The sequence below is a fragment of the Clupea harengus genome, chromosome 2 (genome assembly GCF_900700415.2).
Source record: "Clupea harengus chromosome 2, Ch_v2.0.2, whole genome shotgun sequence".
Lineage (NCBI taxonomy): Eukaryota > Metazoa > Chordata > Actinopteri > Clupeiformes > Clupeidae > Clupea > Clupea harengus.
In genome coordinates this window covers 24,896,907-25,020,759 of record NC_045153.1, presented here as the reverse complement: position 1 = coordinate 25,020,759, position 123,853 = coordinate 24,896,907, and the positions used below count along the sequence as shown (strand labels likewise).

General features: G+C 43.7%; 9 protein-coding genes across 15 annotated transcripts in view; 5 read left to right on the top strand and 4 right to left on the bottom strand.

Moving 5' to 3' along the window:
* The window catches only part of LOC105907949 (coiled-coil domain-containing protein 148), a 30,093-nt gene extending 28,388 nt beyond the window's left edge, over window positions 1-1,705 (top strand). The window contains exons 14-15 of the mRNA XM_012836354.2: window positions 270-407; window positions 1,490-1,705. Coding sequence (XP_012691808.2) covers window positions 270-407; window positions 1,490-1,636 — 285 coding nt within the window. The 3' untranslated portion in view covers window positions 1,637-1,705. The remainder of the gene's footprint in view (window positions 1-269; window positions 408-1,489) is intronic.
* A 2,676-nt stretch (window positions 1,706-4,381) lies between these two features.
* LOC105907951 (uridine phosphorylase 2-like) lies at window positions 4,382-7,311 on the bottom strand. The gene is made up of 8 exons (XM_031558109.2): window positions 7,261-7,311; window positions 7,085-7,152; window positions 6,784-6,898; window positions 6,517-6,675; window positions 6,170-6,284; window positions 5,729-5,938; window positions 5,500-5,646; window positions 4,382-5,326 (listed from the first exon to the last, which is right to left on the bottom strand). The coding sequence occupies exons 2-8, from the start codon at window positions 7,135-7,137 to the stop codon at window positions 5,184-5,186; spliced, it is 942 nt and encodes a 313-aa protein (XP_031413969.1). The 5' UTR covers window positions 7,138-7,152; window positions 7,261-7,311; the 3' UTR covers window positions 4,382-5,183.
* Window positions 7,312-21,024: 13,713 nt separating this feature from the next.
* On the bottom strand, window positions 21,025-23,271 carry LOC105902643 (uridine phosphorylase 2-like). Its single transcript, XM_031558083.2, has 8 exons — window positions 23,181-23,271; window positions 23,025-23,092; window positions 22,719-22,833; window positions 22,452-22,610; window positions 22,122-22,236; window positions 21,665-21,874; window positions 21,436-21,582; window positions 21,025-21,262 (listed from the first exon to the last, which is right to left on the bottom strand). The coding sequence occupies exons 2-8, from the start codon at window positions 23,075-23,077 to the stop codon at window positions 21,120-21,122; spliced, it is 942 nt and encodes a 313-aa protein (XP_031413943.1). The 5' UTR covers window positions 23,078-23,092; window positions 23,181-23,271; the 3' UTR covers window positions 21,025-21,119.
* Window positions 23,272-23,779: 508 nt separating this feature from the next.
* On the bottom strand, window positions 23,780-39,189 carry LOC105902644 (uncharacterized protein C7orf57 homolog). 2 transcript variants are annotated; one of them, XM_031558093.2, is made up of 9 exons: window positions 39,043-39,189; window positions 38,480-38,665; window positions 38,215-38,308; window positions 37,707-37,854; window positions 37,167-37,253; window positions 36,631-36,717; window positions 36,090-36,175; window positions 24,827-24,924; window positions 23,780-24,509 (listed from the first exon to the last, which is right to left on the bottom strand). In XM_031558093.2, exons 2-9 carry the CDS (start codon window positions 38,655-38,657, stop codon window positions 24,454-24,456), a joined length of 834 nt encoding a protein of 277 aa, XP_031413953.1. In that variant the 5' UTR covers window positions 38,658-38,665; window positions 39,043-39,189; the 3' UTR covers window positions 23,780-24,453. The 2 variants fall into 2 exon arrangements, with proteins under 2 accessions (XP_031413953.1, XP_031413958.1); XM_031558098.2 differs by having other exon boundaries at window positions 37,167-37,250.
* A 2,610-nt stretch (window positions 39,190-41,799) lies between these two features.
* Window positions 41,800-69,857, top strand: LOC105902645 (activin receptor type-1). 3 transcript variants are annotated; one of them, XM_031558065.2, is made up of 11 exons: window positions 41,800-42,274; window positions 57,768-57,841; window positions 58,741-59,004; window positions 59,595-59,891; window positions 62,742-62,947; window positions 64,971-65,070; window positions 65,571-65,717; window positions 65,941-66,216; window positions 67,103-67,300; window positions 68,430-68,560; window positions 68,852-69,857. In XM_031558065.2, exons 2-11 carry the CDS (start codon window positions 57,775-57,777, stop codon window positions 68,984-68,986), a joined length of 1,821 nt encoding a protein of 606 aa, XP_031413925.1. In that variant the 5' UTR covers window positions 41,800-42,274; window positions 57,768-57,774; the 3' UTR covers window positions 68,987-69,857. The 3 variants fall into 3 exon arrangements, with proteins under 3 accessions (XP_031413925.1, XP_031413929.1, XP_031413935.1); XM_031558069.2 differs by lacking the exon at window positions 41,800-42,274 and adding an exon at window positions 45,731-45,945; XM_031558075.2 differs by lacking the exon at window positions 41,800-42,274 and adding an exon at window positions 46,286-46,307.
* A 1,345-nt stretch (window positions 69,858-71,202) lies between these two features.
* On the top strand, window positions 71,203-91,921 carry LOC105902685 (activin receptor type-1C). 3 transcript variants are annotated; one of them, XM_031558048.2, is made up of 10 exons: window positions 72,225-72,309; window positions 73,934-74,024; window positions 78,053-78,283; window positions 82,459-82,701; window positions 83,093-83,323; window positions 84,084-84,251; window positions 85,508-85,664; window positions 87,854-87,978; window positions 88,236-88,366; window positions 89,247-91,921. In XM_031558048.2, exons 2-10 carry the CDS (start codon window positions 74,006-74,008, stop codon window positions 89,370-89,372), a joined length of 1,431 nt encoding a protein of 476 aa, XP_031413908.1. In that variant the 5' UTR covers window positions 72,225-72,309; window positions 73,934-74,005; the 3' UTR covers window positions 89,373-91,921. The 3 variants fall into 3 exon arrangements, with proteins under 3 accessions (XP_012685785.1, XP_031413908.1, XP_012685788.1); XM_012830331.3 differs by lacking the exon at window positions 73,934-74,024 and having other exon boundaries at window positions 71,203-72,309; XM_012830334.3 differs by lacking the exon at window positions 73,934-74,024 and having other exon boundaries at window positions 72,230-72,309; window positions 78,030-78,283.
* A 127-nt stretch (window positions 91,922-92,048) lies between these two features.
* Window positions 92,049-99,989, top strand: LOC105902646 (cytohesin 1 interacting protein). Its single transcript, XM_012830291.3, has 8 exons — window positions 92,049-95,106; window positions 95,671-95,720; window positions 95,844-95,898; window positions 96,199-96,301; window positions 96,496-96,589; window positions 96,902-96,968; window positions 97,241-97,307; window positions 97,791-99,989. The coding sequence occupies exons 1-8, from the start codon at window positions 94,939-94,941 to the stop codon at window positions 98,264-98,266; spliced, it is 1,080 nt and encodes a 359-aa protein (XP_012685745.1). The 5' UTR covers window positions 92,049-94,938; the 3' UTR covers window positions 98,267-99,989.
* Window positions 99,990-102,526: 2,537 nt separating this feature from the next.
* Window positions 102,527-104,582, top strand: LOC105902647 (E3 ubiquitin-protein ligase rnf213-beta). 2 transcript variants are annotated; one of them, XM_031558031.2, is made up of 2 exons: window positions 102,527-103,381; window positions 103,807-104,582. In XM_031558031.2, the coding sequence occupies exons 1-2, from the start codon at window positions 102,616-102,618 to the stop codon at window positions 104,211-104,213; spliced, it is 1,173 nt and encodes a 390-aa protein (XP_031413891.1). In that variant the 5' UTR covers window positions 102,527-102,615; the 3' UTR covers window positions 104,214-104,582. The 2 variants fall into 2 exon arrangements, with proteins under 2 accessions (XP_031413891.1, XP_031413897.1); XM_031558037.2 differs by having other exon boundaries at window positions 102,532-103,381; window positions 103,846-104,582.
* A 611-nt stretch (window positions 104,583-105,193) lies between these two features.
* On the bottom strand, window positions 105,194-110,681 carry LOC105902687 (polypeptide N-acetylgalactosaminyltransferase 5). The gene is made up of 10 exons (XM_012830337.3): window positions 108,691-110,681; window positions 108,438-108,604; window positions 108,217-108,336; window positions 107,947-108,082; window positions 107,660-107,779; window positions 107,394-107,511; window positions 106,953-107,282; window positions 106,519-106,599; window positions 106,224-106,373; window positions 105,194-105,894 (listed from the first exon to the last, which is right to left on the bottom strand). The coding sequence occupies exons 1-10, from the start codon at window positions 109,869-109,871 to the stop codon at window positions 105,754-105,756; spliced, it is 2,544 nt and encodes an 847-aa protein (XP_012685791.2). The 5' UTR covers window positions 109,872-110,681; the 3' UTR covers window positions 105,194-105,753.
* Between the last annotated feature and the right edge of the window lie 13,172 nt (window positions 110,682-123,853).

Sequence of the window (123,853 nt, the reverse complement as noted above, 5' to 3'; positions counted from 1 at the left end):
TGTCTGCACCGTCTATTCCTCCATTAGGAGTCACTCTCACCTTATTTGTCTCTTGTCATCAGACTGTCTCTGTCATTTAAAGCAGTGTGCCTAGAATGGCCAAATTCCACCAATGTATTCACAGGTGCTGCATTCATTTTATAGCACCACTGCCCCCTGCTGGCCGTATATGGGAGAGTAGCTGGCGTGTTGTCATACTCATTTCCCCTAAACAAACTCTTTAATTAAAGTAATGCTTAAGCCTCTTTGGAAAATGCATCTCTCTGTAGGTGGCTGTTGTGGCTGACGCCGACCCAGAAAGGATGATGGGTGATACGAAGGCTTGGAAGGGGCGACAGCAGCCGGCAGAGGAAGAGTTTGTGCTCCAAAGACCCCTCTACCATCTGAACACTTACACAGATACACAGGTGATGCACACACTCACAAACACACATGTACACACACACACACACACACACACACACACACACACACACAGACACACATTTACATGCTTGCACACACGTCCATAGACACATGTTCCATAGTCACATAACCACATTCTCACACAGCCAATCACTGACGTGCTTGCACACACACACGCTCATACACGCATATATTCATGCGCCTTTGATATCTGGTTGTTAATCATCCATAATGCACCAAACGCTCCTCTGTCTGGACATTCCTCAGTAAACTGGTCAGTGTTCAAGTTGGCCACGCTCAAAGGTTTTGCAAGACCTCCTATAAAATTGGACGAAAGCCCCGCAACAATGTTTGTCTTAGGGAGGGGATAGGCTCAAACAGGAAACCTTTACACTCCCACTCTCAAGGCCAAACAATGAGTCAGCACACGTTAACCATGCATAACCAGTGATAGGAATGGCATGTTTCTCAATGGGGGACATTTCAGGTTCATGTCCACTCCATGCTCCATGTGTATCACAATTATGCCTTTAGCCCATCAATCAGGCTAGCCTATGCTAGCTAACTTCTACATGGTCAGTCATGTCACCTGGCTGTTCCAATTATAAACTTCTTAGAATGGAGGAATGAGCAGTTCCTGTTTGTTTGTTGGGAGATTAGCAATGTTTTGGCGTCACTCTTGTCATATAATCTCTGTCTTTCATCTTAAATCTGTCTCATTTTTATTTATAGGTGGTTACAGACCAAGTAAATGTACCCTCTTACTGAAATGAATTCTGCGTATGGTGTGGAAAGAAACTCTCAATGCAATTTGACATCTTCACTGATACTGATGTCATGACAACCATGTACTAGACTGTAAAATCTAGTCTAGAAGTAATAGCCTGTGTGAGCTATGCTCAGTGCCTGACATGAGGTACCGTATGAACTGTGTGCTGCTTACTCAGACAAACATATCGATCGATGTAAGTGGGGGAGAGGAGAGGAGAGGATAGGGGAGAGGAGAGGGGAGGGGAGAGAAGAGGAGAGGAGAGGAGAGGAGAGGAGGGCGAGGAGAATGACTGTGTCTGCTTCACCCATGCAGATTGTGTCTGATCCCAGAGTGAGGATCGAACAGGCCCTCCGCCAGGCTGGCCTGCACAACACGCTCTACGCCAAGGAGGTCTTATCCACAGTCCAGCCCCCGAGACCACCCAGACGAGACATGCAGTCCACAGCCTTCAAATCCTGACATTAGCACATGTACGCACACATACGCAGACAAACACACATACGCAGACAAACACACATACGCACACAAACACACATACACACACAGACACACATACGCACACAAACACACATATGCACACAAACACACATACACACACAGACACACACAAACACACATACGCACACAAACACACATACACACACAGACACACATACGCACACAAACACACATACACACACAGACACACACAAACACACATACACACACAAACACACATACACACACAAACACACATACAAACACTTGTCTGCAGCAACCCCAGTGATTACCTCAGTTCGGAAACATGTAGACAGCTGACTTGTTAATGATTCACATAGATTCACAATGATTCACATACGCAAGAACAAAACTAAAAACAGGATGACAAGCATTTTTCAACCCAATGTGCTTGGGTGCAACCGTCTGAAATAACATTGCGTAAGATGGTTTCAGAATTGCTTTGAAAACAACAGAGCTATAAAATAACAAGATTACAGTCAATTTTCACTATACTAAACATACTCCCATGGGTGGAACCCTCCAAAAATCATGCCGAAGTAGTTTGTTTCAGAATTGTAATGAAAATATATAATAATATATAAATAATATCAAAATAAATGAAATATTGATTCTATAAGAGAGTTTGAAGTGATCTTTTTAAATGAGTTTGCATTTCCTATCTCTTGGCGACTTCAAGTGCCGTTCATGTCAGTCCCAGTACCCAACAGGACTCCCCACTGTTTGACTAGGCGAAGGGCACTGATGCCCAATCTTTCTCATGTACCCCGACTAGACATCTGACTCCTGAGTACTTCAGAGTAAACAGAAGTGCACTCAGCTCATATTAGGCCTGATCTTCAGTGCACTGCTAAGACGTCGAGATGACAGAGAGGAGGACCAGCCTACACAGGTAGGCGTTCTGTAGGGTTTCTTTCTTTCTTTATTTTACACTGAAGTGCTTGTTTCTCCAGTAAAAACCCATTAACCTCCTAGCATTGCCTGCTGGTTTCTCTCTCTTGGCAGGAGAGAGCACTTGACAGCAGTGACTCAAGGCCGTGAGCGCCTCCTCAGATTATTAATCGGGCAGCTGTTCGACATCATGCGTCTCTTTGCTCTGATTTCCCAACCATGTGAAATCAAAGTGTTCTCACTGTGCCTACAACGGGACACAAGGTCACTCAGTCACGTGATTTTTCGTCTTCTCTGCGCGTGCTTTCCGGATCAATTTTTTTTTTTCTCAAGTAGGCTATGTAGATAATTTGGGGGGGGGGGGGACATATTAAACATGGAATGTACCATAAAAAGAGAGAGAAATAGGCAATACTAACTGAGTGATATCACTGAATGTGGCATCTGTTAAATGGCACAGTGGTGAACATAATGAGTCCCCTGCAAGCCAATGATGCTTTTAGGCTGCTGGGAAATGATGGTGGGTCATGAAACAAGCAATATCCAGCAGGAATAGCCAGTCCAAATGGGCCTATACACATGACTACTGTGCAGACACTACCAAGTGGTGGGCGCTATTTTTAGTCATCTCTTCCAGATTTGAGTTCCGTGTTCTTAAAATAAAGTGTAGGACCTAATGAGGATGGTTTCATTCTGCATTGCCATGGCACTGCTCTTGAATAGTTCATAGAGTCTGTTACATTAAGAATTTGAAGTACATGTATGATTAATATAGAAAGTTGATTGGTATTTTGTAAATTGTGATTTAAATCCGTTGCTAAGCATGGTATCCATATTAATTTACGTTGTGCATAAATACATCTTTTTCATGATTTGTTCAAATTATTTTAAAATGTTAATCATTTCCATGGCTACAAACACTGTATTCATGGTAATGGCCACTCAAATGGATTTTCACAAATTCAAAGATTCAAGGACCCCCCCCCCCCCCATTTGCAAATAATTGTATTTAACTCAAAATCACAGCAATTTCAACTGCAAATCCAATTACTTTTGTCTGCAATAGTCACAACCCTTGCAAGATCCTGGAGGGGCTGAAAAGAGCAGAAAGCTGTGCTTGGGCAGCCGGCAAATGCCACTGGTTCCTGCACGATCTGGCAAACACCATGCACACTCCTAATGTATCTCCCACTGTGCCACGCACAATGCCCTGGACTAACACGAGTTGGCAGCATTCCCGGTCAGCTCCCGCACACGTCTGCCACTGGGCCCATTACCTCCTGAATATCACTGGAGAAGCTAGTCCGATTTAATATAGTGATTTCAAAAAGAGTTGTCCTTGACGCGTGTTGTGGATAATCCATGCCTTAGATGAGGTGCAATAGTAGATTCTCTTGATCATGGTTATACGTCATCACATCTATCACATCTATAACATCTGCTCTCTTATGTTCCATACAGGGTTTCCACATTAACATTAAAACCCTAAATGTAGCACCATTTTAAGTACCGTCTGTTCAAACAAGCTTTTGCCTGTCTCATTAAGGTCACACTCTTTTATACTTAAGTTAAAAACCAATCAAGACCTCCTGGTTTGGATATTAAGACATGAACCTAGTCTACATTCTTATCAGTGGAATTATCAGTGATTTCAGGCAATAGTTAACAGAGCCTTCATGTGCTTTCCAGGCCCTTTGTTAAATGTCATCTACTCAGTCTGCATGTTTCCAACCTTTTGAAGGAGCACTGCGTGGTAGACCTTGCTTCAAACATACATACATATGACTAGAAATGTATCAATTTTGAACCTTGCCGTATAAAGAAACATTTACTTTATTGATAATATATGTGTGTGTGTGTGTGTATACAATATAATTACATGCATAAGGGTTCAACCAAATTTGACATTCTGCATTACTAGCACATTCTTTGAACGCATGCCAAACCTGACTAGGCCTCATTTGCTCACGTCTCTTTAAGTTTCATATGGCTAATGGAACAAAATGGCCGACAATGGCCAAGAAAAATTCAGCAGCCAATAGCTACAAACTGTAGTTCCTTACATTTTCACTCAGAATAAGATATACTTAATATATATAAGAAACTTTTTATTTTGTTGTTATCAGAAATGTCATCATTCAAAATAACACATTTAGTAGAGTAAAAACATTAGGCAAATGTATACAATGAAATTATACATCAAAACATAAAAATAAAAAAATACATATATTTGCAACATATACAACTAGGTCACAAAGTGAATGGAATATACACATAACATACACATATTGATAACTGACAAACTAGTCAGTTTATGTGGCTCATTAATCTGTAATTAGTTTACACTGTAAAAAGATGGACTAAACGGCGTCCTAAACTAAATATGGATATTCTGGTCTAACAATAAAACTCTTGTTTATGTTAAAACCACCACATGACCTATAGCACACTGAAGTCGTAACCCCCCCCCCCCAAGAACAAAGAGGTCCTCCACATTCACTTCTACACAAAGCACCTATCACTATCCTTTAAGCAGTATCCCCTTTAAATAACAGAAATATTGACACGTATGTACATATACACAGATCAACAGATCAGGACGCTTGTTGCTCTACGTTTAGACAATCAGACCCAGGCGCTTCTTGATGAAGTGGGCGACTAGGTTCTGGGGCCTCTGCTGGTACTCCGTCAGCACCTCATGGGGCGTGGAGATCTGGTCTCCGTCGAAGCGGTTCAGCAGAGTCACACAGACCACAGCAGCTGCAACAAAACAACAAGGCATCATATAGATGAACAGATAAAGGTTGGTGCTTGTAACACTGTCATCATAGGTTAGGTATCTACTGATTGAGTTGGCAAGGCAGCTATATGGACTGCTGACTGTCTTATATAATGTCATGGCAGATGTGAAGGTAGGCTAATGAGTGTGCTACCTTTGAGGTTGCACATGTGACACATGGCAGCGAACACAGTGGACTCCATCTCAATGTTCCTGACACCAGCGTTATAGGCTTTCCTCAGGTACTCCACCTTCTCCTCAGTGGAGAAGGAGCACAGAGCTCCGTCCAGCCGGCCTTGACCTAAGACACACATCATCAGTCAGTAATCAACCCTATGGTAACTTTATTTCAAGTGTCAAAACATGCAGTAATTTAACAGTACCTTCATAGAAATCACTGGTGCACATAGTTTTCCCAATGACGGTGGGCAGTTCAGGCATCTCGCTGGCGTACTGGCTAAGCTCCTCGGCCAAGTCCGCATCCAGCTCCGTGCTCCTGATGATCACCTTCCCCAGGATCACCTGTTCAAACTGGGGTCTGAAGAAGCAGTCCACTGCTTTGTCTGTGATCACCACAGTACCTGGGGAAATACCTTGGAGGAAGAAAAGAATGTGTCGGTGGCCATTCACTATATAATCACATGTTTACCAACTATTTTGGGCCTTTCACAAAGGTTTTAACAACTGTATTTTCACAAACGTACTTCAGTATAGACAACATAGATTTTCCCAAAATTGTGTGTCTGCCTAAGGAGCTTGGCCTTGGCACTTTTTAGAGCCACTTGAAGATCAAGAAGTGTATGAGAACGTATGTCTGAACTTACCAACTCCTCCTGAGGTGCCGAGACGGAAAAGGTTGACATCATGGCAGCCTGCATGATGGAGCAGCTTGATCATCTCGTGGAGCATGATGGAGATGGAAGGCACACCCATGCCATGCTAAAGGGAGAGAGAGAGAAAACAAAAGGAATTCAGTGGTGTTCAATGCAAACTCTGGGATGTTTCAGACAAATAAGACAAAGAGTGCGTTTACAGCTCTTTCTTTCGCTTTATGGTAAAACACAGAGTCATAGTCTGTTGCATAATGTGTAAACAGTGAAAACACAGATGGCTCGCTGAACTTCTGTGAACTTTCGTCTTTATGGTGGAAAAGCTGTGTTGAGTAACGTACACTGATAGAAAGCACGGGCCCAACTTTGTACATGGAATAGCGGTCTGTTCCTTCACAGATATCAGTGATCTCGTCCGTGTTCCCAGGCAAGCCCAGCTCCTGGTGCATGAACTTGGCAAAAGCCCTCATGCGATTGCCGCTTCCGCCAACACACACAAACTACAGGAAAGCACAAGAGAGAATACAAAAATCAGATGAGTCTCCAGTCTTGGGTAAAGTCCAGATAGAAGGCATGATTCGTTTGGAATCTGAGCCGTTCTCACAAACCTTGACGTCCCCAAACATCTCCGGCAGGTTGTGGGTCTTGGTTCCCAGGCTGAAGTGGTAGAGGATGTCCTCTTCCATGGAGTCCAAGTGGGGATTCTTCACATGAAGTTGTGGTCTTTGGGAGCAGTAACAGGAACCATGAGTTTAGCTACTTAGATGAGGTTCACTAAAATATTTTAGTATGTCCTGTTTCCATTACATAGCAAGGAATGTAATTAAAGCTTTCTTCTTACAGATGTACAAAGTCCTTTCTAACTGGTAAATTAAAGGCTGGCTACCTCATTATACACAAATAACTCACTTGATATAGTCTTCATCCTCCTTTCCCGCGCAGTTCAGTAAAATGGGTGCCATGGTTAGTTTGCTGTGCTGTGAAACAAATGAGAAGTTCACATACTTTCCAAAATACATTATTAATACATAATTTCAAAATGTGAACTCTAAGATTTTAGAAAATCAACCTGTTATTTAACTGACCTTGGAAATGAGAAGATATATGTGCTTGATAGTTAAAGTGAGTTCTTGTCACGTCTGTAGCTGAATGAAATGAAAAGGTTTCTGGCTGTAGTTGATATACTGTTGAACCTGTGACCAACCCGCCCCCCTTGGTGACCAGTGGACTGATTGTTTGCCGTTCCCTCCCCTTAAACACATTCAGCTCTCATGGATGACAAACTGTCACAGCAAACAGTGCAAAACATGCAATATGCCGTTTAAGTAAAAAAAAAAGAAAGAAGATAAACAGGTCTGAATCCTCAAAGTGTGTTGCTCTTTCTTTTACTGAGTGTTACATAAGTTCGTGGTATGACTACTCCCCAATTATTTGGATTGTGTGTCAAAAACATACACCCTTATGCAATGTAACAGGATATACACTCAAACGATTGGTTATGCACAGGCTTTCCAGGACTTTAAAGAACACTAATAGGTGTATGCAGTTCTACATAGCTACAAACAATCTGCATCAATCTGCATGCAAGGAAAATATAACGGAAGTACCAATGGCTTCATAGGTTTTATTTACATAGGTTCAGACTGTCCTGTGTGACATACATAGACTATGCCCAGAAGGCCATAAAAACAGTAAAGAACAATTATGTAAGTTCATCGACAGAACACCAGAGAATAACATAAACATAAATCAGCAACACCCTGGACTATTTAGGAATGCATAATATATACACACACACACACATATATAATTTAAGTGGATTGTCTTACTCACAAGAGAGTTATTACAAAGAAATTGTGAAAATCTCTCCAATTTTAAAAGCAGAGTGTAATAAATCTGGGAGATGTATCTTTTGGTTAGGGGACATGTCTGGGATCCTACAATTGGAAAACGGGTCTACAACTTATTCAAAGTTAGGTTCTTATCATATCATGCAGCATTCCTGGTAACATTGAAAACAAAATGGCACAGCAAGTCAGCAGAACAGCACTATTGGACTTTTAATGCAATTTTAACAGCATAACTACAAAAAAATGCCACGCAATCAAGATAGAAAACATACACACATGCACACACCCACACATAAGCATCGCACATTCCTTGAGAGTGAACAACTTTTCCCACCGAAGTGCTGAGCCCATCCTCCGCAGTCAGAGAGGAAGAAGCCTGCCACAGCGAACAGTGAGCTCCTGTGCGTGTCCGCAGGCCTCCTACTGTGGAAGCTTCAGGCGCACTGCGCCGCCTGCCAGAGCAGATGTCGCACCTGCAGCAAAAGAACATGGCCTCTGTTCAGTAGCTGTCCATCAGCATGTTGGGTATTGTCCGGCAGTGGAGTGAGATGGTCTCTGTACGTAGGTCAGCCCTCTCTGTGTTTGTGTGGTACCAGTAAGAGTTTGCCTTCCCCTTCCATGGGAGTAGTGAACTTACAACATCTATCTTTAGAATACATGTAGCTGACATCACCTTAGCACTGAAATACCATTTAGTCAAATCTTCGCATTTTGGGCAAGTATGGTGGTTTGTATGTTTTTGAGTGGAGGGGTCACATAAACTGGACTGGTGTGGTGGGGGTGAAACACCTACCATGTGCAGGAGCTCTTCTGGGATTCTTGTCTTCCTCTAGGTAACCAAAGCTCAAGAGTTTGGACATGTTGACGGGGGATTCGTCCTTGTTTTTAATGTTGCAGAAACACAAAGTTTAACTGTCAACAGGAAGAGACGAGGGACAAAAAAGACAAAAGGGACCAGTTTCTGACAAGAATGTCATCCTTCCAAAAGCACCGTGTTCAGTGGCAATTTACAATGTCACCCTACACTCAGCTGAAACTGTGCAGTAAATGTGTAAACTGAAAGATAGATGGATGGGCTGTCTAGTCATATCCACCCCCACCCCACAAAAGAAAAAAAAAAGTTTGGGGAATTATTACTGTCTTGTTTGACAGAGCATATCATCCAGTAAGCGATTAGAACAGAGGGCTCAGCAAGTGCCAGAGTCGCCTCATGCCCAGAACAGCCCCCGTTTGCGCCTATATTTACATATTTCAGAGGTCACCGTGTTTTCGTAAGTCCAATCATGCTATTTGCTGAATAAATTCTACAGTAAAAAGAGCCAAATTAAACAACTGAGCAGCCCTGTCCTCTTCCCCCCACTTCCCCATCAGCGTCCTTAGGTTACTGATGTACTGTCCCATCGGGCACTTGCATATGCAGAGCTTGTTTATGCACAAACGGCTGCTCTTTGATCACTGTTTACTGGCAGGTAGGGCCATAATATGTCAAAACAGGCTTGGAATACATGTATATACACGGCAACAAAGGTATGAAGCAAAAGCTCATTTTCACAGATCATAAATAAATGTGTGGGTGAAAGGTTTATTGCTGCCTTGACAATTATTACCAATGATAGAAGGACACTGACAAAGGACCTGGACCTCTGAAACTAGATTACTTAGATATTGTAGGCTCTTGTGAATATGGCTAATGGCAGACAATCTGGCATTTATCCATCAACAGTATACTGCTTCACCTGCCCAATGTACAATGCATTGAACATTATGTTCTTATGGCTGTGTCAGGTCCTGTTGTCACTTGTGGCACTATGCCCACAAAACCTGAATGCTTTGCGTTTGCAGTTCAGACATTCTTTGAACCCAATGAAAAAACAAACAAACACATTTGAGCATCCACCCTTTGTGCTTACTTTGGCTTTCAGTTTCCTTAGTTATCAGGGAAAGGTTACATATTAGATATAAAATCTATATCCCCATCATTTGTGACATTTTCAAGGCAGCCATTTTACTGAGCAACTGTGAGATAAACACTGTAGTGACAAATTTCACACTTGGATCATTTTCTAAAAATCAAATTAGGCTACTTGTTCCAGTTACAATTAATACAAAACAGTTCAGGGGGACCATGGAAATGTCCCCACTCTAGTGGCATTTCGCTTGTTGGCAACTGAACTATGGTATCAAAGGTACTTTAATGCAAAATTACACATTTTTGAGGAACCTCCAATTATTTAGATGATGTTAGATGATTTAGACTCTAAGGGCCTCATTTACTAACAGGATTGCGCCCATTTCAGGCGTAAAATAGCGGGTAAAGACATAAAACCGTATTTCCAAAGGAGGCGCACCTGAGTAAAAGCGCAGATTACTGCTGCTGGGAAGTGGGTGTGGGAAAGTGGGTGTTCGTCGCAAAGAGATGGGAGGAGGTGTTTTAGCATGACATTTTAGCTGCTAAATGAAAACCATGTGCCTGCTAGAATTTTCGGAAATGTAATTTTTTTTTTTAAATGTTTGTATTTGATGTATCATTTAATAGGCATACAAACAAATAGAATTACAAACTGTCCCACCAGCTAGCTGTTCGGGAAAAGTTTGGCCACTTCTTACCCAGAATCACCGCTCATTGTATGGTTTAAAGTTAAACGGTATTTTCACTCATAGTTCAAGCACACCGAGTACAGTGCACACCTTCTGCGTAGGAGTAACGCGTATCTATTCAGGAAAAGTACTTGTACTCGAAGTACACTAACTAAACTACCGGTAAGTAAATTGTAGAGACATAGCAGCATATTAATTTCACCATACATGTTTATTTTGACGTTATAGCCTCTCAAGCGCAAGCTACCCCCAGTGCCATGGCAACCTACAACTACAGTTTTCAAATGTGTTCTTGAAAAGCATGGTTTTCAGTGTTGGAATACGCCGTTTAAAAGTAAGGGGTGTCGTGTATTCCTACCAGACTATTTAACGGGATGCTATGGAGCAGTTAACCTGGCTATTAACTATCCTAGCTATCTCTAGCTTAGGGAACCATCTTAAAAGTTTGCAGTTGCCTGTGTGTGATTACCTCATGTTAATATGTGTGAATATGAACTCGTGAACATAAACTCGTTAATATGAAGCTGCACAGGCATCCTGAGGGCTAACCATAGTAACCCAGAAACTCAATGTTCGCTGAAAAGTTTAATTTCCCAAAATCAGCTCACCAATAAAAGACGGTCTTGAATTCAAAGTGATAACAACTTTTAGTGTGGACGGAAGGGCTAAATGGAGAAATATTTATGAGTTTCTATATTTACCCGGGTTAGTTTGCTGTAACCTCGTATATCAAAAGCTCTAATTCTAATGTTAACTCATCATCCATGGTGGAAGGAACACGCAGGCTGTTTCGTCCCTATTTTAGCTGCGCGCTAAATAACACTAATGGGCGGTGTTTGGCGCAGATGACGCGACGACGTTCTTGTTTGATAAATACGATGCAAAATACTGTGCGCTATATGCGGTTCCTTATCGCAGTTCACTGCGATATAACAGTACGGTACATGACACTAGTCATGGGCCTAAATCAAAGCATTTATCCATTCACGCCTGAAAGGCCGCGAGATCTGTCAGCGCGCACTCCTGAGCCCGCCCCCTCAGGAGTCCATATCTTGAGTCGCGCCCCACAGATCAGTCTCTTTGAAAACTTCGCAAGAACAAAGTGCCAGCTCCAAGTATATCCTTTACGCTACCTGGTCAAAGTTTTGTATGCCTATTGCTCATTACGAGTTTGTGAACTAATCAGGTTTTTTACCCTCACTAGCTCAGAGCGCTACAAGATTCGACCTACTATTAAGAAAGTAGAGTCGCTATCCTAGCTGGTTAGCTGGCTCAGTTTCTGACTGGCCTGCTAGCTTTTTGCTACCCAACATTCAGTTGTGTGATCGCGAAATTAACTTTCTTCTCATTTCAGAATACGTCCAGGCAGGCTTGCCCCGGCTGCGGGCACGCCAGGACGACATCTACGCTAGCATGACGCTAGCGAGGGCCACCGAGTTTGGCCCCGGGCAGCGTGGTGTCAGGCAGCCGCTGGGTAGCCACTGCCGCACCCGCTAGCCTCTTCCCGTCTGACGAGAGCTACCAAGTCAGCTCGTTAGCTGGCTAGTCCACTGACGACCCTGCGAACTGAGTTGCTGCCTAGCTGCCGTCAACGTTGGGAAGGTAAGCGAACTATGTCTTATTACCTTCGCTGGCTTAGTGCCACGAATTAAGGCTTATAGACTTAAAATTCGGGCTAGCTTGTTAGCTAGCTAGTCCACGGACTACCCTGTGAACTAGCTTGTTGCCCGACGGTTATCACCATTAGCTAGCTTGTTAGCTTGATAGCGGGCTAGTCCACGGACTACCCTGTAAACTAGCTTGTTGCCCGACGGTTATCACCGTTGGGGAAGTAAACGAACTCGGTCTGTACTCCCGTTGCTAGCGTGAGTTCCGAGAGTTAAGACTTCCTAGACTTAAGAAGTTGAGTTAGATATCTAGCTTGTTAGCTGCTAGCCTACTGGGTTTTCGAACTCGCTGTACAACTTTTCTCTCGTTCCAGTGCCTCCCATGCTGGGACCACAGGGATGCGGGAGAGCCGACGCCTGCTCAGATTGGAGAGACTCTCCCAGCTGAGCAGTGCACACCGTCGGCAACAGGTAGCGGGGGTCCGGTAGCCGCTTCGGCTGCAGCCCGCCCCCGCTCCACCATCCCAGTACTTCACCCAGTGGAGCACCCTCACCGCTCAACCAGCCCATTCCAGGGGTGGATTCGGGCTGGAGATGGAGTGCCTGCTGGGCGACGGCGAGAGGGACGTGTGTGAGGTCGGCGGCACCCCGGTGCCAGCCCCCACACCGAGAGAGACTACACGCTGCTCCATGCAACCTGCATGTCGAGCGCGGGGTGTCAGTCCTCACAAGCACAGCACTCACATGTCACAAGCACTGCCCCTGTAGGCGCTGCAGTAAGTCATGCATGTGTAAATCCCCCCTCAATGCATCCACCACGGCACCCATATGCCCACATGTTTACAAGCAATGTGAAGTGGGCCTCCAGATCTTGACCCTCCCTCCCCGAGCGGAGCGGACACAGATCTGGACAGCAGCAGGTGTGTCATGAGCGGGTTTACTCCCAGCTCCACACCGGCTTGCTGTCCGCCGTGGGTGAGGGCTGATCAGGTCCCAGCGAACCTGATCGCCTGCTATTGAAGAGAGGGGGGAGTGGACTCCCCACCACCATAAAAGACTGCCCACCACTCACATGCAACCTCATGTCGAGCACAATGTATCAGTCTCCACAAGTACAACCCTCACATGTCACTAACACTGCCCCTATGGGCGCAGTCATAAGTCATGCTTGTGTAAATTTCCCCTCAACATATCCACCTCTGCATCCATACACCCTCATTTTTCAAACGAATGTGAGGGTGTGCCCTCAGATCTTGACCCCCTCCCTAGACAGAGCGGGCACAGACCTAGACATGGGCAAATTGGCAATGAGCGGGTTTCACTCCCGACCAATTATTCAGCTGAACAGATCAGCATGACATGTTACGGGGAGAGCGCGCGGCTCTGCGTCGCCACGGCTACCCAAAACAACCCCCCTCCGACATTTGGAGGGGTGGCTCCGTCAGGTGCAGCGGGGACAGTCTCGTTTCCTACAATGAAAGAGACTCTCTGCTCCAAAAATGAAGCAATGAGCTTCAGGCTTCTACAGCCGTCACTTCCCGGTCCCCAAAAAGGACGGGATATTAGACCCAATATTAGATATTACGTCCAATATTAGATCTACGTGTATTGAACAAAGCTCTCATGCCACTAAGGTTCAGAATGCTGACCCCACGCCGGCTAGTGCAGTTCATAAGACCAAACGATTGGTTCATCACGATTGGCTTAAAAGATGCTTACTTCCATGCCCCGAACAACCCCAGAGATCAGAGATTTCTGAGGTTTGCGTTCGGAGGAATAGCATACCAGTTCCACTTCCGCTTGGCACCGAGGGTTTTTATAAAGTGCGTGGATGCAGCCATCGCCCCATTACGACAACGCAGTTGCGTTTGTTCCATTATGGGCTCGTGTTCGTGGCTTTCATTCAAGAGCAACATCGGTGCAAGACTGCCATCTAGTGGTGGCACACCTGCATCGACTGCTTTGTGATAAACAAGGAAAAAAGCGTTCTGTGCCCAAGCCAAATTACACATTTCCTAGGCATGTTTCTAGACTCCACCTCCATGGAGGTCAGGCTGTCTCGAGAACGAATAAATGCCATCAAAACATCGTCGCTGTGCTGCCAACGCCTGTTGGGAATGATGGCGTCAGCCGCTATCGCGCTCCCGCTAGGGTTGTTGCGTATGTGGCCGTTCCAGATGTGGTACTTGTCTCTGAGGCTCAACGCAGTCACAGACAGGCACCGCAGAGTAACGGTGTCCTCCAGATGCAGGAAGGCCCTGGCAATCTGGAGAACCCCCTGGTTTCTCGCTGCGTCGGGCACTATGGGCATAGTGTCACGTCGCGTAGTAGTGACCACAGACGCCTCCACCAAGGGTGGGGTGCAGTCTGCGAGGGGAGAGGTCTGTGGTCTGGTCTGTGACAGAGGCCGCGTCTCATATAAATGTGTTAGAACTGCGGACAGTAGTCCTGGCTCTACGACACTTTCTGCCCAGACTGAGTGGTCAGCATGTGTTAGTGAGGACGGACAACACTGTGGCCTTGGCGTATATAAACAGTCAAGGCGGAGTGCACTCTCAGTCACTGCTAATAATAATAATAAATAAATAATTAATTTTATTTGTAATGCACTCTTCATTCAAAAGAATCTCAGAGTGCTCCATTGGGCGACCCGCCTGCTCCTGTGGGCAGCGAGTCACGTCCTTTCCCTCAGGGCAGTTCATATTCCAGGTCACCTCACCTACGGAGCGGACCTGTTATCAAGAGGCGACCCTCGAGCAGCAGATGGGTGTCTACACCCTCAGGTGATAGACCAGATCTGGGTGCGTTTGTTCAGGGCGCAGGTGGACCTGTTTGCGAACAGACAGAATACCTGCTGCCCGCTCTGGTTCTCGCTAGGGGGCGACAACCCCCCACTAGGCATAGACGCGCTGGACCACCAGTGGCCAGGTCTACGCCTATATGCTTTCCCCGATTCCGCTTCTCCAGCAGATGCTGTGCAGGGTAGCGGACGAGGGCAGAGAATGGATATTGATGGCCCCCCACTGGCTCAATCAGCCGTGGGCGGCAGATCTATTCAATATGTCAGTGCAACAGCCCTGGGAGCTGCCTCTGCGGAGAGACCTCCTAACGCAGGCGCACAGGACAGTGTGGCACCCCCATCCGGAGTGGTGGCGTCTCAGAGCCTGGCACCTGAGAGGTGCAGGCTCATAGCGTCAGGCTTGTCGGATGCGGTGGTGGCTACAATACAGAGTGCCCGAGCGGTGTCGACACGGGCTCTGTATACGCTGAAGTGGCGCAGTTTTGAACGATGGTGCGCTGCGCGGCAGCATGACCCCATTAACTGCGCGCTGGGCGTCATACTAGTATTCCTACAGCAGTTGTTTGATGAGGGGAAGGCGGCTTCCACTCTCAAAGTGTACCTGGCTGCCATTTCAGCCTGCCACGCAGGCATTAATGGCAGTTCTCCTGGCAGTCACCCGCTAGCGTCACGCTTTATGGCAGGGGTGAGACGGCTCAGGGTGCCAGAGAGACACCTCATACCCTCTTGGGATCTGCTGGTGGTGTTACGTGCTCTCACAGGGCCTCCGTTCGAGCCCCTGGAGACGGTGACATATAGTTTGTCTCTTTAAAGACCGCGCAGCTACTGGCGTTAACGTCAGCAAAGCGCGTTGGTGACATGCAAGCCCTGTCAGTCAGCCCATCGTGCCTTCAGTTCTCGATCGCTGGTGACAGAGTGGTTATGCGACCTAATGCTGCTTACACACCTAAAGTGGTGGTAACCCCATTCCGCAATCAGGTGATTGAATTAGCAGTTTTCTCGCCTCCTCCTTTTGCCTCTGGAGAGGAGGAACGTTTGAATAAGCTCTGTCCAGTGCGCGATCTCCGCTGTTACGTGGAGCGCACTAGAACTTTCAGACAGTCAGATCAGCTATTTGTGTGCTTTGGTGCACGTGCAAAAGGCAGACCTCTATCAAAACCGAGCCTCTCCCGTTGGATAGTAGAGGCTATCGTGTTGTCTTATAAGAGCTTGTCTTTAGATCCCCCGGAGAAGTTGCATGCGCACTCTACGCGGGAGGTCTCGTCTTCCTGGGCCTTACTAAAGGGCGTCTCAGTGGAAGATATTTGCAAAGCTGCAAGCTGGAGTTCTCGCCACACTTTCATTAGATTCTATATGTTAGATGTGGCTGAACCTAGTTTTCTTCATGGTGTTCTGCAGGCAAGCGATCTCTGAATCCCCTGGCTTGAGAACGATATATACAGTATGATAAGTGTGTTCATTAGTGTCTACATGTTATGTTGCACATGAAACATCCCAGGGTTTTTCCTACGGGCGCGGGATCACGGATCCCTGTCGCCTATGATAAAGGTTGCCCTGTATTCATGGTGTTCTGCAGGCAAGCGATCTCTGAATCCCCTGGCCTGAGAACGATGTATATGATAAGTGTGTTCATTGGTGTCTACATGTTATGTTGCACATGACACATTCCAGGGTGGTTTCCTACAGGCGCAGGATCGCGGATTCATGCCGCCTATGATAAAGGTTGCCCTGTTAATATGTTCACCGCCAGCGGCCGTATGAACCTCTATGAGGGCAAAGGCTTCAATAAAGCTGGTGTGTGTGATTGGCTGCCACTGTATTATCACGCAGGAATATATAGGGTCCCATACTGTTATATCGCAGCGAACTGCGATAAGGAACGTCTCGGTTACTTATGTAACCTCGGTTCCTTAAGCAGGAACCAGATATAACAAAGTTGGCGTGTACAGTGTTACCTTGGTTTGATATTCTTGCTCAGTTTTCATTCCAAGACTGATCTGTGGGGCGCGACTCAAGATATGGACTCCTGAGGGGGCGGGCTCAGGAGTGCGCGCTGACAGATCTCGCGGCCTTTCAGGCGTGAATGGATAAATGCTTCGATTTAGGCCCATGACTAGTGTCATGTACCATACTGTTATATCTGGTTCCTGCTTAAGGAACCGAGGTTACGTAAGTAACCGAGACGTTTTGCAAAGGCGCTGATTGCGCTGCGGTCGCAATGTTAGTAAATTAGGCCCTAAGACTCTAGACTCTAGAGGCCACAGTCATTTGTACAGTTCTTCCTATAGATTTCTTCCGTGGACTTGATGCATATACATTGCACCGCTCATGTGACTTAATAACTGACAAATTAATATTGTGCTTTTGAACCTGTAAGTCTACCCCAAAGGTAAGTTAAAGATTAGTCTTTAACTTTATGCAAGAGCAACTATTCCACTTTTGTTTCATTATTATTTTAGGTCAGCTCATTATCTTGGCTGTTTAATCTCTGGGTCTCTGAGTCACCATTCTACCTATTTTGAAATATAACTAGAAGGCCACTCGAAGAGCACATACCTGCACCAAGCCCATCTCGCAGTGTTAAAGAAAGTGAAAATAACTCCTGGTTCCATCCCTTGATTCAGATCCGCTCCAAATTTTCATCTAGAATTTGGCCTCCTACCAGGGCGAATTGTTCTGGAAACATCAATTGTAAAGCACCCCAACCCAATAAGTGAAGTATCAATATTCTTAATTCTTAATTTACTTGAAATACATTAAAATCAGCGGAACTAGTAGAAATTCACTATGAATGTGTTTTTGACCAAAATCTAGAAAAAATAAATATACAATAAAGTGCACTTGGTCTAAATAAACACAATGAAGATGTTTTTACTTTGGTACAAAAAAGAGCCAGAATCAGAGAATGCATTCCAATAGGCAAATGCAATCACCAACACACAGATTGCTGTATTACCACACCTATACCTAAAGAACACAAACAGAGCAAACACATTGTGGTTGTTGCTTAGGACACTTTCGCATTAAAACACACTTCCCTAATGTCAATACTGTGTGAGATATGACTGTATATACCCAAACTCTATTCAGATATGTAAACGAATAATACATGTGAAATTCAAGACTGCCATCTTGTGGGGATATAGTGTCTTGAATAAAGGAACTCACTATTTTCTGAACTGGTCAAACTCCTGGCAAACTCTTTGTGATATGGCTAATTTCTTCAGTTTGTTTGCTGAATTGTCAATACCAAGTGTCTGAGAAGAAAACAAACAATAATGTTTTACTTTTAAAAAGCAATGTGTATACATACAAATAAGTTTTTTTTTTTTTTTTAAAGAACCATTTTATCAGAGATTCCCACAGGACTAAATTGGACACACACAGGAGGTGCCATGTTGGAATCACATATATGGATTGGGCATATTCCTCGGTATGGAAATGTCTATACAATCTACCAAGTGGTGTGCGCTATTTTTAGTCATCTCTTCCAGATCTGAGTTCCGTGTTCTTAAAATAAAATTCCTTGCATCAAGTGTAGGACCTAATGAGGATGGTTTCATTCTGCATTGCCATGGCACTGCACTTGAATAGTTCATACAGTCTGTTACATTAAGAATGTGAAGTACATGATTAATATAGAAGTTAATTGGTATTGTTAAATTGTGATTTAAATCCGTTGCTAAGCATGGTAACCATATTAACTTACGTTGTGCATGAATACGTCTTTTTCATGATTTGTTCAAATTATTTTCAAATGTTACCGGTAATCATTTCCACGGCTACAAACACTGTATTCATGGTAATGGCCACTCAAATGGATTTTCACAAATTCAAATGCAATTCCCACAGCAAATCCAATCACTTTTGTCTGCAATAATCACAACCCTTGCAAGATCCTGGAGGGGCTGAAAAGAGCAGAAAGCTGTGCTTGGGCTGCCGGCAAATGCCACTGGTTCCTGCACGATCTGGCAAACACCATGCACACTCCTAATGTATCTCCCACTGTGCCACGCACAATGCCCTGGGCTGACACGAGTTGGCAGCATTCCCGGTCAGCTCCCGCACACGTCTGCCACTGGGCCCATTACCTCCTGAATATCACTGGAGAAATTAGTCCGATTAAATATAGTGATTTCAAAAAGAGTTGTCCTTGACGCGTGTTGTGGATAATCCATGCCTTAGATGAGGTGCAATAGTAGATTCTCTTGATCATGGTTATACGTCATCACATCTATAACATCTATAACATCTGCTCTCTTATGTTCCATACATTAAAACCCTAAATGTAGCACCATTTTAAGTACTGTCTGTTCAAATAAGCTTTTGGCCGTCTTATTAAGGTCACACTCTTTTATACTTAAGTTAAAAAACAATCAAGGCCTCCTGGTTTGGATATTAAGACATGAACCTAGTCTACATTCTTATCAGTGGAATTATCAGTGATTTCAGGCAATAGTTAACAGAGCCTTCATGTGCTTTCCAGGCCCTTTGTTAAATGTCATCTACTCAGTCTGCATGTTTCCAACCTTTTGAAGGAGCACTGCGTGGTAGACCTTGCTTCAAACATACATACATATGACTAGAAATGTATCAATTTTAAAAACATTTTCTTTATTGATAATATATGTACTGTATATATCTATGTGTGTGTATACAATATAATTACATGCATAAGGGTTCAATCTTAAACAAATTTGACATTCTGCATTACTAGCACATTCTTTGAACGCATGCCAAACCTGACTAGGCTTCATTTGCTCACGTCTCTTTAAGTTTCATATGGCTCATGGAACAAAATGGCCGACAATGGCCAAGAAAAATACAGCAGCCAATAGCTACAAACTGTAGTTCCTTATTTTTTCTCTCAGAATAAGATATACAAGAAACTTTTTATTTAGTTGTTGTCAGAAAGGTCATCATTCAAAATAACACTTTAAGTAGAGTAAAAACATTATGCAAATGTATACAATAAAATTATACATAAAAATATAAAAATATAAAAATACATATATTTGCAACATATACAACTAGGTAACAAAGTGAATGGAATATACACATAACATACACATAAACGGCGTCCTAAAAAAATATTCTGGTCTTCCAATAAATATTTTGTTTATGTTAAAACCACCACATGACCTATAGCACACTCAAGTCATAACCCCCCCCCCCCAAAAAAACAATGATTCACTTCTACACAAAGCACCTATCACTATCCTTTCAGCAGTATCCCCTTTAAATAACAGAAATATTGACACGTATGTACATACCGTTAATCCTCAAATAAAGACCGGGATTCAATTAGAGGCCGAGCTTCAGATAGTAGCCGGGGGCGTGGTCGATACGGACAAATAAAAGCCGGGCCCGTACACAAGCCGGGGGTAAAAACGAAAGTTCACAGAATTTTACTGTAGCCTACCGGCATCAGTCCATCAGCACAAAGCAGAAATCACAATTTAATTGAATGCATTTCATAAATACATGTTCTCCTCATGTTTAATGTTGTTGGCTAATTTCATGGCAGTTTGCAATAAAAAAAGAAATGTTTCAGCCTACAAGGCGAATTTGTTATTATACAGTTACTTGCCTAAACGATAGAAGACATTCCTCCAAAATACCTATTTTTAATGATTTTGTTGCCGTTTCGTGATTTCCGCTAAGAATTTTTTTTTCTTCAGGGTAATAGAACTTTAACGTCCCAGGTGTTGCGTAGCAACCCATTACTTGCTGACTTCAAGTTACAATGACTTTCCGCCACGTTAAATGACGGACTTCTTGCAGAATGATATGAAATATGTGAATTAGAAGCACAAAACCCGTTGCCAATGACAGCGGTCATTAACTTTTCGAGGTGGTGAATATCAAGAAATTACAGACCTCCTAACGTTGGGGTGCCCCATTCAAATCAACGGAACTTTTTTGAACATTCTGAAGAGCCGTAAGAAATAAAGGCCTGCCCCTAATACAAGCCTGCCCCAAATACAGGCCGGTGCGCTGTGCAGCCTAAGTAAATAAAAGCCCCGGCCACTATTTGAGGATTTACGGTATACACAGATCAACAGATCAGGACGCTTGTGGCTCTACGTTTAGACAATCAGACCCAGGCGCTTCTTGATGAACTGGGCGACTAGGTTCTGGGGCCTCTGCTGGTACTCCGTCAGCACCTCATGGGGCGTGGAGATCTGGTCTCCGTCGAAGCGGTTCAGCAGAGTCACACAGACCACAGCAGCTGCAACAAAACAACAAGGCATCATATAGATGAACAGATAAAGGTTGGTGCTTGTAACACTGTCATCATAGGTTAGGTATCTACTGATTGAGTTGGCAAGGCAGCTATATGGACTGCTGACTGTCTTATATAATGTCATGGCAGATGTGAAGGTAGGCTAATGAGTGCGCTACCTTTGAGGTTGCACATGTGACACATGGCAGCGAACACAGTGGACTCCATCTCAATGTTCCTGACACCAGCGTTATAGGCTTTCCTCAGGTACTCCACCTTCTCCTCAGTGGAGAAGGAGCACAGAGCTCCGTCCAGCCGGCCTTGACCTAAGACACACATCATCAGTCAGTAATCAACCCTATGGTAACTTTATTTCAAGTGTCAAAACATGCAGTAATTTAACAGTACCTTCATAGAAATCACTGGTGCACATAGTGTTCCCAATGAAGGTGGGCAGTTCAGGCATCTCACTGGCGTACTGGCTAAGCTCCTTGGCCAAGTCCGCATCCAGCTCTGTGCTCCTGATGACCACCTTCCCCAGGATCACCTGTTCAAACTGGGGTCTGAAGAAGCAGTCCACTGCTTTGTCTGTGATCACCACAGTACCTGGGGAAATACCTTGGAGGAAGAAAAGAATGTGTCGGTGGCCATTATACTTATAGACACTCCATACACTATATAATCACGTTTACCAAGTATTTTGGGCCTTACAAAGGTTTTAACAACTGTATTTTCACAAACGTACTTCAGTATAGACAACATAGATTTTTCCCAAAATTGTGTGTCTGCCTAAGGAGGTTGGCCTGGCACTTTTTAGGACCACTTGAAGATCAAGAAGTGTATGAGAACATATGTCTGAACTTACCAATTCCTCCTGAGGTGCCGAGACGGAAAAGGTTGACATCATGGCAGCCTGCATGATGGAGCAGCTTGATCATCTCGTGGAGCATGATGGAGATGGAAGGCACACCCATGCCATGCTAAAGGGAGAGAGAGAGAAAACAAAAGGAATTCAGTGGTGTTCAATGCAAACTCTGGGATGTTTCAGACAAAGGGTCCGTTTACAGCTCTTTCTTTCGCTTTATGGTAAAACACAGAGTCATATACTCTGTGTAAACAGTGAAAACACAGATGGCTCGCTGAACTTCTGTGAACTTTCGTCTTTATGGTGGAAAGGCTGTGTTGAGTAACGTACACTGATAGAAAGCACGGGCCCAACTTTGTACATGGAAAAGCGGTCTGTTCCTTCACAGATATCAGTGATCTCGTCCGTGTTCCCAGGCAAGCCCAGCTCCTGGTGCATAAACTTGGCAAAAGCCCTCATGCGATTGCCGCTTCCGCCAACACACACAAACTACAGGAAAGCACAAGAGAGAATACAAAAATCAGATGAGTCTCCAGTCTTGGGTAAAGTCCAGATAGAAGGCATGATTGGTTTGGAATCTGAGCCGTTCTCACAAACCTTGACATCCCCAAACATCTCCGGCAGGTTGTGGGTCTTGGTTCCCAGGCTGAAGTGGTAGAGGATGTCCTCTTCCATGGAGTCCAAGTGGGGATTCTTCACATGAAGTTGTGGTCTTTGGGAGCAGTAACAGGAACCATGAGTTTAGCTACTTAGATGAGGTTCACTAAAATATTTTAGTATGTCCTGTTTCCATTACATAGCAAGGAATGTAATTAAAGCTTTCTTCTTACAGATGTACAGTCCCATAAGCTTTCTAACTGGTAAATTAAAGGCTGGCTACCTCATTATACACAAATAACTCACTTGATATAGTCTTCATCCTCCTTTCCCGCGCAGTTCAGTAAAATGGGTGCCATGGTTAGTTTGCTGTGCTGTGAAACAAATGAGAAGTTCACATACTTTCCAAAATAATAATGTGAAATCTAAGGTTTTAGAAAATCAACCCGATATTCAACCGACCTTGAAAATGAGAAGATATATGTCCTCGATATATGTCCTTGAAGTGAGTCTCCAACTTTCTCAGAGTTCTTGTCACGTCTGTAGCTGAATGAAATAAAAAGGTCTGTCCCTGGTTGATATACTGTTGAAGCTGTGACCACCCCGCCCCCTCGGTGACCAGTGGACTGATTGTTTGCTTGGGGAAGTGTAGTGCGTAGTTGTGCTGTGACACTCACCCACCTTTCCCTTCCCTTAAACACATTCAGCTCTCATGGATGACAAACTGTCACAGCAAACAGTGCAAAACATGCAATATGCCGTTTAAGTAAAACAAAAAGAAGATAAACAGGTCTGAATCCTCAAAGTGTGTTGCTCTTTCTGTTACTGAGTGTTACATAAGTTCGTGGTATGACTACTCTACAATTATTTGGATTGTGTGTCATCAAAAACGTACACCCTTATTCAATGTAACAAGATATTACACTCAGTGCACACTGAACGATTGGTTATGCACAGGTTTTCCAGGACTTTAAAGAACACTAATAGGTGTATGCAGATCTACATAGCTACAAACAATCTGCATCAATCTGCATGCAAGGAAAATATAACGGAGGTACCAATGGCTTCATAGGTTTTATTTACATAGGTTCAGTCATGTGTGACATACATAGACTATGCCCAGAAGGCCATAAAAACAGTAAAGAACAATTACTGTTAAGTTCATCGAACGACACCAGAGAATAACATAAAAAATAGATCAGCAACACCCTGGACTATTTAGGAATACATAATATATTCACACACACACACACATATATAATTTAAGTGGATTGTCTTACTCACAAAAGAGCGTTTTATTAAAAAAAAATCTAGTACAATTGTGAAAATCTCTCCAATTTTAAAAGCAGAGTCTAATAAATCTGGGAGATGTATCTTTTGGTTAGGGGACATGTCTGTGATCCTACAATTGGAAAACGGGTCTACAACTTATTCGAAGTTATGTTCTTATCATATCATGCAGCATTCCTGGTAACATTGAAAACAAAATGGCACAGCAAGTCAGCAGAACAGCACTATTGGACTTTTAATGCAATTTTAACAGCATAACTACAAAAAAATGCCACGCAATCAAGATAGAAAACATACACACACGCACACACCCACACATAAGCATCGCACATTCCTTGAGAGTGAACAACTTTTCCCACCGAAGTGCTGAGCCCATCCTCCGCAGTCAGAGAGGAAGAAGCCTGCCACAGCGAACAGTGAGCTCCTGTGCGTGTCCGCAGGCCTCCTACTGTGGAAGCTTCAGGCGCACTGCGCCGCCTGCCAGAGCAGATGTCGCACCTGCTGCAAAAGAACATGGCCTCTGTTCAGTAGCTGTCCATCAGCATGTTGGGTATTGTCCGGCAGTGGAGTGAGATGGTCTCTGTACGTAGGTCAGCCCTCTCTGTGTTTGTGTGGTACCAGTAAGAGTTTGCCTTCCCCTTCCATGGGAGTAGTGAACTTACAACATCTATCTTTAGAATACATGTAGCTGACATCACCTTAGCACTGAAATACCATTTAGTCAAATCTTCGCATTTTGGGCAAGTATGGTGGTTTGTATGTTTTTGAGTGGAGGGGTCACATAAACTGGACTGGTGTGGTGGGGGTGAAACACCTACCATGTGCAGGAGTTCTTCTGGGATTCTTGTCTTCCTCTAGGTAACCAAAGCTCAAGAGTTTGGACATGTTGACGGGGGATTCGTCCTTGTTTTTAATGCTGCAGAAACACAAAGTTTAACTGTCAACAGGAAGAGACGAGGGACAAAAAAGACAAAATGGAAAAGAATGTCATCCTTCCAAAAGCACAGTGTTCAGTGGCAAATTTACAATGTCACCCTACACTCAGCTGAAACTGTGCAGTAAATGTGTAAACTGAAAGATAGATGGATGGGCTGTCTAGTCATATCCAGCCCCCCACCCCCAACAAAAAAAATAAAAGTTTGGGGAATTATTACTGTCTGGTTTGACAGAGCATATCATCCAGTAAGCGATTAGAACAGAGGGCTCAGCAAGTGCCAGAGTCGCCTCATGCCCGGAACGGCCCCCGTTTGCGCCTATATTTACATATTTCAAAAGTCCAATCATGCTATTTGCTGAATAAATTCTACAGTAAAAAGAGCCAAATTAAACAACTGAGCAGCTCTGTCCTCTTCCCCCCACTTCCCCATCAGTGTCCTTAGGTTACTGATGTACTGTCCCATCGGGCACTTGCATATGCAGAGCTTGTTTATGCACAAACGGCTGCTCTTTCATCACTGTTTACTGGCAGGTAGGGCCATAATATGTCAAAACACAGGCTTGGAATACGTGTATATACACGGCAACAAAGGTATGAAGCAAAAGCTATGTGTTGCAATAAAGATCTTTTTTATTGATCATTTTCACAGATCATAAATAAATGTGTGGGTGAAAGGTTTATTGCTGCCTTGACAATTATTACCAATGATAGGAGGACACTGACAAAGGACCTGGACCTCTGAAACTAGATTACTTAGAATATGATATTGTAGGCTCTTGTGAATATGGCTAATGGCAGTCAATCTGGCATTTATCCATCAACAGTATACTGCTTCACCTGCCCAATGTACAATGCATTGAACCTTATGTTCTTATGGCTGTGTCAGGTCCTGTTGTCACTTGTGGCACTATGCCCACAAAACCTGAATGCTTTGCGTTTGTAGTTCAGACATTCTTTGAACCCAATGAAAAAACAAACAAACACATTTGAGCATCCACCCTTTGTGCTTATTTTGGCTTTCAGTTTCCTTAGTTATCAGGGAAAGGTTACATATTAGATATAAAATCTATTTCAGCACATAGTACACATTAGACCTGACTGGTTTCAATAAACTGAAAAGAAGTGAATATTTTCCTACTTCGAGCTCCCCATCATTTGTGACATTTTTAAGGCAGCCATTTTACTGAGCAACTGTGAGATAAACACTGTAGTGACAAATTTCACACTTGGATCATTTTCTAAAAATCAAATTAGGCTACTTGTTCCAGTTACAATTAATACAAAACAGTTCAGGGGGACCATGGAAATGTCCCCACTTTAGTGGCATTTCGCTTGTTGGCAACTGAACTATGGTATCAAAGGTACTTTAATGCAAAATTACACATTTTGGAGGAACCTCTGTATATTTTCAGTCAGAATGTGCCACAGTTGCAGTAAATGGATCGTTCCATCTAAACACCTCTGAGAGACATATTACTGAAAGCTATTACAAGGAACAATGATGAACATTGAGTATAGCACTGTAGGCAATTTAACAACAGCTCTGTTTTTCTTAAATGGTAGCTTGCAAACCTAAAATCTTCTCAGGAACACAGTTACATTTCAAAGCTTAAACACACATTTGGGTTTGTTTATTGCAAATTCTTGAATGATAAATCGTTAGTGAACAAGAAAAGGAATCTATAGCAGAAGCACAACGAGTCATGCGTTTTAAGTGACAGTTTTATATAAGAGATAATGGCCGCCAAGATGTAGTTATAGAAAAATATTGGACGAGGCAGAGGCAAATATTTTTGTATAACGGGACACCTTGAAGGGACCCCGGCTGCCACACATGTATTTAGACATGCCAAAATACTGGTTAGGCATCTCATTGTGTTATATTTGTTGTTATACCTCATACAGTATTGACACCGAAGAAGTTTGATTTGATGCACATTTGTATTGAGTGATGACTAGGCAGTGTTTACCCCTTATTATTCTCAAACTTGTTTCTCTATTCATAGTCTGTGTTCTTTAAGTATGAGTTCAGTAATACAGCAAATAATTTTGTCTGTGATTGTAGTAACCTTCAGGCACACATTCTCTGGCTCTTTTTCACCAAAGCAAAAATACCTTCGCTGTCTTTATTTAATAATGTCCACTTTATTGACCTGTTAGTCCTAATTGGATCAACTGATCAATTGTCCTAACTTGGATTTTGACTAGTGCTGTCAGTTTAACGCGTTATTAACGGCGTTAGCGCAAACCCATTTTAACGCCGTACATTTTTTTATCGTGCGATTAACGCGATTTTTTTAATTAATGTTCTTTTTGGCCTCGCAAACTGTGTAGTAGGCTAACGTTATGGTTTGAGTGAATGGTGAGCGCGATACGGCGAAATGGATGATAAAAAGCTTCTGAATGGAAAGTTTACTTTTAAAAGTTGTGTTGTGCAAAAGAAGCGAGCTTCACTGTTGTCTGAAAATGTCAACAGGCAGCTGGCTGAAAGCAAAGAAGTAGTAGGCTTACCTTTTATTGGTAACCTAACTGTTACGGTTCATTGTTTCTGAAATAAGAGGACTGACTGCTATGTTCCCAGCAAACTTGAAAAAAAGAAAATATTAAGCCATGGTTTAACTGCACTATAGGCTGAGTCCTTGTTTACCTGAAATGTGCACTTTATAATTTTATTTTGTACCGCCCTGTTTGGCAATGTCGGTTTTCAATAAAATAAAACATTTGCATAAAGCAAGCCAATCCACTTTTCCATGTTGATAAGGGCATTAAAATAAAAATAAAATGATGGAAAAAATAAATAAACGAAGGGACATTTAGAACAGATAAAAAATTGCGATTAATCGCGATTAATTTTGAGTTAACTATGACATCAATGCGATTAATCGCGATTAAATATTTGAATCGTTTGACAGCACTAATTTTGACCAATCGTCCCATCCGATTTGGAAATGTATAAATGCATCTCTGTATTGGTTGTGTCTTTGCAGTACATGACCAGAAGTCCTTAAACATGTACCTCTACAGGTAGGCAATTATTTAGATGATCTTAGATAATTTAGAGCATGGGTCGGCAGCAGGTGGCCCCCGGGCCAATTCTGGCCCGCCAGCGTTTCTTTGAGGCCCGTCAGATTATTACAATCGTAACCGAGTTTTTTTTTTTTTTAGAGAGAGACAGGTAGCATCGGCCTCTGCAATTGTGTTTGCTGAGCTGGTCCTTTTACCAGGCAAGATGAAGAAACAGCCATAGTCTTCAAGTTAGCTGAACTTGCCTAGCTCTACCATTCACAAATGGAACAGCTAGGAGTGGAAATTGTTAACAGAGTTCACTCTACCCGGGAAGAGAAATCCTGATGGCCTTTGAAGATGATGTTGGCAGGACAACACCAAATATGTTATGCACATGGCACGTGCTGCACAAATTGTACGTCGTCACATATTTGGTGAGGCCAAATCTTTTAATGGATTCCCTGAGAGATGCCAAAAGGACTCTGTTCTACAGCTTATTACTGACCCTCGTAAATATGGTGTTAGAGGGACCCACCATAAAAAATCAGATGGCAGAGACATCACCCGCAGCACTGGCAATTGCTCACATTGTTAAATTCAACAGTGTCAAGCACAAACGGGAACCAGGCACAGGATTTGTCAGAAACAGTACTTCACACGAGACACCAGTTCCTTTATACGTAGGGCTGATGCTGCATGCCCACACATGAAAGAAGGAACTTGTAGATTGACTGGCACGCCTGGGCTTAAATGTATCATATGATCAACTGTCAACTCAGACGGGGAACAACGTCTGCAGGCATTATCATAGGGAAAAAGTGGTATGCCCTCCACAGTTGCACAGTCAGCTGTTCACCACTGCTGCTGTAGACAACATTGACCATAATCCGAGTTCGACCACAGCTAGGGACTCTTTCAAAGTCAAAGTCAGTTTATTGTGGCACAAACGACACACACAGCAACACACACGTAGGCCAAGGTTGCAGTACATTTTTCCTCTGCATTTTTCCCATCCCGGACTGTCCTTCCTCCAGGGCAAAAACTTAAAAACAGCTAGAGCAGCAGCTGAATCCTCGGCTCTCGTCCTGCTTGACTTATCAGCTGCGTTTGATACAGTCAACCACCGCATCCTTCTGTCCATACTGTCAAGTATGGGCATTTCTGGCAATGCGCACTCCTGGTTTGAATCCTACCTCACTGGGCGCTCATTCAACGTGTCATGGCAAGGTCAGCTGTCTGTACCTCACCGCCTCACCACTGGGGTGCCCCAAGGCTCGGTGATGGGACCACTTCTCTTTGCCATTTACACCACCTCGTTGGGCCCTATCATCCGCTCGCATGGTTTTTCCTACCACTGTTATGCCGATGATACTCAACTGTTTCTGTCTTTCCCTCCTGAGGACACCACGGTCTCGGCGCGGATTTCGGACTGCCTCGCTGATATATCCACATGGATGAAAAATCACCACCTTCAGCTGAACCTGGCCAAAACGGAACTGATGGTCTTCCCAGCCAAACAGGTCATCCACCACAGCATCAAGATCAATACTGACTCTTTATCTCTTGCTCCATCCAAAACAGCAAGAAACCTCTGGGTCATTATTGATGACCAACTGACCTTCACGGCCCACATCGCCTCTGTCTCCAGGTCGTGCCGCTTTGCGCTATACAACATCCGCAAAATCAGGCCGTACCTAACCCAGTATGCCACCCAGCTGCTGGTGCAAACCTTGGTGAGCTCCCGCCTCGACTACTGCAACGCCCTCCTAACGGGCCTGCCGGCTTGCGTGGTGAAACCACTACAGATGATCCAGAACGCGGCGGCGCGTCTGGTGTTCAACCAACCGAAAAGGGCACACGTCACCCCGCTACTCATCGAGCTCCACTGGCTGCCAGTAGCTGCTCGCATTAAGTTCAAGTCACTTATGCTTGCCTACAGAGTGCTTACTGGTTCTGCTCCCACCTACCTAAATGCTCTTGTAAGGGCAAATGTTACACCCAGGACGCTGCGCTCGTCTAGTGAGCGTCGTTTGGCACTGCCGTCCGTGCAAGCACGGCAATCCAGACTATTTTCATTTGTAGTTCCACGTTGGTGGAACGAACTGCCTAGTACTACCAGAGCAGGGGCGTCCCTCTCTACCTTCAAGAAGCTTTTGAAGACCCAACTCTTCAGAGAGCACCTCCCCTCCTAACTGGCACCTGACTAGCGCTTAACTTGCACTTCAGCAGTTACATTCCTGCACTTCTTTTTCCTTTTTTCTAGGTCGTTGTTTTTCTAATTCTCATGTAAAGTAGTATTTATTGTTACACCATGCTTTTTTATTGCTCTTAGCTTGACTGTTCTCTCCCTTGTACGTCGCTTTGGACAAAAGCGTCTGCTAAATGACTAAATGTAAATGTAAATGTAAAGGGCAGCCAGGAGCAGTGGGCAGCCTCCATGCTATGGACCATACTCATTCCGCCAGATGGATTTCAGTTCACCTGAGAGACATGGCTAAGCTCCGAAGGATACATCCAAGCATAGCACAAGAATTCCATGCAGGCAACTTTACTGTCCAAAAGAGTAAGGAGTGTTTTTCTTTTGGTACTAGAAAATGTTTTCGATACCTAACAGCCCATGAAATCTCAGGTGGACTTGGGCCTGAGAAGGCACGTCCTCTTCCTGTGTTTCATGCTTTGACTGGCTGTTACACAGTATCAAGCTTTGCTGGGCATGGGAAAAAGACTGCACGGGCTATGTGGGCTGTCTGTCCAGAGCTTACAAATGCCCCGTTAGAGCTACGTTCCGCCCCCCATGACATTCCACAGGAGGTAATGGCAACAATAGAAAGGTTTATCATCCTGCTCTATGACTGAACCAGCACATCCACAGAAATAGACCATGCTAGAAGTAAATTATTTGTGAAACGGCACAATGTGCAGTCAATCCCCCCAACAAAGGCTGCCCTAAAGGAGCCTGTTATGCGGGCAGTCTACCAGCGAGGCGGTAGGGGTCAGATGCTGGTATCTACACCAGAGCTACCTTCACCCTGTAAATGGGGCTGGTCAAAGACATCTGAGGGTCATTATGAACCATTCTGGACATATCTACCAGATGCAGGGTAGTCCAGCTATGAACTTGTCTCCTGCAAATGTAAGAAGGGCTGTGTTAAGTAGTGAAAGTGCAAAAACGCTGCCTTAGATTGCACAGCCCCCTGTTACTGTGAGGGCGATTGCTGACTTTTCCATGATAGATCATATATTTGGACAGTTAATATTTTCACATATAGACTAAATATCACCAATCTTGCCTTATAAAACAGAAGGAAACTTTCTAGTAGGCTTAATGTTAGAGTTACCATCTGAATTCAGCAACATGAAAAAAGTGCGATTTGATGTTATGATTCTCTATATCATATATCTATGCAACTTTGTTGCAATTACCACGGCTGCCGTTTTGAAAAATAACAACCATCTTAAAAATGACTTCCAATATATGGCAAAAATAACTAACTAGATCAACATTCTTACATATGAATTAAAAATATTCAACTTAAAGTTGTTGTCAATGGCGGCCATCTTGAAAAATGGCTCCCAGGGCTGCCATATTCAGGGGGGCAAACTCATCAGGGATGAAAAAGGTAACAATGATGCGAACCCCCTAGGAGGGTCCGGGGCATGCTCCCCGGGGAATATATTTTATATATAAGAACATTTTGCACATTTTAAAGTTCAATGCATCAATCTGGTGCACTTTGACAACAAAATTATGAGGCTAGATCTATGAAGAAATTTGTGCTGTTGTAAACAATTTTGTGCTCTGGTAACAGTTTAATCATAAACATTCCTGTGTTGAATGTTGCACGGGCACAGGCCAACCCAACCACCCATCCCAATACCCTCCCGACTACCCACTCCAGTCCACTTCACATTACGTCACAGATCTCCATCAGGTATTAAGCAAAAAAAAGGGCCAACTATTGGAACAGAAAATCAGGCATGGCCTAGCTTCTCCGTGTTCTTGAAAAACTGTGACAGTGGGAACACATATTCTTTTCCCTTTACATTACTCTTTGAGTCTAGCTTGTCAGGACAAGGCCCATTTGCACCTAACTCCTGCCTCTAGTTGAGCCACAGTAATGGCATCCTCCTCCTAAAATTCTCTCATTCTGAAAACAAACTGAAGTAGGAGAGTGGTAAGTTTGTTCAGTTGCAGTGAAGCGCCTGCAAGTAGAAAGCGGGTCAGTGCTTCAGATTACATACACATAAGGACGTGTGGTCAGGGGAGGCAGAGCCTCATGAAAAGTAAAAGTCATCATGAAAAGTAAAAAACAAATAATGATAAACTAAAATATTAATATGTATCTACTGATCTGTGCTTTAAATGAATGTTTTGTATGATTCCGATAATTTTTATAATCGAAATCGCTGAATTTGACCATGTCCTGTGCAAACAGAGAGGCGACTCGCGAGGTGAGGCAGCAACGAGCTGCGCCTCATCTCAGATTGTGCAATCCCTCACACACTGGGTTGAGCGCATGCCTTTTGCTTTCTCATTGTTTGTCATCACTGAAATATTTGTAGACAATTTTATTATATGTCGTTTGTATCCATAAAATAGGTAATGTAGTGTATTTCACGTATGTGAAGAAGCTATTTAGTCTTGCTGATCTGTCATAAAACCACAGTGAAAACGCACATAGGGGAGGCAAACCTAACCTCTGCCTCAATGAAGGAGCCTGGAAAATGGACTTCCAATCCAGTGAAGTGATAAATACATAATGGGAGACCAATGCCAGAGCTAAAAGGTTTGCTTTAAACGACAGGACAGAAGATAACTTTAGCAGCTAAACTCCGGACCAAACTCGACTGACGGCCATGTCTTGCGTTTTCACGCTTAGATTTTTCAAAAGTTACCGAGAAAAAGACACTGTACTATCCGATAACACCGTTATTGTAACCAGCAAAAATGGTTGATGTGATTTGCGAGGCGTCTGTCAGCCAATCGCTGACTTTAGCACGTTAGCCTATGTTAGATAGCATAACGTTATTGCAGCGTACCAACGTCACACGTTACCGTAAATGCCATCTTAAAAAGGCCGCTCGAAACCAACGCTTTCACCCGAAAGACATGTCTTAATACACCTGTCTATTACGGCATTGAGGCAGCTCCCATTTCAAATAGCGTGCCTGTTCGCCGAAAGGTGACGAGTTTGCACCCCTGCATATTGAAAATTCATGATGGCCCAATAAAAAAAAAATTGGACTGTCTGACTATATGTGTACCAAATTTCATGCTTTTATCACAAAGTGCACAATTCTTGTGAACTATCAAGCTAAGCAGCTCCACTATGATTTGAATTCTTAATTTCATCAGTCGTCTTTAACTGAACTTCAGGCCGACTTCAAGTGTTGCAACAAGATGAGAAGAGAAGAACAGTATGCAAGAACAGGAATTACATTCACCGCCAAATAACAGAGCAACATAGTTGGATTTAGAGAGACATATAAAAGAGGAAATTGATTGTTTCATTTTTAGAATTCTTTTGAAAAAATAAGCTTGAATGCTGATGTCAGATGGACTCATTACAAAAGAGTGTATTGCATTTTACATACTAACATTCGCCGTTCAGGTCTGTGTAATAAAAAAGGGAGTTTCTTTTGTGGTTGATGTAGCAATCTGTGTTTGTAAGAAAAGGGAAGTTTATTTTGTGGTTGATGCAGCTATCTGTCTTTATTCCAGTAAAGTGAGCAATCTTTATTCCAGTAAAGTGCATTAACGAAGCACGTGAAACATACCCCGGATTCAGCGGTGCAGATCTGAACAACAATCTCCAACTCTAGCCATACTGTTTAAGCAACCTCCTAGGCGTTTTAATGTAAATGAGCTAGGCTTCAAATGCAAACAGGTCTGGCAACCTTTTGCTGTTCTGTATGACAATCAGGTTTCACTGACTGAGATGGTTCTCAATGGCCTACTCCATTCCCATACTATGATTAATTACTCACACCTCAGTTTGCTTCCTGACCCCAGGTGTCTGAGCAAATCCAGTGTGGAGACTTTTCCTTTGTTACCATGATACGATTGCAATTTTGGAGATTATGCTGGCCAACTTTTGGTGGTCACAGCAGCTGCTTGATCATGAATCTCATGTTCACTCACAGGATATACTCTAATTTCTTACATCTGTCATAACAATTGTTATAGTACACTACTGGCAGAGAAACATCACTGTAGTACAGCCAGCGATTATTTTTGGCCCGTCAGATTATTCCGATCGTAGCCGAGTTATTTTTTTTCTGTCGACAGGCTCGCGAATTAGGCAAGCTGATGCTGAGCAGAAATGAGATAGAACACCAGGGCACCATGATTGCATTCTTAATTTTATCAGTCGTCTTTAACTGAACTTCAGGCAGACAGAAGTGTTGCAACAAGATATTTGCGTCAGAGCGAAATGAAAATACATAGGCTTATGTTTTGCAAACCGCGACAACTTCGTTGCATATGAGACACATGGGCTTTCCATTAGTGAAACCGGGTAAGATGAACGCAAAATTGTCTCTCCATTCCTCTTTATAGGCTCTGTTTTCGTTGTCAACTTTCCTCTTCAGACTTTTTGACAAAGACATCGTTCCCAACTAATTCATTGTAACATTGTAAGGAGGTGCGTCAAACAACTATTTCGAAATAAAAGTAGCCTAAGATAGACTCCAAGTAGTAGCCTAGGTCTAATTAGGAGGCTCAATGTTGAAAGAAGTCCATCATTGCTATTATTCACAATAGACGAGGCTATATTGAAAGAGGGGGATAAAATAGAGTTCATTAAAATAATGAAATTATTCAAACAGACCACCAATGGGCTCATTCACATGGTTTGTTATCATTCATTATTTTTAGTAGACCTATCCATTCTCCATGTAGGCTTAGATGTTGCGAGTGCACGTATCGCAGCGTCTAAATAGGCAGTAACCCAGACTCTGGCCCGCTACCTAGTGGCGAAGAAAAATACTGGCCCGCGGCCCAAGTTACTTGCCGACCCCTGATTTAGAGGATGTTCGTATGTCACAGTCATTTGTACAGTTCTTCCTATAGATTTCTTCCGTGGACTTGATGCATATACATTGCACCGCTTATGTGACTTAATAACTGACAAATTAATATTGTGCTTTTGAACCTGTAAGTCTACACCAAAGGTAAGTTAAAGATAAGTCTTTAATTTTATGCAAGAGCAACTATTCCACTTTCGTTTCATTATTATTTTAGGTCAGCTCATTATCTTGGCGGTTTAATCCCTGGGTCTCTGAGTCACCATTCTACCTATTTTAAAATATAACCAAGCCCATCTCGCAGTGTTAAAGAAAGTGAAAATAATTCCTGGTTCCATCCCTTGATTGAGATCCGCTCCAAAATTTCATCTAGAATTTGGCCTCCAACCTGGGTGAATTGTACTGGGATACAAAAATTGTAAAGCACCCCAACCCAATACGTGTAAGTATCAATATTAGTATCAGTATCAATTATGGGGCGACAGTGGTATAGGAGGTAGAGAAGTCGTTTAGTAATCAGAAGGTTGCTAGTTCGATTCCCTGTCGAAGCGTCCTTGAGCAAGACACTGAACCCCTAATTGCTCCTGATGTGCAGTGTGCCATCAGTGTAAATGTAAAATGTGTATACATTGTAAGTCGCACATATGTAAGTCGCTTTGGATAAAAGCGTCTGCTAAATGACTAAATGAATATTCTTAATTCTTAATTTACTTGAAACACATTAAAATCAGCGGAACTAGTAGAAATTCACTATTAATGTGTTTTTGACCAAATCTAGAAAAAAAATTATATACATAAACACAATAAAGATGTTTTTACTTTGGTACAAAAAAGAGCCAGAATCAGAGAATGCATTCCAATAGGCAAATGCAATCACCAACACACAGATTGCTGTATTACCACACCTATACCTAAAGAACACAAACAGAGCAAACACATTGTGGTTGTTGCTTAGGACACTTTCGCATTAAAACACACTTCCCTAATGTCAATACTGTGTGAGATATGACTGTATATACCCAAACTCTATTCAGATATGTAAACGAATAATACATGTGAAATTCAAGACTGCCATCTTGTGGGGATATAGTGTCTTGAATAAAGGAACTCACTATTTTCTGAACTGGTCCTCCTGGCAAACTCTTTGTGGCATGGTTAATTTCTTCAGTTGGTTTGCTGAATTGTCAATACCAAGTGTCTGAGAAGAAAACAAACAAAAAAAAAATCACTTTTAAGAAGCAATGTGTGTACATACAAATATGTTTTTTTTTTTTTTTAAAGAACCATTTTATCAGAGATTTCCACAGGACTACATTTGACAGACACAGGAGGTGCCATGTTGGAATCACATATATGGATTGGGCATATTCCTCGGTATGGAAATGTCAACAGCATGTTAAAAATAGAGTTTTACCCATCAGCAAACATATAGCATTGCAAACACAAGAGGTGTTCAACAACAAGATAAAAATGTATGCAGGCCTGGATAACTGGTCTGAACTAAACAAATTGAAAAGCATTAAGCCAATCACAGCCATAATGATGAGTAGTTTTTTTTGGGGTTGGTTTGTTCTTAATAGCCTACATCGTGTGGCCATGATCATAAAAAAGAATAATTTACAGAACAACTTAAGTCACACTTTCACAAATCACCTCTTTAGCAGCAATGATATCAGCCTCTCGCTCCCAAGTTGACTTATTATCACTCCCAAAGGGAGGACCTGTGGGTTGTATGATTTTCTGAGGAGAAAGCAAACAATAATGTTTCACTTTTAAGAAGCAATGTGTATACATACAAATACGTTTTTTTTATTTTAAGAACCATTTTATCAGAGATTTCCACAGGACTACATTTGACAGACACAGGAGGTGCCATGTTGGAATCATATATATGGATTAGGCATATTCCTCGGTATGGAAATGTCGACGGCATGTTAAAAATAGAGTTTTACCCATCAGCAAACGTATAGCATTGCAAACACAAGAGGTGTTCAACAACAAGATAAAAATGTATGCAGGCCTGGATAACTGGTCTGAACTAAACAAATCGAAAAGCATTAAGCCAATCACAGCCTTAAGGATGAGTAGTTTCTTGGGGTTGGTTTGTTCTTAATAGCCTACACCGTGTGGCCATGATCATAAAAAAGAATAATTTACAGAACAACTTAAGTCACACTTTCACAAATCACCTCTTTAGCAGCAATGATATCAGCCTCTCGCTCCCAAGTTGACTTATTATCACTCCCAAAGGGAGGACCTGTCGGTTGTATGAACTTCTGAGAAGAAAGCAAACAATAATGTTTCACTTTTAAGAAGCAATGTGTATACATACAAATACGTTTTTTTTTTTTTTTTTTAAAGAACCATTTTATCAGGGATTTCCACAGGACTAAATTGGACATACACAGGAGGTGCCATGTTGGAATCACATATATGGATTGGGCATATTTCTCGGTATGGAAATGTCGACGGCATGTTAAAAATAGAGTTTTACCCATCAGCAAACGTGTAGAATTGCAAACACAAGGTGTTCAACAACAAGATAAAAATGTATGCAGGCCTGGATAACTGGTCTGAACTAAACAAATTGAAAAGCATTAAGCCAATCACAGCCTTAAGGATGAGTGGTTTTTTGGGGTTGGTTTGTTCTTAATAGCCTACAATGTGCGGCCATGATCATAAAAAAGAATAATTTACAGAACAACTTAAGTCACACTTTCACAATTCACCTCTTTAGTAGCAATGCTATCAGCCTCTCGCTCCCAAGCTGACTTATTATCACTCCCAAAGGGGAGACCTGGCGGTTGTATGAACTTTCTTGCACTTTTCTGGAACTCCTCATGTACCAAGAACCCTGGATCGGTTCTTTTAGTCAGGCTGTAAGTAGAGAAACTATGACTATGAAACTATGAGTCCCTTTCACCCTCACTGGGCAAAGTTGCCTTTTCTTACCCCTTCGTATGCAGTCAAAACAAGAAATAGCAACCTCACAACACTGATAAGATATAAATATCCATGTGATCTGATGTGACAACCAATAGCTGAATACTCAAATCACATAAATCATGTTAAACAAACAATACAATATGCAACAATGTGACAGGTACAGATTATTCTTGCATTAATGCCTTTCTCGGGGCCATCACTCATTAGAGAAAAGACTGATGATGTATAGTGGTTGTTCCCTGGTGCTTGATAACAGTGATAACAATGTTTTGCTTGGATCTGCAGATTTACCTGGGGGCCTCTGAGTCAGCACAGAACCAATCAGGTGGTTTGTATGCTGAGTTTGTTTTGGTGGGCATATTTGTTTCTTCATGCCACAATAACCCTGCCAAACAATCAAAAACACACTGTTAGCCCTCTGCATTATAAAACCGTATAATCAAAATAATCAAATTTGAATAATGAATTGAGCAGCAGTGGTATGTCCATAGACACAAATAATTGAACCCACTCGGTAGATGCAAAGTGTATGCTTTACATATGTTATAAAGTATACCTTTGTGTCCACCTTGCTTTGCAAGTTTAACATAATTTGAATCTGTGTCGACAACGCCTAAACGGCGCCCAGTGGCATTCCCCTCAACGTTATCCTGAAAGTCGAGAGACAGTCCAGGAATTTGCGAGGAAACTTTGGATCCTTGTGAACTGGCATCATCTTTACGTCCGTCGCCCATTTTCGTCCCTGAAAACAAATAAGGAACACATTTAACAAATAGGGTGTAATTTAAGTTGGGCTACGTGAGGCACATCAAGAGACGTACTTTAAAAAGTACAACAAAAAATAACTCAATTTCAAAAATGTAAAAATCAAAAAAGACATTAATTGACATACTATAGCAGACTGGCTAGCTATTTTAGCGTAAAAAATAGGCTTTTGACCTAAGGTTATGTAGCCCGCTGACTTGGGTCAGTTAAATGCATTTCTTGCTAAGAGCTAGATATCGATGATTAGCTAACGTTACGTTCACAAGACAATATCCTAGTTGTGTTAAGGTAACACAAGTTGTTGTTTTTTCTTCTTAAAAAAACCCAACTGTGAGCCACCCAATTCAGCCTTACCTCCCAACGTTTCTTGTTATGCGATGATGAGTCTACGTGATGACAGAAAACAAATTGGTTTACTTTAGAGCTAACTTAGATACTTCTGCTGTTCTGTTAGACAAAGCCAAGCTGCCGTTGTGTTTCTACGTAACCATGGAAATGAAATTGCCGCTTGGAACAGAGTATCATGTTCAATGAAATATAAATTCAGGTTCGCGTGTTGTATTCCCCAAAACACCAACAAACTTGCGACTGGACAAATGAATAAACGCAGTCTTCGTCAGGAACTGAAATTGTCATTTTAATAAGTAGTTATGGGCTTGGTATATCCTAATAAAGTGTCTAATTTGATCACCTTCACACGAAATAAACGTTGTGCTCGCCTGACCATGAAAATACCATATATTTGAACTTGAAGAACGTTTGCCCCTCCAAATGCATTGAAACTTTGATTCATTCGAATGTAGGCTGTCACTGACACTGAAGTATTTGCGTTATTGCTAGTTTGCGCATAGTGACATATAGGCTACAGTGCTGGATTAAGGCTCGGCTGGCCCTAAGGTACATTTTGAAATTTTGGAGAATGGCCTAAACAATTTATATTAGAGATTTAAGCATAGAACGCTAAACATCGTTGATTCCCTTTAGCTGAGAAAATGAGCAATTGGTGGCCATCAGTGCTAAGTGTATTCGGAGAGCCACTGCAGTGTTTGGAAAGGCTGCATGAACTCCAGTGGTGTGCAGCAGCACCAACATATGCTGGGCACACCGTTGAGGGGGAGCTTGAGGAGTTGGTTTTCATACCAGAAAATGAACTGACGGAACTCTGACGCAAAATCAGTATTTCAGATCCTTGTGACACACCCTGACAAGCCCTTTAATAGCAGTGTTGCTAACTGCTGCAGCACTACAGAATACGCCTATATGCGTTTCTGCAATGCACTTCGCAGTTGGTCAGTAATGACATAAAATGTATTAACTTATTAACGTTTTGTTGACCCGTCATCCGTTCTGTGGCATCAGTAGCATTTCCATCATTGACACGCTTCTTACACTTGGGAATTCGCCGACTTTATAATACAAAACTGTTGATATATGCAGGATCTGCACAGGTCAAATAAAATAATTACTATCCCGCGGTCGATAAGCCGGACGGTCGAGGTTAGTAAGTTGTTTATTATATGGCATTTCCCTCTCCTTTCATTTTGTAAATGAAAAACAAATGGTAATTGTAAATAGAAAAAAAAATGTTTGTTTTTTTTAGCTCTCAAGTCTTCTCACGACACCATGTGCTTCAGGTGTTGCCTAGCAACCAATTACTTGCTGACTTCAAGTAACCATGACTTTCCGTTACGTTACATTTACATTAGAGGTTAGTAAGTTGTTTATTATATGGCATTTTGCTTTGCATTATAGGACTCGGGATTATAATAGGATGTTTGAAAAACTTTGCAAGCAAATGGTCAAGCAATAACATAAAATACGTTAGTTTTTTTTTTTTGACAGCACTGTTAGCTAGCTAGCTGCACGTGGGGAATGAAATGTTAATCTATAACGTGTTCATAGAATGAGTAGCCTAATTAGCATTCCGAAACCGATAAGATTCACATCTACAATTGTCTTATCAGCACATTAGGCTACACATCATCATTATATACAAAGATATTCATAACAAAAGTTAAAATGATCAGTACATTCAAATAGGTGTGAAAATAAACATATAATGCATGAAAAGTTTCTAGCGAACTTTACAGCTAATCAGTGTGTCTATTTACAGAACCTCATGGTTGGGTGAAAAAATATAAATAAACGTTCTTCCCATTGATAAAACTGTACCACAACCATCACAATACATACTAACATACAAAATACATCTCATACGTCGAAGTTCTCAACATTCATTACATTTTCTCATTTAAAAAGTTTATAAATTGTGAGGGGCATTTTGTACACTTGACTACCTACCGCACACAGGCATACAGCTTCTGTCTGGGTATGGCAACACCACATGAATCTAACCTGCAGACCTGCAGTACACCACATCTCCAAAGGTGGCTCCAAAACACCAACACTGACTAAACCCGCTCAATTATGGCGAAACTCATATTATTGTCAAACTAAATTTTCAACTCTGTTACAGTATCGCACCTTGAAATTGAGATACATATATTATCCTGGCGGGAACAGAATTTATAAATAATTTGTTTAAAATAATAAAAATTGACGAAAACGGCTTGTCCATTTTAGTGGCCCGACTTTTTGGCTGGCCCTTGTCTGCCTAACGGTCAATCCGGCACTGATAGGCTATAGCCCACACAAATAGGCTGATAACATGGGGCTGTTGCTCTCTCAGTCCTATAAACAAAGATATCCTAAATGTACAAACACACTCCTTTTAGACTTAGGAACAACATTTCAATTAGCCTGCAACACGACTACCGACTTGGGCGGATAAGGTAATTCGGGCCATATTCACCAGTGGTGAACAATTCAATTGAGTTAGGTTTACGAAAACAGCCCACAGGTCTATTCAATGGATTAGAAAACTCATAGGCCTATGGATAATAATCTGAACTATAAAAAAAAAAAAAAAATACCTTCTCTAAATCATGGTCAAATTGGTGAGTGAAATATTGGGGGCCAAGAAGCCTGCTTTTAAAACAATGTGATTTGTCAAACTATATAATAACAAAGAAATATTTAATTTATTTAAATGTTTTGGGTTGTAAAACATGTGCGAGAAAAAATCTTAGTAACACTTGGTTACGACCCTGCTGTTGTGTTTTGTGTGTGTCCCTCTTCGACCTTGGTGTAACAGGAGCGATTTCGTATACGTGTGCGAAATTTTCAAATACTTGAGGTGGCCGCTTTCTAAAGTGGCTGGTGTGGGAATATGCGCAGAGGAAATGATGTGGTAATGGTCGTCTAATTACAGGGAGACGCGGAGTGCACTTCCTCCTACAGGAACGAACGAACACGGATGTCCCAAACCCAGGAATCGTCGCTGAACTAAATGGACGGATTTTCTTTTCGTTATGTCGACAGAATGGTTTGATCAAAGTTGATCAAATTTATGGATGGCGAGGGAGGGCAATGTCGATTGAAGACATAGACATTTTACGAAAGCGAACTGAGACATTATCTTCGAATTTCAGCCAGATGGCAGAATAGCTTGGATTCAACCGAAAAGAGTTGGCAACATTGTTTGTCCGCCGTCTACCGAGCACTTCCTGCATTATTATCAACATAGGTAAGTTCATATTTACAACTGCGCATAAACATAGTCTACCTAAGCCTTGTATATCTCTAATTCATTTACGCATGGCTCTTGTTAAAAATGAGAACCAGTCGGTCTTTATGTGTGCCCGTGTCGTACTCAGCCCTGGCTAAAATTCTGCGACGCTTTGTGTATGCTATCTTGATAAACACGGGGGAATAGGTCTACCTGCAACATGATTCTTAAAATGCTATATTTTGGATTGTGTTTGCCTCGACAGCACAGTGTAACTTAGTGTGACATAATGTTAGCCTATTCATTTGTTTGGCGTACCTTACTTCCAAAGTCGCTTTGTAAATCTGAACCAGTGCGTAGTCTATGTCAATCGTACACCAGGAGTTTTGTTTAGGTTGTCTGAAGGATATTTCACAGGCTAAACACAAGCAGTATGTAGGCTACAAATGTCCTTTCTAAATATACAAATATTATCTGAACCTAATCTAAACCAAGTCCACATGCATGTCCAATGCTATTCAATTTGCAGTCCAGGATTGTTGTGGATTACGTTGCGGCTATTTTTGATGTTTGTGGTAACACTGTCCCGGGGGTGCAAAATTACGACCAATTGACACTTTGTTAGTGCGTCTTTGTTAACCTGACTGTTGGAGACAAGGTTCTCACTTGATCATGCGCGTCCATCAGTCCCATGCTGCGCACTAAGCACTACAATGCCAGGCGTCGGACTAAAGAGAGATACAAATCCCACCCTTCACCATTAGTTAACAGTTAGATTTCAAGACAGGCGACAAATGCATGGGTTTGAGGTCATTTGCATGACGGCTGTAATTGTCTTAAATTGTAAGGTGAACACGGAGTTGTATTGACACTACAGACTGAATGTCTCCAATCACTTCGTGAAAATGGGCTCGTTCACCCTTGAGGTGCTGGATAGAAAACCTAGAAAATCTTAAATGGAGTAAGGACCCTATTAGTGAATATCGTACTTCAGGCACACTAAAATGCAGTAGACCATACTTAAATGACTTTGTTGTCGCCTTTGCCCTATTGTTTCAATAGCATGCATACGAATAAACAATTACATGAACTCAAGTTTAAATTCATGCATTGGAAGGGGGGTTCCTTGAAGTATAAGCATCTGGCTACATTTAGGTCTAGCAGTTGCAAGTTCATGTCATGATAATTACAGGTTCAGTTATGAATTGCCCCTGGAAGGAGTCAAAATGTCAGGCCACTTGCATTCTTGTGGTATTGCAGGGACTTGCTGCGTAGTGGAGGCCTGTGGTGACATACAGAGCCGAGTGGGGACTGCAAGCTCCCACAGATCTGTTCAGACAGGTTGGAGCAGGTTGGGCTTTCAAGATGCAGATGATTAACTGTCCTGCTGATGGCATTGTGTGGTGTGAATGGGGTGTCTGGATTTCGTGTGTGGGGCAGACAGCTCCGAATACACAAAAGACAAAGACGCTCTCAGATGATAGTTTATTACTCACATACACTAAATACCAGCTCCTGTTTAACACACAAAACCATGGAAGACGGACAAGTAGAGGACTAGAAACAATTTCTGTTGTGTCTTTATGGGCTTGAACAAAGACCCGTGTTTGTCCTCGGTAGTCTGGAGAGCGTCTCTTCGAACGGACTGGATTTCTGTCTTGCTCCATCCCCCCGGCTGCCTGGTGTTCTCAGCCCTGAGGGCTGCTGATAGCGGTCAGATAGCGGGACGTCTCCCGGTCTGCGTCTGAGTCATGGGTCAGACTTGGAAGGCACCCAGAGGGGAGCAGGGTCATGCTGAAGCCGACCACCAGCCGCAGTCTCGTGGGTAATGTCTCCCAAAAAAGGGCCTCCCTGCCAAATCTAGACCACCACCTAAGCCATCCCACGCGTACCCGGGCTGAGATGTTTCAGTTGTATTAACACTGTGAGTCCCGAGGGCGGCTGGTGGCCTACTCGGGCTGCAATTTGGCTCCTCCAAATTACAGGGATGCGTGGCGTTTTGTACCGAACCTCATTTTGAGTCATCTTCCTTCCATAGCTAATCAGTGAGAGATTATATTTTTCCTCCCTCAACATCATTTTCCATTACATTGGGCTACTTCATGCTGGGAGTAGATGTCAGCTTTTACATCAGCGCTCTTTTTTTGTTATGGTGGGAGTACAAACTCAGTCTTGTTTTATTTCTCTAGTTTCACTGGGAAACAAAGCATGGAGCACCTTTTCTCATAGCAGTTGTTCAGCTTTGTTGCACTACAGCAAGGCTCATTTGGCTGAATAGGTTGTGTGATGGTTATGTGTAGGTTGTGTGATGGTGAGTGGGAGGTTTTTTCGATGTGGCTTTTGGAATGAATGTGAGCATGGCACCCGGCCCACAGCAAGTGAAGTAAACAAAAACCTAGTTGTTTTGTTAAGCTTAATTTAATACCGATATGAATTATTTTCCAACGTCCCGGGGCAGTCAAGCTTTCCTGTTGGGCTACCAAAATGAAACATCAGACACGACCCCCTAAGTGAAATAAAACTTCTGACTTGCTATTTTGAGGAAAATCTTTGACCACTGAATGAACGAGTTGTTGATCATGATGGTTTGCCATTACTAAGCAATTTGGCCCACAACACCCTCAGAAGGCTCAACAGTGATGTCTGGCGTCCCAGACCCACCCCCTTCCATACTCACAATACGTTAGGACACATGTCAATACCAGGGACAACCACAAATACACCTCAAGATACACCCAAGCATTACTGAGCCACAACAATCGAATGCTAGTCCACCTGGGCTATGCTTCAACTTCAGCTAAACTTAGGCCCATTTGAGTATGGTCTCTACAGCTATACCCATTCTATTTGCGTATTTTTAACATGGGAAATATATTTAACTGGTTACTGGCGTATAACATTAGTCTGTTAATGGTTCAGTAAAAAAATGTAATGTGCTTAAATGAGACAAATGATTTGTCTAGGCTATAAATAAGGCAAACATCTTAATATGGCATTTAATTCATAAGCTATGTGGCTCTGTGCCAAATACCTCTGCAAGTGTAGAATGTTGGCTACAGCAAACCGATGCCAGAGCCTATGGCCATTCAGTTTTAACAAATGGTTTGGGTTCTGAGTGAGGTGAAAAATCTTTTAGCAATAACAATAGCAAAACTTAAGAAATATGCATGTGTTGTAAGTGACGCATGACAGGTTCTCATCTGGTAGCCATCAAAATTCCAGAAGCTTTCTCAATGGAAGCTAATCTGAGCACACAAGTGTTGATTAAAGTCATTATTTCCACTTCTCTCACTCTTGGCTTCTTTTGAGCCGCCTTTTCAGCAGCACATCCATTTTGCAGCTGCTTTTTCACAAGACTGTACAGTGTATAATTTGTCAGCGGAGGGCCCCGGCGAGCGTCTCCCAGAGTGCCGAGCGGTGAAAGAGCGGAGCGCGGGGAGAAAGGCAAAAGAAAATAGTCCTCCGACAGCAATCATTTCTTTCTCCCCGCGCACGGCAATTTGGCTGTCAGAAACAGCTGGCAGTATGGGGCCGGAACAATGCGAGAGCTAGGGGAAGAGGGAAACGCTAGCTGAGAGCACCCTGCGGGGAGATCAGGTTACAGACTCTGTCATTAACAGCAGACTGCGCCACGCACCGAGAGAGACGGAGGGGCTTCAAGTCTGAACAGGAGTCTGGGACTCAGGCGGGTAGGTCTCTCGCGTCACTCACTCGCTGACTGTCTCTCGCTGTTGCACTCGCTGGTTCTCTGCCTTCCTGCCTTCTCTTTCTCTCTCTTTCTCTCTTTCTCTCTGAATTCATGGTGTTGGGGGGCTTTGGAGTGAAGAGAGGGCTGTGTGTGTATATGTCTGTGTGTGTTTCTGCAAGAGGTGGGGAGAGACGCGGTTAGGGAGAAGGAGAGAAAGAGAGCGAGGGACTGAGAAAAGGAAAAGGAGAGGGAGAGGGGGGCAGGACTTGGCAGAGGCTCCCAGAGACGGAGCAGCAGTCTCTTTAAGAAGCCATCAGCTGCAACGCTAGGGCCCCATGAACGTGGCTGCGGACTGACACGCCAGTAAGTTGCGCTTTTACTTTTCTGTTTGGGTTAGGCGCCCCACTCCAACTCGGGCAGCTCGGTTGCAGCAGGCAAGCACTGGTGGGGTGTCTCACCTCCAGCCCCCCCAACACCCCCCTTCATCTTTCCATGTTTTCCAGTGTGGGGCCCCCACTCTTTTTTTTTCGTTGTGTTATTTTTAGGGTGAAATCCTTGAGCCTTTGATAACCATAATTCCAGCTCTGCAGCCACACTGCTGCTGTAGACTGCTGCTGCAGCCACGGAGCCTTCAGACAGGAAGTGAGCCGCCAAGTGGGACTGTGCTGCTGAGCCGAGCGCAGACTCTCTCCCTCCCTCCCTCCCTCTTCCCCCCCCCCGTCCTACTTCTGTTTCTGCCTGCCCGCCGCTCCGCCTGCCTGTCTGTCTGCTCACTGCGTCTCCCCTTTCCTCTTTGGTGGCTCTCTGCATGGCATTATTGATTTCTGCTGTCTCCCCCCTCTCCTCTGTGTGTGTGTGTGTGTGTGTGTGTGTGTATATGTGTGTGAGTGTGTGTGTTTGGGTAAATGTGGGTGAAAGGCAAATGGAGAAGGAGACTGGAGTTGTGTGTCTGCTTGCTTGCTCGCTTACTCGCTAGCTAGCTAGCCTGTGCTGCTGCCACCGCTGCTGCTGCTGTGCTCGTTTGCTCACTGGCTGTCGAGCTCGCCGGGGCAGACACAGATCCGCAATGTTCCTGGCTCCACTCGCGCCCATTACCCCCAGACTGCACTGGAGACAGTCTGCCATACACATTTTATGAGCGCCCGCCTGCACTCCCCACCGCTCCACTCCTCTTATCACTCAGCTGCTGGGGAGGGGAGGGAAGGAAAGTTGGAGCCCCTGTTTATTTTCTGTCTGCGGCTCTCTCCTCAATAGCTGTTTTTGGAAGGGTGGGAGTGTAGGGTAGTTGATTTTTACATTGTGTGTCATATAATGTTAAACAGATTACCTGTTTATGTTTGGGTAAATAGATTTTTCCCCCCTGCTTTCTTTCTTTCTTTTGTCATATTGCGCAGTGACAATGGCTGTGATTTGCTGTAGTCTTGTCTGGTGCAAAACATGGGGTTTGCAGATTGAATTTTTGTTGGCTGGATTAAAATGTGTGTAATGTTATTAAGACATGCCTTATGCATCTTGTCCTCAGTTGCCGTCAGGATCCTCCTGTTTGTGTGTGTGTGTGTGTGTGTGTGTGTGTCTGGGTCTGACTGTTTGTGTGTGTGTGTGTGCGTGTCTGGGTCTGACACACTGCAGCAGGCTGAGGCCAGTGACATTAAAGCATGCTGCTCGGGAATGCAGATTCTATTTCGAAAATGTCTTAATCCCTGGTAGCCCATCCAGCAGGCATTCCTCAGATTTTGGTTTCCAGAAATGAATTAGACTAACCCAAAAAAAAAGAGACCGTGAAGACAGATAGATATATTCTAGAAAGCCATAAAAACATTAATTTAACAAGCACAGATTGCAACAATCATCATTATGCATCTTACTAAACTTTGAGAAGTCACAAGCTTGGCCCACCCCAATACTGAATCATGTAAACCAATTAGATCTTTCTCTCTCTGTCCAAACATGCACGGTAGTATATGTAACTATGGAAACGTGTGGTTTGCTTGACCACTCCCACTACATACATCCAAGCTGATCATAGAATGACGTACACTTCCTAGTACACTTCCTAGTAGGCAAACCATCTTGATCATCATTCGGCAAACATTTTCATCCAAACAGCAAGTCAAATGAAGAAAAAAGGCGAATAAAGTAGGGAATTTTATTTCACTTAGGGGATCATTTTTGGTAGCCCGCCGGACAAAGCGATTTTGTGAGCCCTGAGATTACTCCTTCTCATATGAAACATTGTGTTACAGGGGATTTAACAAATACATCCCCAACCAAGGATTTATACCTTTCACAGACAGCCCTCAAACACACACACACACACACACACACCGACTCACCCACTCACTCGCTCTCTCTATTTGTGCCCGCCCTCCCCTCCTTTCTAATATCAAACATATGTGTCTTCTCAGCTAACTTGTGTAATATGGCTTCCTCTCCTTGTGACTTGCGTTTTCTGCTGCTGTTAGTTGGTTGGCCTCCTCATGCCCAGCGCCCAAAATCTCTCTCCCCCCTGTGCCTGGCAAGCCGGCTGGGGTGAGACTCATTAGTCAGGCACACCAGTGGGCGCTGCCTGCCTTGCCTACCTGCCTGCCTACCACCTCGGCGCCTACTGATACTGATTTACTTTTCAGTAAACACCGCCGTAGGGTGGCAAACTAATATAAACAGCCCAAAGTCTGGCGTGGTGAGTGCACCATCAGCTGCATCATTAGCCTAATCTTGTGTGATACAGGGTTGCAGGAGTGCTGTAGGGAAATGAGAGGGAAGTTATCAGACTGGAGAGGTGGTGGCTCAGACTGCTGTGGGAAGATATGTTTGTGGGTGACTGGATTCTGCGTCGGCTGAGCGGAGGCAGAACGAGGCACACGGAGTGCGAGCCATTTGGCAGATGACGGGACAGGGAAGAGGTAGGAAATGGGCCAGCAAGCGCTGACAGGCCCACCTTGGCAGAAATGCCCTTACAGAGAAACCGAGTTTGCAGCGCGCAAACCCAGGACAGGCGATGGATGGAGGCGATAAGAAATCCCCCATGGCATCACGTGTGCACTCCGTTTAGTCGGGTTTCCTCATGAGGCCACCGCAAGGGGAATTAGCAGAGGTCAGATCTGATCCGGTCATCTGAGGTCTCGGGCTATTAAAACGAAGAAGATTTGATCATCCATAATAAAAGATGCTTTGCGCTAATGGCTGGCAGAGCGGATGTGAGGGGGAAACGTATAACGTTGGCAGCCTGCAGGGCAGATTGTGCCACTGTCAAGATCCTCTCTGTGAGAACTTTAGTGTCGGCATTCAGCCACTAGTGTTTTTTTTTTTGTCAATTTTTTTTTTTTTTTTGTGGAGGCATGTTTGTGCATTCCGCTTTGGGCAAACAGAGCTGAAGGTCATGAGGACTTTGTTTGAGTTGGCACTGGGAAGATACACCACCAATGTCCAAGATCCATGGCGACCGCATGGCAGGAGCGGTCTATGTCCACTGATACGAATGTGTGGTTCTCACAACGGGCATTAAAAACACTCCTCCCTTTGTTTCATGCTCTGCCATTCATTGCCTTGCCCTCATTCCAAAGAGGGTTAGGGTATAGCCCTAATCACATGTTAATTTTGGAACAAGGTCCCTAGTCCGTCCTTCTGCAATCAGGAAATATGAAGCCAGGCCATTGTGGAAAGCGTTGGTGTTAAGTGATCTGACCCCTGACAATAAATGTGTAACCCTCAGGGATGTCGGCTAATTGAGTCAGAGTGACGGTCAGACGGTTACCGCAGTAATAGTTTGGACTGAAAAAACGATTTGTGTCGCAGGCAGTGTATGGAGAATTTCAATGTCGAAGAAACGTTCCCTGATGCTGATGGTGATAATGTACTTTTTTCTTTTTCCTACCGTTAGCCTGAACTGTATGCATTTGATGTCATGTCCGCTTTCTGTCTTGGCTTCTGAATTACAATGCGACCTAGGGTAGATCAGAGGTCTTGTGGAATTAGAGTGCGTAAAGAGTCGATTCATGAGGGAGTCCACGCTTCATGTGGGATGAATGTTTTATAAAACCTGACATTTCGTCTCTGACCAGTGAACCTTCGGTACTGCATATTACACATCAGCTGGTTGACTACAGCAGGTCTCGTAAAACGCAATATCCAATACAAATATCAAAAATAATGTGCAATAACAGCATATTGGGGCAGTTGTTATTACAGGTCGAGACCTGCAGTGATGGAGGGAGGGGGTGAATGAACTTGGACTTTAGCAATTTCACTGAGGCTCCAGCGAGGTCCACTGCTGGTCACGGCATGTGGCTCACGTTAAGCTGGCCATTCGATGGCCATTGTTATCGGCTGCCAACCACACAATGCCGTGAAATGGGACAAGCTGAGCTGTTGATGAATATGGAAGATATATATATTTTTTTAAACCCTTCATTATTGATGTGGCTGCAATTCATGAGGTGCTTCAACGAACTCTGTGCTTCAGTAGTGGGCCAGGTCCAATCTGACGCCCGCTGAACCCATTGGGCTTGACGGAGGGCTGCTGTTACTGGGGGATTGTTCCCCCCCTCCTTCTGCTAGCTGTCTGCCCTGCTCTGGCTGCTTTGAGCCCGCGCTATGTGCAGAATGAATGGATCCCTCCCTCTGGGAGTTTTCTGAAAGTAATTACCATAAACTGAATAACATCAGCATTGTCTGGCACAATAGTATTACAGAATTATTGGCCTCACTGTTCTTAAGAGAGGAATGCTGTTACCCCCCCCCCCCCCCCTATTCTATTTTTCTCTGTGGACAGTTATTCCCTCCTTTTTTGGATGCTCAGCAAGCACCAACAAAAACTGGAGTTTATAACACTGTTTGGAAGGTGGGGAGATGAAACCCAATAATCAAAGAACGGGGTTTATGACACTTTGGTGGGGGGGGGAAGGAAAGTTGAAAGCTGGTAATCAAAGATGAGGCCGAACCATTGTTTGGGCCACACATTTATTCCGGGGTCTTGGAAGCGATCCAGACCTCAAGGGTTGGACAGAGTGCACTGTGCTGGAAAGAAAAGGCTGCCATTGTCTTTACATTTAGAAATGATCCAGTAGATATCTGTGTGTGTGTGTCTGTGTCTGTCTGTCTGTCTGTCTGTCTGTCTGTGTCTCGTTCCTTGGGATCTAGTCGGGCACTTCGGCAAGAGAGGGCTGCGTTTGCCCTCTTTGAGACGGGCATTTGCATCCGACTGCATTCCTGGCATTGTACAAGAGGGGCAGCCAGTGGAAAAGGGGCCTCAGGGAGAGATGGCCCTGGCCAGTCGGAGAGGAGAGGAGAGGAGAGGAGAGGAGAGGAGAAGAGGGGAGAAGGAGAAGGAGAGGAGAGTGGTGAATTCCACTGGGGCCTGCTTGTGGCACAGCCGCTCTGCAGCTTCGCACTTTATCTCTCTAATCTTCTGTCTAATAAGACCTCTGGCCGGGGAGGTGGAAGAGGATTTCCATAGGTTAATGAGTGTTTTCATCCAATGAGACGCATTTAGTCGGGAGGCAGTTGCTAACTCGCCATCTAGATTCCTGCAATTACTCAGCCGTGTTGTTGTCAAGCCCAGGAATACAAGGGAGGGGGGTGCAATATATTGGTTCACAGTAGTATGTGCGTGTGGATCTGTGCTAATGAGAGTATTGGTGCGTGCATGTGTGTGTGTGGGCGCCCTCATTTATGTGTTTATTATCTGATGACACATTCTTGCAGTGCAACGTCCTGATATGGCAGCGCACATGGCGCAAACAAGACAAATGCCAGCAAGACAAATCTACAAATAAACAAACCGGGGTATTAATCATAACGCCAGACAAACAACAATAAATTATGTCAGCACCAGGCTGACACACTCGGTGATGGAAAAATAAAATCTGTGCGTTACCAAGGGTGCCGATAAGAATTTGGCGAAAAGCCTGCCCCGCTCTCCTTTGTAGCTCTCTTACTCATTTTCCAACACAAAATCAGCTAAACTACTTTTTTTTTCCTTTCTGTGAACTGGTTCTCAAGTTGTCTTGACTGCCGTAGGCCCATATGCGTACAGAGGGAACAAAACAGACACAAAAACAAAACACTTGAAACCCTTGAAACAACCAGTAAGGAAGCACTTTGGCTGATGAGAGAGACATAACATTGCAAAGCGTCTTGTCTGGGGCTGAACACTGAATAATGAGCTTACTATTGATCTAGACTTTTCCTTAACTGCTTTAAAACGATGCTCGAGTAGACACACTGCAAGCCTGTGACTTGAGTTATTGAATTAACTCTGACCGAGCTGGCTCCTCTGAAGAGTGTGTGTGTCTGTGTGTTAGGGTTTATGTGTGTGTATGAAAGAGCACATGTGTGTTTTTTTTTTCTCCAGACTTGCTGTTGAGAGTGAGCGTGCGCGTGTGTGAATGTGAGATTTGTTTTTGCTGCATCAGACGCCATGCTCACCTGGGAGGGGGTGTGTGTGTGTTTGTGTGTGTGGTGGAGGAGAGGGGTGAGTGTGTCCCTGGTGTCACATTCACTGAGACGTATGAGGTGAGGTTTGGTGCTGGGAGCTCTGCCCAACTCTATCTTTCTCTCTTTCCCTCCCTCTATCTTCTTTCTCTCTATCCCTCTATCCATTTCTTCAGTTTTTTTCTCCTCTCTTTTTCTCTCCCTGCATCTTTACCTCGGTCTCTCTCTCTCTCTCTCTCTCTCTCTCTCTCTCTATCCCTCAATCATTTCTTCCTTTCTTTCTCTATCTCTGTTTTCATTTCTTTCTTTTCTCTCTCCCTCTATCTCCCTTGTTTTTTTCTCTCTCTGTCCCCCTATTATTTTGTACATTTTCTCTCTCTCTCCTTCTCCCTCTGTCTCCCTCCATCACGCTGCTCCCCCAGCGCCGGGGCTTTTTGCGCCATGGCAACTCTCAGACCTCCAGCTCAGACGCAGATTACAGCGCCTGTCTCCCCACTCGCCAGCCTGATGACTCAGCAGCTCCCGCACAGCTTGGGGCTAAAGAGAATCCCAGCCAACGCCACTGACTTACACACACACACACACACACACACACACACATACATACGCACTGCCCTGGGGCTAGGACAACCCTCTCTTGCATTGGCCTCCTGCACATATGAGGAGGAAAAAAGCAAACACGACAGAATAAACAGACATTTAAAAGCAAACTCCGAAAGGAAGAAGAGACGGTTCTTGGGTTTGTTTGTTTGTTTTTCCTGTCCATTGCCATGAGTTTTGAGGAATAAGCCCTAATCCTTGGGTGGAGCTGGTAATCTCTTGGGAAAACGTCTTTGTTAAATGGTGTCAGTTGAATTGCTGGCATGCTGTGACTTGAAGAGAAATGTGAACACAAGGCAATTAAGGACTTATGTTTTGTTGAGGGAAAATATTTCCTGACGGCTCTTGCCCTCTGAATGGAAGTAATGATATCCTCACCACTCTTGTTCTTATGCATGTACTGCACACAGGACATCTTAAATCCACAGAGATAAATCAGTCACAGCCGATTGATTACAATTGACTTGCATGCATGTATTTGAACTTGTACTGGTATAGCTCTGCAAATGGACTGCTAATGGTAACCGTATGGACAACACAACCAGTGTGCTCCTCCAGTGGAGAAGAGTATTCCCACTTCATCTTCAGTGAACATGGTCTGCTGAAGCTCACAGCTCTGCCCCTCCCCCCTCCGTTCTCTGTGGCACCCTGACCGCTTGCTCGGCTACCTCTCCATGAGGCTCGCTGTGATCCTAAAAACTGACACTCCCATGGAGGGAGGGAGGGAGAGAGAGAGAGAGAGGGAGGGAGAGAGAGAAAGAAAGAAAGGGAAAGACAGACAGACACACACGCACACACAGAGAGAGAGACACAGAGAGAGAGCGAGAGACAGACAGATAGAAAGAGAGAGACGGAGAGAGAGACAGGTGGTGGGAGGATCCCTACTCAGTGAGCCTGTCCCCTTTGTATTGGTGTAGTGCTTATGAACCTTCAGCAGGGTGGTTTGGAGTTGATGCTCTCTTATTTTTTTTTTAAGGGTGTTTTTTTTTCTCCTTGGGTTGGCCGAGTATATGACGGTGCGACACTAGATCTGGGCCAAGTGACGAGGAAAGAAAATAGCCCCTGAGAAACACTGGCTGGCTGACCTCCTTAAGGGAAGGGACGGGACGAGGTGCATCAGTAGGATGGCTAAGAAAAAGGCAAACCAGGCAGGGGGTCATCTCTCTCTTTCTCTATCTATCTCTCTTTCTGTCTTTCTATCTATCGAGTGCTTGAAGCCACCAGTCGAAGCATAGCACTGCATCTTTATGTTGACCGTCACACTGTGTAGTGTGCTCTTAGCTAGTTTTAGCTTAGCTCCATCTCCCAAAAGCATCCTCATGCTGTGACAATTTGCCGCTGAGAGAGAGAGAGAGCGAGATTGGGTTTGTGTTCGAAATTATCTCTCTGTAAAGGATGGTCATGGCAGACAGAGCATTTGGAGAATGCAAATCTGATTTGTATTTCCTGTTGGCTTTTGTACTTCAGGCTTGGTCGAACCTTCTTCCAGAGACAAACTTTCTATCGCTCTCCTTCCCTCGGCTCCGGCCCAGTGATTTACAGCGTGCACAGCCATGTTGTCCTTCCAGCGTGCGTGGGTGGGGAAGGCTTTGGGGGGGTGGGGGTTTGCGATGAGCTATGCATTCAATTACTTTTGCTTTGTTACACACTTGACTGTAGGGCCCAGGTCAATTTTAATGGAGTCACAATGCTACCTTTTAATTAAGCATTTGGTGCAGGAGGAAGACCTACTGCTTTCATTACCAAGGCTTAACCCGGGCTATCATTTCTGATCCGGAGCACGCGTGAGCCAAGAGAGGAATGGCTAGCGAAACAAGCTATCAGGACTGCTTAATCACAGTAGAGAGGTGTGTGTGTGTGTGTGTGTGTGTGTGTGTGTGTGTGTGTGTGTGTGTGTGTGTGTGTGTGTGTGTGTGTGTGTGTGTGTGTGTGTGTGTGTGTGTGTGTGTGTGTGTGTGTGTGTGTGTGTGTGTGTGTGTGTGTGTGTGTGTGTGTGTGTGTGTGTGTGTGTGTGTGTGTGTGTGTGTGTGTGTGTGTGTGTGTGTGTGTGTGTGTGTGTGTGTGTGTGTGTGTGTGTGTTTTCTGGAGAGTAGATTGTGTGTCTAATCTTTTGATATTTTTAGTGTACTTTAATGTAGGCTTCACTACTAGCTCAGACTTAAAGATATTGTTATTATTCGTAAATCTAGGACCAGGTGTAAGTGGACAACTATAGAACTATAGACGTTTTTGCTGCAGGACCATCTCCGTCTGCTAACAGGGTATCTATTAGCATATCAGGTAGACGGATGATACCAGGAGCCAGAGGCAAGCCTTTGAAGGAAGTTTTTTTTTTTTTCACTTCCAGAATGAGCCAAATTCATGAGCCAAACACAGCAATCGTGATTCATGTCTAGATCAGAATATTTCCTGAAGTGACACGCACCTGACAGAATACCTGCTATGTCTTATACATACACGCTACACAGACACATGCAGACACTCACACTCATTCACAATAACACACACACAGACAGACAGACAGACGTGTCTGCCAAGCCCATGAGGGTACGGTAGTTACCGGAGGGCAACATCGGCTGTTGAGTGTGCAGTAAAATATCTGGGTGTCTGGAGTGGGCTCCCTATACTGCTGTTTAAAAAGAAGATTTCACTCCTCTGCACCAACTGTCTGCCAGTCTGCCAAGTGCTGCAGTGGCGTTGCCTTCCCTGCCACCTTGGTGTCTGGCTCTGTGCCCCCGCCTCCCCTCTGTCTCGCTCTTTCTCTCCCTCCCTCCCTCTCTCTCTCTGTCTCTCCCTCTCTCTTTCTTTCTTTATCTCTCTCTCTCTCCCCCTCCCCCCTTTTGCTCCCGGCCACACACTCTCTGTCTCCCTCTTCACCTGGTTATCTATCCCTTTCTATCTACTTGGGCACTCAGTCCTGACTCTTCACTCCTCCTCTGTTATCCCTCCCTCCCTCCTTTCCTTCCTTCTTCTCTACCCCAGCTTATACTCCACCAGTAACCCACTCCCCCCTCCCCCCTCTCTTCTTTTCCCCCTGGGGCCTTGTCTCTGCCCCACTACCCCCTGGCTGCACCCCGTCTCTGTCCTCGTTGCCCCCAGCCTGTACCCCACTGGCCCCTCGGTGGCACCTGGCTGAACCCCCTCTGTACCCCCACATCCCCCCTCCCTCGACCCCAGTCCTCCCCCCTGACCCAGCACAACCCCCCCGTGGCCCGCTGGCCCCTGTGTGCCCCCGCCGCTCTGGGCTGCTGATTATCTGGGAGCGGCAGCCTCTTGTTTTGTGGCCTGATTAAAGGAGCAGCATGTGGTCGGCGTGTGAGTGGGCCCATACGGACGCCGCTGGGCCCGCCACTGACAGTACGTGCTTAATCATTTATGTCTGAGAACACACACAGGAGGGGAAAAAAACAAGGATGCGAACTAGAGAGAGGGAGGGAGAGGATGGGGCACACACACACACACACACACACACACACACACACACCCTGAGACGCGCGCCCACACCCACACACACACCCTGAGACATACACATACACAGACATACACATACACATACACAGACATACACAAACAGTGGAGCATTCATCAACGGGGAGCCACACACACACAGTGCCAAGATAACGGTCAGCACTCAGTGTGTCATAAACACGAAGCCGAAGAAAAAATGCGGGGTTGAAGAGAGATGGGCTACAAAGAAGGGCGAGAAAGGGGGGGTGGGTGGGGGGGTGGTGAGAGACGGCGGGTAAGAGAAACTGGTTCCTTTTCTGATTGTTTTTTCCCCTCGCTCCCACGTTCTTTTAGAGCAAGAGCAATCATGTCTGACAACAAGAAATCCAAGATGTAAACCCTATGAATATGAGCAGGAAGAGACAAAAAAGATTAAATATGCAAAAATATGGCTGTCTGCTTTTTTTTTTTAAAAACACACACACTCCTCTCTGGGCTCCACATTCATTCGTCCTGCTGTGCTCTCCGCTCTCTCTCTCTCCTCTTCTCCACCTCTCTCTCTCTCTCTCCCTCCCTCCCTCCTTCTCCTGCGTCTGTCTGCTCCCTCTGCTGCCAAGCTCTCTTTCTCTGTCGCTCCCTCTCTCCCTCTCGCTCCCTCTCTCTCTCTCTGTCACACTGTCAGCCAATAGGAGATCGCCAGTCTTCCCACTGCTTGCCACTCAATGCCTTGTTGCTAGGACAACAGGCAGGCATGAGCTCCACTTTGCTCAAGCATTTTAAACTTGGTGTTGACTCTACTGACAATAAGGAAAGGTCCTCTTGCCCACTAAAATCTCTGCCTGTATCTTCTGCACTCCTTTATAATTTAGCTGCCTCCCTCTTTCCTCTCTCACTCCTTCTCATACTCGCATTCTATGCCTCTCTTATAGGCTCTGTCTTTTTCTCTGTCATACCATCCCTGTCTCTGTCTCTGTCTGTCTCTGTCTCTGTCTCTGTCTCTGTCTGTCTATCTCTACTATCTCTCGTGCTGTCTGGAAGCTGTTAACATGGCCAGTCTTAGAAGGCACGCACAGTAGGTTGCGATTTGCCTGTCTGACTGCAGACATGCAGATCTGTTTTTTTTTCTTGGTTTTTTTTTTTTGCAGGGCTAAATAAATCAGTGTAAATGACGTGTAGGAACTCTGCAACATTTAATGAGTGTTCATAAAAGCAGTCATGTCTCTCTTTTTTTTCTGATCCGTTTTGGCATGGCAGCGAGTCGTTTGATGTATTCGTGAACCCGGACCTTTCGCTTAAGTATGTAATCCTGAGCTGCCTCTTCTGCTTGTGTGTCTGTTTCTCCAGGTCTGCGATGTTAGATGGCGTCATGATTCTCCTGGTCATGATCGTGGTGGTGCTGCCCACCTCCAGTGTGCAAGGTAAGATTTCGATGAGAGGGGGGAGTGCGGGTAAAGGATAGAGAGAGAAAGGGAGGGAGAGAGAAAGGGAGGGAGGGAGAGAGAGAGCCTGAGCTGGTCTGGGTGTTCTGGCTGTGTGGACCGGTGTATTAGAGCTCTCTTTTGATTTCTTTAAAACAAGGAAGAAAAGAAGAAGAAAAAACTGACTGCAGTTTCTAGTGTTGGGCAGAATAGAGGGCTCTGTGTCTATTTGGTGAGCTGGAGTTTACATCTCTCTGCATCAAGGGCACACTTTATCCCCCTCCCTCTCATCCTCCCTCTTTCACTCCCCTCTCCTCCCCTCCCCTCCTCTCCCCTCATAACTCTCTCTCTCTCTCTCTCTCTCTCTCTCTCTCTCTCTCTCCCTCTCCCTCTCCCTCTCCCTCTCCCTCTGCCCCTCTCGCCCAGCATGTTTGTGACAACTGCAGTGATTGCCTTTCAGAGGCGGATGATGACTGAGCATTTGATTCTTGTTCTCCCGCTCTCCCTGGGCAAACTCGCTCTGCATGCCTAATGTGTGCCGCTTGCCGTAGCAGGCCCAGGCTGTCAGCCCCCTGAATGGAAGTCATTTTTGCGTGTGTGTGATGGGTTGAGCCGCCACAATGTCTGGAGGTTGATTACACTAGGTGTGTGTGTGTGTGTGTGTGTGTGTGTGTGTGTGTGTGTGTGTGTACGTTCTAAAGATAAAAAAGAGATATAGAAAGGGTTGACTTATTCTGTACCATATCAACACCGACTCAGTTAGTCCTACTTTCCCTTCACTCTTCTGATAAGTAATGGAAAATCTCTCTCTCTCTCTCTCTCTCTCTCTCTCTCTCTCTCTCTCTCTCTCTCTCTCTGTGTGTGTGCGCCTCTCTATCACTCTCTTATTTCCTGCACAGATAATCTGGGACCCATTGGCATCGAATGTGTGTGTGAGGGGGCCCAGTGTTCCCACAGCAACCGCTGCTTTGCCCAGCAGTGCTTCTCTGCCCCAGAGCTGCGAAATGGGACAGAACCCCTGCAGCGGAAGGGGTGCATTGTGGGAGACGGTGAGGAGGAGGAGGAAGGGGAGCGGCCTGTCGTGCGCTGCGGGAGCCCCGGTGTGCACTGCTGCCAGGCCCCCCTATGCAACATGAACGTCTCCGTGGAAACCCCAGCCAGAGGTGATGGTCTGCTCTCTCTCTCTCTCTCTCTTGAGGTCGCTGCACTCGGCTTCTTCATACACACACACACACACACACACACACACACACTCTCTCTCTCTGTCTGTCTCTGTCTCTGTCTCTGTCGCTCTCGCACACACGCACACACATGCACACTGCAGTGGGGCAGTTTAGGGACTCTTATTTCAGGCTATGTTTACTTGGCTGTTATGACAGAAACACTGTGTTGTTTAGCTTTGTTTCAGCATTATGTGTCAGGATGTTTTCATGCATCTGCCATAAACTATGCCAGTCCCTAGAGTGTTGCTGAAAGAGGGTGATGTTCGGAGTGACCTTACTCACAGGACCATGTTTTTATCGTGTAAATAACTGTTACATAATGAGAATGTGCCCAATGTAGGTCACTAGGGCTGCACTTCACAAAACAGCCAAGTGTCCTGTAGGGCATGTGATGGCGTGTGGGCTTCCGCTGAGCCCCTCCTGAAACATGCTGCGATCGCTCAAACACTCAAACTGCCAGACAGCTACTCTATGTCCTTCACCCATTTCTCACTCCAATTTCTTAACATGTACTTTGGTCCTCCATCCAGAGGGGGCGCCAGCAGTCACGCCCGAGGTAAAGGCGCACGAGTACGAGCAGGAGCAGGAGGAGCAGGAGTGTGTGTGCGAGGGGCCGGCGTGCCCCCCCGGCGCCCGCTGCATGGGTCGCCAGTGCTTTTCGTCGCTGTCGCTGAACAACGGCGTGCCGGTCTACCAGAAGGGCTGCTTCAAGGTGTACGAGCAGGGCAAGCTGACCTGCAAGACACCGCCTTCGTCCACGCAGGTGGTGCACTGCTGCACGGGACACCTGTGCAACGCCAACCGCACCGTGGAGCTACCCGTCAGAGGTATGTATAGCGGAGTTTTACATACGTGCACTTACAGACACACACACACACACACACACACACACACACACACACAGATATACATACACGCATGAACACACACACACACACACACACACACACACACACACACACACACACACACACACACGCCAGACCATGCTGTTAGATCGCAAATACTTGAGGTACACACCGTGAATAATCTCCCAGGCACGGCTTACTTGCTGTCTTGAAACTCAGCCCAAGCGTAGCATGTCGAGGGGGAAAAAAAAGCCCTTTGTCGCAGACTCACGCCAAACTACCCATTCTGTTTGCATTTCATGGAGAATGTTGTGTGTGTGTGTGTGTGTGTGTGGGTGTGTGTTGAGCTGCATTTGGTCAGGACTTGTGCAAGCATTCCCGAATGCGTCTCCAGTGCTTTGAGCACAAACACAGGCCTCATGTCCGTGGCTATTGTGAAAGCTGAGCGCAAACAGAAAAAGAGCCCCGAGTTCACAACAGCCTCCCGTCAAGAGATGCCCGGCAGGCTTCGTTCCGCCCGCCGTCTCAGGTGGACAGACGTGTGCGCTAGCTGTCTGCCTGTCCTTTGACACCTCACCCTCCCCCTACCCCCAACAGCCCCCCTGCAGAATGCCTCGTGGCTGCCGGCCGTGAAATTGTCTGCTACAGGCATTCGAGACCCTGCATCAGTCTGCCATTCAGAACGACGCACTTTAAAGCTAGCACACCACAGACGGACAGACGGACAGACGGACGGACGGACGAGAAGCTCTGAGGAAGCAGGTGGCCGTTTTTGAGTACTGTTTGGTCATGGTCTGCTTCCTCTCCTGTTCCCACCAAGCGGCCCTTGGTCCCCTGTGGAACACATCCTCCTTGGAAGGTTGAATGATTTTGAGGTGTGTGTGTGTGTGTGTGTGGTCTCTCTGCTCTTGGAGATACGGTGACAGCAGCAGTGGCAGCAGTAGTTGTTCACCTTCTGAATGTCAATGGCATCTGGCGCACTGCTGAGAGGCATGCACAGCGCAGTGAGGCCAGCTCCCAGAGACCAACCAGCAGATATCAGCAAAAATCCCCTCTTGTCTGACACAGAACTTTTTAATTCAATGCATCATTTTATCATAATGTTGTCTCGGATAAAGAGCTTCACGTCTCTGATGTCCCGGTTTTTTTTCTCTCCAGATATTGCAATGCAAGGCAAAAGAAAAAACATCTGTGAGTTTCTGTGTTCCCCGAAAATTAGCAGTGAAAACGGATTTCCTCAAAGCGCTGAGGAAAGGCGCTGCTTTGCGTCCCTTTCATGTGCAGATATTTTCCAGTGATTTGCCAGTTTCTTTGATCGTCGGCTTTGTGATCCACACAAGAAGCTCTCTTGTTGCCTTGCTTCCTGCCAGCTTTTTGACCTTTCGCATGAACGGTGTTTGGTCACACTTTCTTACAAAAGAGACCATGATGTATTTTTGCTTTGGAAAGCGAAGTTTAACACACACACACACACACACACAAATGAAAGCAACATTAAACCTGCGTAATCAGTATTAACTGAAGTGCTCTGTGTTCCAGTTCTTTGAGTTCTAGTCTGTTCTGTGATGATTTGGGTCCTTTGAATTCACCTTCAGTACTGTATGAAATGGAAATGGGAGAATGGAATGGTGTGTATGTGTGTGTGTGTGCGTGTGTGTGTGCGCGCACATGCACATGTGTGTACATGTGTGTGTATTGAACCCAGGGACCTGTAGTTTCTGATCTGGAATGTTTTGAGGGTCTGTAGTGTTGAGTCTGGTAGTGGATTCTCTTGAGGCCCGTTGGGAGGCTTTGTGTGATATGTGTCTGTCGGTCGGTCTGTCTGTCTCTCTCTCTCGCTGTTTGTTTCTGTTCGGCAGCCCCTGCAGCTAACTCTGTCTGTGTGGTCTGGCGTGGGCCGGGGCAGCTGGGAATGTGAATAGTCATCTTTCCACCACAGGAACTAGCAGGCCGTTTTATGGCGGCCCTTACCTTTGTGCGTGTTTCGACTGCAGGAAACGCCCTTGTAGGATCCCTTTCAGTGCCGTTCTCGTGGGGAGAGTTAAGTTCCCACTCTGGGTTAGGTAGCCTTCTTCTGTACCTTATTGCTCCACGTGAGTGGAACACGACGACGACGACAACAAACACCATTTTTAAAACCAGCAGGAATGTTTTTTTACACAGCAAGGGAATTCTAGTGTACAGAGTTAACATGTTGAAGTTACTGTCACTGAAAAGGCGCTGAACACATGCAAAACCTCAGCTGAATATGACATACGCTTTAAATAATCAACAGCGGTGCTGATATCTTAATTTATCAAGAAGCCTAATTACAGCGGCCGTGAAGCCATTTAATCCAGTATTAGCTTCATAGCAAGACTCAAACTGTTGACTCGACCTTGGGTAATCATATTATTATCTAGAAATTCTCTGGATTTTGGAGAAATTCTCTAATGTTGGAGAAATATATTACTTTTTTTTAGTAGCCTACTCCGAAATGATGCTGCGATCAAAGAGCAAAATTAATTGGTAACGTCAATTTGTAGGTCCAGTAATTCCTACACCATGATGGAAAAGCAAAAGACAAAAACATACCCAATTATCGTCGCCTCTCCTCACAAAGCTGCGGCTTAAGGACGAGACGTGCCTCAGCTCACACAACACCGCTCACCTGGCCCCACACACACACACACACACACACACACACACACACAATTAAAAGAAAACACCAATGCTCACCAATGGCCCATGTGTTTACTTATCATTTACACTGTTGACATGGCTCTGCGTGGTTATGTTTGTGTGTGTGTGTGTCCCATTTACCAATTTGTACCGTTTTCTCTGTGGCAGCGAGTGACGGGCGCAGCTCGAGCGTGACAACGTTGGCAGTCGTGATTGTGGCACCGGTCATCGTGCTGATCTTTCTATCTGCTGTGGCCATCCTGGTGTTCCGCCGCATCCACAAGAACCAGATGGAGCGGCTCACGGCGCGAGACGCTGAGTACGGCACCATCGACGGCCTCATTGCCTCCAATGTCGGGGAGAACACGCTAGCGGTGAGTAGACCGTGCAATAAGAACACGGTAGCAGTGAGTAGACTGTGCAATAAGAACACGGTAGCAGTGAGTAGACCGTGCAATAAGAACACGCTACCATTGCTGGTTTAACTCCTAATAAATGTCCCTGTAGAAGGTTAGACTGTGACTATGAACTCACTAGAGAATTGATGGGATTTTGTCTGTTCTGCAATAAGTTACCTCCCTGCCCCTTTCAACATTCCTCCCAGAGTCCCTAACCCCGCATATGTGGGCTACCTCTGTGCTTAGGATTTATCATTGATATCTGTGGCACTTACTCATGGGTTGAATGGGATGGTTTTAGTTTTCTCTGGTGTCAGCCTGGTGCAGTCCCAGAAACTACAGTGTTTTCTCTGAGACTATCCCATGCTTTAAAACGTAATTGTCATAGTGACTATTATGACTGCCATCACTACTAGCTTACTGCTACTATGGCCATTAATGCGACCTACTCCTTCAAGTACTTCCATAACCCATAACATATATTATGGGTAACTTGGTGGGCCTACCATTATTTTTAATGATTGTAAAAATGTTATACCACTAATTATCATGACAAGCAGCTTGCAAACAAAAGTTTTTAACCCTTCTGCTCAAGTCTGGGACAACCAATTGTACCGTCACAACTAAAGTGAACCAGAGGCATTTGGCTGTCAACCCTTTTGTCTCTGTATCCCTGCATTTCTCAGATGCTCCTATTTGTGGTGTCGACTTGAGCTCCTGCCAGTCAAGTGACTGCGACGCTTTTTCTTTTGCTGTGTGTTAGATTGAAATTAATGCAATTTAGTCCCCCTAAATCCCATCCACTTTTAATTAAAAGCCTTCAGGCTCTGTTTACAGTAAAGCAAGGCCATTCTCATGCCTCATTTTGGGGTTTGTTTGCAGAGTTGCCGTGTTCAAAAGACCAGCATAGCGCCTGGCAACCGAACCCTAAATATGCTGCTGCAGAATGTTTGTCTCATTATAATTAAAAAGTGCTTGCCAGCACCCCGATAAGAGGTACGGGGACCATTTGTGGTCATAAAAAGTGGATTTCAGGAAAAAAACACACATGCGGTGCTCTCTCTCTCCCCCCCCGCTTTCTGTTTCTCCGGGTGAATAAGGCCGCTCGGATAATGATCATGTCAACGATCTGACTGGTTCAGCTCAACTCTCCTCTCCTCCATATCCCGCCCCAGCTCCGTCCTAATGTCACACAGATTATGGGGCTTGTTTGTTTTTTTCCCGGTCCCCTGTGAAAACCCAAAAGAGGGCTGTTTTCAGGATTTATGGCCTTCTGTTCACATACCTGTCATTTTCAAAATTACGTCCTCATGTTGCCTTTGTGACGCCAACATATGTTTAACTGCGGTGGCAAACCTCCGCTTTGATTTTTTATTTTTTTTCCTACTGCCTCTTTTTCCTCCCTCCCTCTTTCCTCTTTGTTGTTTTTTTTTTTTGGGAAGGGGTGGAGGTGGAGGGGGCGGTGTTGTTCTGTCGGATTTTAATTTTCCTCACAGCGGTCTCTCTGGAGTTGCTCGACAGTGCCCTCTGGTGTGTGCCAAGGCGTCGTGCAGCGACCCCGCTGGGCTGATATTATTAAAAGGCTATTTGGGAGTCTGGGCTGGGGATTAGACTCCAGTCTCTCAGCCACCCACCACACCACACCTCCCTCCCCTCTCCCCACCCCACCCCTGTCTCGCTAATCACCCACGCCTGCTGCTGTCTCTCCCAGCAGGGGGCTCTCTCGCCCACCCCCCCTCCCCTCCCCATGGGTGGGCACATGGTGCGCCCACAGCCACACGGTCGAACATTCAGCACACATGCTAACGTGCTCCACACTGGCGCATTTTCTTCCCCCATCTGAGGCCCACATGCTGAATTTACAGCACTAAATGCTGCTCGTATGGCTTTCCTATTGATTGTGTGCGTTTCCCTTTTAACCCTGTTGGTTACACTCCTTTCTCTTTTTGTTTCCATCTTTCTCTCTCTCTCTCTCTCTCTTTCTTCCTGACCCTCACAGGATCTGCTGGATCACTCCTGCACCTCCGGCAGCGGATCCGGACTCCCATTCTTGGTCCAGAGGACTGTAGCCAGACAGATAACGCTGAACGAGTGTGTGGGTGAGGAGCTCCACTAATCCCATCGCCCTCGTTAGAGGCACAGCGGGAGACGCAGGCAGAGGGAGACAGAAAGAGGGGGAGGCAGAAGGGGGGGGGGGGGGGGTATAGAGAGAGAGAGAGAGAGAGAGACACACACACACACACACACACACACAGATGTGATTAAGTTGTTTTACGGATGTACGCATCTGCAGTCTAAGCCCTTAAGGGTCACATAAGTGACTCTGCTGTTGTTGATGGCAAGTTCCCACATCAGGTTGCCCACATATATAAGCCCATTCTAACCCCCTTCTCCCCCTGCTGGAGCCAACTGAGTATTCAGCAGACTGCTCAATTTGCCTGTGTCCCTTTATCCAGTGTTAGACAGCATGACTGCAGTATAGATCCGTGTGCATTTATGTATATTTTTATTGTAGTAGAATCAGTGCATATATAATCCTATATAGAGCTTGGTAGTATAGCGTATCCTCATGTTTGGTGTCCCTGCTTTTCCCCTGCAGGTAAGGGGCGGTATGGTGAGGTGTGGAGAGGCCAGTGGCAGGGTGAGAGTGTGGCTGTGAAGATCTTCTCCTCCAGAGATGAGAAGTCCTGGTTCCGAGAGACGGAGATCTACAACACGGTGCTGCTTAGGCATGAGAACATCCTGGGTATGTTATAATGCAGTGATCTGTGGCTGAAGTTTTATTAGACTGCTCTATATTTACACGTTTTTATGTGACCCTAATCCAGTAAGGAAAATGTATGTATTTGATGATAAACCTTCCTGGGTCTATGTCTGAACTGCCTGCGCTCTCTCATCCCTCACTCTGGCCTTTTGTTCTTCCTCTCTGTCTGTCTATCCACCCATCCCGGCCCCTTCTTCCTCTGCAGGCTTCATTGCCTCGGACATGACCTCGCGTAACTCCAGCACACAGCTGTGGCTGATCACACACTACCACGAGATGGGCTCCCTGTACGACTACCTGCAGCTGAGCACGCTGGACGCCGCTGCATGCCTGCGGATGGCGCTCTCCATTGCCAGTGGCCTGGCCCACCTGCACGTGGAGATCTTTGGCACGCAGGGCAAGCCGGCCATTGCACACCGCGACCTCAAGAGCAAGAACATCCTGGTCAACAAGAATGGCCAATGTTGCATCGCTGACTTGGGTGGGTAAATGTGGCCATTCCCACATGTGATTACCAGTTGCAGTCGCAATAGTGGGCGCATTAAAACAAGCTGCTTCTTCCTGTGGAAGTAGTCGATTTAAGCAAGAATTGGCTGTGCCGTACTTTAACTTATTGGCTGTGCCGTAATTGTTGATCACAGGATGTTGAAGTTATAACAGAAAAGAACAAACAATGTTGTTTATAAAGGAGCAGGTATACAGGTCATGTTGACCCGCTAAGGCTAGGCAAGTGCAGTAAGTGCCAACAGGTGTCTGATGTGGAAAAAAGGGTGCATTTAGTTTCACGGTCACTGGGAAGCTCTGCCAGACTTCATCAGGCACACTTTGGGCCCTCTCTCAACCAACCACTGAATGGCTGTGATTAAGAAGAAGGAAGTAAACAGGCACGGGTTCCTCTTAAACCCTAACCAAAAATCCATTAAGGCACCCTTGGTAGCTGAAGTACCTAGAATGTTCAGTGTTCCAAATAGATGGTGAAGACCTAAAATGCTGTTTAAGACCGTGTCCTGGATGGAGTGCTCACCCGCCTACTCTGGCTATGCATGGCTTGTTCTAATAAATGTGTTGTTGTTTCTGTGCAATTACACGTGTGTGATGACCAGAGCACCCTAATTTAGCACTAATATAAATGGTTGTTTTTGAGGAAGTTGTTTTTCTGTGTTTTTGCATTCAAAATCCACCAGAGGACAGTAAATAAGCAGGTTTCATAAACTGCCAGCATTCTGCCAATGACGTTTGTTATTACCTCCATCCAACAATGGCATCACATCCATTCTACTATGTTTGAACAGATATAGACAAGACTCAGAGACCAAGCTTAAATCTTACCTGTCTTAAATGTATGTTCTTCTTTTCTGCCTCCTCAGGCCTGGCCGTCATGCATTTCCAGGACACTAACGAACTGGATGTGGGCAACAACCCTAAAGTGGGCACCAAGCGCTACATGGCCCCCGAGGTGCTGGACGACTCCATCCAGATAGACTGCTTCGAGTCCTACAAGCGCGTGGACATCTGGGCCTTTGGCCTGGTGCTGTGGGAGATCGCCCGGAGAACCGTCAGCAACGGTCAGTCCTGCAGTGTAACACTGAGTGTCATGTGAGAAGGCCAGCAGAGCATTTTATGAACCCTCTGGTGCTTTTTGGGATGAACTCCAGAAGGGAGTATATTTTCATATTAAATAAATGTTGGCTTCTATATTTAGACAACTCTTTACAGTATTCCAGCCAAAGAAGAACTGAACACAACTTAAAAGGCTATAGAGCAGTTATTTCAACCACACGCATAGCTTATATTCATTGTCATTCAGAAGAAGAAAACAAGATATGTATCCTTACGAGCACTAACTAACTTATTTATGCTTCAGAATATAAATGTGTGTGCTCACCTCACATACCCCCCTTTTATTTTTGGGCGACGGCCCTATCTTTGCCCACCCCCTAGAAAATGACACTGTGGTGTCTCATCTGAAATGGATCCTGATTTCTCCCCTCTGAGTTAAATGGCTTTAGGGCTATTTATAGGAAGGTTCTCTTGCAGAGTAGGTTGGCACAGGGCCCAGTAACCTTAACTTTCCCTGCCACTTTCCACTCCCATTAGCTCACATTAACACAAGGCTAATAGTAGCATTAGCATTTAATTAAAGGTAGTGGCTATTTAACCTCATGTTTGTAAAATAATGGCCTTGATATTTGACCCAATGCTGGCAAAATAAATTATTTTGGTGTTTGACCATATTCTGGTGAAATGCCACTGTTAGTTGGCCAGCTTTGGATTACACAATGCAGTTGGGTAACTGTTCAAAGACGGCACAATGATTAATTTGGCATATTTTTGGGTGTGTGAGACTTACTTCAGGAATTTTGTTTAAGGTACTGCCAATGCTGCTTATTTAAATCTAAATGAATGCATCAACACTGATTTGGTGTACACCAGGTTATTCTAGAGAAAGTTAGCTTAAAAGTTTGTTCTTCTTTGTGCAATAGACCATCTGGTCAAAGATTTACTTGCTCTTTCCAGGACCTAGTGAAGTAGAAATGTTATTATTTTTCCAGGATCTTCTCTTGTAGACACTCCATTAAAGGCTTTTCAGTTTGTGTAATCGGTGATTGAAACCAGACGCACCTGCCTATTGACCATACAGACAATAACAATTTAGCTTCCATTGTTTCCATTGTTTCCATGTGGTATTTATAGGAATAGTAGAAGACTACAAGCCTCCCTTCCATGATGTTGTTCCAAGTGACCCCAGCTTTGAAGATATGAAAAAGGTTGTGTGCATAGATCAACAGAGACCAAACATCCCCAACAGATGGTTCTCAGACCCAGTAAGTACAAGTCTCAAACGTCTGTCCGCTAATTAAGCAGAGACATGAAGAACATGGCCAGAAAACTGTTAAGAAAAGTATTGTGAAGTGAGCTAGCACAAATAGGCTTGGCGCGGCATACACTGTGACTAAGTGGACAACCTTTTAGTCCAGAACAATGAAATGACCTGAAGATAAAATTGATCACATACTGTGCTGCCATTTATTTAAGTAGCCCTCAAAATGGAATAGGAAAAAAATACAGAAAAATTACTTTCACTCTGCTAACTGTATTCTTTTCCACCCCCACAGACTTTAACATCCATTGCTAAACTTATGAAGGAGTGCTGGTACCAGAATCCATCTGCAAGACTAACTGCATTGCGCATCAAAAAGACTTTGACAAAAATCGACAATTCTCTGGACAAAATCAAAGCGGACTGTTGAACTCCTTCCAGATGGAAGACCCCCTAAAGGCCTTTAACAGAAGTCCAGTCGGAGGAGCTCCTGGAGCAGACTGCACACCAGGAGCCTCCCGGGATCTAGTGCTCTTATAGTGGCACATTGTATTTATTTTAAACTCTCGATGGGACACATTTTGGCATCCAAAGATGGTGTAGTGGGCATTTCAAAAGAGCTGGGAAGAAGACTACCGATAGTCTTTGATATTTGGTGACTATCCCTTTTAAGACATAGGAGCTTTCCCACATAGTCATATTCTTCAAGGAAGAAAGAAAAACTGTTACTTGGGCATTTTAGGAGAACGTATGTTACACATTTTTTGTTTTGTTTTGACACAGCTTTGATTTTTTAAAAAAAAGGTCTGAAAAATAATATTTCGTTTAGCAATATTGTATGTGCTTTATTTCCTTTATTGCACTAGCAATCTTTGCATTCCTTACTTGCACTGTTACAGATGCATTTGGAGAGAAAAAAAAGTCAACTTGCCAAAAAAAAAAGGGGAGTTCCTTTGTGTTCCACAATCACCATATCTCTAGTAATCAGAGAGAACAAACGGCTGCATCTCTTGCACTGGTGTTTGTGAAAGGATGTTCCTCTGCAATTTACAACAAACCTGTCATTTATTTAACACACTAACATTACAATAGTGCTGCAGCTTTAGTCACTCTCTTCCTCCTTCCGAGATGTCTGATGTATCCTGTCACAGAACGTTTTGTATATCACCAAGCATTTAGCATTATGTATCTGTTTTGTTTGTTTGTTTCATAAGCTTTATTTGATACAGATGCTAAAAGAGTAAATAAAAATTTACTAGATGATGCTGAACTCAATATATAAAGTAATGCCTGTTACAGTCTATTGTCTTAATGTGTACATTGTCAAAGTAATTTAAGTCCAACTTCAACTTTTGTTTTATTTCTTTTATATTTTATGTCAGTTAGTTATTTCTATTAATTAAATAGAAAACCAAGTGCATGTAGAGAGTACCGGTCTCATCTTTGCAATTGAGGTTGCTTGTTTCAAACTAGTCACTGTTTATGTAGACTAGAATACATTTTACTAAGCGTTGTCTGCAATAACGCCCATTCTCCAGACTGCAGACTTGCAGGTTTTAGCTTATGAGTGACCCTTCACTCAGATACAAGCTGTTTTGAGCACAAAGGGACTTTTCATTGGTTCACCAACAACTGGCATTTTGCAACAAAATACATGGGCCGTGACTGTCCATTTGCAAAGTCAGTCTCAGAAGGAAACGCGCAATTAATTTGTTTCACCTGAAAGTGTCAGATGTACAGAGCTTGCCCTGACAACTGCAAATTGCACTGCATGTGATACTGAGCCCTTGCCCGAAGCAAAATGGTAAGCTGTTTTGTCCAAGCTGATTGGTATTCATGTACATGATTGTTGAATGCCCAAATTATGCATATGCTTCTTTTTTGAAGCAGGTGAATGGGGAATGTTTTACAATAAGCATCCTTTGCCAGTACAAATTCATGTTATCCAATCCATGTTTCCCTAAATCAAATTAGGCAACCTTGCATGAATGTATAACTGTTTTAGGTTGCAAGTGAGATCAGTTGTAAAAAAGTAATGTACTGGTATGCTTTCCTCATTTCTGTGAGGATGAATGTCTCGGGAGCACACAACACTGCTAGGCACTATGTCCTACTCTGTGTAGGTGTTACAGTGTAATTTCAAAGCATGCCTGCTGCTAGTGACTATTAGCTAGCTATTGTGACAAAGCGGAAAGTGCTGCCACCCCGCCCAGCCTCCAACCTGTCTCCAGGGTTGTAGCCATGTGAGGCCACATACTCAACAAGATGGATTAGGGCAGTGAATGCCCCACACTATCATAAGCCCGACTACTGCCAATCACTGTGGTTTTTCCCCTCAAACAGAGCATTTTAAGTTGGTGTTACTTGTGGTACTAGTGTTGTGGCAACCTTGTCGAAAAAATAAATACAACCCTAATTTTTCAGTAACTGATTTCCCCGAAGGTTGCAGAACACAAGTGCAATTAAAGCAGCAATAGGAGTTCTGTTCCAAAACTAGCAAGCTAACTACCTAAAAGGCAAGCAAAAGCCTTGCACACACCACCAACAGCCCAGTTGACACTGATGGAAGCTTGCCAACACACTAAGTGGTGTCTTTTGGCAGTATAGCTGGCAATGTCATGCTGTGAACGCTTTTCTTCCATTTTTGCAGGGTATTCCAGCCCGGTATACAGAACTACATAGGGCATATCCTGGATGGCTAGCGGGAAAGACAGAGGTGTTATACTGGCATATTGTACATACTGAAAAAGTGTCAAATTGTTGCATAGTGTTACTTTAAGACAGCTGACTACAACACAACCTTGCAACCAATCTGTGTGACATGTATTTACTCCTTTTGCAGAAGTACCCTAAATTAAAGCTTCTTTGATCTGGAAAATACTTCGAAAAGATATTTAATTAAATTGCAGTGTGCAACAGGTGACGTTTGAAAGAAAAAATTGTTTTGTCTGCCCAGGACTCTGTACACAATTGGCAGTGGGCCAAGCAGTTGTTGATATATTGCACCCTTGACCTGGTTCTAGTACCCATTTGGATGACCCAAGTCAAACCAGAGCTGTCAGCCCTTCTGAGATAAGGGCGTGTCTACATTGATATTTTTCAACACCACAGGAAGAAGTAGCTAAACAAAACAAAACGCCAAACAAAAAAGGCGACTCTACCCATAATACTTATTTTTAAAGGTACCTTAAACACTTGAAACATGTTTAGGACTTAGACTCACTGAAAGGTAAAATTTCCCCCAGTTTTGAGAACGATGAAGCGTGACCGTCAACTGTTGAGATTCCCCATCCCCATGTTAACAACACACATTAACGTAGCAAGACACGTGTCAAACTCAGTGCTACTCAGAAGCATGCTCCATGCGGTGCAGCTTATTTGTTGTTTATGGAGTGGCAGTGCGGTTCAGAAAGACTGCCGTCACCAACGCAGTACTGAAGTTCATCTACGCATCCACACGTATTTATCGTTAGGCCTGCGCATTAATCCTCTTACATTCCTGGGAACGGAGGCGGGGCAAACCTCCTATTGCGTATGCAGTTTTCGCTCTGGTTATTTAGAGTGGAGCAATGCTGAAATGTGGTTGAAGGAATAACATCGAAGAAGACTACCATGATTTTGCCGCGAAAAGCCGTGTAAGACTGCCCGTGTCGGAGTCAAGCAGATGTAGGCTACATCCCGTCATGAGTCGCTTCAGGTACTACACAGTTGAGGCGACGTTGATATTCCTGTCCGTCGCTCAACTCACCTCAGGTATAGCATTCTTTTCACTTTCTACCGTGTACCTCACTGGTGAATTATGTTACAGGACTGAGCGAGTAGTATTTATACAAACTCAACATGACGTTGACTTTAAAATGCTCAGAAGAAAGCCAACTACCTGTTTGTTTAACTTCTTGTATTATTGCGCACGTGATTAAATCTCCTTAGAGATACAAAAATGTGGGGAAAGCGCGCACATGAACTCTTTGACCACGGACAGGCGGATGATGACTTCAATTCATTATGAATTTTAACTAACATAAGCGATTTTCTCATGGACTCTGGACATTATATAACAGACGTATAGGTAGGGTAAGTCAAAAGATCAGTGCTGGGTTTATTATTATTGTAGTAGCAGATCACAGGTGCGTTGGGAAAACCTGAGACATTTATTGCAAGCATAAAAGTTCTCTCTCGTCATAGACATTTTTTTTTAATCTGAAACTATACCTTTTCGAAATGCAAAATACTTTGGTCTATCAACTAACTTTAGAGTGTTTTTGGTTAAATTGTATACTCAGTTCACTTCAGTTCAGCATCGGTAAAACGGTCATGGAAATATTAAGTTCTCTGACTTAATGGATAGTAGCAGCAAGTTCAGTGTCAATTTAAAACGATTTTATAATTGTGTGTAATTAATAATTATGATGAATAAATATATCATATATAATAATACTATATATTATTCTGACCAACTTATACTGCTGTCACACATTTTATTTAAAAATTCACAATCATTGTCACATTTTACTATACAGATATAATCAGTAGATGCCTGAATCAAGCTAATAGCTTGCAAGCAGCAACAACTGCATAAATGTCTCTATATTATGTAGGGTTACTCAATATTTCCAAAATATTTAAACCATCCCATAATGGGCTCATGAAACAAGTTGATCTAATACCACTTCTTCCTAGAACACATTCCTGGATTATGGTGCAGTTATTGACCTCATAGTTGCTCTACACAGAATTCGTTCTGTTCTGATCTGGCATTAAATCAAAACTAATGTTGGCTAAATCAGCTTTTGAGATATTTGTGTACGACATAGAGACGAGTGGCTGAGTTAAAGGAAAATGCACCTCCATCTCCGTCCTATCCATCTGTCATGGAGGTTTATACACTCTCATTGGTACCATTGTACAACCCAGAAAAACGTGAGTGCACATACCAAATGACAATGGTGTCATTACTGATCATCACGTTGATGTTGCTAAGTTGCATGTAATCTGCCCTGGCTAATGACAGGGAACATGCGTAAATGAAGTGAGGCCATTGTGTTCTCAGACAGACTTAGGCAACAGTCACACACCTATCACACACACTCTCAGTTTGTGAGAAAATCTGTCACTGATGTTGAAGACCTTTGGTGCTTAAAAGGCTCCTCCGTTTTGGTGTCACCTTCTCTGTTACAGTGTTTGAGCTCCCCCCAGTCTTTGATTATTTAGGGAACTTTCTTGTATCAGTCCATAGCGGATATAATGTGTCCGGCATACTGATTTCTGTTGATGTGTCGGGTACATCTGCTCCAAATTGCCTCTTCAATATGGACACATTGCTCACTGCAAGATAGAGCTCTGCATTATTAAGTCCAAATGGTCTGCTCTTCCTCAGAGAATTCAGCTCCTCTCAGCCCACATATATTGGAGTTGCTCATGATGTCTGGGGTTTTGAAACAAGAGTGACATGGCTCATGGAAACCAAGGTAAAAAAAAAAAAGGGTTCAGTCAGTTAGACATGAAAATAGCCTCAATCTCCAGCTGAAATGATGGGGTGTTTATGGATCATCTGTGCCATCACTCAGAAGTAAATTATACCTTTGGGAGCAATTCCCCATTTTGCTATGTGGCTGACAGTCCTCATTTTAGGCACTTACAGATTATATGGCCCCAAAAAGGTTGACATACTGCGACACAGAGAGAACAGACTCAGACAGGCTATATCTGATTGCTCATGTGTAAAAGGATGTAAATATGTATGCAGTATATGTCAATATGATAGTAAATATTCACAGCAACATAGATGGATTTTGAGTCAACAGATAGCCCTGAATACAGCTCAGAACAACCAGTAATAGTATAAATTGTATAATACATAAATACTCAATTATAAAAGATCCACCCATTTGTCCATCAGAGTGTGCGCAGCCCAATAGACTTTTTTTAAGGTTTGATTTTTGTATATGCAGTGCATGCTTATGCACCATTGTCACTGAGCTTTTAACCTGAGCTCTGTTTCTTGACATTGCTAAGAGAGATTGAGTTTCAGATGCATGGAAGCTAACACTTTGCCCTATGACAGAAAGGTTTGATTCTCCTACTACCCGTCGGATGAGCGATGAATATCATCTAACAAGGCCCAGGGCAGTGATTCTCTAACACCAATGACCACTGACCCACACACTCTGCTGTTAAAATATGTATTAGTCAATGTTAAAAATGAGTTGATGGTCTCTCTTCATTGTGTGCAATGCACCTTATCGATATCTAGGAGGATCTCGCCCACTTTGTTCCTCTTTGCCTTCTCTCCGCAGCAACAGATGGTAATCAGGACTCTTTCATTAGTGGTACTTTGGTGGTGGAATGCCCTGCCTAGTGACAGCCATGTTTCATTCAAAGAGTATCACAAAGTGTTTGAAGACTCACCTCTTTAGAACTCATTGGTCATTCTAATGTATTTGTTACAAGCCATACAATCTTTATATTATTATAGTAATTATTATTTTTGTTAATTGTACTATGATCTGATACAATACTGTTATAAGCATGATGTATAATGCTTTAGTTGTTGTTCATATTGTTAATATTTTTCAAATTAGGCTTAGAGGTCACTTTAGACCAAAGCGGCTGCTAAAAACCATACCCATTTGTGTATCATCCTTTGTGTCTCTCTATATGAAGGCTTGAGGACTATCTGTTCTTGTAGCTTTTGTTAAACACAAAGTATGAGTGTGCATGTGTGGATTTTGTAGATAGATGAAAACGACAGGAATATTATTACAGGGAAACAACGTGCCGGTTCATTTGAGTCGAACGTGAGCTAACAAACATTATTGTAATGAAGAGCACAGCAAATTTAAAACTGATTTGGGCTTAAAACCACCTCCCTTTGCTCTCTTGAAGTTCATAATTTTACCTCTTTACCACAGGAAAATGCGAAGTGTGATTGTGCAGCAGTAGTGGAGGCTCACGGATGGTAACCTCACGGATCAGATATGGGAATGAAAGCATTGCACAGGAAATAGTGACAATTGTGTTGAACAAACTATAAAAGAACACACATATATCGATAAATAGACATCTGCATCATTACATTACATTATTCAGTGTCCTCTGATTTATATATCATATAAATGTGCATTCTTTGTGTCTGCAAAACACTTCTGATTTGTATTATTCAATCAATTTTATGTAGGTATGAGGGCAATCTGTTTTTGTATTCTTGTATATTCTGTTAAAAAAAACGTATGAGTGCACTTGCGGTTTGAAGACAGATGGGTGATGAACGCAGTATTATTACAGGGAAACTAGTAAACAGAGTTGATAGTGAGCACACATTAAAAAACCCACCTGCCTTCACTTTTTAATGTTTCTGTCATAGTATTATCGCTACAAACTTTGTCCTAACCATATTATATCCTAAGATTATCAGCCATTGCATGCTTTTGTATTTACATGAGTCATGGCTATTTCAACATTTCTGTCATCCATAACGAATAACGTAGCACCAAAGATTCAGTTTGTAGACAGCAAGCCAGCTTGCGTTAGATTGCAAGGTTTCAAGACATCACGCAGCCCTACAAAACATGTTCAGTTTGTAACTAACTTGTTGAATGTTTCTACACTAACCCCGTTGTCTTTACTGACAGCTTTCCAGGTTAGTTTAAAATAGCTTATATTAGCTTTCTAGCTGGGCAAGACTTAATAATACTGAACTAACATTAGTTTGGCTATTTCGGCTGTTTGCTGATGGCAAACCAAAAGGACAGTGATGTAAAAATGGCTTGTGCTCTAATCAATTATGCGAAATATAGAGTAGATTAAAGAGTACAGTTAACCATCTTTTCAAGCTATGTTAGCATTGCTTACTTTGTCTTGATGATAGATTGCTGGTTCAGTGTTTATATAGCTAAATCTAATCACTCAAATGAAAAAGTTTTCTCTAATCTGCACAACTTGCGACATGATAATAAGACAGATCATTTAAATCCATAGGTAATTTCTCAGTCCCATTTAGAAACAAGTTCGCGTTTTGCGAGCAATCCTACAGTGGTAACTTTAGTTAGCTTCCCAATGCTTGAGAGGCAGCTGGCAATTTCTGCTCCAAGGGGCCAATTACTGCTGATTGTTCAACTGGCTAATTTAGTTTAGCAGTTACGGAGTTAGCTTGTCAATGTTACCTTGTGATTTTCTGTGGAGGCCTACTACTACAGCCATCTTACCTGTTTGTGGCACTCCAAGCCAATTCAATTGAACAATTCATTTTAAACAACATTCATTTCAGTGGGAAAATAATCAATTAAAAATGGTAATAATAAAAATAAAAATAAAAGTGGGTTCCGGCAAAAAAGCGGTGTACAAGCCAAGAACGCGCCATTAGAGTTGACCTAGGTGGAGGTCAAGCCTCCCAAAAAATGCCAAAAATAACGACGACAACAATAATGATAATAATAAAACAATATAATTAATAATATAATGAGGGCAGCTTATCTCTGAGATCATTTGGTGCATGTTGAGGTAGAGCTGTGCCCCAAAACAGCTCAAGCAAAAATGCCATACTGGTTAATTAAGTAGAATGATCCAAATCCAAATTAACAGGAAAACTGATTTTCCAGCAGGATGGAGACAGATGTTTAATACATTTAGATAGCAAGGAGAGACTTAACTTAAGTGTTCTTTAATGTAGGAAGACTTGGATTTCTGTGAAAACTCAATACTGTATGGGATGAATTCTCTCTTCTGTGTATCAATAAACCTGTAGCATGCTGATGTATGCTCAGATGGCAGAGTGATTCTGTACAGAGAGATTCTCAGTCTCACTGACAAATACAGTCAGTACGGTCCAGGTGAATCTCATTCCCCTCAGTCAGAACATAGAAAGCATAGAAAGTGCCAGCACCATCTAAATACTTCAAACTATTTAGGCAGGTATTTTAACGTATTTGTCAGTGATAAGCCCCATTGTTGTTTAGGGCTTTCTATGAACAGGACATGTGCACAGCGAGACGAACTCGGAAGATTAGCCAGGGTGTTAGAGTAAGTGGCATTACACAGATTTCTCTTGCAATTTAAGTGCACAACCAAATTTAAGTGTTATGTAAGAGAGAAGCCAGTGTCTTAAGAGAGAAAATGGCCAGTAGCCATGGATGGCCCTGGAAAACTGTACCTAACAGGATTAAAGGCAATCTTCCACCTGCCTATGTACAGCCCTTTGTTGTGAAAGAGGCCGTGTACAATAGGAGTGGGTGGCATGGAAGATCCTTCCTTTCAGGAAACCTAGAAAAAAAAACTTCAAGTAGCTTCACGCTGTCACAAGTGTGTTTTTTTATACCGTGGCTCAAGGTCCCATCGTTTTTCGTTTTTTTTGTTCTCTCCACAAAAAGAGCTATGGCAGCACTGATATCAATCAGAGTGACTTCAAAGCCCAAGAAATTGCAGTCTCATCACTTTTGATTGTTTGTTCATCACCAAAGCACTGTTTAAACCCCCAGGTGTCCTCTTCTCTCTCCTCCAGCACTGAAGTGCGTGTGCCAGCTGTGTGCCAATAACACGTGTGAGACGGGAGTGGACGGGGCCTGCTGGAACTCCGTCATGCTCATCAACGGCAAGGAGGAAGCCGTCAAGGCCTGCCTGTCGCCCTCCGAGATGAGAGGCCAGGTGTTCTGCTACAGCTCCAGGAACGTCTCCAAGAGGAACTGCTGCTTCACCGACTTCTGCAACAACGAGACCTTACACCTGTACCCAGGTACTCTTTCCTCGAGCACATCCAGGAGTTCTCAGCCTTTGGGCACCTGGGTATTTTATTTTGCTAACTTTATTGCCATCTGTTTTGCTCTGCAGCTATGAGCAAAATCATGGTTATAACATTTACAGGAGAGAATCTCTTTCAGCACATTGCCAGGGCCACCGGATCTTTCCTAATAGCAAAACAGCTCAATGCCATCTTTTAAATGTTTTGCATGTATCATCAGGCTCAGGATAAATCTCTTGAACAACAAAGACGTGCAGTGATGCTTCAGAGTGCCGACTATTGCTAAGCAAACAAACTGAGCCACTGCAGTTCACTAATGTTTAATTAAAAGTGCTGGCATTGCTTTTCACTTTTTCGTCTGGAACCGACTCATTAACTAAACTGCCCGAGTGACCTTTTCGTCTCCTCCCGTGTCGTCGCCCAGGTTCCATTATTCAGGCACGGATTGTTGGGCCACGTGGGCGTGCTTGTCTGGAACTGGGCTTGACCATTTGGACGGGTGTCAGGGGAGCAGGATCCCACCCCCACATCCTCTCCTCCTATGTCCCCCTCCGACCCCAATCCTACCCTGACTCGTTCCCAGCGGCTCAGACTGCGGTCTTGCCAGACGAACGCAGGAATGATCCACCTCTATATCCAGTGACGTAATAGCGCTGGCAGGCAGGGTGTACCCTCCAGCCAGTTTGTGATTACGTTGTAAAGGTTTATAAATACCTCCCTGGTTGGTGCAAATCCTTTCACTCATCCGTTTGTTAGCTGGATGGACAGGCAGACAAGAGTTTTAGACAATGGCCCCTGAAATGCCTGAGATAATTAGCAGACCTGTGTTGTTTTTTTGTCATCTGATTGGTTTCCTGTAGGATAAATATATATGTGTGTATGTTTTCATTATACTTTATAATTTTTTTATGTGCTGATAAATTTTTACTCTCTGAGAATTCTCTGCACAGAATGGAATAGCAGTAGTATCTTCTCACCAGATGCCTTATAGTTTTATCTGTACAGTAATGGATGTTATGGAAATTATATTGGCATTACACTTTGTTTCTTACCCTGTCCACCCCGTGGTAATGTATGGTATTCTAGTAGCAAATAGGGAGAATGTTATGCAGTCGTTTATAAACACTGAAGTGAAGTGCAGACTCACAAAATACCACGTGACATGCTGTTGGCAACTTGTCACACAGGAGAAAATACTGTACTACCTTAAACCATTTAGAAATGAATTCAATTGATTAACAGGAATATTTTTGTCAGGTTGTATTGTTGTCACGACTAGTATTAGTAATAAGTGATTTAGGAAATGCTAACAAAAAAAACTCACTTGACAGAGGGTGACAGTGTTCATATGAGTTTCTGTGTATGTGTACGTGTGTGGATTATTGATCCAAAGGGCAGTGTATTTGTGCGAGTGTACCACCTCTGTGTTCCCCGGCTGTGACGCCTGACACCTCGATGCAGTGGAGCTTGTAATGGCTGTTCCCCTGGTTACCAAATTGATTGTACGCACTGAGACTGAGTGATTCGGCGATTCACAAGTGCTTGTTAAATGGCCAAAGCTACATGGGAAAGCAATGGGAGGAAAAAAGTCTTTTATGCTTGCTGTTTTTTCCAGCAAGCACTTATGTGCCGATCACATCAATGACAAGCGGCCAAGCAATCCGGTGTGCCGGCAAAACGAGGAAAAGTGCTGTGAGGGAGTTGAAGTCGGCGGGTTATCGGAGCAGATATCACATCCCGAGGGTCACTCTGGTGAACTGGCCTAACCAAAATCAATGGTTTCCTCTGGCTTATTCTCGTTAGCATTGAGTTAGCCTGCGCCCTGCCTCAACCGCAACCACAAACCTGCTGTCACCCACTGTGGTTTTTAAGGTCATACCTTCATTAAGATGGTTTGGATTCCTCCCAAGGGGCTGTTGAAGTGTATTAAACATGCCTGAACACAGAGCACACTCATCGCACTCTAGTTCTCCAAAGCTTTCCAGGCTTTATATAAACTGGTCATACGTGTACAGTATGGCCTTGGCCCGACACAGTTATGCTGATGAACACTTGGTTTAATGCTTTCAGGCACATCATATCTCTCCGGCTTTATGGTCTTGAGCTGATATTGTGCTGTGAATGTATATCAGGGATATAAAGAAGCTATAGTGTAGCTCTGTTTGCAGCCATATACAGCCTTTTTTGAGGGCAAAGATCCCCTCTTATCAGAAGGGTTATATCTTGTGCTCATGTGAAGCGTGGCTGTTTGCGATGTTAACATGCTCACACCTGAGGATACAAGCCGCTCGTCACGAGCTTGGCACGTGTTATGGTTTTGCATACATTTGTGTAATCTTCCCGAGGCAACAAATAGCCTATCCAGAGATACCCTGAGATTACGGCATTTGGCTAATCGGTTTGAATATGGCAAAATAATGGATAGTACAGCGGGCTGAGACAAGTCGCTCCCATGTAGCAACATTTACACTGTAGCACATTCGTACCTACTACAGCAGGCTAAATACTCAAAGGACTGGGAGCATTCAAATGTCAGACAGGATCTCCATCTCCTATATCTCTGTTTATGTTCTGAAATACAGTGACATTCACATCTTACAAATGCTTTACAAAACGATTCTCAGTTGAAATGGCAGCCACTGCCAAACTCTGTGTCTGTTTCCCACCCCTGGCCTTAAGTGTCAGATGTGTTTTTCTCGTTTGAAACTTGCCTCTTGTATGACAAACAGTTTCACTCCCATTCCACATTAATCACACAACTCCCCATTCAATGGACTGACTGATTCCGCCACTTTTGGTCCAGTTGGACTGTTTTTTTTCTGGTGAAAAGTGTGAAAAACACATTTTGAAATACCCCACCCTGGTTGTTGTCACACATGCAACTCCCTATCTGGTCCCAACTTCTCAACGGTTGTTGCAACAGCCCCACTGGTCCCAGTGGTAGAAAACATCCTTGGATGCGTGTTTTATGAGAGGAGTGTTCTTTTCAAGAAAATGGGGAGAAAAGAAATCAGCAAATATTGCTTCACTCAGGATTACACCACAAGTCTTTCCAAAGAAAGAGTAGATAAAGTAAATATACCACTGTAACATCAATGCTCCTCTTTTAGTTGTTCTGGAATATCTTCCTCTCATCATTCTGGAGCAGTATGTGGGAGATTGAGGCATGAAAGAGATTTTGAGAGAATTTGCTGCTGTCTCTGGGTTGTTTTCAGTTAAGTCACCTTGCTTCTCGCCCACTCAGCTCATCAAGGACAGCTGTCTAAAAGTCAGTGCCCCTGACTATTCCCCTGAATGATACTCAATCACTTGGCTTGCAAAAAGGGCAGATTGCCTCCACTGATCTTTCATCTTCTTAAGCACTTATAATGAGTAATTGATGTTTTTCTGTGAGCACCCTGATACTAAATTAGATAGCAGCGAGGAGTTTGATATTAACTCCAGGCATACATAGTTGCTAGGCAGGTTTGATTTGTCGTTTGGACAAGACAGTCGGGGACATATTATCCTTAAGCTTTTGCAAAAGGGATGTTGTTTCCATATTGACTTGTATCCCGGCTACAGCTGAATACCTTTCTCACTTGCAGTCATCACAGACTAAGCAGTGAAAAACCACTTAGCTTAGACACCACATTCCTTTGCTGGATTGATATTAATTCCATCAGAAAAACTTGCAGTTCCAATCCTCTGTCCTTAAAATCTTTCAAATCTTTGGTGCATGCAAAGAGCAAGAGAAAGACAGAGAGAGAGAAAAAGTACATACAGAACATACAGCAGACGATTGCCGATCGCTGTAGGTTGTCTGTATATCGCTTTGAATAAAAGCGTCTGCTTAATACCTCCCGTTTGTGTTACCTATCCACATGTTGTTGATGGTCATATTTTGACAGTAGAGGGCGTAGTCATTTTGATCATGACTATTAGACAAGTAACTTATGTTGTCCTATATGCTTATTAGTGTTGTGTTTGACAAACCTTTTAAAACCTCATCAGCGCATAAACAGAGGACATGTGAATCTACTCAAAGTTAGATTTCAAATTTAAACATCTCTGACGGAGGACTCTATTCTGTCATGAGAAAATTCTACCATCTTCTACCAATTCTACCATCTTAATCTACCTATCACTCTCTTTCTTCCTTCCGTGTGTCTCTCTGTGTTTGCATACAGAGAGGCCTCCTGAGGGGTCTGGCTGGGGCAGGCTGGAGTTGGCAGCAGTGATCCTGGTGCCCTCGTGCCTGCTCTGCGTGGGCATCCTGATGGGCGTGTGCGTCATGCAAGGCCAGCGCTGTGCCCACTACAGAGGCCGCCAGCAGGACGTGGAGGACCCGCTGGACGAGCAGAGCATCATGTCCCCAGAGAAGTGCCTGAAGGAACTCATCTTCGACATGAGCACCTCCGGATCTGGGTCAGGTGAGGGGCTCTCCTGAGACAGGGTGGGGCGGACACCTTAAAGGCCTCTGGCCTGAGACAGGGTGGGGCGGACACCTTTAAGGCCTCTGGCCTGCAGAGGCTTTGTCATGTGAGCGAGTGGATTAGAAGCTTTTTTTGATGATGGCAACAACACCATTTGATCTGCTAACTGGGCATAATCATTATCTAAGACAGCTATGACGGCCTAAGCTTCTTTCCCCTGATAACTGACCCAGCTAGAGACTATATTGATATAAGCGGGGAAACTACAGTGTTTTACCAAACTATGCTTAACTGACCGAAAGTATTTCTTGGAAGCAGTGTGTTATCTGGTCATTAATCATTTTGGTATACAGTGGTTTAATGTGTTGTTATTATGCCCGGTGGTCAGGTTTGCCGCTGCTGGTTCAGCGGACCATAGCTCGCACCATCGTCCTTCAGGAGAGCATTGGCAAAGGGCGCTTTGGCGAGGTGTGGCGGGGGAAGTGGCGTGGCGAGGATGTGGCCGTCAAAATCTTCTCCTCCAGAGATGAACGCTCCTGGTTCCGTGAGGCCGAGATCTACCAGACCATCATGCTCCGACACGAGAACATCCTGGGCTTCATCGCCGCTGACAACAAAGGTACTGAGTTATTCATGGGGAGTTCAATTACTTTTCTTGCAAAGACTATGTCAAATGTTGATTGCAAGAACAAACTGATTCAAAAACATGTTAAGCTATGGTTATTGGAAAGCTTATTTAATTTAAAAATGAAATTATATTTACAAATGTTTGCTTTTTCTTCATAAAATCCAAACCGTCTCAGGCACTGCTTCATACATTTACTCTTGTGTCTGTGTTGTCACTTCCCTGTGGTCTGGCTGTTGATAAAGAGTCACGCAGGGCATGGTGTCACCTATGCAATGCTTCTGAACAGCGCATCCTGTAGATCACATAAATAGACTCTTTGGTCCATCACACATATAATCTTAGTAACCAATGTATGAATCCTAGCTTGTTTGAAGTCTTAATTTTTCCATGCTAATGAGTGGAGGCATTTCCATAATCGGCATGTACGTGGCATGTTCTAGCTACAGGATTACAGGTGTTGAATCCCTGCTGTGCTTAGTCAGTATGTCAAGTACTATACAGAGCCCCTGAGGTCAACTACTTCCTCTTCAACTTATCTTGGGCACAGCAGCCACATTCAATCTCAGACAACAATTCGATTCAATTCAATTGTATTTCTTTACAGAGTGCCAAAACCACATGGTTCCAGGACATGCAACCTGGCTCCTAGCAGATTTGCATGCAGCGAGGATGCTTTGTGTCGTGCACCTGGCATGGTGGCAGAAAGATCACTATATTCTCTCTCTCTCTCTCTCTCTCTCTCTCTCCTCAGATAACGGCTCGTGGACGCAGCTGTGGCTGGTGTCCGAGTACCACGAGTATGGCTCTCTGTTCGACTACCTGAATAGGTACACGGTGTCGGTGGAGGGGATGATCGTGATGGCTCTGTCCATCGCCAGTGGCCTGGCCCACCTCCACATGGAGATCATTGGCACTCAGGGTGAGAGGCCTGCTCTACACTGCTAGCCCAAACACTCATGTACTGCAAACATTCAGCTTTCAGCTTTTGGGGGATATATTACTTAAAATAAGTAAAAAGAACAGGACAATTTGACCAAGATTTAAAAAAAAGAACCCACATATATCTTAAAACTAGTGTGGCAAGACTAAAAACGAGTACATTTGTCTTGATTCTGACTTTGACAAAGCAGTTTTGTACTTGTCAGTGGTGATAAAACTTGTTTGAAGCGTTAACTTGCTCAGAACCAGTAATACAATCTCAGTAACAAGTTATAATACCTCATTAAGATAATTAAGGACTGAAATGCTGGAAATTCTCTCACGTATCTTTTCAGACAAAAAACAAGCTTATATATCCTTTGATTTACGATATTTCATCTTACTTAGCTTTCAATTTTTGCCGTGTGAGAACGCGTGTAGCCTGGAGGAGAAAGGAGGAGATATTTAGACTGTTGTTTTCACTGTATTTAATTATATCCTGGACCACCGTTGCCTTTTTATATTTACTTGTATACATTTGGCCATTATCGTCATTATCCACTTGGAGTTATATATATATATATATATATATATATATATATATATATATGTGTGTGTATATATATTTTGTCAGTATGCATGCTTAATTCGGTGACCAAGGTGTTTTGTACCATGCTTTACCAGTTGAACTGCAGGCATTGCAGTGATCACAAACTCGTGCAAAACATTTGGAGCAAACTGCAGCTGGAGCTCCCTCATTTTAAAGAGCTTAGTGACTTTTGGTGTGTAGAAATTGCATAACGGGTATATCAACAGCATTCAAAGAATAAGGGGAACATTCAAACAGTCTGCAGTATAAAGTCGACTTTGCCACTTTTCCAGTTTGTCCACGTGCCTGTAAGATTCATTTAATGCTGTTTGTTACTTTCAATGACTTTCTCTGCTCTGCCATTGTCTCATATAAAACACACCATTGTTTCATATATTTAAAAGCAGGTTCAACTTCCTATTATCCTTAACTATAGGAAAGAAAGTTGTACCATGCTTCAAAGCACATGTTTTTTTTTCTCTCTCTCTCTCTCTCTCTCTGTTCCTCCCTCCCTCTCTCTCTCTCTCTCTCTCCTTCCATCCCTCCCCCCTCTCTCCATTGAGCACCTCCACACCTCACAGGATGACTATAATTAGTTGAGTCAAAAAAGAAGGCAGGCACAGATGCAAGGAGAGATTGACTGTCTATTACTTTTTTATGTGCTGCAGGAAAACCTGCCATTGCTCACAGAGATATCAAGTCCAAAAATATCCTGGTGAAGAAGAATGGCACTGCCGTCATCGCCGACCTGGGCTTGGCCGTGAAACACGACTCCAGCACCAACACTATCGACATCCCGACCAATCACAGGGTGGGCACCAGGAGGTGAGAACTCTTCTTCTTCTTGTCTTACCCGCTTGATTGGCATATGTATAGCCAGGGTCAGTGTCCACATGTGTGCCCATTAATATTGATTTGGCACCCCTGAAAATGACAGCTTGAACAGGTGGAAGGTTATGGAGATAGGTAGATGGGAGGAGGTGGTATAGAAATACGATCGCTTGTTTGACATTAATCGCTGTTTGACGGTGTGCCTTCTAATAAGCTGAGCCCCCCCTCGCTTCGAGCAGCTATTTGCAGCGCGCCATATGCTGCCCTGTGTTAATATGACAATGAGAATGTATGCACACACACTCATCCCTATTGTCTTACTGTCTCCACGGTGACCTGTCTTTGGGTGCAGGTTACCACCAAGAGGGAGAAGAGACAGATGTGTCATTGTTTACCCTCTGTGCCAATCAAAACTATCAAATAAATAATTTTCTTCAATTAAATGAGGACAAAACAGAGATTATTGTGTTTGGCAACAAAGAAGCGAGAATTAGCATTAGCAAACACCTCGACTCTCGGGCTTTATAGTCCGAAATCTTGGCATTCTAATAGAGTGAGATCTCACATTAACCAACCAAATCAAAGCAATCACCAAAACAGCCTTCTATCATCTTCAAAATATAGCCAGAATTAAGGGTTTCATGTCCCAAAAAGACTCAGAGAAGCTCATCAAAAGCATAAATGAGCTTCTCTGGGTGTTTTGGGTGGTCCACAGTAATGGTCTCTAAACTGGTATTTACAAGAAGACTATTAAACAGCTGTTGCTCATTCAAAATGATGCTGCTAGAGTTTTATCCAGGACCAAGAAAACAGAACAAATTACTCCAGGTTACATTGGCTTCAAATTAGTTACAGAGTAGATTTTAAAGTGCTGCTACTAGTCAAATCACTGAATGTTTTTGGCCCAAAATACATCTCTGTTATGTTTTAAAAATATAAACAGAGTAGGGCTCTTAGATTCATGGACTCAGGTCAGTTAGTAGAGCCCAGAGACCAAAACAAACATGGTGAAGCAGCATTTAGCTGTTATTTATTTATTTCTGTCATTTAACTGCCAGACGATCTTAGATGTGCCCCAAATGTAGCAATTTTTAAATCCAGTTTAAAAACATTTCTCTTTTCATGTTCCTATGATTGAGCTCTAAAACTTCCACTCTATTATTACTGCACTTTACTCTTAATTGAATTATATTACTTATCTTTTAATTATGCACCGTGTCCTTTATTAATTATATCTTTGTTCTTTAAATTACTTCTTTATGTACTCTTTATGTACTTTATTTATATTATAATAACATATATATATTATAATAACAACACATACGTCAATGGACTTTATTTCATGACGAACTCCTGATTAACCCATCTCATAGTTTAAAACTAGTGAGCTAACTAACTTGGGTGACGACCGACTACACCAACAACTAAAGCACTGATCAAATCTTGCCAGCTTGTGTACTTATGTCACCAAAAATTCTGCACCTTATAACTTTGCTTTGCCTAAGTTAAATGTAATATTTTTTTTTTATAGTACTGTGTATATATTAGTGCTGTCAGTTTAACGCGTTATTAACGGCGTTAACGCAAACCCATTTTAACGCCGTAAATTTTTTAGTTGTGTTGTGCAAAAGAAGCAAGCTTCACTGTTGTCTGCAAATGTCAACAGGCAGCTGGCTGAAAGCAAAGAAGTAGTAGGCTTACCTTTTATTGGTAACCTAACTGTTATGGTTTATTGTTTCTGAAATAAGAGGCCTGACTGCATGTTCCCAGCAAACTTGAAAAAAAAAAAAATGAAGCCATGGTTTAACTGCACTATAGGCTGAGTCCTTGTTTACCTGAAATGTGCACTTTATAATTTAATTTTGTACTGCCCTGTTTGGCAATGTCGGTTTTCAATAAAATAAAACATTTGCATAAAGCAAGCCAATCCACTTTTCCATGTTGATAAGGGCATTAAAATAAAAATAAAATGATGGAAAAAATAAATAAACGAAGGGACATTTAGAATAAAATGTAGAATTTAGATAAAAATTTGCGATTAATCGCGATTCATTTTGAGTTAACTATGACATAGACTTGCCTTTGTTTGCCCATGCCAACCCCCACCCAACCCCCACCTCTCCTCCACTCTCCTCTTCCCTCCAGCACATCTAATTAGGAGTTAATGAGTTCATCCCTTCCAGGTACATGGCGCCTGAAATACTGGACGACACGATCAATATGAACAGCTTCGAGTCGTTCAAGCGGGCGGATATCTACTCGCTGGGTCTGGTGTTCTGGGAAGTGGCGCGCAGGTGCTCGTTTAGAGGTAGGAGCAGAGGCGACACAACATCACCACAGTGGGGACAATGACACACTACTGACTCCCGCTCTAGTGCACTTAAAAATAAGTGTTGTTATAAATATAGGGAATAGTAATGACATACTACAGTGGATATGAAGAATGTTTGCGATGTTAGTCAGCAATGCCGTGCACACCGCAATCTGGAGCACACATTAAACTTGACTGAAAATGTTTTGTTGACAATGGTGTTGTTAAGGGCCTTTCATTTTGTGTCACCTCAGGAATCCATGAAGATTTTCAGCTGCCTTACTATGATCAGGTGCCTTCGGATCCCTCCATCGAGGACATGAGGAAGGTGGTGTGTGACCAGAGGCTCAGGCCCAACATTCCCAACCAGTGGCAAAGCTGTGAGGTGAGGAGATGAGAGACAATCAGAATCAGAATCAGAATCAGATTATATTTTATTGGCAAAGTATATTTTCACATACAGGAAATTCACTTTGTGTGATTGGTGCATAGGACATAAAACAACAATATATATAAGTAGAAACAAAGTATTAACTGAAAATGTGCAAAAGAGCGAATATTAACAAAATAGCAAAACTTAAAATAAAAGATAAATGTTTTATGATTTATGTTTTTAGATGTTAGGAAAGAGAAGAGACGAAAACAGGGAGAGGGAGAATTATAAGGAGAAGTGGAAGAGAAACAGATGCGGGAGGATGAGAGTTTAGATGAGGCCGACACGAAAAAAGGAAATAAATAAATAAAAGAAAGATAGATAGAAAGAATCGAAAGATCGACAGAAAGAAAGGTGGAAAGAAAGAAAAAGAGAAAATTGGAACGGAAGAATAGTAATTGATGTAACAAAGAAAAAAGAAGTGAAGGAGTACATACGGTTCATGGAGAAAATATGATGGGCGAAATAAAGACAGAGAGGAGAGTGGCAGAGATATTAGTCTCAAGGAGAAGAAAGGGTGAAGTGCCTGCAGATGCACCCAGGTGGAAGTTGGCTGGTGTTGTATGCACCAAGCGGGGAATCTCGAGTAGCTAAAAGCTTTAAAGGTGCACTTGGATTTGCCAAATGCTTTTCAGTGCAGGGAAGGGGATATTTCATGATATTTTCGAGTGTTTGTGTGTGTTTGTGCCAAATATGTGTGTGTTTCAGTGTTTGTGTGTGTGTGTGTGTGTGTGTGTGTGTGTTAGCAATGGAGAGAGAGAGAGAGAGAAAATAAATAGAAAGCCTCTTGCAAATCAACGTGAATTTTGATGAATCTCCTTGAACTTGGCAGGCGTTGCGGGTGATTGGTAAAATCATTCGAGAGTGCTGGTATGCCAACGCCGCGGCGCGACTCACCGCACTGCGGGTCAAAAAGACCATCTCTCAGGTGACGGTGACCAAGGATGTCAAAGACTAAGCAGCCCCTGGGTAGAACAACGAAGTTGGTCCGATCCAGCCTGAATCCTCAAAGTCACTGCAAGGTGATCCCCCCCCCCCCCCCACCTCCCTCACTCCCACACAGACTTCAAAATATGCCAAAGAACCCCAGTGTCTAGCAGCAAGGATCCTCATCCTACTGCAATATATCCACAACTGAATGTGAATCGACAAAAATGTTTATTTTAAAAACTGTGACTCACCGGAAGTGAAAAGGATTCGGATGTGTACATACTTTGCTACCTCAAATGTTTTATTTTTGTTTTCTATATAAAGTGCCAAATGCTATGAGTTGCACACGTATTCTGCTTCATGTGCCATAAATGTTATGCTTGTTGTTCATGCATACTGAATGTAAATGTTACTGAGTAACACTCTTGGCTCGGTTGTGGAGGAGGACTCAATGTAGTCTGCCCAATGAGATGGGCAGCCACTTGGTTACTACTGACCAAAGTCGCCACTGGAAAAAATTATGTATTTTTCTTTTCTCTTGCTGTAAAGAGTGACAAATGCACACTCCTAGATTTACCCAAGGGACCAATTATCTCTATAGCTGTGTTTGTCATCATAGTGGCTATCATCGAAATCCCTTCTGGTATGTCTCTGATGCTCTTTTTTATGCCCTCAACAAGCCAAATAGAAAGAAGAATGTATGCAAATCTCAAAAGTAAAAATAACAAGAGCTGCCCATTAACACTCTTTCAGTGTTGCTGAAGACTTTATTCCCAGTCGTAAAGACACAGCAGGCGTCAGACGTCACTGAACTTTGGTCTCTCTGACAAACGTTTTATCAGCCTACTATGTTGACAGGGAGACCAGGGAAACATATCAGATAAAGAGATACCCATAGAGTACAGTTGAGTGCACAATATCAGCTGTATGTTGAAGAGCGAGAGAGAGAGAGAAATATGCCCAATGCCTTCAGTACAAAGGCTGTGTCCAGTGGAGCCTTACCTCTTCAACCTTGGTAAAAAGATAAATATATATGAATATGTCTTTATTGTTCTTTATACCTAAAGTCTGTAGCCCTCAAAGGTTTTAATGGTTGCACTTTTGTGGTGCTGTATGACACTACACAATGTTAATACATTTAAATTCAGTAAATTATTTGCTTTACTGGATATTTTTATTTACAAATATAATATGACCAAACCAGAGTGGTTTACAAGGTCTTTACAAGCAAATCACTATAACTGAAGGACTTATGACTGCACTTTGTTGACAGATATAATCTTGTTGTTGGCTGTTCATACTATCTGCTAGGAAGTATATGTCCCGTGTTAAAGCAGTGTTTTGTGTAAACAGTGGTGGCTTAATTGTGACTGTCATGAACAATAACGCCATTGTCACACCACGCTTCATGGTCCAGCTGTAACACACTTATGAAAGAGGAACAAGAACCAAATCTGGTTTGTATCTGCCTGTCTGGGTGCGAGCAGGTGAGCACTGAATTGGGGAGCAGGCCATCGAGTTCATGTCTGCGGCTACTGGGTTCCTTTCTGTGCTGCTGCTTGCATGAGTGAAACTTGCTATCTCTGTTACCACAGGAGTCTGTTTTTAAAGAGACAAAAAAGCACTCCTTAGGCTTTCATGTGTACTCAATGTTCTTTTTATATTTTGTGTGTGTGTATATATATATATATATTATTGACCCTAAATGCTTTTTAACAGCATCTAATGTTGCTTATGTGGCTTAAAAAAAATTAAAAGAAAATGGCTGAAAAGAAAAAGTTAAAAACTATAATTGTTACACTGTCTGACAATGACACTAACTTGTTCTGCATGGATACACTATTGGCTCCTAGAGTTAAGTTAAGTGGCCCATCATCTGATGCTTGCCTTTGGCTGGCTTCATCCAGCGCGTACGTGCATGCCAATGCCAGAGTGAGCATGTGTTCCGGTCTGCCCCTGCCTCCACACAGTACTGGAGTCAAATGTGAAACACAAGGCAGAGCATGACTTTCTGGGGACAATAAATCAGTGGAGGGGGCAAATATGGTGTACATGGCAGAACATGGTGTACTCAGTCCACAGTGGCCATGAGTGGCCTTACATGTGGCCATACCTGCATGCTTCTGACAGCACACTGAACAACCCATGTGAAATATTATCAGCAACGTTCACACATTAGTAACACAACAAATCACGGTAGAGGCAAATACATATGATTGCCCTCAGTTTTGCTCATAGTGTTTGTTGTATGTTACAATGTTTCTCCTTGAAGACCCATTCCAAACAGGAGATTGGTTCATTTCTGACAGGGTATACAGTGTTGTTGTTCCTTGCTGAAGCACACCACAAAGAATGCTTTGGGGAATTTTGCTTTTTTGTTTTTGTTTTGTGTTTTTAATTTAATTTGATTTTGTTTTGCTGAAGGCATGTAAACTGGGTACTCCATACTCCACTCTATGCTTTGAGTTCTGAACTTGGTGTCTTATTTTGAATTAGCAGTATACTTTATCTCTAACGTCATGTTCTATTTATTGTATTCAGATGTGTGTAAACTGTGAATAAAGTATTTTTGGTTAACATGTGATGTTGGTATTATTTAGATGGATGAGTATTTCACCTACACCCTTAACAAGATGAATAATTAAGAAGACTTTCCTTCAGCTCGTGGTTTGAAATGTAACCACCTTCCACTATCTATTTTATCTTAATATTTTACATTTAATATTTAAGACATGTATTGATACTAAATACTTAGATAGCTGTCACTATAATGGTAAAACGTGGTAATTATGTTTCTCAAAATGTCTCAGAGGAAGAGTCACAAAGGCATCATGGTCTAAACTGAAACCCATTCGATGTCCTTTCTGTCACACTAAAACATCCGTTGCACTGAGTCACCGTTAACATTAACCTGATCTAAACGTGCAAACTTGACAGTTATAGCGGATTTGACCGTTAAACAAATGCAGCTCCATCTGGAAATTCTGAGCCTGAGCATTACAGATATGACTCAGCGTGTGAAAGTGGTTTAAATGTGTGTGTGTGTGCGTGTGACAATGTTCTCAAAGTAGGGCCACGGGCAGTTTGTCTATAGGTTTCATGTTTACCCGAAAAATGTCTTTTCTCGAAAAGAAAAAAACAAAACTGGTGCGTTAACACTTAACTTAACCCTAGTCGTCTGGCTTCAGTTACTTGACTCAGATCTGATAAAAGCAAGTGTGATGTCACAATAATTTGATTATCTGTCACAATGTAGACTTTAAACATTACTTGATTTGCTTAAGTTGGTACTTATGCACATATTTGATTTGGTTTATTTCTGTGTGCTGTGTTATGATTTGCGTGGACTTGCGTCTAATCGTTACGATACGTGAACGGACAGGCTAATTATAATGAGAGGTGGGCAGGCTTGTGATTTTTGTTGTTTTTAACAAAAAGGAGCAATGGGCTGAGAGAGAAGCACACCAGGAGAGGGGCACGCAGCGGGTGACTGTAGCAGCTGCGTAAACAACCTTGCTGTTGGATATTCCAAACCATGCACTCAATCTCTGGTTTGGTCCGCGCCCAGCATAGTGTAACATGCCACTGTTGGGCTGGCGACGTTGTGAGTCTTTTTACTGGTGTATTCCCCTTGCTGCCAGAGTTTTCACTCTCTTCCTGCTGCCATTGCTCAAGGAGGCAGCGTGTACAGCCAGCGGGGGAGGAAGTACTGCAGGACGGTATCGTATTGGGCTCGTTGCTTGCGGACGTCTCGCTTGGGTGGCTGTGCAACCTAACCGTCGTAGAAAGCTAGGCCAAGCAGAGATCTGACTGTTCAAACTGTCTGGGTGCAACAGAGGTTGCTGGCACTGCTGCTGCAGCCTATTGCTTACTGGGGGATCTTGCGCTGCTGGTGGCGGATTGCGGTATCGCCTGTTTTGCTTTATCTGGCTTGTGTATTTTTAAGGAAAGCTATATGTTGTCTGCGTGTATGAGTATGTTATCTGAGTTTAATAAATGTGCAAAGATTGCGAACTCAAGGCCTTCTGACTGGTTCTACTGCCCGCTGCCTAAACGCAGTGTCTTCAACTTTGTGTGGCTTTTACTACACCCACATCTTATGTGACACATTTAACTGCAAATCCAACAGAAACACACTGATACATTTATTTGGCCTATGTGTATGGCAATGTGACTCATTCCTATATTGTACTAAGCATCGCTGATTCAGTGTTAACTGCCGTTCAACAGCAGAAACCATTTCTGAATGAGATGACCTGAACCCTGGCCCTGTCTCAAGGTAAATGTCAGTGAACTCTCATCTGACAGAATTCACTCACACTTTTCCCCTGCAATGACTTAAACACTTCTGTAATACCATATTTGTTGTGTGTGATAGTGCACCCAGTGCCTCTTGAAAGGCCCCACAGTAGACAGAAAAAGATCAGTGTCTCCATCCAGCTTAGACTCATCTGAACCCTTTCCTCCTTAAAACGCAGGGAGTTCTGATGCCCAGACAGTGCAGTGTGGTAGGCTGGACACAAGGCAATGCCAGAGGTCGGAGAGGGGCAGTGGGACAGAGGACATCTGAGTTGGGCAATCTACTGTCTCTCCATCTACTGCAGAGGTTGAGCCAAGAGCAGTGGAAAGAAATCTGAATAGATGATATTTGACATTTCCTCCTTCCTCGCTTGAGCAATGGAACAGAAAGAAGCTGCATGTCAGTAAAGGGGTGACATCGGAGTGTGCTGGAGTTCACTGATGGATTTGAAACCCTGCAAGAAATCATTCCCTGTCCTTTTATCCCATTTGTCCTTGCTTGAAATTTAAACAAAAATACTGTCACGCCCCCCCGCCCCCTCCCACACACACACACACACACACACTCTCTGAGCTGTTTTCTTTGTGACTGCTGACCTGTGTGTGATGCGCCTTTTCTCAGCAAAAGACTGTGTGATGCCGGGGCTCCAGCGACCCGTGTGCTGTGTTTGTGGAGCAGGTCTCTGGCCTCAAGCTACGGCTCAAGCCTGCCTTTATCTGCACCGCAGGCTGCATAACTTCCCTCCCTGCCCTGCTCGGTGCGCATGCATGCGGTGGTGGTGGCAGCCTCGGTGGAAGGCAGCCGAGACAGGACATGTCAAAAGCCCCACTCGTTCAGCGGCACGCAAGAGGGGACAGAGAGGAAACAGGTGACGGTGGAGAGGCCAGCCACAGGTCCTTCTGCGTCTCTGTCTTCAGACAAACCATGAAGCAACTCGCCTCAGAGTGGGAAGCTGGGGCCCCAAAGCATGTTTAACTTTTAACTGAACAGATTCCCTCACCGCTGATATGTTTAGTAATGAGCACATAGTGACTGAGGTGGACAGATAGATGTGTAAAACAGAGAGAGAGAGAATGAGAGGAAGAGAGAGGGAGAAAAAAAAGGATGTATGTGAGGTTTTGATCGACATACACAGGTCCACTGTGATCACGTGGGGAGGATTTCCGTCCCTTGACACACGCGCCCTACACGAACACACACACACTCACTCTCTCACTCATTCTGCCGCTCAGGTCTCATATGCATGCAAACGCAGCTGCTGATAGTTATGCAGCTGTGAGACGCGGTCCCGACCATGACTTCCACCATGAGCTTCAGGGGGCTGGTGCGCCAGGACAGCCAGGACAGTAACTCCCGCACGGGCAGCCTCAAGAAGAAGCTCTGGCACAGACACTCCATCAGCAAGGGCAGCCTGAAGTCCCGCAATGGAGAGAACTCAGCCGTGACAGCAGGACGCAGACAGGTACCGAAACACACTTTTACCATAGTCCTGACCTGTTTCCTCTCTGAGTTTTCAAAAAATCTGCGTGAAGTATGAATATGTGATGATAAACAAACTACGCTCTCATCTTGTTCTAGTGGAATGTGTTTGAACATAGCTGGTGATATGGGGGGGTTATGTTAAGCAGTTTCTTATCTGCTTGCAGTAAACCATAGCTTAAAGCACAGAGGCTGCAAGGAGAAACTAGAGGAGATTTGATGTGTTTAATCTGTGCTCTTATGTAATGGATGATTTATGCTGCTTTACCACATCCACTGATCCTCTGCACAAGCTATAGGTTGCCTTTCATTTCATGCATTTTACTTCCTTTTGCCTTCTGTGTTGACACACATTCGTACTCATCTGTTGAAAAAGTAACATGTGATAGTCTTTTCCTGTTCACTTGTTTACATACTGAAAGTCTTCTTCAATAGTCTTGTTAAGATGTCCTATCATTATGTGATTTTCAAAAGCTTCAAATAATCTTGCTTAACTAGGTCATTGAGTGAACAGTGAGGCTCAAATTTGTTATTCTCCTCTCCGCAGTTTAACCGAACTCGCTCAAACTCTCTGGTGGACTACTCTGACCCTCTGAGGTAGACACAAAGACTGTTTTGCCTTTTTATGTCTGCTGCAACAAATGTATTCAATGGTTACTGTTAAGATGAATAAGCAAAGTCACGTTGCTGAACTGTGTCTCACTCTCACTCAACTCACAGGACCACATTGGTGCTGGAGAAGCAAGACAATGAGGCGTATGGTTTTGAAGTTCAGGTAGGAGTTCACACTCTTATGCTTTTGCTCTCACAGTAGGAGCTGTGCACATTTAAAACTTGCAACAAGTGTAAAGTGTTGAACCGCACAGTAGCAATCAACATCCATTTGAGATGCCATGTGAATTGGTATGCATACATCTATTCTGTGCCACCATAGGTGTGTTTTCTACAATAGACTTCTAACTCTCACACAATTTGCAATCATGCACAATGCCTATCCTATCCTCCTTTTCTCTTGACCCTAATGTTTTAAAATTGTAAAGCAAACTGAGAGGTTTGTCTGTCCCTGTATCTACAGACGTGTGGCATGCAGCTGAAGAACAGCACCGTGATGGAGATGTGCACGTTCGTGTGCACGGTGCAGCCGGGCAGCGCCGCTGAGAGCGCAGGCCTTACCGCTGGTGAGCCACCCAGTCGCCCACTTCCTCTCCACCCACCTGACCTCCATACTGCGTTCCCACACGCTTCACCTCTGCTTCTCTAAATACGCATGTTTGTGTTTTGTTTTATGGCCCCTTCCTCTCTCTCTCCCCCCCCCCCCCCCCTCCCACTGTGTTCTATTTTCCACTCTGTTTATGCTATCTTCCTCTTTCAGGCGACGTCATCGTCACTATCAATGGCATCAGTATCGAGGGTTCCTCGCACCAGGATATAATCAGCCTGATCCGGGAGTCCACCAATGTGCTAAAGTGAGCAACAGATCTTGGGGTGGTTATGCTTGGGTGGGGTGGAGAGGGAAGTTGCACAGTAACAGTCAGTCATTTAAAGGCCAAACAAACAAAGGTGAAACACACAGCAATCAACCACCTTTGAAAGAAAGTGTACCTGGTTTCCCATAAAAAACACAAGAATGAGGAACTTGGTCAGAATAGAGAAACGTTAACTGAAGAAGTGTGTTTGTCACCTCTACACCTGCATACACACAACACTGTGTCATGCAGAAGCTCCTCTGTGTGAAGAGTTGTCAGTTAAGTGACTGTTCTGGTGATCTCCCCCCTCAGAATGGAGACTGTCAGTGGGACCCTGGTGAAGAGGATTGAGCTCGAGAAGAAGCTCGGCTTACTCAAGGTAGGATTGGCTATACCAAGTGTATATACCATGCTGTACCAAGTGAGCATACCTACATGCACTGATTTTGTGGAGGATAAGTTGAAGAGGGAACAGAAATGCTCTTTCAGAAAGGTTCTGCAGTGCATTTTGCAACTCAGTGAATTCAGAAAACTGTGCAAGTGGCTTGCTTTCATAAATTCTTTCGTCAGTAACAGATACTTTCCAGTTACCAAAAAGCACTTTATTTTTGGCTAATGAGCTAACGTGAGAGTTTTTTTTGCCCCAAACAGCAAAACCTGCGTACGAGATGGGCGGAGTTGCAAACCCTAATTCAACAGGAAAGGCATCTTACTAGAGGTGAGAAAAACACGACAGCTGAAAAACCACCTATTTCCTCCTTACAAGCACGAACTCAGGCACTCCATTAAGAGACTCCATCTGATATGAAAGCAGCGTATATGTGTAAAAGTGAGTGGCACTGGGGAAACTCCACATGTGACTTACCATCAAAAACACAAAGCACACTTCACTACAAGACCGGATCAATAAGAACAGCTTTGACACTGAAGAAACAACAACAGTACTGAACTGTATTGAGTTTATTTTATTCACCACACCTTGTTCTGTGTGTGTGTTTGTTTTTAAAGAGAACTTGTGCGTATGTCAGACCTAAAACAGGGTGGAGACCACACTTGAGTTCCGTTTAGCCCTCTCAGTGGTTTTGACACCCACATATACACAAGTTCTCTTTAAAGTTAAAAAGAAGAAGCGCTGAGCAGACAGTATATGTGTCCACTATGTTATAAGTGAAGAACTGTGCTACTCTGCTCTGCTCTACAGGTAACCTGATGGACAGCAGCGCCATGCCATCCCTGGAGTCCCTCATGTCCCTGGCGTCCCCCACGAGCCAGCGAGGCCTACGCTTCTCCAGTGACAGCAGCTTCCGCAGCCTGCTCATGTCGGAGAGTGAGGACGGTGTCTTCCCCTCGCCCATCTTAGATGACTGCCCCAGCCCCTTCAGCCCACTGAGCCCCGGTGACCAGCCGGCCTTCTTCGGCGGAGGCCCTGGCACCAGCTTCGCCGCCACTGACCGTGGCCCCTCTCGGCCGACCCTCACCCGCACACAGAGCATCGGTGACGGCTACAGAAGCAGCATCAGCAGCAGTGACTCGTCCTCCCCGACCTGGGACGCCAACCGGGCGTCATCCCTGTTCGGTACCCTGCCCAGAAAGTCGCGCAAGGGCAGCATCCGCCAGCAGATCTTCAGGTTCATGCCCGGCATCAACCACTCAGTGGAGGAGGAGGAGGGCAGCTGAGCAGAGCTGAGAGGCTTCGGTCCGGGACTGAACACTAACTTCTCAGTGATGTGATACTGTGATATGAAAGCATTGCCACAGCAGCATCTGACCTCGGTCAGAAAGAGCTGCTGCTCTTGGGCTTTAAGGACCGAGCCCCAACCTTCCCCGCAGCATTTAGTCACTGAAGTCAACTGAGTACATAAACAATGGGGCCCCACTCACTGTGTCTGAACCAATTTAAATGCATCTGTTTGAATTTCTTCAATGAAGGAACACAAGAGAGAAATCAAAACAGTCTTTGACAGGTGCAGGTGAAAAGATGCAGGGCTAGTCAGGCAGTCTGTCAGAGAGACGATTCACAGCAACTCTGCATGCAGTGGAAATTCCTTTTTGTGTGTATATACAGTGTTGCACTGAATTCACTCCACTTCTATAAACTCAAACCTGGACCTAAAGAGGATGAGGTTAGCATTAGTATGGATGGTCTGCAGCATTACTGGCGGGACAATGCATTAAAGACTGTAGTATCTGTTTGTTTTTCCAGAGTTAACCACAACTACAACACAACAGCTTTATTATTTTCTCTCTAATCTTAGTTCTAAAGATGTAGCCATGCAACTGATAGACAACCCTTAAAGCCCGTGGAGCCCTTACACTCTGGTTTTAATGCCCTATATTAATGAATTACTGTAAATTGGAAGAACAGATAACCGAGTTTCTGAATTTCCTTTGAAATGCATTGTCGAATCAGATATGTCATATCCAGGACACAGTCTGGCAGAAAAACTGTAGAAGTTAAAACCACACGGCTCGTGTGAAGCTGAAAAACAGGATGTGGTCTGTCATAGAGCTACCCTCCAGACAATTTTTTTCGCTTAGCTTCTCCCTGGTACGTGATATAAGTCATACTCTCACCTTGCTCTATATACAGCCTTGTTCAGCACCAAAGGGACCCATTCACTGCCTATAGGTTCACAGTTCATAGTCATATCAGTAACAGGGTGTAAGTGGAGTGTAAGTGTAAGTGGATTTGTGTGCGTGCTGACTCTTACCTTGTGGTATAATCTATGTCTATCCCTTTCCAAGCTGAATCTTTGTGAATGTCTGTTGATATGGCTGTTGGCCTACTGTTTTGCCTCAGAGATTTTTCCTCTTGATGTGTTATTACTTTCATAGGTTTCTCCACTAGAGGGAGTAACAGTGGAATTAGCAGATACATCTACTTGGTTTCACTCAGTAATCAATGGGGGAAAAGGGTATGGGAAGGGGGGTGCTGAGGGTTCCTGATCCCCTTCCACAAAACAAGTTCCTGAACCTATACTGTGTCCTGGAATGTTACCTGCAACAGATATTGTTTTACTGAACAAAGAATACCACAATGAAAAGTAGTAGATGTGTACTTTTGAGACGTGTAAATGTAGTTTTGCAATAGAATGGATACATTAATTCAGATATTCTCAGACCAGTAGGTCAGAACTGTGAAGGGCGTGAGTTGTTTTTCCCAGCAGCCTAAATGACTTTACACCCAAAGTGAGAAAAACTTTGTTCTCAGGCTCTGGGTATCACACCTCTCTCCGGTGCGAAGTAAAAAAGTGTGTGTGTAGAATGAGTGTAAAACCATTAAGCATTTTGTTTGTATTTGCATAGGCCCTGAAATGTCACTGACACACTTCATTTCTTGTGAGTTTAAAATAAATGTGTATTCTACGTTTCTAAATAAACTTGACATTTTCAAGAAAAACATGCCGTTTCCTGTATTTCTAGCAGTCTTGATAGGATCTAATACATGGACAAGAAACAAGAAAAGCAAAGGAGGGCCTTTGTGAGAAAAGTCCATGGTTATCACTCGCATCACAGCGCATCAGACTGCACTTACCTGAAATGAAACATTTCAAACAGACTCAGAACATTCTACCTTACTGGTATTTATAATGTCACTAAAATGCAATCTTATGGGTTCTGTTTAACATTATGAGAAATATATGCACATAAACTCAAAATATGCCTTAAAGCAACACTGTGTAACAATTTGCTGCTTTTGAGGTATGTTTTTACAAGTAACTATTTTTGCCATCATCTTCATATTCGTTTTGATGGTATATGGTTATGTGAGACAGATAAACACACCTGTAGTTCTCACTGGTCATCAGGCTATGAACTGTGTAGTCTGTGGTCCAGGACGGAACAGCCCCCAAAAATGTAACAAAATCCTTCACAGCATGACATTAGCAACTATGTCACCAAAATACATCAGTTAGCATGTTAGCAAGCTTTTAGTAGTGCTAACTGGGCTGTTGGTGGTGTTTTTTGGTAGTAGATGAAAACTCCATAATGCTGCTTTAAAAGACATAATTTAGTAGGTAACGGCAGTCCATACATGAAGGATTTACATGCTTTGTCTTGTGTTGCACTTGCTTGATGTGTGACTGTGTTAGGAAAGTTGTTGACTCGCTAGTTTGTCATAAACAAAACACGCTTGGACATTGATGCTAGTAATAAGTGCTCTCGCGTCGGCTTCTTTGTAATGTTATTGTGATAGCTATGTTGGATAGCTTGCCAACAACTTCCCTATGATAGTCAAACATCAAGCAAGTGCAACACAAGACAAAGCAAGACAGCAAATAAGTTACTGAATAGTCCAGCAGAAAGTAGCCCGCTACCTGGCGGCCCCAGAAACTCCATAGTGTTACTTAAAAGTGAGAGTGTGATTTCACCATATGTTAAGCATAATGTGTCAACCATTTTTTCTCAGTGCAAATAGGAGTTGAATAATTGTTGTAGGTTTAGAAATGGTTCTATATAATAGCAAAGTTTAAACCATACCATCCATAATCAACAGTCTGCCATAAAAACTCACAAGACTCCAGTCAATTAAAGATCTTTTAGTTGCTCTGTTCAAAGGTTCCATTTTATCCATAATCGGACATTCATGGTTCCATGCCAGATTCGGTGAAAATGAAAGGCACGAGGTAAATGAAATTCTCCTGCATAGGCCTTTTATGTAACAAAATGAATTAATTACAAAACTATTGACTCTAAAACTACAACACTCAGCCTGAAATCCTTAAACGTGGAACATGTGACTTCATGCAATGGCCCCTATGGACGTATGGTGCAGAGTTCACCATGGGCGGGTGTGCTACCTCTGCTTTACACCAATTTGACATGTAAACCTACAGGAGAATGTTAATCCAGGGTAAAAATATTTCCAGAAGAAGGTGGTCACTCAAGAAGGATTAAGCAACGGGACAATCGGCCCATTGGTTGTAGTGGAACAGACAAAAGGCCATTTATTGGCACAGCACAAAACCCCTGTTCTCCACTGGCCGGGGCTTGCTTATAGAATGCCATTGCAGGGAAGCACAAAAGCACTGCTTGCTTACAACTTTCCGTCATTAACATGCAACATGGCTCATCTCCTTACTCTTCTGCAGTAGAAGTGTTACAAAGGCATGAATGTTGACTGTGTCACCGGAATGGATGCTTCCACCAGCTGAGGATGACCAGAGCTGGACAGTGAATCAATCTACTTAAGAGGGTCTGAGAGGAATGAAATGAGTGAGACATCACTGGGCAGTAAGTGATTATTTGCTGCTGTTGTTGTTGTTGTTGTTGTTGTTGTTGTTATTGTTGTAAGGGCAACAAACAAGTCAAGCCACTTGGAAAAAAAGGGCGTCAAAGTGCGGCAAAAGTGATCGAACATGGCAGAGGTTGTGGCTCCTTCACTGGACCTTGAGAACGGCATGACAGCCCAAGTGGTGATTGTTGGTGGAATAACACTCAAGACCATCCAAACCCTGGGGGAGGCTAAGGACCACGGCGCTGCGGATGACGACGATGACTCAGTGTTTTACGACGCGGACGAGTTGCTACAGGAAAACAGAAGCAGTCTTGACCCAGTTGCCGCTTCCTGCAAAGAACTGACTCAGGCAGCAGCAGGTGGTGAGGATAGGGAGACATGTCTGCCTCACTGGGATGCTGACGGGTCAGAGCCACCAGTGCCGGCTGGAAGTGATGAGTTGCCAATACCCAATAGATGTTCTGACACAGAACTGTCAGCACATCCTCTCTGTCAGGAACAGGAAGAGGCAAATAGAACTCCATCTGATGAGAGAGAGAGTGAGTCATTAGGTTCTGAAAGTGCAGACTCAACTCAGCTTCTTGGCGATGAAACTGAGATGCTGGATCAGCCACAGAGTGGTGAACCTGTGTGCTCAGGAAATGAAGTAGCAGGTGAATCCCTCAGCTTTATAACTGCAGAGTCAACTCAACCTGTGTGTACAGAGAGCGGGAAACTGTCTGAGACTCAGGGCCATGATGATGAATCTAGGTGTCCTGAAACGGAGGAATCAGCTGAATCTTTAAGTATGGAGACAGCTATGTGTACTCAATCTTTGGTGGCTGAGAGTGAAGAATTGCCACAGCCTGAATGTAGAGATACAAATGCTGAGTCATCTTTGATAGAAGAGTCTAGTCAGTCTACATGCATTGAAAGTGGTGAATCAATTGAGTGTGCCTGTGGCACTGAAGAATCAGAACCAAAACTGAATCCAAAAGACGATACACCAGTCCTGTCTGTGTGTACTGAAAGTGGAGAAACAATCCAACCTTTGTGTGGCCACAAACAATCAGAACCACCTTTGTGTCAGGAAAGTGAGGAACTTGTTCCATCTTTGTGCTCAGAGAGTGGACAATCAACTCACTCAGGATCAATTAGTGACGGCGAAGGACTGGAACCGTCTCAGACCCAAGAAGGACAGCCTCTGTGCGAGGAATCGGCTCAGCCAGACACTCCTGCCAGCGTCCCAGAGGCAGCCAGCTGCCCGAGCCGCTCCCAGCCCATGACTGACAGCAGCGCCACGGTGCCCATCGCCGCCAGCAAGGACACCTGCTCCGCCAGCCTGACCAACCAGTGGGAGTTGGAGGAGACAGCGCCTGACGGTACCGCTCATCCCGCCGAGCTCCCGAGCGAGCACAACATGACAACCGAGGGAGAACACTCCGGAAGCCCTGAGCAGCTCACGTCGACCGAACCCCAGAGACTGATGTCTAAGGAGACGCAGACGGAGGTTCTGGGTGAGGCTTCTGCCACGTCTCAGACACAGCCTGATCAAGAGAAGACAGCTGTGGAAGGTAAGGCCTGCATTGTAAAAAGATAAAAAAATAAAAAAGATTAACTCAAGCCTAGTGTGTGCATTTCCCAGAAAATAGAATACATAGTGATTTGACAGAGAGTATATTTGTTCTGTTCATGTAGATAAAGCACAATTCCTCATATTCTACCTTTAATATCACTGATAAAAGCTGAAGCTTTAAGGTTTATAACTATTATGTATATAGACATGGCTTTATACTTTTTGCTAGTAGAACTTGAAACATCACTTTTAGAAAATACTTGGTTTGTGGTATAAACCCATGGACTTACATCTAATGCCAGCCGAGAGAATAATCAGATTACTGCGCTTAAACAAAGGTCTGGCCTGAAGACTTGTCTGACTGTGCCAATAAGTATTGTGTAGTACTTTCCACCTTGTAAGCCAAAGATGTCACTGTGTTAGTCAACAGTGCAGCTCACTGTGATCAAACATGCTGTACAGCTGCACAGGAGGAGCAGGCGGAGGGGACGACCCGTGGCGACGAGGCAGCAGACGCGGCGCCCGTACTCGGTGCCACGGGCGAGAGCCACAGGCCGAACGGAGGTCTGGAGAGTCCAGGCGATCGGACTTCAGGTGATGACCTCACCGGCGACAGCCAGGATGAAGTGGCAGATAACGAGGCACGGCAGAGCGACACCTCCGGCTCTGGCTCGTCTCCTTCGGGAGCCACACCCTCCACGACCCGCCGCAAGAAACCTCGGCAGAGCCACAGCTTCACCAAGTCCAAGTTCAGCACCGTCTCCTACCGCAAGATCCGCAGAGGCAACACCCGGCAGAGGATTGATGAGTTTGAGGCCATGAACATGTAGACTACATTCAAAGAGTATGCACTCACATATCCATATATGGTTAAAACCCTGGCAATTGGGTACCCACCACCATGACTAACTAGTAATGATTATTCAGTCATCTGGGAATAAGACCAATATAAATATGTGCCTTTTGCATGGTGACAGAAGCTTGTCTGGACAGAGATTTATATCTGAATATCAATCAGCGGATAAGATTTAAGTATGTTACACAGTCGACACGATATCCTGAACTGCAATACGTTATATAAGGTAGGATAGTGGTATACATAAGACCAAAATGGTTATGTAAATGCTATAAAGAAAACTAAGGCGTGTCATCCTACTTGTGAGCATTAACATGATGATTACAAATGGTAGTGGATATTATTTCGCTGTGTATGTGGTTTTTTGTATACCATGTTGGATACCATTTACCAGTGCATTTTCAATATCTATGTTTAGGCTGACTAGAGCAAAATTGGCAGTTGAGACAATTCATTCAGTTTTAGCATCTCAACTTGCAAGTAAAAGCTTCCAAAGAACAGGCCCAAATACTAATCTAATTTATTAGTAATTCAATATTAACAAATGAGAAGGCCCAAATGGCAATTTAAATCTTCACTTCAAAAATGTGTAATTATGTCAATAACTGGATGGTTTGTGGAAGAAACAATATTCTTTGAACACACAGAATCCTTCATGAAAACTATAGTGACAATAGCTCCCTCTAGTGTCTATTTTGGTTACTAAGCCCTGTGCAAATATTACCACTGGGGGAATGTGACTGAATGTTAAATGTTTAAACTTAAATGGTTAAATCAGAAAGGTCATTTTTAATCTAAAAATAATATAACTGCCATTATATAGTGTTGTAACATCATCCATCATCACAGTTTTACACATATCTTTAAGCCGTGCATTACACTACTCTAACAATGTCTCAGAGGAACATCAGAGTGCGTACTGAAGTACTGACAGCATAAACAAACCAAGAAGAATCACAAGGCACTATGGTTTAATAGAGCCAGTCTCCTGAACACATACACACCCACATTGTAAACATTTGTATTCCAGAGAGGGAGGCTCCAGTACAATATCCCAAAACTGTACTGATCTGAAAACAGAGGACCGTTTGCCCAGAATGAAAAAAATATATTGCTTTGGAAGTTGTACAACTTGGAGTTTTCAGGTTACTACACTTTAAAGAAAAAAATATTCTTGAAGAAAAATCACTACCACAGACCTGTGAATAATTTGTGAAAATCCACCAAAACAAGTGAACCCAAAAATAATCAATAAAGAAACATAAGCAGTCACTCAAATCACTCTGCTTTGGATAGCTACTCATTGTAGGGAGGAGGGTAAGAAGCAGAAGCCCACACGCACACTGCACAGTCCCAAAATTACCCTCACCATGTCATTACACCAGCAGCATGCATATTTGACTGACATTTAAGAGCTGTCTTTTGTAAGACTAAGGAAAATGCTCAATAGGAAAGAAAAATGGATGTCTCTGTGTTTTGGCAGCAGAAATCCACCAGTGTATTTCGTTTTTAAGTCACTGCGCATAGTTGTGTGTGAACTGCCACTTCTGCAGCTCACTGCCAGAGAAACAGTCCTTCACATAGATCCCGTCACCTTTGGACCCGGCCTCCAAACACATGCGGCGGGGATGGCTCTCCACGATAATGTGTTCTGCCTACAGAGAGAGGAACCGTGTTAGTCTGTCTGTGCAACCTCTGTGGGCTCTCTGAATCGGATTCCACAGCACCCTTATGTCTAGCAAGACAATACTGCAATGTTCAATACGGCTTTCCAAATAAACTGTGGAGTCCAGAGCTGCAAATAAACAGTCACTGGGATTTTAGTTCTTTTTTTATCCAGCGTGTGATATGACACACAAAATAAGACATTTTTATTATGAAAACATCCCTCGTAAGAAATAACGTTTTTAGAGAGTCTGGGTGGGAAACATGTGGGGAAAATAAAACAAAAATCACTGGGGAAGCAGTTATCAAGAGAACATACCAGAAGTTTATTGGAGTTGACCATCCAGCGCTGGTGGGTTTTGGTGTGGTCACACGGCTCTACGGTGACACGGTTTCCCAGGCCCTGTGGCACCACACAGAGGGCCTGCTGTCGGATCAACCTCAACCAGGTGTAGTTAAAGTGCTGGTTCTGAACAGAGGAGAGAAAACGCTCATTGAATCACAGCCACAAGCACACAATTGTATTGATACTTCTATTTTAGTTGTCCCAATGTTAAGGATCAGAAAGTAGAATTGGCTTGTGTTATTAAATGAAATCCTGAACTCTCCATTACCTGGTTGCTAAGATCACAGGTTGCAAAAAGGAGGGTTCTATTCTGTAAGGCCAGACATTTTCTAGTTCCAAGATTAAAAACCTGAGGGAAGAAATGGTGATCATAGTTAGCAACGACTCAACAGGGAGATCAACAACTGTTAAGGGAAGTCTAATCAGAAAGGGCGTGATGACATGTAGATTACAAATCCAGAAAAACAAGGCGTTTGCCAAATACAGTCAAGGCGACAGAACAGCACTGCCACAGTTGTTCTTGCCGTCCGAGAAAAGGACTCTTTTGTCTTGTTAAAAAACAATGACACTGTCTCTTTGTGCTCATCCGTGTCACAAGCCACCAGATGCAAATAAACAACAACATGGACTCCTGCTAAAAGAAAGACAACTTAATGTCCGACATGAAAAACAAATTTGTACAACACTGTCTTGTGCACTTACCAGTCCTTCCGCCTTGACTAGCGGAGCTTCCATGTCTGGGTAGATGTTCTCCAAGTACCACTTGAAGCTCTTGCACTTGAGCTTCTCTCTAAGCTGAACCTGCTCTGTGAGGTTCCCAATGTTGATCACAGACTTGTCCAGCAGATGGTGGTAGCCATGGCCGTAGAACAGCTCTTTGTACTCATCCAGCCACACCTCAGCCACCCTGGCCAGGTTACGCTCCACTGTTTTCTGCCTATCTTTGGGGAACTTGTAGGGGTTTTGGCCACGGAAAATATGACCGACTCTGGAGCAAGGGATTATCTCGATTTCTCCTCCACACATCCAGATCTGTGCAAAATGACATCAGTGAGGAAAACGGAGTAGCTGATAACATAGAAGTACTCTTGCTATAGGCCACACTGCTGTCATTTAACAAAACATAGCACATCATAAAATTACCTTGAATGAAATTTCCATGTTCTCACCACCCCACACATCTAGACCTGGGTCATACGATCCCAGCTCATAAAAGTACTTCTTATCAATAGAGAAGAGACCTCCTGCCATAACAGGACACCTAAGAAACAAGTGAGACAAAAACAGAGTCAACATATCACGGTGTTGGAGCATTCCTGGTTATTTGTATGTAAAATTCAACATTCCATTTAACTTAATAAATTCTCATTGAATACCTTACAAACAAAAAAACAGAGATGAAATGTTACCTGAGAGGATCACTATCCCTCATGTGGTTCTTCTTGATGACATCTTCAGGTAGGGTACTCCACCCAAACACCAAGGGCCATTTAAAAATGCCTCTTTGGAAATTGTCAACCTGGACATAACTGCACAAACAGCACAAGTCAGACTAAAAATATTTCCTTCAAGTGAAACAAAACTCTGGTCAAACTCAGAAAGTATAATAAGTAATAATATAAGTATAATCATATATTTAATCTAATCTCTGCCAATGCATTCTCTGCTCATCCCAGTATGAATGATGATTGGTTACCTCATATCTTTGTCACTAATGACTTCAATAACTGGACAGGCAACTTTCCGTCGGTCCAAGTAAACTCTTTCAAGCAGGGGTTCCAACCAGCCTATATTGCACTCAATGTGAGAGTCCAGAAAGGTTAACACATCACCTGAAAGAAAAGGGAAGAAACACTCTACATTCAGAAGACAGCTAAATTAACACTAACTAAATTAACACTATTCTGACTAACACATCAGAATAAAGATCTAATTTTGCTTGTAAGAATAATTTAAAAAAAAGTACCAGTGGCCTGTGCAGCCCCTGCAAGCCGAGCTCTTATCAAACCCTCCCTTTCCTTCAGACGGATGATCCGCACTTTAGGAAACTGGGCCATGTAGATGTCTAATGGTTCCTTCAAGGAGTCTATGGGGAAGAAAGCACAGAGAAAAATCTGAGTTTCCACTTCATCTAACACATCAACAGAGGCTTTGTTCACAAAGCTCACATGTGGGTCATACACCTACTTTTGGTGCTGAAGTCATCTACCAGGATGATCTCCTTGAGCAAGTGGGGTGGTGAGCGATTGAGCACACTGTGAACAGACCTGAGCAGCGTGGACCACACCTCGTCCACAAAGCAGAAGATCACACTTGTGGTCGGCAGCTCATCGTGAACCACGTTCTCGGAACACCTAAACAAAATAATGGTCTGAACTCAACAGACTTTACAACAGCCAGCAGCATCAATACATCACATAGAGGCTGTCATTATACTCACAACGCAGGGCGGGTGTCTGGGATAGATCGGTCCACAGGGATCTGGTCACTCAAGTATACGTTGAAATACCCTTCGTTCCAGCGGTTCTGCACCTCATGCTCTTTGTCCTTTGGTACAGATGCTGCTTGTCCAAACTGACCCACTGCTCGAGCATCTCTGGGCTTCAGTGTCATATCCACGGCCTTCACTTTGTGGAGTCCTCCTTTTTTTTTAACGGGAGCTTGTTTAGCTTGACTGGGTTCCACATTTTGAACCTTGGGCTTTGGAGTGAGCTGGATTTGGAAATTTATGGGATGAGGGTCACTCTTGTTTAGAAATCCTGCGTTCTGTTGGGCCTTACTGAGAGTTCCATCAACCAGCAAGTCAGGCTTGGATGGCACCTTTGTATCATTTTTGGACGGATGTTGTAGGCTTGGTTTAGCAGTTTCACTGGCCTTTTTATGTGAAGTGAAGTTTAGGTTTTCTTCATGTTTCTCCTTAAGCATGCTCCCCGTTTTAACTGCTTTGAATTCTGGTACTTTTGTAATGACACGCCTTTCTTCCTGAACACCAGATGGCGCTTTGGTTAACGCTGGATCTTTGACTTTTGACAAAATCACCTTCTGAGGAGTTTCCTTCGCTACTGTGCCTTTAATCGTTAGAGTTACTGCTTTGGGAAATCTGGCTTTGTCCGAGCTTGACACATTCACTGTTTTGGAAATATTAAAAGTTGACTCCTTGTAAGGAGACTTCACGATTCCACGTCCATGTAAACCGTCAAGTACATGGTTTACTGGGATTTTTGTGTCACTTTTCGCCGAATGTAAAGTTACTCTGTCGGGTTTTGGGTGTGCAGCATTCTGTGCAACATTGTGTTCCTTAATGTCAGGCTTCTGTTTCATACGATACACTTCACCCATATTCTTCCCGTATTTCTTTGAATTTTTAACATTGTTCCCCAAGTCTACGGGTACTTTCTGCACTGGGTGTTTGAATAGTCTGTTTTCTACATGTGTTCGGCTCGTGGCCTGTCTTTTCAAAGCAGCTCTTTCTTTTACTACAAGCTCTTTCAAAAGTTCACTGTTCACATCATTGATTGATATTCGAAGTGCTGCCATGTCAAAAAGAAGCCAAATTACAGATGCCACGAAAACGAATGCGAGAACCCTCCCACTGCCACGAAAGTATTTCCTTATTTTCATTTTGACGACACATTTAGTATCCAAACAGGCTATTTCAACTCCTTCAAGCAGTGACTTCTGCAATGCAAAACTTCACTCCTACCTTCGGAGACATGTCTGCGTGGCATTGCACTCAGGCCAGCTTACTTAAGGCAACTGTGGTCAAACGCTCCTTGAAAATTACATGAACACTTAAAAGTTTTAGCATTCAATGAGTTCGTCAATGAGGTAGCAAATCTGTCGAGTGGTAAAATAATGTGCTGTACTGACTTGATAGCTACCTCCTGAAGTTCCGAGTTGTTCTTGAATTGTTGCATAGTTTGTTGCATTCGACATTCGAATTCAGCTGTTTACTCTGCATTCGACATTCGCAGTTTTCCATTCCTCTTAAGGTGCCAACCATGTTACCACTACTGACTATGCAGCATATCGATCCTAATTATCCTGCCATGTATCCACAGACAGAGAAGATTCCCTTACTGACGAGTGCCAGTCAGTCATAGGACAACTCACAGTGACTCAAGGAGGCAGTTCCTGGATGTACGTTAACGTCCGCCTCGAGAGTAGCCTACCACGTAGGACATGTGAACTGGGTATGTTAAACAAACGACTGGAATAGGAGTGGCAGAGTCAACAGAAAGTAAAACCTGTCGAAATCTGCTTATCAGGCCGTCGGAGAGTGGATCAACGCGTTAGACTACGATAAACTAAGATAAACCTTTTTTCGCTCAATCTTGTGTGTGCGTGCGCGCGCGTGCGTGTGTGTTTCGAGGGCAAGGAGAGGAGATGTCAGTTCAAGTTAGCTGACAGAGACATCATTATTTACCACTACTGCCGACAGAGACATCATTATTTCACTTTGTCACCTGGAGCCTCTCCTAAGGTCCTCTTCGCCCATTGAGATGACTCCCCTGGTGTGGCGCTTTTGGCAGCAATGTGGGTGCCCTTTCATTTTTATGTATGTGAATTGATTGGCCTCAGGTATTGCCTCAAGGCAACAAAAAGCCCAGCTTGCTTACACCCTTGCAGGCTTATTTTGTCCCCTGAAAATAATCAAATTGATGTCCATTGCTAATAATGTCAACTCCTGCATGCGGAGGTTAATGGAGTTACTTATGTTGCTGGTAAAAATATTTTTCTTAATTGCATGAAAAATTAATCCCTGTGGCATGAAAGTGTAATCCCTGCCTTGTAAAGACTATATTAATGTAAGTGATTCTGTTTATGTATTGGATTAGTTGACAGCATGGGAGACATCAGTGGAGACTATTTTCTATGATGAAGGTGACAGGTAATGTCAAATTTAGATAGACACATGTGGGATGGGCCCAGTGTAGTTAGCATTGTATCTTTGTAACATGCTAATCAGACCCTGGAATTGAAATTACAACAGTTGGTCTGTAATTTGCATAGAGGTCATGTTTTGCTAATATGTCTCTTGTTGAATCAGACAGCCAGCAAGACTATGGTTAAGTCTGACCCACTGACATTTCCAGCTTCAAATTATGCACAATGTGTGAATTAAATTAATTAGAGAATTCATTAAGAAATATGGCTTGCGGAAATGAGTGTAATATTTAGTTATGGGAGGTAATTTTCTTTCATTGTTGAGGCTAATTTGTTTCATAACATTTCCTGCGGTAGTTTGTCTCCATGTTAACTATGATGTATGTAATTTGTTAGCATTTTAATTAATTATGATAAAATTTTACTGAATGTACCGCTTGTTTGGACAGATGGTTCCCATCAGGGAGACCTTTGCACAATTAGTTCGAAATCAATTTCTTCCTTTTTTGCTCTTTGTAGCTCATTTCAGTCGCATGGGGGAAATGTGCATGCTATTTCACAACTATATCCAGCTGTGAATTCACATTATGGCCAATGATCTGCCATTTTTCTTATGGTACTCAAGTCCACTGAATGAATCTGACATTTTAATAGCTGTTAGTAAGCTCCAGGAACTCAGTTTAAATGGCTAATTTAGCTACGTCAGAATGGTTCCAATGCAGGCAAATCCAATGTATGTATTCTTTTTTATGTTTAAACAGTGCCACTGAATGTAGTTGGCCTGTCAATCACAGCTTCACAGTTCAGCTGCCAATTTGCAGGAATCATTCACACCAAAGAAAGATTAGAGAGCATTTCTTGAGGGTAAATAACATACTCGATTGAATAAAGTGATGGAGGAAGAATGGAAGTATGAACATGCATTTTCAGGTATCAGCCCAAGATTCATGAAGCTTAACACAACAGACTTAGTGTTCTCAGTGTTATCCAACTGCAATTTAATCAGTCAGAATGTCTTTGTGCGATAATTCTTAGTCAGTAGATAGGACTCTGATGAAAGAAATTGATATTGTTTTTCAACAGTTCAGTACTGCTTTGAAACCACAAGATGGAGCCTTTGTTCTTTTTATCTTATTAGTCAGGCCTTTGATGTGAAGGTCAGAGTCATGCTTGGACCATCCATATTTGATTCGGATTTAACAGAATTAAAACAAAAAATGACATTTACAAAAGTTATATCATCCTGAAACAGTTGCTTAAAGAACACCAGGAAAACATCATATTTGAAAGATATTAAGTTTACTATCTGTGAAACGTCAACTGATACCAACATACTTGTAGAGCTTGTAGTATTCATAATGTGTGTAATGTTGCAGTGTCACATAAATGTAAGATAAGCAGACATATACAGAACTGGGCTGAATCCATAATGAGAATGATAATTGAGAGCCATCTTTGATTGCCTTCATATTTTGTGATATAAGGAAAAAAAGGAGAGATAGTGTGCAGAATATAAGGGACAGCTCATCTATGGCAACACAGTTAGTAGTAAGTGGTAGATCTGTAGCTGCTCTTAAGCTGCAGCACTGTGAAAGATCACTATCAGTTTGAAACCAGTGGCCACTTGGCGTGGCACCAGGGCTAAATGTCAGGATGTAATGGCTCTCTGGACGCGGGCACACCGAGTGGACATGGAGCCTGCTGCCCCCTCCAGTGCCCTGCAGCTAGTCTCTGGGCCTCAGGCAGCTCAGGGCCCAAAGGCTCTCAAGTGAAAAGTTTCAACAACTCTCACTTTCAACAAGTCACTGTGTCTTTACCGCATGGATTGCTGTCAGTAAGTTGTCGGTTCACTGCAGCGACTCAAATTTGTTTTAAGGGATTTATTTATTGGTGATTTTACTCAAATGGAACAAAAAAGGTATTCCTGTATTTTTAATGTGTTTAAGTCATGCAGACATGCAAATCGTGTTTGATTTATCAAATTTATCTGCATTCCAAAGACACTTCTATTGCTTTAGACATTCTTCTCTATGTGAGAATGTTCTATCCAAAGATAATAAACCACTGGCAGAAAAGAGAAGGCTAGAGAGAGGGAAGAGAGAGAAAGGAGAGAGGGAAGAGAGAGAAAGGCGAGAGAGAGAGGCCTGGATCTTTGTAAATGAATGCAGGAAGACACCCAGTTTTCAGGAACTTGACTTCTTTTGTTAAATTTGTATGAAGCCTATTGGCAAACACGCCTTTTTATTATCTCTGCCATGCAACGGCGATGAGCGCACATTGTATCTAAATTAACTTTCTCTATTCCCCCCGTAAATGAAATCAATTCCAGCCTTTATGTTACTTTTCGTATGGCTTTTGTCTTGTTGCGAAATCTTTTCTCTTTCTCCTCCATTCATCTGTTTTGCCCTTTCCTTGATCTGATAGCATTAAACATATAATTAAGTCATAAAGGAGGTAACTGATGAGTGGAGCAGATGGTAATTGCGTCCTACATTTGAATGAAATGATATGCATTGCTACAATTTACAGCCTTCGGCTCATATTTTATTCAGCAACCTTTTATCTCTTTTCCCTCCGAATTATTCTGCAATAAATTTAGCCATCTTATCAATAGCAGGAGTGATAGTGGCAGGAACATAGAGCAAAGGGAGGAAGAAAAAAAAAGAAAAGGGAAAAAAATGAACCTCCAACATTTTATGCAATTTAAAATAATTTTCCATAATAAAGGACTTATCAGCGTTGGTCTATCACAGTGAAGGGGCTGGCTGGTCTTGTTTCTTGTAAGTCGTCTTCTGGTCTGTTGACAGCATGACACTCTCTTCCTGGTTTTCACTAGACTTGTCAGGAGACTGGAGGGAAAGTTCCGGAGCCTGTCTCATCGGAGACTCATAAACACGAGACAGTCATTTGGACCCAGACCAAGGCATTCCATCTCAGTGCTCTTAAGCACTTGTCAGAGGTACATTAAGTTGCACTAAACATGCCGGTTTGAACTGTTTCAGAGGAGATGATAGGGCTGTTATATGCCATATGCCTGTCCTCACTACATCAATGAGTCTTCCACAGATTTATATCAGCTCGCGTGATCATTTTAACTTTGGGCTTTTTGTTTGCTCTTCCTGGTGAGTGGTGTAAAATAGTCTACCTGTTTCACAGCAACAGAATATGGGCAATGCTGGTCATCATATTCTTTATATTATCTTAGAATTCAAAGGTATGTTTTTGCATGTGATTAGTGTATTAATTTACATCCACTGACTGATGTTGTACATGCATATTCAAAAGCCAGTCTACATATATAGATAGATAGATACATACATAAATACATATGTACATACATACATACACACAGTATATACATATATTTACTTATACCATTTCTACTAGTACAAGGTTTTTGGGAGTATAAACAGTGCCCACCTGACTGTTCTGTCATGACAGAACTATTGAGTGATAGGGAATTGAGTGTTGTAGTGCTGGGGGTGTCATGCCACCTTCTGCATGAAGCACTTCCTGCAGTCTGTGGAATGACTGGGAGAGATTTGGGCTCCTGATGTGATATTGGATGATAACACGGTCCAGTATGAAGCCCTCTGCACACAGTGGATCTCCACTGCACTGTATTTTCATGGCATAACATTGGTTCATCATTCACACTGTCCCATACACCAGGGTCTGCTTGTTAGATATGCCCTTTCGCTGAATGAGACACTACCTTTTGATATTATTTGAAAAGGAAGTGAATACGCTGTTAGCGTTAAGCTGCGCTACAGTCAGCAGACTTGCTTGTCGTTTAAGCCAATTTTTGTAAAGGATTATCCACTCTGGCTCCCTCGAGACTGCCTCCTCCATCCCTCCTATGCCAACTGTCTCCACTGGTGTTCACTTCTACCTGACAGTCTCTGCTTACTGTAGCCAGTACAATATCTTACGAGACCAGAGAGGGGAGACTATATCACATATAGGTTCAAAGGTACGCTGGAGTGAATTTTCTCCACCGATGTTCTTCATGTTCTTGGCCTTTCTTTCTCTGTCTTTTGTGGCTAGGAGGTGGTGCCCCATGTACAGTAGGGCTTGTGTTGTGGCGGAAACTTTTTTTGTTGTTTGTTTTGGCTTACAAATTCGCTGCCAGTGGGATGATGCCAGGAAGGTCTAGGGGTCCCATTGACATGCTTCTCCTCCCCATGCTCCCCTGTGCAGTGCTGGCCTCCGCTGATACTTGAGGATGGGTAAAAGGGGCTGATATAGGTTTAATTCTCCTGTTCCAACGACCTGCCAAGCACCACTGCATGCCAGCTGGAAGGCTTATACCAAAAAAGGGGGGAAACATTTTACAGGCACAGAGAGTCGCGCACACACTCGCGTGTTCGCACAGACACACACACACACATAGACACATAGACACATAGACAAGTACACACTGGCACACATACACACCCAGATAAGATATGTCTGAGGAGTTGCTAGGTGCCTCAGAATTGTATTGTGCACCTGGGGCAGTTAACGTTTAGTCATGGCACGGGTCCATTACCTTTAAGTACAAGTGCTTATGTTTGCTGGCCTGCTTTTACAGCCCCTCCAGCTGCAGGAAGGGAATCCACTCCGGGTGACTTGCTTGTATTTATTGATGGCTCTTGAGTTTCCTGTAAGGGTTGGGGGGGCAGAAAAGAAAAAGATAATGCTTTTGATCGATCAGCATGAACAAATTTCATTTGCGGGATCAATAACAGTTTACAGTTGACAGAGCCAAATAACTACATTTATTTCCTCCGTGTGATTGAAGGTTCGTCGTGCGGAGCCAGGGATCTGAGGTGGCACAGGCGGCGTCTGTGCGAGGGGCAGGAGACCCTTCTGTTGTGTTATTGCCAGCAATCTGTATTTAAAACTAATATCAGTGGCCTGTGTGGCTGCGGGCTAAATACAGCCAGCCAATCTGGTACATGTGTGGGTTTTTTTGTGTTCTTGGTGAATTAGAATGTGAGAAATAGCAATTCCTCTACTTTTGTCTCTGGGTACTGTGCTTTTTCTTATTCTTGTGGAGTTTGGCCATGGGTAGAATGATTGGATTTTGTGTTTTGTATGTGAAGAATGGGTTGTATTAGGTTTTTTATATGGCTGGAGCATATTACAGAGAGTGATGTGAGGGTGCAGAGAACATAGAGTGGCATGTGAAAGCAAGAAGGCATTGCATTCCACCCTGCATAACCTTTGAGATGAGGGGTGGGGGTGGGTGGGGTGGGGTACGTGTTCCTGGTTCCTGGTCCCCCCCCTAATCCAGAAAAGCCCTGCAGTCATAGGAGTCCTTGCTCTGTGACATGCGCTTATCAGCCACCCCCTTACCTTCAGCGCAGTCACTAAACAACAACGGATGGCAAGTCCACTTGGATAAACATTTACTAGGGAAGGTAATGCTCCAGGCGAGTGTGTGCTTTTGTCCAAGGCTGCTGTGGAGTAACCTTCATTGTTGGTTTGACTATTGCCCTGAGAGAGAGAGAGAGAGAGAGCGCACACACCATCTCAGTCTATTAGGGCGTGTTGATAAAATTAGCATTTTAGGCCGATTCTTGATTTATATAAGTGAAGATGACCGTAAAATATCCCAAACGAGGTTTCTGGAGGAGCTATTCTGATTTTGTCACATTAAAGTGTGATCAATATCATGTCAATCCAGTGAAATATAGTTCAACTAAATGCTATTCGATAACCAAGACAGTCCATAAAGTTGAAGACATGAGGGTTTTCAATATACAATGCTTAGCTTGGAATTAGGTTTAATCAAGCTGTAAGATGACTAATGTACCATGTATTCTTACTTTTCTTTGTTAAATCCTCAGATTTTACACAAAATGAAGATTTGGCTGTCCTGATTAAATGTAAAAGTATACATGTCACCACATATGTTTATATAAAACATGCTACATGCATGATGGTATCATGTAAACCATCGAAATTCAGGTTAATTTAGCATCGATACAACATGTATGCAATATATTATCAGATGACATCAGAGTTGAGCAGACTCTACAACACCCACAGCCACTGGTCCGTCTAAGCTCCGGCTGGATGCCTCGACTCAGAGGGAACGAGCTGAATATTCGGGGGGGGATGGGGTGGAAGCTGACACGGTCCCCTCATATTTATATTTGGCACAGGTTGGGGAAAGGGCTGAGATGCATATTGTTTGTGTTCATTTGAATAAGGACAAATGTCAGATTTCCATGGCTGCAGGCTGCTCGCATGTTAGATGATCAACTCTTTGGGGCCCGTGGCTGCGGGGTCAGTGCTGGTGCTTCCAGGTCAGTGTCAGCGCGTGGCGGTTTGGGGCCATCATTGACCTTTGGACAGAGCGCGAGGAGACGTGCCTGCTCTCCGGGCAGGAATAATCACTTCATGTTTCCTCCCAGCCATGCTCACCTCCAGTAATTAAAACGTTTTTCGCATGCAACATGGGCCTAAAAATAAGCATTTTCGAAATATGGAATAATCTGTGTGCTTTTCTTATAACAGATAAATGTTGTTATTTTAAAAAAAAATTCAGATTTTTTTTTTTCAAGTCAGAAATGAGAAGTACGGCATGTACTGACTGGATGTGTTGCTTGTAATAGAGTGCACAAGACTGGTACTGGTACAACCTCTGTGAATATGTGATGTGGTTCTACTGCAGTGCAGTGTTACCCAACGCAGAATTTGCTGCTACTTTGTCAGTGGTGCTTGTGTTTAGTTATGCATTTTGCTGGTCGTCAAGGATCCCGTAAATAACATAATTAAGTCGGATATTATGGACAAACCATTAACAACAGCAATAACAAACACTGATGACTATCAAGTGCTATGTTTAATATTAACCATATCAATTAATTAGTTACCATTGCTTAATGTCTAGCAATGTCGTGAATAATGACGCATTTGATTTTATGTAATCTCCTTAGAATCACGTAGGCTGTAGGCTGTAGGGTAGAATCAAGGCTGTAGGGTGTCCTATGCTTATATTTTGAACGTGAGGCAGTGTTGTTGCCTAACCATAGGAAAGGCAGCGATGCACTGATCTATATGATTCATGCACATACTTGGAGAATGTCAACAAAGACTCCTGTAGTAATGTGACTCGAGCTCAGGCAACACTTTAACTTTGAGGAAATGCTACATCAGCAGCAGCTGACACTAGGTGATTATGATTATAGCACTCCTCCTAGCTCAGTTTAGGTTATATCTTTTCATTTGTGAAGCACATCGCCCTCTCTTAATGTTGGTATCAGAGGGACATACAAAAGCCTGTGAAAATTTAAAGCAGTCATTTCAATCAGTCATTTTCACAAGATCAAGTTGACTCGAGGTAAAAGAAAAAAGGCTTCAAGCTTCTCAGATGGTGTCTTGAAAGTGTTTACAAGAAATAAGTAAATGCAACTTAGAATGCCAAAGGCATAGCTGTGGAGAATAGGGTATTACATTATTAATTAAAATACAAGTGGCTTTCTCCCCCTGCTCTGCTTGTAGCCCATGGGTATACAGCACTGCACACTTGATTGAATCAGGTACCGGCAGCTGAGGCATTTGGTGTTTTGCGCTTGAAGGGATGAAAGAAATTTGAGCTCAACCCTGCAACTTCACACGGGAAGGGAAATGTTTTCCGAGAGACATAGTAAGCTGTCACCAGGAGCAGAGGAGTTCAAATGTGCTTCTTCTGTCCGGGTGGGAACCATTTCCATTTATTTTCCTGTTTTGTGAGCGTAGCGAGACAGAGAGACGCGGACGCTGGAAGCTTACACACTGGAGGAGTTTCGGATCTTTTAGCCATGTTGTGTGTACATGTTGTCAGTCCCTGCTGTCTGCTGGGATAGTGCAGCTTATTCAGTATGTCAGTCAGTCTAGCCCCTTAACATAATGTTTGATTAGGTGCTGTTTGAGCGTAACTGAAGGAATACATATTTACTCTAGAGAATCTTTTTAAAGGCTTAGGGTAACTTTCAGGAAAGGATACTTTCTTGGTTTTACATGGCATGTTGAGATACATACTATATAGTGTGTAGACAATATATATATATATCTTTATCATTATATATAAATACTTATTTAATTTGGCAAGTTGGACAAAGTCGAGTGTTAATGATGCATGACTGGAAACTGTAGAGGGAGCTGTTGGATCTGAATAAATGTCAAATCCAGAGTTGTCATATTTCATATTTCAAAGCTATTTACTCTTATCTACAAAAATGTAACACTCTTTGGTACATGCTGAAAGATCTATTGATATGTTTTCCCTAGTGGAACTTTATCAGGAAAACATGCTGCAGCAAAAAGACATTCTCAATAATCTTATAGGGGCACTCAGAATAAAACTGCACTCTCGTTGCAGCTCCTTATGGCTCTGTATCCAGCTGGTTCTATTAGATTTAATACTAGAAGCCGCGGTATGTGACTCAGTCTATCAATTCAATCAATGGCTAAAACAGAGCCGCTCTGGCCATGGCCAGCATCCTGTGGCCTTATCGTATTGACCCGTGCCGTGAGGGACCTGTTTCCAAGTCCCCAGTCCTCCAACTCATTATTGCTCCTAGTTTATGTCATGGAAATGGACAGAAAAAAAAAATCTCCATTAGTCCCTTCTCATGCTCATTAGAGGCCTGTCCTACAGAGCTGCGAAAATGTAATGTTATAATAAGGAGTGTGACAGAATGAAGGCACTTGTAATTGGTTTTAATACTGGGAAGGCAGAGGTAATATAGCACAGCATTGGACAGAGGTGCTCATAATGAGGAGCAGGATGCAGAGTGTGCCTCCACAGTCATCTGGCTTCCTTCCCCTTCCTCTCTGTCCTTCACTGGAGAATGGCTTCATTTTCATTTTTCATTTGCTTTCTTTCTTTCTTTCTTTCTGTTTTACAGTATTTCTTTCATTTTTTCTTTTGCCTGCTCTTTCTTCCTCCATTCCTTTCTTTCTTTCTTTCTGTCATCCTTTCTTTCTTTCTTTCTTTCTTTCTTTCTCTGTGTCCTCTTTCCCTTTTTCTTTTCTTTATTTTCCTCTCATTGTCCTCCCCCTTCTGATTCTCATTGACCTCCAGTCAGGCTCAGTTAGATGCAGCCCAGGTCATGGTGTGGGGATGGCTGAAATATCAAAGCCCGCCCAAGGCTTTTACATTTCCTTTTCTGCTCCAGGTAGTCATCCACGACGTGCAGGAAGCAGGCAGCCACTGTCTCCATCCATGGCCCCCTTCCCTGGGCTGGATCCACCGGTTCAGTTTCTGCTGTCACAAGCAGATCGTGTGGGGTTAATTATGTCTTAATCCAGGGGAGCTCCCAATATATTAAACAGCACAGCCACTAATAGCATGTAATGAATTAAAATATAGCGGCGCTTCGTAATATATGAGCAGAGACAGGCTAAGAGCCTGGTGGGTGTGTGTGTGGGTGTGTCTGTGTGTGTAAGATGTGTATGTGGGATGGGGTGGGGGTGTGTGTTGGAGGGTTTCTCTGTTTTGAATAAACAACGCATGAAGGCATTTCAATATGAGGGATGTGCGAGTGAAGAGGCCCAAAATGATCATTGCAGGCAGGCAGGCTGAGTGTGTGTTGTTGGTCTGTGAAGTGTATCGGGAACAGTATGTGGACTGGGCCTGTGTGCCATTGATAACCGGGCGTCTGTTTTAAAATGCTGCCAGAACAATGGATCCATGGCCTGCTCTGCTCCAGTGCACAACAATACCTGCTCTCACTGGAGGGTTAAACGCAGAGATGACAAACAACAACAACAAAGGGCCTCTTATCTGCGTTTTTTTTTTTTTTTGGCAATCGTCTTTGAAGAAAAACAATTCGCCAAACTTATTCAGTGGTTATTTGTGCGATTCGTACTGAAAGCAGCCGCGGTCTCTGTGTAAAATGGGTTGCAGAAAGTTGTAGAAACATTAAACAGCAGCTTTGGGCTTTTAGCCCATGTCATTGTGTGTGTGTGTGTGTGTCTGCCTAAGAATAGCAGAATGCTTGTCACTCATTGTGGTCATAGAATATGGTCTGAGATGTGGACAAAAAGGGTGACCATCTCCTTTCACCTAACCTTAATTCCCCAGCCCCTTCACCTCTCTTTCTCTCTCCCCTTTTCCCTTTCTCTTTTTCTCTCTCCCTCGCTCTGCTACCCCCTTTCCCTTTTCACCCCACCTCAGCCCCAGCCCTCTCCCCTCTCTTTCTCTCCTCTCTCCTCTCCCCTCTCTCCCCTCTCCTCTCCCCTCTCCCCTCTCCCCTCTCCCCCTCGCTCTGAGAGACAGAGACAGTAGCTCAGAGCTATGGTGGAGTGTAAGCGCTGTTGATGTGGATGGCCTCTGGTCGGGCGCCAGGCCCTGGCTGTAAAAAGGCTGGCTCCGGCGTGCGTCACAGCTGTGCCCGGCGCTCCTCCCGCCTCGCCCTGTCACTGGGGGTCAGGAGGCATTTACCCGCAGCGCCCGTTCACTCCAGTGGCATGCCATGATGCCAGGCTAAATGGCATTGTTACAGCACGCCTCTTAGAAGTGTTGACAGGTCCATATGCTAATTTTTAACGAATATGCAAGCCAGGGCCGTGATTTACTTACCTCTGACGCAGAATCATAATTGAGATTTTGGTCTTGATCACCATTGGTAATTAGCTCGGATATTAAATGAGGAAATGCAGGATGTAAGATTTATTGCCTTACCCCTAGGTATCATTTTACCCCACGGGCTTTTAGTGGGAATACTGATCGATTTTGGTCTGTGCACTTTACAATAGTAACAGTCAAAGATTACTGTTTAAATGTTGAGGCTTCGGAAAACTAAGAAAACAATGCAACAATTACAAATTTCATTGCACAGTAATACTGTTGTCTGATGGTGACTCATGCAGAGCTCAGCATCCACCTACCATCACAAATGCATTTGTTTCTCTGGCCGCCATGGAAACTCTGAGCGACTTTTTCCACCAGCAAACCAGCAAACAACAAAGTTATGTGAGTCTTTTTTTCCCCCCCGGTGTAGAGGAGGGCTTTTAGCGACGGCAGCATCTCTAAGAGCATGGCATACAGGCAGCAGGAGCCGTGAGTCACAGCTCGCTATCTGTGATTATGCCGGCCTACTGGAGTCTGAAATGAAAGTCAACATTCACGGACTGACTCACAGCTTGAGCCGTGTGTCCTCCCGCGCCACAATGACAATATTGTTGAGCATGGTGCGCGGTGGAGGGAGATGTTGTGGAAAATATTCGCCGGGGCTGAAGGCAGCGAGAGAGAGAGAGGGAGAGAGCGAGAGAGTGAGACGGCCAAAGGCGCTGGCGTATCTGCTGCGAAGAAAGAGAGAGAGAGAGAGAGAGAGAAAGAGAGAAAGAGAGAAAGAAAAAGAAAAAGAGAGAGAGAGAGAGAGAGAAAAAGAAAAGAAAAACAGACTGGTGGTGTTCTGCAGACGATTGCTCTCGCTGCACAACAACAACAACATCGATGAGAGGACTTTTTCTTTGGCTGGGTAAACATCGAGGGCATTCCTTCCTGTCCCACTCGCACGGCTTTTAGCTTCCGTTCTTGATGTCCTGAGACGACACGCGTTAGCCGCCCGAGAGAGAGCGATACACTCAGCTCTTTGTTGGAGTGGCTTGTGCTGTTGGAGACCGCTTAACCTTGCTGTTGTTTCCTCTCCTGAACGAGAGTGATTCAGTGAACACTACACAGCCATGCGAGAGCTGATCATACACACTTGACAGGCTTCAGGTGGATTATGTAAGGCTGGCGTGCACTAAACAATTGATAGGCCTCGTAAAAGGTACTTATTACGGTGAGGTATGAAGTATGAATTGAATAATAGTCGTTTTGTGTGTGTGTGTGTGGGTTATATATGTGTGTGTGTGTGTGTGTGTGTGTGTGGGACAACCCCGTTGCATATCTCCATGGAAGCTGTCTACCTATGAATAAATCTGTTGAAGTCACAGCGTTCTTACAGCACCCCATATCTACTCCATTTTGTTCCCGTAACTGAAGTTGTTCTCTAGTGCAGCACAAGGCCTCTCCACACGTGATGAATGTCTGTGCGCTGGGAGAGAATGGTGGCCTGGCCGCTGGATTGCCCAAAGGGCTCGCTGGGCCCAGGCCCATTACCCGGCTTCTTTCTCTGTCTCTCTGTGTGTGTGTGTGTGTGTGTAGTGGTGTGGTGGGGGGGGGGGGGGGGGGTCCAGGCAGGCCAGCTGCAGTGGAGTGTAAATGCCAGGGACAGCTGGTGGCATGTGAGGTTTACTCAGCCTTAGCGAGGGCCTGGCCTACATGGAGCGACCGGCCTCCACATGTGAGAGCCAGTTCCACTTCAGTGCTCCCCCCCCCACTCTGCTTTTGAATAGCTGTAAGGAGCACCTTAAGAAGACAGGGGTCTCATGCTCAACCCTCTGAAAGTCTCTGCCTACAGGGGCCAAGCAGAGACTTTGTTAATATAGTGTTTATTAATTAATTAACAACATGTTTTGTTGCGTACAAGTTAGGCGAAATGATCGCAATGAGTAATGCAACCTGCAAAAAATGGACCAGGTAGAATTCATCAAGCAAATTAGGATTTAAATGATAATATATTTGATGCCTAATAGCATAGTTTGCAGCACGTAATGACTTGGAACCTAGTTTGTGTAGTATAGTTTGTATGTCTTACACGAGATAACAAATTCCAAATCTGGTTGAGCACATCTTAATCACATAAAAAAAAATATTTGGAAATTATCATTTTTGGAAATGGATCTTAACT

Coding starts and splice junctions, on each gene's coding strand:
- LOC105907951 (XM_031558109.2), bottom strand. CDS start 7,137: ATGGCACCCATTTTACTGAACTGCGCGGGAAAGGAGGATGAAGACTAT. Junction 6,285..6,516: donor GGCCCGTGCTTTCTATCAGT/GTACGTTACTCA, acceptor CTCTCCCTTTAG/CATGGCATGGGTGTGCCTTC. Junction 5,939..6,169: donor CGGCACCTCAGGAGGAGTTG/GTAAGTTCAGAC, acceptor TCTTCCTCCAAG/GTATTTCCCCAGGTACTGTG.
- LOC105902643 (XM_031558083.2), bottom strand. CDS start 23,077: ATGGCACCCATTTTACTGAACTGCGCGGGAAAGGAGGATGAAGACTAT. Junction 22,237..22,451: donor GGCCCGTGCTTTCTATCAGT/GTACGTTACTCA, acceptor CTCTCCCTTTAG/CATGGCATGGGTGTGCCTTC. Junction 21,583..21,664: donor CACCAGTGATTTCTATGAAG/GTACTGTTAAAT, acceptor TGTGTGTCTTAG/GTCAAGGCCGGCTGGACGGA.
- LOC105902644 (XM_031558093.2), bottom strand. CDS start 38,657: ATGGGCGACGGACGTAAAGATGATGCCAGTTCACAAGGATCCAAAGTT. Junction 36,718..37,166: donor ATATCATTGCTGCTAAAGAG/GTGATTTGTGAA, acceptor CTTTCTCCTCAG/AAAATCATACAACCCACAGG. Junction 24,510..24,826: donor CAGAAGAACTCCTGCACATG/GTAGGTGTTTCA, acceptor GTTCTTTTGCAG/CAGGTGCGACATCTGCTCTG.
- LOC105902645 (XM_031558065.2), top strand. CDS start 57,775: ATGTTAGATGGCGTCATGATTCTCCTGGTCATGATCGTGGTGGTGCTG. Junction 62,948..64,970: donor TCGGGGAGAACACGCTAGCG/GTGAGTAGACCG, acceptor TGACCCTCACAG/GATCTGCTGGATCACTCCTG. Junction 68,561..68,851: donor ACAGATGGTTCTCAGACCCA/GTAAGTACAAGT, acceptor CCACCCCCACAG/ACTTTAACATCCATTGCTAA.
- LOC105902685 (XM_012830331.3), top strand. CDS start 72,240: ATGAGTCGCTTCAGGTACTACACAGTTGAGGCGACGTTGATATTCCTG. Junction 83,324..84,083: donor CATCGCCGCTGACAACAAAG/GTACTGAGTTAT, acceptor CTCTCTCCTCAG/ATAACGGCTCGTGGACGCAG. Junction 85,665..87,853: donor CACAGGGTGGGCACCAGGAG/GTGAGAACTCTT, acceptor CATCCCTTCCAG/GTACATGGCGCCTGAAATAC.
- LOC105902646 (XM_012830291.3), top strand. CDS start 94,939: ATGACTTCCACCATGAGCTTCAGGGGGCTGGTGCGCCAGGACAGCCAG. Junction 96,302..96,495: donor GAGCGCAGGCCTTACCGCTG/GTGAGCCACCCA, acceptor TTCCTCTTTCAG/GCGACGTCATCGTCACTATC. Junction 96,969..97,240: donor AGAAGCTCGGCTTACTCAAG/GTAGGATTGGCT, acceptor TGCCCCAAACAG/CAAAACCTGCGTACGAGATG.
- LOC105902647 (XM_031558031.2), top strand. CDS start 102,616: ATGGAGACAGCTATGTGTACTCAATCTTTGGTGGCTGAGAGTGAAGAA. Junction 103,382..103,806: donor AGAGAAGACAGCTGTGGAAG/GTAAGGCCTGCA, acceptor TCACTGTGTTAG/TCAACAGTGCAGCTCACTGT.
- LOC105902687 (XM_012830337.3), bottom strand. CDS start 109,871: ATGAAAATAAGGAAATACTTTCGTGGCAGTGGGAGGGTTCTCGCATTC. Junction 107,512..107,659: donor AGGGATAGTGATCCTCTCAG/GTAACATTTCAT, acceptor CTTGTTTCTTAG/GTGTCCTGTTATGGCAGGAG. Junction 106,374..106,518: donor CCTGTGATCTTAGCAACCAG/GTAATGGAGAGT, acceptor TCCTCTGTTCAG/AACCAGCACTTTAACTACAC.